The sequence below is a fragment of the Uloborus diversus genome, chromosome 9 (assembly GCF_026930045.1).
Source record: "Uloborus diversus isolate 005 chromosome 9, Udiv.v.3.1, whole genome shotgun sequence".
Classification (NCBI taxonomy): domain Eukaryota; kingdom Metazoa; phylum Arthropoda; class Arachnida; order Araneae; family Uloboridae; genus Uloborus; species Uloborus diversus.
In genome coordinates this window covers 46597107-46741285 of record NC_072739.1, presented here as the reverse complement: position 1 = coordinate 46741285, position 144179 = coordinate 46597107, and the positions used below count along the sequence as shown (strand labels likewise).

General features: G+C 34.1%; 1 protein-coding gene across 1 annotated transcript; it reads left to right on the top strand.

Moving 5' to 3' along the window:
• Nucleotides 1-75883: 75883 nt before the first annotated feature.
• LOC129230094 (serine-rich adhesin for platelets-like) lies at nucleotides 75884-129857 on the top strand. Its single transcript, XM_054864489.1, has 24 exons — nucleotides 75884-76129; nucleotides 77706-77852; nucleotides 80063-80278; nucleotides 82675-82971; nucleotides 87178-87312; nucleotides 89193-89300; nucleotides 91003-91279; nucleotides 94141-94327; nucleotides 95650-95856; nucleotides 96973-97215; nucleotides 99298-99571; nucleotides 102599-102698; nucleotides 103611-103891; nucleotides 106942-107329; nucleotides 108693-108785; nucleotides 114871-115035; nucleotides 116143-116238; nucleotides 117541-117651; nucleotides 120390-120586; nucleotides 122370-122515; nucleotides 124247-124289; nucleotides 126876-127062; nucleotides 128077-128212; nucleotides 129806-129857. The coding sequence occupies exons 1-24, from the start codon at nucleotides 75884-75886 to the stop codon at nucleotides 129855-129857; spliced, it is 4332 nt and encodes a 1443-aa protein (XP_054720464.1).
• Nucleotides 129858-144179: the final 14322 nt, after the last annotated feature.

Sequence of the window (144179 nt, the reverse complement as noted above, 5' to 3'; positions counted from 1 at the left end):
TGAAAAATCGATAGAAATATAATGCGATGAAAGATTAAACACCGTTACCACTTCAAATTAGTCGATAATTCTACAATTATACTATATTCGACTAAATTTCCTTATAATTTCATCGACACAAAAATTAATAAGGGCGAGCAGTTAAATACTTGTTGACCTGGTAAAAGTACAAGACTCGTGTGACTTGCTGAGCGATTTTGTTTCTCATTTCATTTTTAATTGTTATTTTTTTAATGAAGTTTATCTGTCACGTGTGAGACACACTTTTGGACATCAGCTTCAGAGCTCTGATTTTAGCAATATATCCTTCGATTTTGTTGTTGAAAATCTATTACATATATATACTTTGCTTTCCTACAAATTTCTTTCTGGGGATAATTTCAAAAATATACACGCAGTGGGCACACATGAAATCAGATACAGGCGTCCCTCACATAACACGGTTTCGACATTACACGGTACCCAATTTGCGATTATTATATCACGGTTTCAATATTACACGGTACGAAATTTGAGTTTAATCCTTCATTGTTTTGATATAACACGAATGTTATCTTTAAAAAAGATGGAATTTCATTTTTGTTTAATACATCCTGCTATATTTGATAACTCTAGCATGTTTTTACTTTGTTTTTATGAATTTTGTTTTCGATATAAAACGGTACACATCCCTTGATTTAAATTATTTCTAAGCCTCGTATAACACGGTTTCGATACAACACGAAAGACATTGACTTGGTTTTTACTATGTACATGATTAGTTAGCGTGAGCAATAAGTTAAAAAATTATTTTTAAAAAAGTGTCGTATAACACAGTTGTGATACTACAAGGAACGAATTTACCCTCTTGTACGAGGGACACCTTTACTTTGTCCCACAAGTGACAGCTCAATATTTTACACGCCAAAAGTAAGATTTTAAAAATCTAACAAACAAAGAATTTCTACCTAAGAAACCACACATACACGTGAGATTTCTAAGGCAAACACATCGGCTAATTACGCGTTTTGAAACGAAGTATAGATCGGTCACGTGCGAGAGAAAATGCCTGCCTTTTCGTGGAATAGCCCTCGAGAACATGTCAAAAACAAATATGGATTAATAACAATAAACACTGTAAAAACAATTCAGAAATGTTCCTAGAAAATAATGCGCAGCTATGTGACCAAACATTGCCAGTAACATGTCTTGCAAAAAACAGAAACATTTTCCCTCTTGAAGTCAGTAAGCTTTCAGAAATTATCCTTGGATATCTTCTTATATATAATAGTTGATGATCGAGTAAGCCGCGTGTTTCAACAATGAAACTCGCGCTTTAGCATGATAATTTGATAATATGTTTTGGTAATATTTAACAGGCACGGAAAGGCTTTATCGATACAAGGCTGAACTCGATCCGGTAACTTAACTTTTTTACTGGTAAGACTGTGTCATTTCAGGGGAATGAAGAAACAAAAAGCTGGTCAACCATAACAGTTACCTACTGCACTTTAGGGTTAATTCACTGGAGTTAGGGTTACAATTTCAACTATAAAATTATCACCAAACAGCAATGACTTCATTAAAATGTTGTAGCAATTTTCACCTGTCATACCTTGACGGGCAATTTTCTAGTTTCTAAACAATACTAAAATCTCCTCGGTTAAGGATAGTCTAGTTTCTGGAACCTTCAGAGAAAAATTTTGTAGGTTTTTATAAATATCTTGGTGCTTTCCTGATTTACCAAAAAGGTTTCAAAAGTATTATTGCAAACAGGGCCAGAGCTAAGTCAGAATTGCAAGTAAGTGCCAAGCATCCTTGCTTGCAATTCTTGTAAAGTTGCTTAATCCAGATGTTTTTTTGCCCTCATCTTTGCTCTCTTTGCTTGATCTGAAGCCGATACACTTGATAAATACGCTCAGTTAATCTTTAAAATGGTAGCTAAAAATATTTTTCACAACAGTGAGATGTCTGCAGTCGTGCAACTTGGATCGTCGTGATTCTGGAAATCAATTGACAAATGACAAATGTACTTGATTTTCACAGGAAATTAGTAATAACATGTGAATTCTTGAAACTTCAAACGGAAATAAGCAGTGACATTTCGGAATTCTTTTACAGTGAATAACAATTGTCCCCCAAGCATTATATCTGTGCATGCCTTTTATTTAACAACTAAGAAAATTATAATTATTTTGCTTGAACCTGAATTTGTTGAACGTATTTCGACCATTTTGTACCTACGCAATGTTTTTGTATATGAAACTTTATTAACATCTCTCAAAATTCAACTATGTAAAATGTTGATTTTACACTCTCTTTTTTTAGGTAAGTGAGTGAGATTTCTTTATCTCCTGAATTCAACATTGGTGTTTTCTTTTCTTATGGACGAAATGGTAAGGTACATATAGTTTGAATAATTTACTGATTGTTAGTTTAATGCTGTAATAATTACTGCAATGCAACAAAGGTGGAATGAACCTGAGCTGCAGAGTTGGAGGGCAAACGAACAACTATGAATCCTTTCATTTTAAAGCCTTCGACGTCTTCACCCCTAAACCAGTCCTACTCTGCCTCAGAAACGTCACCAATGTTTGACTCGAAAACACTCACTATATTTTAAATCTTTGAAAAACTATCAGTAATGATTCATTAAGATTCAGTTTCGTTTACGAGGGTGGCAAACTATATTCTTTTTACGCTAAATGTAACACCGAGCAAACTTCCTCTATTCATATCACTCGTTTGGAAAAAGAGTGCCACAATACGAAATTTATAATTTTCTTTTTTTTTTCTTAAAAACCTTCAAATAACGATATCTTCTTTGGAAAGTAATAACAGATATTGTGTTCTAATATTAGCTACTGGAGAGCACAGCAGACTTATTTTTCTTAATACAATTTGCCTGAAGAGTTCAACTTCAAACGCTTCTCCTGTAAAATTTCATTTCTTCATATTGTGGCACTCTCATTAAAAATGAGAGATATATTGGCTTGATAAGAAGAAGGATCATTTTTAATGTTCTCTGCTAGTTACTGACGTTCTGAAGATTTCTAGTGTCCGGTCAAGCCAAGAGCTAGACTAGAAAGGATTCAAACTTTTAGCTTGAAAGTATCATTTAAAAATGAATTTTTAAATGTTTCTCGTTTTTGCTGATAAGATTTTCTTTAAGCATTGAAATTGTTTGTTTTCTTTTTTTGTTCTTATGTAGCTATTCGTTACTGTATAATATGCCTTAACAGTCCCAAAGTTTCTCGTTGGCGAAAATTCTTCTTCTTTGCCAACGCCCATCCTTGGCTGTTGAGCCATTAGGTGACGCGCTGACCGGTAAAATTGAACCACGCTGAAAACGTTGTTTAAGAATTTTTTATTATGGTCTACAGCAGAGCAAGCCTTCAAGTGTTCAGCGTTTGTGGTTCCGTAGCCACATAGCTGACACTCTGATGTCAGAATTTGTTGATGGGGAAGATGGTTAGTAAGATAATTATGTCCTGTCCTCACCGCAAAAGCTACCACACTAACCGCACGGCTTAGGTTGTGATCAGGAGCCACATCAAGTAATTAAGATCAACTTACGATTAAGAAACACGTTTAATATTATTTTTTTACTTTTGTACATATTTTGATTTTATTTAGTATCATATTCAATGAGGGGACATAATTTCAGGAGGGGTGAAAAGAGTTACTTGTTATTCCAGTATGTCTTGCTGGGATCAAAATTCACTGACGTCTGATCCGTTTCCACAGTTCACCGGTAGAGGGTGTCTTCATGCTGCGGCGCCATTCATAATTCTATAACTTTCTACAAGAGGAAATAGGCGTATCTCATATCGCATGCTTTATTTTTTTATTTAGTAAGAATTTGAAAAAAAAAAAAAAAACTCTCGTTCACAACAATTTTTCTCCACTTGCTTCTCCAAAAATGCTTTACATCCTAAGCTAACGCTGTCCCTTTTCTGTAGTAAATAAAAGATTATATTTTTAAGATGAAAATTACGGAAACTTCAAATAATAACACACTTTATTATTATTATTATTATTATTGCACGCTATTATTACATCGTTTCTGGTTCGTATTGAAAAGCAAAAAATGCAGACTTTTTTTGTGACCTGTAACAAGTTCATTGGTGACACCTTTTTTTGAAAAAGTAGCCACCTTTTATGTATTTATTTCATTTTATTTTATTATTAATATTATAATTTATTTCATTTTTTATAGCTCAATGTGCTTCGCGATAACACTTTTTTTAATTTGTGGAAATTAATCATCCTAATTACATTACTTAATGTGAGTAATATATTTTCAATCAATTATTTCTTAACGGTTACTTAATCCCCTCCGTAGACATGAGGGACATTAACTTTGCTTTTTAAGGTAACGATTGGGTGGGAAATGACAGGTGATTTTTATTCACCATTTTACGCATTTAGCTCGTTCAGTCGTCTTATAGCCTGTGGCGATCATAAATTTTATCCTTGAATTCGTTTCCTTCTTCTATCAATAATTTTCCATTTAATTTCACAAAAAATCTTTGTGATGTAGAACTGCATTTTATATGAAGGAAAAAATCTATGTTTAGTTTCTGTGTTAATTTTTTCCTTCTTTTGAATTACTTTTATTTCTATTCTATTTATATACTTTATTTTCCATTTTATTTTGTTTTTAATGTTTTTTGGATTTGATTTTGTATTTATTTTATTTTATTTATACATTTTTTTTTATTTCAGTTTATTTTTAGTGGTTTATTGATTAATTGATTTTTATTTATTTATTTTATTTATTTATAGTCACTTTGAATTAATTAAGTGTTAATTTCAAGCGTTAATTTTCAACCGGAGTTTTTAAGAGCAACTTTCCCCGTAAATCCTGTCTTTAGAATGTAAATCTCAACCATTTTAGCTTATTTTTTCAATTAGAGTTAATTAAAAATGGAGATTTTAAAGAATATGTAAACACAAGAAAATAAGATACTGTATACCCATAACATGTTAAAATTGCATATAACAATAGCTCTTTGATAATAGAAATAGTAGAAGTAATGAGTTATATTACTTGGAAATAAAATTACTTATCTCTCCAATCTTCGTTCTTGAGATCTGTAACATACAAAATTCTATTAAAAGGACCAAAAAAAAGTATCTTTTAAGAATTTTCTGCCTTTTCTCTTTCGAAAAAAAAACTGATTAACCATGAGAGAAAAAAAATGTTGCGACGAAACTTTTTTCCCTTCGTAATAGTGTATAAGAGAAAGATAAGAGAGTATAATAAAATGTTTTTTTCTTTTGAGTATATCTCATATACATCACCGATTTTTTTCCTTTCTTTCTTTCTTTTTTTGTCACATGTAAAAAAAGGCTAAAAGAATAATAAGATGAACTGTGTTGCAACTTTTCTAACAATTAAGAAGGTTTGAAACAGAAGCAAAACATTTTTCATTAAATTTATCTCTAATCGTAAATTTCATCGAATTCCCAAGAAAAAAAAGAATAACTTAATTGCAATATTTTTCGAACATCCAGTTAAAGCATTTGTTTTGTTTGTTTGTTTGTTTGTTGTTTACTTAAATAGCCGTATTATTACTTGCTAGCATTACAAAATGCATTGAACTGAAAAAAAGCTGATTAAACGCACAAAAAAAAAAGTTTTACATTTTTGTTCAAACCTAAATGAAGATACGTTTGAACAACTACACATGTTGCATTAAATGCATGTTTGGATATTACAATGAGATGTGTAAAGCATTGCCGACTTATGTTGTAAAAACCTAAGTAGAAAACTGAATTCGCCACCAGAGTACTGTATTTCGACAACTACTTTTTCTTTTGAAGTTAGATAATCTAAACCAGGGCTTCTCAAATTTTATATCCAGTGGACCTATTTTATGGCAGAATATTTATTGCGGATTCCTATTAGAAGAGTGCAACGCCCAGTGGCATAGTGGTAACTCTCGCGCTCCAGTTACACACTATTCCCAAGTCAGGCATGGTAGACTGAGCCGTTCATCCCTTCAGTGGGTCGATAAAATGAGTGCCTAGCGTACTTGGGAACCAAACACTGGGGGGTTCGCATCAGGCTGACCACCTAACCAGAACATCTGCCTTGCACCCCAGAGATCCTGGACACGTTTTTTTGTACAGCTTACAAAACAGTGAACTCCTTAGGGGTCCTCGGACCTTTGTTTGGAAAGCCCCCTTCTAAACAATATGGCGTGAAACAAGATTAATCAACATGACTGAAAGTTGCCCTAAATAACTGGATTTTATAATATATATATATATATATATATATATATATATATATATATATATATATATATATATATATATATAAGTGAATCAAAGGTGCTCAACATAACTGAAAATTATCTAAAATGGATCTAAAAAAAATATGAAGTGTAGCAAGGTTAACCAACATGACTCAAAGTTATCCTAAATGACTGTTCCTTCTAAAAATATGAAGTCGGACAAGGGTAATCATCATGACTCAAAGTTATTCTAAATGACTGTTAATTCGCGAATACATTTAATTTTCATTTTCAGTATTAAATCGAACGTTTTGATCAACTACTGAAAAGTGCTTATTATTGAGAAAATGAAGATATCGGTGGTTTAGCGAGCTGAAAATTTCGCTAATTTTATGCGAAAAAAAAAGGTAAAAATTTATATTTCGCTAGTTTTAAATTTTCTCTATTACAACGGGCACACAAAAATTAAAACCTCGCAAAATAAGTACTTTGCAGTATTTAAATTCAGGTCATCGATGTTCTGTTATACAAACTATGCTCGATCAATGTTGCACAGGTGTGAAATTTTTACTCATATATTCGTCGCCTCAGAGCAACAGTAGGATATCTTAGTGTTATTCCTGGGATTAGATGTCTTACTGTTGCTCCGAGGCGACGAATATGCACTTAATTTCCGGAGTTTTAAACTTTGGTTTTTAATTGTGGTATATTCGAATATACGGAATCATTATGTCTATAATAATATGAAATGGGATAAACACAATGGTTTTATGATTATGGATAAACAATGCTGATAAACATAATAATTTAATGGATATGAACAAACATAATGTGCTGGGTTATAATGCTGCTTGTTCAATGCATTTGTACGGGTGTGACATTTTTAGGTATATATTTGCTGCTTATTAATAAAAATTTTAAACTTTGGCTTAAAATTGTGATATATTCGAATATAAGGAACCATCATGTTTTTAATAATATGAATTATGTTAACCATAATGGTTTTATATTGTTATGAATAAACATAATGGGTTGGGTTTACAGTGCTACTTGCACAATGCATTTGCACGAGTGTCACATTTCCCCCCCTTTTCTTTATTTTTACTGTAAACCCGATTATTTTAAACGTAAGCTTAAAATTGTGATGTCTTCGAACATAAGGAGCTATTTTTAATCATAGTATGAAGTATCAACGTTTCGAAAAATGGTTTTTACGTGTGGCGGGTGTGACCGTGCGGTCACGCCCGCAACATTCACACACCATTGTTTTAAATACATGGAAACTGTTTACAAAATTGTTTTTTCATATTATGATACATGGTTTTCTAAACAGTTTTCTGCGGGGTTTTTTTTCAGCTTTCTTGTATATTGAATGTAGTTCTGCCTTAGCCCTGGATTTGGGGCGTCAACCTACTGCTAAATACCCAAACTTTGCCTTCATTTCACGAGTCGAACCGCACCATGCTGCGGACACTCGCTGGTGAGTTAAATTCAATTTATCTCCCAGTTTGTTGACACTCTCAGCTTCAATGATATGACATCTGCCTCCGGCCCGGTTATTCACTATTCCAACCTGATGAGTTCTAATAAGAACGAAACTGCAGTTTCTAAATGTGATAACCGGGCTGTCTTGTACATTGCATGCAGTTCTGGCTTGCTAAATTCTTTTGTATTCAGTAAGTTACCGCCCTATAGCCAGGGCTAAGGCAGAAATGCATGGAATACACCGGCAGCTCAGTCATTTCCAGCCGAGGACTGCAGTTTCGTGCTTATTGGCATTCATCAGCCCGGTATAGGAGTGTCTGAGCTGGAAGTGGAAAACCTCTTAAGGAAGCCACGAGTGCCAAACAAATTGGTAGCTAATTCAGAATTAGTACTGACCAGACGAGTGACCGAAGCAATAGGAAACCAAGAGTGCCAAGCAAACTGGCAGCTAATTCAGAATTAGCACTGACCAGACGAGTGACCGAAGCTCGGCTGGAAATGACTGAGCTGGCAGTGTATTTCATGTATTTCTGCCTTAGCCCTGGCTATACGGTGGTAACTTATTGAATATACCTGTCTTGCCTTCAATATTTGAGTTGAACCGAACCATTGCTTCGGTCATTCGTCTGGTCAGTACTAATTCTGAAATAGCTACAGTTTGTTTGGCACTCTTGGCTTCCTTAAGAGGTTTTCCACCTGCAGCTCAGACACTCCTATGCCGGGCTGATGTGTGCTAATAAGCACGAAACTGCAGTCCTCGGCTGGAAATGACTGGGTTTCGGTGTATTTCATGTAAATTCTCTTGTGTTTAAAAAAATGATTTGTGAATATTGCGGGTGTGAACGTACGGTCACACTCGCAACACTTAAAATCATTATCTTTTTGAATGTCGATACTTCATATTATGATTAAAAATGGTTCCTTTTTCGAATATATCACAATTGAAAGCGAAAGTTCAAAATTACCGGAATAAAGTGAAACTATATATGCATAAAAATGTCTCGTTTATGAAAATGGATTGAACACTTGATAATATTCAAAATAAAACATTGATATTTACGACGAATGCCGAAGTGCGATATTAGGCGGAAAATGTCTGAAACTTAAATCATGATATTTAGAGCAAACCGCGATTAACAGCGAGAATTATTTGAATAATTCATCACTGATCTATATTTAGTGCTTCCCCCTCATGGCAACCTGTCAAATATTAAAGGAGGATTTTTATCAAAGAAAGAATCCTTCATTCTTCTTTCTGAAAGCAATGGAATTTTACCCTTTCTACGCATAAAAAAGGAGAAGTCGTTTATCATCTCCTGTTTCATATAAGGACAGTTAAAAATTGTCAGATTGAAAATGGGTAGACAAGTTCTTTCAATTTTTTTTCTTTGTTTTGAAGCATGAGAGTTAGCAACTTTATTAATCTTTTACCTGAAAAACAATATACTTTTTAATTTTGTAAATTCCAAACATTTTCAGAGGGCAGAAAACGCTACCAAACTTTCAAATTCAATAAAACTATTTTAAAATATAGCGGATGTGAGGGCAATAATTTTCAGCGACTTTTTGGGCATGGCTTTTTTCCATAGGACATCTTTTTACAGTGAAAAATGGGTTCAATTGAACCCAGAAACACCTGTCTGCATTTGTATTGCTGTATCTTTCTATGTAAAGGGTGTCCCAAAATTAACGCAAGATTTGAATTTGCTACCATTTTTTCCATAAATTGTTGGCAGCCATGAAAAAAGAACAATTTGACAGTTGAGAGTTTAGGGTTAGTAAAAATGGGGTGTTATTGTACCATACAGCTAGAGCGAGTGAAACATTTCTATTACTGCATAAGGCATTTCCTAGTCGCGTACTCTCTCATTTCGGTCATCAGAATTGGCACCTTAGATCGTGTGATTTAACATTTTTAAATTTCTTCTTATGGGGTTATTTGAATTCAAAGGTCTATGTCAACAAGCCCACAACCACCCGTGCATTACCGTGTTGCGATACCGAGCGCCAATAACAGTAACTGCTTGACCAGCCTGAACTTTCATTATTTTTGAAACAATTGTTCAATAATGAAAGCGCGTTATTGTATCGTATAACGCTCCATTTTTGATTACCCTAAACTCTCAGCTGTCAAATTGTTCTTTTTTCAGAGCTGCCAACCATTTATTGCAAAAATGGCGGCAAATTCAAATCTTGCGTTAATATTGGGACACCCTTTATATACACTCATGTTTGTGAAAATTGCAACACCACGAAGGACTTACGCGAGTGAGCTAAAAATTGCAGGAAATGTAAAGTAGGGCATGATATGCAAATGATTAGAATTGCAGACCGGTAGCGCATGCGTAGCTGAGCAGCGTCCTCTGAACGGCGGATCGAACCGAATATAAAAAGACGGCTGTAGCGAGTCGTGTATGATTATCGGTGGTTATATGCTAGAGTAAACGTTAACTGAATCTTTACTATGCCTCTTCGACGAAAGAAAGCAAAATTTGAGCAAATTTCGGAGTTTGAACGGGGCGAAATCGTCGGTCTTCGTGAAGATGGATTGTCTTATTGTGCAGTAGCCGCTCGTTTGCAGCGTAACAGCAGCACAATCATGCGTGTTTGGAAGCAGTGGACGGACGAGGGTCGGACAGCTCGGTATTTCGGGAGTGGACCCCGAAATGTGACGTCAGTTCGCGATGACAGACATCTGGTGCGTATGGCGCTGACGAACCACACAGCTTCTTCTAGACAATTGGCATCACAGTGGTCAAAAGCTACAGGTGTTTCATTGTGTGCTTCATCAATTCGGAGACGTTTGCTGCAGCGTGGGCTGCGCGCAAGGATTCCTTTATACAGGATTCCTCTCACGCAAAACCATTGCCGCCAAGCCTTGGCCAATGGGCCAAGGTGCATAGAAGCTGGCGTGCTGATTGGCAGCAGGTCGTTCTTTTCTGACGAATCCCGCTTCAATTTGTGGCACCATGATAGCCGAATTCGTGTCAGGCGCTATGCCGGTGAATGGCACATTCCGGAGTGCATTATCGAACGTCACAGTGGACGAAAACCTGGAGTTAAGGTCTAGGGTGCCATACCATATCATGGACGATCAGTTTTACAGCCCCAAGCTATTCCTTTCTTACAAGGATTGCCAGGGGCTGTATTCCAGCAGGATAATTCCCGTCCACATGTCGCCAGGGCTGTCAAATTCTACCTTGATTCGCAGCAGGTACAGCTTCTTCGTTGGCCTGAATATTCCCCGGATATGTCACCGATTGAACATATGTGGGATTTCGTTGGGCGGCTTCTCGTTCGTGTGATCCTCGTCCTGTTGCTTCGACAGACGAACTTTGGTAGCGCATGCAAACAATATGGAATACTCTTCCGCAGGCAGATAATCAAACTTTGTTTCACTCCATGCTGAGTCGTGTAGCAGCTCTTATTGCGGCTCGTGGTGACCACACAAAATACTAATTTCTATCTCTTTATTGTTTGATTGTTTTGAAAATGTAATCATTTATTTGTACCATTACCACTCAACTGTGTATTAAATTTCATTCAACTATGATGCTTCCTTCATTTTGTTGCAATTTTCATAAACAGGAGTGTACTTTGTTTGCTTATAAAAAAAATGTTACGTTTCACGAAATGAGTTTTTATCACATAACAGAGAATTTAATACTGAATTCAATACAACAAACAAATTCATCTATTTACGATACAAAAACTGTTAAGCGGCTATAACTGTATATAATATAGAGTAAGTGCGTAAGAAACAGTATTTATTTTACAGAACAGAGCAGTTTGGTGAATTGTTAAAACTGTAAACGTGATGTCCACTATGAGGGCAGTCATTAGCTTTATTGGTTCCTTAAACTAGGATAATGATTTTTGAAAGAAGTTGGACATTACTTAGCTCTTCGTAGCTTTGCTTTGTTAGGTTTAAGGTACATAAAACTGTTTTTGCATTATATATTATTCGAATTTTATTCATTTGTATTGAGTTTAAGATGAAATCTATGTATATGTTTGCTATTTGTGCACTGTATTATTTTCTATAAGCACACTAAGTTGAAAACCCAAAATGTTCCGGAATTATGGTGTACTTTTCTTTTTTATGCCGGTTTGTTTATTGTTAAATTTAAATAAATCAAAGGTTTTGCAAAATAAATGAAAATTAAAATGCAACAGTCTGCGAAAGATTAAAACTCCACCAAATGTTTTCTCGGGTTCAGTCAGCTATTTCACTTAGAAATTTCATCTCTCTCGTCCAAATTATGAAACAAGCATTCAAGTGAATTTCTCATTAGGAATGCAATTACTACTAATTCCTTTCCTGAGGTCATTACGTCCGAAGTATTACGCGTCTAACCTATTTATCCGAGAATTGCATGGGTGACCCTCAATTCCTCTGGAGATTCATTTCCAGCCATTAGTTGGAATTTAATTACAGGTTCGCCCTTTCCCCGAGCTTGGAGAAAGAAAATATATGAAAATGAAAAGGAGGAGTTTATTGTTGTAACCCACTTATATAGGAGTTATGTTGAAACGGTCAACTAAAGTGATATTGTATACATTGTAAAAAGTTCGACTTTAGTAACTTAGAAATCGATGAGTAAGCAGGGGGAGCTCTAAAAATGTTAAAGTTTCCAGGGGATGCACACACGCACACACAAACACATACACAAACACCATCATACACACATACACAAACACACACGCATGCATACAGCCACCTACACATACACACAAATACACACAACTGCCCACACATTCATGCCTGCACACAGACACAAACACATATGCTTACACACACATACACATACCCCGCCCCCACGCACACAAACACTCATACACACAACTACCCACACACTCATGACTGCACACAGACACAGACACACATGCCTACACACATACACATACCCCCCCCCCCCCAACACACACACATACAAACACACACTCGTGATTGCGAAAAACATAATTTGAATTCAAGATGACAAAATTCAAACTTTTTTTTTCTATATTGTCCACATCTCCGCCAAATTTGGCAGGGTAGTTGTGGATTTAATGTATGACGAAATACATCAAAGTAGCCACTGGTGAATTTCAGCGGTAACGGGAGGACATTTTTTTTTACAAACAAAATCGAAACATTTCTGTTTGAGAGCTTATCAAAATACATATTTTTCAAAAACTGATGCTTAGACATTTTTGTGACAAAAATACCCTTCCATTACCGATTTTTGAATTTGATTAAAAAAATGTTACTAACAAAAAATTCTTGGCTTCGGCTTTTTTAGCAACTTTCTATGATGTGTATAAAAGCCTATCCATCGGTTTTTGAAAAAATATGTATTTTTATAAGCTCACAGACAGAAATGCATCGATTTTTTTGCAAAAAATGTCCTTTCGTTACCGTTAGAATTCACCCACTGTCAATTAGTGATTTCTTTTTGGTAAAATATGTATTAAAATCTACTTTTCTCCTAAAAAATGCTTTTTCGTTTTTTGCTTGTTTTGATTCAAGGTTATTTTGAGCCCGTGAAGCTCGGAAAAATTACGAAACATTGTTATTTACAGACAAATATTTAAAAGCAATTAGTTTTTCTTTCGAATGACTGTCTAAAGTGATTATTTATGAGATTTAATTCAACTCAATCGTTTTCTTTTTTCTTGGGGAGTTGTTTCAGTGGGAAATACTTCGAGAAAATAAAGTTTCTGTTATATGATTAGGTTGTATAACACTTTATTTATTTAATGTGTAACAAATGAAGCTTTCTTGTCAGTTTAATTTCATGTCATTAGATTATGTTTGCATAGCAGCATTATGAAAAACACAATGTATAACGAAAAATTGAGCCATCTTAAGCTAAAGAAGGGATTTAAAAAATACTTTAGTTTCAATCAATGGTCTTTTAAACTTTTTTTTCTTGGGGAGTTGTTTCAGTAGGAACTACTTCGAGAAAATAAAGTTTCTGTTATATGATTAGGTTGTATAACACTTTATTTATTTAATGTGTAACAAATGAAGCTTTCTTGTCAGTTTAATTTCATGTCATTAGATTATGTTTGCATAGCAGCATTATGAAAAACACAATGTATAACGAAAAATTGAGCCATCTTAAGCTAAAGAAGGGATTTAAAAAATACTTTAGTTTCAATCAATGGTCTTTTAAACTTTTTTTTCTTGGGGAGTTGTTTCAGTAGGAACTACTTCGAGAAAATAAAGTTTCTGTTATATGATTAGGTTGTATAACACTTTATTTATTTATTGTGTAACAAATGAAGCTTTCTTGTCAGTTTAATTTCATGTCATTAGATTATGTTTGCATAGCAGCATTATGAAAAACACAATGTATAACGAAAAATTGAGCCATCTTAAGCTAAAGAAGGGATTTAAAAAATACTTTAGTTTCAATCAATGGTCTTTTAAACTTTTTTTTCTTGGGGAGTTGTTTCAGTAGGAACTACTTCGAGAAAATAAAGTTTCTGTTATATGATAAGGTTGTATAACACTTTATTTATTTATTGTGTAACAAATGAAGCTTTCTTGTCAGTTTAATTTCATGTCATTAGATTATGTTTGCATAGCAGCATTATGAAAAACACAATGTATAACGAAAAATTGAGCCTTCTTAAGCTAAAGAAGGGATTTTAAAAAAAAAAACTTTAGTTTCAATCAATGGTCTTTTAAACTTATTTTTATCATCCTAAAAGACCCTTTATGCTCTTTTCTGTTTGTAATAAAAGCATAAAAATATAATCCACCAGCTGATAAATACTTCTACAATCCGTTTTTGATAAAATGAACATTTCTGGTCACGACTATCTCGTTCTTGAGAAATAGGAAAATACAAAATAAAAATAAATAAAGAATGGAAGAAACTCAACCAAACCATTCCCGGAAATTGGATAAAGATAGAACGAATGAGAACTGTTGCACTGCGAATTAAAATTTATTCCATTAAATTATGTGTTCAAATCTGAAATTAAATTACCGGTTCGCATGCGTCGTATTTACATTTCCTTCAGATATTTTACGCATCTTAATAAAATATATTTTGCATAATTGAATTAAAGCAAGTTTTTAAATTCGTGAATCTAATTGTAAATATGTTTTATTGTTCTGCAAAATATTTTCAGTTAATACTCCTAGTAGTCATGACAGTGTTTTCAGAATATTGCCTTTGGCACGGCAGCTGTTCTTTAGAAAAACTGCAAAAGGCGAAAATTAAATCGGTTAGATTTTTTAAAAACTGAATTGGTTTTTCTGTATAGTACTGTTAAGTATGAATCTATTTATTAAATAAAAGAACTATGTGTGAAAATATTTATTACGTGTCACAAAAATCCAGTCACAAACGTAAATTTAATTAGTTGTTCATGGAACTCCATTTGTTGTTTCTATTAGAAAGGGGATGTACATTTAGGGATTGCATTGAGGGTGAGGCAAACTTAATTAAAAGATTAAGGTTTAATGAAACATTTCATACAGCGACAAGAGTTTCTATGTGCTTGGGGTTAAACTACAGTTATTCGAATCATATGTGTCAGAAATCCATTTCTAACAAGATATATCACATGCATATTACTTTAAGGAAATCAAATTTCTTGTTCAGTCTTCGTAAATTCTTAAATATGAAACAGTGAATTAAAAAGGGTCAAAAAGTAAAAAAGTTACGTTCTCATTATGGTTAAAAAACAGCAAGTTGTTGTCACAGGAGAAATTTCATCTTAGACATTACTATTCATAAGCGATCATAATAAAAAAGCCCCCACTATGAAAAAACACTGCCTCGCGTTGATATCTTTTGTGCTTTTTTTCTAAGAAAAACGTTAACAGGTTGGATTAAAAAGGACAGATGAGGAGGTACTATGCAAAAGCCAACATATCCACAAAAATATAAAGTTGAGATAATGACTGATTTTTATTTATCAACCTCATTCCCATACGGTAATGTAGTTGGTTTCTCCCCCAAAAAATTATATCCTACTATTTTAGAGCTTTGAAAATTGACCTTCTGTGCATAAAAGAACATATCCATACATGTGTCTTAAGTGAACAAGAACAAATCCACTTCAGTCAATGTAAAACTGTAATTTCATCACGTGACTCCCAAAATTCAACAGGGGGTAATCACTTTAAATTACCAGCTAAGGACATTTACAGCTATTACAGTAGATAAGATCTGAAATTGAAACTACCACATTGTATATTATTTTGTTAAATTATTTTTGGAATTTACTAAAAGAAATTGAGAAATTAAATTGTCCAGGCAAAAAAGAACGTTTCCCAACCTAGTTCAAGCAAAAAAAAAAAAAAAACTCTAATTTGAATTCCGAAACTTTGAATTCAAATTATGTTTTTCGCAATCACGAGTTGCGACAAGACTCTACTGGTTAGAGTTATTGTTTCTAGAAATGGCTCCCCCGCCCAAGCATGTCCCTCCTCCTGGGTGCTTACGTGTATATAGTTGTGTGCGTGTGTGTGTAGGCTTACGTGTGTGCACGTAGGCGTGTGTATGTGTGTAAAGGCGTGCGCGCCTAGGCGACTGTGTATGAGCTTACGTGTGTAGGACATGGACGCCACCGCCCAGCAAAAGTGGATTCCGGGGGACAGTGCTCAGGACCAGCCGCGCCGCCGCCGGTGGACGGTGGTGCTGCAGCCCTGGTCCAAGCTGAAAAAGGAACCGGAACATCAAGGACTGTCAAGTGAGAACAATAAGCAATCGTGATTGCTCAAAAAAAAGCATGTCCCCATTGTTCAAGAAAAAAGAACACTCCAAGTATTCAAAGTTAAATATAATAATTAGCATATTTCTGTTAAAACATGGTGTAAAATATTGACATTGGGTACAAACTGAACAATATTAACAACTTTTTGTTGGTGTAAAGTCCAACTTTAAATAATTAATATTTTTTCGGGAATTCCAAAGGTTTTCCAAGTGGACCTGTTGGCACCTTCTCGGATATAGATTCGCGAGCGCAAGAGGGGCACTAAACACGATTGGTGAAATTTTTATCAGAAACGATGCTAGTTTTAATTTCTTAACGAATCGAAATATTCTAACCACAATACATTCCTAAAACAAGCAAGAAAAAAAATCTTAATATATTTTTTCAAGAGACACTTAAGAAACAATTTTAACGTTACTCCTTTTCCAGCCACGTAAAAAAAAAACTTCTAAGTGAGTTATTCTTACCTTCAAGAAAGTCGTAAACTCACAGAATTATAATTTGGGAAAACTTAAAAAAAGGAAGTTAGCACTAAAGACGTTCCATATTCAACAGTCAGATTTCTTCTGCCTGAATAATGACGTCATTGAAGTCTGGTTTCCCTGACAACGCTCATTGGTTGCAAATAATTTGCATTAAACTCTAAATCCTTTAGAAACTCAAAGTGTGCAAAGAAAAGCAGTTTATCACATTTGTTTTCCAAGTTTAAAGTTTAAAAAAAAAACTGCCAATTGAACTGGGAAATGAGAAAAGCAATTTAAAACGACTCTCAAAAGGATTTGAATATGAATGAGCTTCAGAAAAGTCATTTCTGTTTGCTAACTTGCAGTTTTGCCATTTTAAAATTAATCTAGTTAGAAGCCTTACAAAGATAAAGAAGTTTTTTACCATGAGAACCCTCAAATTTTCGCAATTCCTATTTATGTTGCCTCACAAATAAGAAATAAGTTCCAAATAAGCTATTTTCTAATGTTCTAATTTTATTGAGCACAAAAAAATATGATTATAGGTTTTTTAGGCAGTTCAGTTCTATGTGAAATTATAATATGTACGAATTAATATGTAATTATTAAATATAAAATAATTTTACGACTTTATGAAATCTTAATATTTAAAATTTGAGCTGAAAAACTCATTTTTTTAAACAAGACCGTTCCCTCTGTCATACAGCGAATTCAGTGCGTGCATTTCACCTTATTCATAAATGATTTTGTTGGCTATTTTTTAAGTTTTCATCTAAAAAAAAGGGGTTGGAAAAGTAGTTTTTCCTCAACTTCAACTCTTAATGTGCACTGTGCAGCCCTATGGGCAAAAAATAGCGATTAAAGTTTTGGATTGGAATGAGAATCTTACTGAATATTGAAAAAAAAAGAAGGCATATAATTTTCACGAGTTTCCTGATATACTAAATGGCCGTGGTGGCTTGATCGGTAAAACATCGGACTCGTAACTGAAGAATCCCGTGTTCGCTTCAAGCAGGATCGATGACCATAGTTGTTATTGGTGACTGGGGCTCGTTAAATATATCGTAGTCCCAAAGTCCACCAATTGAAGCAATACCTCTGGGGTTCCTGGACCAAGGATTACCCTTCTTCTAGTCTGGATAAAAAACAATCTGAGCTGTCTTCAGGTTCCCATGCTACCGGTTGAACCACAAATAACGATAGGTACGGGCTACGGGCGAGCTTGAGAGTGATGTGTGATGCTATACTGAGATAAAACGCAGGAAAGCTTTTATAGGCCCTGGTTCCGTGAAAATAATCAGGAATGCAATCAAAATTTGATCTTCCATGAAAGATCATTGAAACCCTGCAGTTCGTGGAGGATCTACTAAATACTGAGGTTTCTTCGTGGATGTATATTGAACTTCTAAGCATAGTTGATGCAATGAAGGTTATGTAAAATTGACATTGACTACATAAGTTGGGTATTTATTGCTTTGTTTTACATTTTCTTGAACATTGCATCCTTCAGCTTTTTCATTTTTTAAAAATAATTCGGAGAAAATAATTTTGATTCACAAAATGTGATTGAAATTAATCCAAAAATTGCATTTTATTGAAATACAGTTATCTCTGTGTTTAACGAAGCTCTATTTAACGACTTTCTCTATTTAAAGACGACTTTTCACGGTCCCAGATGCTCCACTATAGTTTTAGAAGCATTCTGTTTAAGGACGAATTCTACTTCAGGACGATTTTCTGTAGTCCCTTGAAAGTCGTTGAATAGAGAGCCAACTGAAATACCATCATAGAATAAAATACACACATTATTTTCACTTTTCCCTTTTTCACTTTTGTCCGTCACTGTATGTATACAAATACAGTAGCCAACCATCTAGACCGACTGTCTAGCTGCCTTCGATATCTCTGTACCATCTATTTATGTATTTATCAATATCTCTATATTTATTCCTATATATCTTCTATTAGTTTTTCGAAAACATGATTTTGTTCCATCAGAATATATTTATCTCTGTATCTAACTAGCCATCTCTATAACAGTGAAAATCTTAACCTGTTTAAACATTAATAAATTGCAATGCATTACTTGATACAAAGTATAAATCAGAATAATGTTTATTTATTTCTAAAATGAACTAATTGTTCACGGGAAAATTTCACTATTACCGACCCTTAAGAATTAGAAGTCAGTTAAATTGAATTTTTGTTATTTGCAAACAAATATTAACACAACAATTAATTACGGCTTAACTGAATGAAAGTGCTAAAAAAATAACATAGCATTTTTCATGATTTTTTTCTATTTAATTTATCAAAATCTCGCTCCGAGGTAAACATTGTCGGAAGAAACTATATCTGTATAACCAAATATTTCTCCCCAGAAAAAAATTTTGACTCCCAGATTGTTAAAGACTAATTGTTGCAACACTCCTCCAATTTAAATATTTTTTTGTGCTATTAAGAGCTATGTTGTGCTATTTGAATAGGAAGAGAAAATATACTCCAAACATGGAAAATTCAATAAAGTAATGTTACTCGAAATGAGAATGCAATTATCCAGAAAGCAATTAAAGTTCGCCGCTCACTATTCTTTATTTATTTACTGTAGTGCGTTGCTAAACAATGTAGAAATTAGGATAGCTTAAGTAAATTAAGGAGTGCTGAACATTATAAAATCATGCAAGCTTAGTTGTTTGGCATCCAGTTGTTAGCGAGCAGTGCTATTCAAAAGTTGAAAGATTATTTCTAACATAAATGTTTAATACGTGACTGTTCTGATGCCTTTATTCATTATTTACAAGCCTTTATTTATTATTTCGAAATTGGAAACAATCACGTTTTTAAAAAACCAAAGTAAAGAATTCTTCTGCTGAGCAAAAATATCTATATATTTTGTTAATACATGGTATTATCTAAAAGTAATGAGCCTCACGTTATACTGACGCATGCGCACCTTGCAGCTCGTTCTGCTTGACAGAAACGGTGGTGGGGGTGTTGACTGTGCAGCGCAACGCAGATCAGTTGCCTCACCGCTAACGGAGCTGCACTATCGGCCTTAACAGTAACCCCTATACGGTGATGCGTGACACGTGCGATATGGAAAGTTCGTCAGAGCAACCCAAAGCGATCAAATTTTCCCTCTGGTTTCCTTCCCAAACGTTCGCAATGCTTCAGCAGGCGTTTGGGACTGAGTGTCTGTCCTATTCACAATTAGAAAAGTGGCAAGAGGCCTTTCGTAAGGCCAGGAAGTGGTGACTGACGATTTTCAGTCTGGGCGCCCGTCGTCAGCCCGTACTGCCCTGAATGTGCAATAGGGTGGGCCGAAATAAGCCGAAAATTTTTTTTTTTCGAAATCAATTTTTGGATAGCGCGCAAAAGTTGCGTAGTGAGCTAGTTAGCATTCACAAGAAATTTCTTGGATATTAAAAAATATCTAACCGGCGCTATTTGACACTGAAAAACCGAAAAAAAAAAGAGAAGAATGAATTTTTGTCGAAATTTTTTTAAAAAAACTAAATTCCAAATATTTTGCTGGAAATCATCGAAAATGTTATATAATGAGCCAGTTTGAACCCATAAAATGTTTCATTGATTTTAATGAGCATTTAACCGCTCCTTTCCGACATCAAAAATTGGAGAAAAATGAAAAAATATTGAATTTCTTTAAAAACCAATGTGAAAATTATTTTTCAAAATTAAATCATAGACTAATTAATTAAATAGCGCCATTAATCATTGTAATTATTATCACGCAATAGTATCATACATTTTCGAGAACTACATATATACGTAATAAAATCTTAAAAAAAGAAATCTTCAAATTTGATTTATAATACCTCATGCATAATGAATATTATATTTTGGAATAATATTGTCCCTTGTTATCAAATGATGGAAGCTCCTTCCTAGCTTGAAGTTTAGCACGAATGTATCCATCTCGTGCACTTTCACCACGAACTCTTTTTGCAGCTTCGGTTATTAGTTTCACACAACGTTTCACAGCTTGCGTGTGACAGGGAAATTTCTCGAAAGTAAACTCTGTCGAATGTTCTTTGCACATTTCTTTCCATTGTTGGTCTTTTAGATGCATTGTAAGAGGTGGCTCTGTTACAACACAGTTTGCCCAATCAACTAAATCAACGGCTTCAAAATTGAGTTTAGGACGCTCAAAAAATCTTACACCATCCGAGCTCTTCTTCTTATTTCTAGAGTTCAGAATGCGCCTAACGGCTAATTCCCGAATGTATTTTCTTGAGTCAAACAACATTGTCAACAGTAGCTGTTCAGGATGAGCGAAATATGCATTACTTGAGAGAACTTTGAAAATTATCTCCTTAACATTGTCTGGAAACTGCCTTGCAAGAGAAATCATTTTCCAAAAATGTTGGGCGCGGTACTGGTAGTTCGGTTTCATTTTTATTTCAAACCACATTGGAGCATAAACTAAAATTACATACTTTACAAGCATTGTAAGGTTTTCTGATGGAGTTGGAGTGTCTATATACAAGCGTAACAAACGGTTTGTAGTTGTCAGCCATCGCGCATGACTGACTGAGTTTGCCTGGGCTACTGTCAGCCACGCTTGAAGGACAACTACCATCTTTTACGGCAAGACAGATTCTATACAAATATTGTTGTTCAGTACTTAAATTTTTTATATCTTCCATGTCCAAAACCAGAAGATTGCAGTCAATTTTATCAAATTTGACCACCGGATTTTTTTACAATCTCTAAGAAGTTGTTCGATAGCTCCAGAATATGAATGTGGTCACTTTGTGCAACCGTCCAATTCCAGTATAAGATGCCTCAGTGGCAACTCATTGTGGACATTGGACACAAGAGAGGACCCCTTTAATTGCTAAATTCCCAGCTGTGGAGGTGTAGAATTACAGCATTTCTTGTCGGGGGGTTTCTTCTCTTAAGTGGATCGTAAAGTCGAGAAGAAGAAATGGCTTGAGAAAAAGAAGAATACTTGCGTTCAATTCCTTAATCAGTTAAAAGGACTTCAGAGGATTCACATTTTTTAATACTCAAGGGCTCTATTTGTCAAATATACATAAAATAGTTATAAAATAATCTTAGGAATAATAGAAGTAGTTGAGCGCCGTTTATTATCCAGGAGAAACAATTGGAACCGAAGATTAAAAAATTAGCATCTTATGTAACTATTTTTTATTTGAGTGTGTGCATTTTTTAAAATTGGCGTACAAATGTCGCATAATATTGATTGAATTTTCACAGTTTTTTCTAAGTAACGTATTGCGTAACATTTCAGTACTTACTAATTTCGAAACTACTTTTAATTTTTTTTTTTTTTTTTTTCATTTTTCCAATGTTTCAGTCATAAAGGAGCGTAGCTAAATATTCTACGAAATGTATTAAAGTCTTTGAGGATTTCAAGTAATTCACAGACAGATACTTCTAATGTTTGCTGAAACTAGCTTCAAACTTTTATTTTCGACCCCCCCCCTTTTTTTTTTTTTGAAAAAAGTGCATTTTTGCCCTTTTTTTCAGTTTTTCAAGGTCAAATAGCGCCGGCTAAATATTAAACAAATTTAGCGAAATTTTTTATGGGTAATAACGGGCCCATATAGCAATTTTTCCGCACTATCCAAAAACAGATTTCCAAAAAAAGTTTTTTCGGCCCACCCTAATGTGCAACGAGTGTGAATTTTTGAACAAGGACTGGCGTTTGAGCCTCTACCAAGTAGCAAAAACCCTGGACTTATCAGAGCCAACGGTGCATCGCATTGTTAGGAGTAGTTGCACATGCGGAAAGTCTGCATAATTCTTGTGCCGGGAGTTCTTACTGCAGAAAGTCCGATTCGACGTTCCCGAGGTGCACCAGCCTTCCTGCAGTCCCGGTTTGTTGCCTCCTGACTTCTTCTTGTTTCCACTATTAAAATCAACGCTGAAATAAAAACGTTTCGACTCCACGGAGGACATCCAAGCACGTGTCAAGGCAGTAATTGCAGATATCCCGGAGCAGGACTTAAGGGAGGCCTGAGTCCTGGCAAAGCCGACTTCAGAAGCGCCTTGTTGTAGGAGGTGGCTATTTTTAAAACTATTAGCCAGTTGTACCGATCAGCTCAAAAAAATCTGTCTTTTTAAACGAAGGTTCATTACTTTTGGATCCTACCATATACGTGACTTTCCGCGTGAATGCAAAACATGCTTCTATTTATTTCTTCAAAATTGACAACTATCAGTTTGTTTTTAAACGAAAGCAGGGAAATCTGTCGGACAAAACTATTTATAAACTTTATTGTTACGCATGGAAGTTATGGAGGTGTCACTAATAGGGTGTCCCAAAAGTGATCGATCATTTTTAAAAATCCATAAAAACTCAACGGATGGAGATAGAAAGACGCTGTTTGCTGCAATATGCTTAGGACAACAATAAATTTTCCTACATTTAAACATAAAAAAATCGTTACAATGCTCGACAATAGATGGCGCTGCAGGTATTTAGAGGAGGCTTCAGGTGTGTCGGTCTGGAAATTTACTGTTTTTTCAAGCATATTGCAAATAAACGGTGTACTTCTGTCGCTGCCCGTTTAGTCTTTATTGATTTTTCAAATATACCAATCATTACGGCGATCTTACAGATTGCGTTTTCTTTTATACCTTTTAAACTACCTGTATCGCCATCTGTTGAGGAACATTGTAACAATTTTTTTATGTTTGTATGTATGAACCTAAGCCTATGCAACAAACCGCGTCTTTCTATCTCTACCCGTTTAGTTTTTATTGATTTTTAAAAGTGACCGGTTACTTTTGAGACATCCTGTACGGCTAATTGAAAAAGTTTACAAGTAGTTGCCAAATTCTCTTTAAACCCTCGCTTCTACATATCAACGGAAACCCAACGGGGCCCAAGACATTTTCAGGAACAAATTTGTAGAAACATTTTTGCAGAAAAAGTTGTTCGATTTACATATTTGAAGGGAGTTCATCGTTAAAGACGATTGCTAATTAATGATCATTATTTCCATTATTGGAAATCTTATTGATTGTAAACATTTTCGTAATAATTTAATGATACTCTGATGACTTCTATTTGCTTTAATAGTTTTGTAAACTTGTTTTTAATTTTTCAACAAAAAGAGAATATGTTTCTGAAATATGCGTTTTTAAAAGTCATCCGGAGGCGGAAAAGATTATATAAATCTAATAAACGTTACATTTAAACATAGCACATCATTTAGCACCTTTGCCATGCTATACCCAGGAAAAATCAATAACCTTTTTTATCCATAGAACGGTGACGCACCCTATTTAAAACAGCATCCCCTGGAAATTCTTTTTGTAAGCTTTCAACGTTTATAACATGTGAGACAACGTTTATGACTTGTGAGTTCTAAAGTAGTATTAAAATTAACATTTAAAAAAACTTCGACGTTTTCTTAAAGGCAGAGTGTGCTTTGTTTGTGTATGTGTGTGTAAATTTTCTGCGTGAGGAACCTTTGAAAAAAGTCACATTCAGATGTAAAAGAACCAGAAGTGTGGGTTATCTAACATGAATAGCGTCGCCGCCCATTCAGCGAGAAAGCTGTGAATATGGTAAATGTTTGCAATAACCAGCTACCCTTTATGTTTAATTCCGCCATTACTTCCCCTGAAACAAAATATAGTAAAGCATAAAAAGTGCCTTTCTTCAGAAAGTAAATGAGAGAGAATGCATGTTTTTTTTTGGGGGGGAGGGGGTTAGGGGTTACTAAGAAAACCTTTTTTAATGCCAAAATGTAATGAGCTTCAGGACACAAGTAGCAATTACAGTGATTGTGATTTTCTTTTTCTTTTAACTAAATTTTTAAGCATCTTTGTTTATTAAGAGAATCAATCAAAAGATTGAAATCTATTCCTTTCAAAACCTTTTTTTGTGATTCGAAAGAAAACAGTATTTTCTATTCGTACTTTCAAATTCAATAGCCTTAAGTAATGAAAACCCTCTTATTTGATTTGATTGCTTTCATATATTATTACCTTTTTTTTTAAAGAATTGGCATTTTTAATGTAAGCTTATTTTTGTCTGAATTCTAAAAGGTTATATCTTTTTTAACCGACTTCAAAAAAGGTGGTTATGATTTCGTCTTTCGGCTTTTTATGTATGTTTTCGTATTTCTCCAAGAATACTGGATCGGTTTGAATTTTTTTTTTTTTTTTTTTGTTTGGAAGAGTGCACTTTTCAGATGGTCCCATGTTAATTTTGTCTGGATCTGATGAGGGATTCCGGAGAAATCTAAGAAACTTTTAAACTTCATACGTTGTGGCTACGTTTATCAGCTTTCGTCAGCTGTACCGGACACGTCACAGGTCACATGGTTTTGGTGTGAACGGCGCATTTTTTCGACGCAGTAATCTTGTCTTGAACAATATTTAATTCTCACGCATCGGGATGTTTGATTTTCACGGCGTCGTCTGTTAATTTTAATTATTGTCTTACAAATGTATTCATTACTTATGTAGCAAATCAGTAAATTAAATGTATTTTGCTACGAAAATAGTTGAATTAATTAATGTAATTTTTTTTTTTTGCTAATAACTTCATTTAGTTACCAAAGTTCTTTTTTTTTTAATGTTTCAGTTTTGAAATATATTTAGTGTTCAATTCAAGGGGAGTTGAAGGCAAAAATCCCCTCCCTCACGCCGACGATTAAATTTATATTCCTTAATAAATATATTGTAACTGGTGTCCGATTTAAGTTTGACAAGTATTCTAGATTTAATATTTTATAACGCCGTCAGTTTAATTTACAGTTATGGCAATACTAATTAACAGACTTCGTAGAAATTTTTTTATGTACTATATGCCCCCCGATTATTATAAGTCGCGTAAATCTATTAGGAAAATCCTTTTTCTGTTTGAAACGGAACACTTCTCCCGGTCGTCTAATGGTCTTCAAGTCCGGTCATGAGGGATCCTGGAATAATCGAGGGAACTCGTCAAATTTAATCCTCGCACTTCGTTGTTTGAAAACTCATAGCGTCTAACTTAGGGGAACAATTTTTATGTTTTTTTTTTTTTTAATGGCTAGGAGTGATCTAACTTAGATCCCAAACCTTTGCTTCACCACCTTTGTTCTTTAGAAAAAAATTATGGGCAAAAAATAATAAACTTCATTTAATTTAAATATAAACGACTAAAAGTAAAATTCATTGTTCAACAGAGTGCCATAAAACGAAAGTATTTTCTTTACTTAGTGTTAAAGAAAGTACCACAAAACATTAATATTAATGAAAGGTGCCCCCTTAAGACGGGGGGCGGTGTTTTGAGGAATATTTTTAATTTTTAGGGAGGCTCTTGCTTTGGGGGAGTACCCAGCTCCTAATTATTTCCCCTGTATTAATCATTAGTCGTCAAATCGCAAGTTTTGAATAAAGACTCCTTTGAAGCAAACAGGAAATTTATTACGTATCATTGCTTTAGTAGTATTTTGATCTTCATATACATAACATCACAGTAGATACTCTGTTTCTAGTGTGGTGTTGATCTATAACGGGGCCAAGTAAAGAGAAATGTGAGTTTTTTCACGAGTACGTGACACGCATTATTGTGAAATATAATATAGTTAGGAAAACCATTGACTTCAAATGGTTCTAATTAAATTAGAGCACAAATAAATCCTGAGAGAAACAAAGATCAGTTTTTAGCGCCAATCGTATAAAATGTTATGCGCATGAAGATTTTTTCGTTTTTTAACCGACTTTAAAAAAGACGTTGTCAATTTTTCGGAATCTTTTTACGTATATCCCCCGTAAACTCAAATACGCATAGAACAATTTGGAAAATAATTCTTTTTCTCGTTTGAAAAGGTATATACTTCCCAGGTGATCCCATGGTAATCAGGTCAGTATCTGAAGATGGGATTCTTGAAAAATCAAGAAAGCTTTTCAAATTCTATGGGCAAAGTTAAAACCAATATCTGTTGTTTTTTTAGTGACTCGTGAATTCATTTCGGAAAACATACTTTGATAAAGTCAATTTGATGATGAAGACAATTTTTTTGTAAATAATTGTGCATTTTAAAAAACCTATCTTTACAGTGTTCGGAAGTCTCCGAAACGATGTGCTCTATTTCTTTCTCTATTTTGCTCATCTTAGCTGTACCACATACTTTACCTTACGTACTTATTACTACCTAACGAAACTGATAGCCCACCAAATCCTGAGTTAATCACTAATTTAACAAAACGCGAAAGTCTGAAACTAAACCTACTCGGTTACGTTTCGTAGCAGTTTATAGAAGGCCTCAACTTCAAATGGTTAGTAAAAATTAAGAGATCGTTTATAATTAGTTAGGTATTGAAATAATTCATCGTATAGTAATTAAAATCAGTGATTATTTTTTGGGTGTTTAGTTCAGTTGATTTTTGTACTAGCTGTGTAAAATAAATTTGATTTTTCGTTTAGGTAGAAAATCGTAAGTAAGTATGACAAATTATTTTTTACTTTTTAGTTCCTCTTTGTTTTTTGAAGTCGATTCTTTTTTTATTTGAAAATAATTTATACAATAATTAACTTAGAGACTGTAAAAACGGTTCAGAAACGTTCCTGAAAAATAATGGGCAGATGGTGCGCCATTTTTTGCCAGTAACATATCTTGAAAAAACCAGGAATGTTTTTCCGCTAAAATTCAGTAACCTTTCTTAAATTATCCTGGATGCCTCCTAACAAATTAGAAAACTTCCCGTTTAAAGCCAGTCGTGTCTCCAGAACTTTAGAGTAAACTTACGAAGGTACAATATTATAACTGGACTCATTCATGATTTATCAAAAAAAGTTCCAAAATCAGTATTGAAACATGGTCAAAGCTAGGACAGAATTGCAAGTAAGTATCAAGAATTTTGCTCTCCTGCAATTCTTGCAAAGCTACACAGTCCATGGATTTATTCCCTCTCTTTGGGAGTTTAATCAGTCTGGACGGGCCGTAATCAAAAGGAAGCCGATACACTTTATAGATACGCTCTGTTAACCTATAAACTGGGAGCGAAAAATGTTTTTCACAGCGATGAGAAGTCTGCATTCGTGCCATTTGTAGCAATTCAGGAAACTTTTTGACAAAGATACTTGATTTTTCCAGGAAGTGGATAAAAATTGAAATCCCGAAACGTAACACGAAAATAATCAGTAACGTTTCGGACTTTTTTGCAGTGAACAAATAAAAACATACATATCGTTTAACACTGTCAGTAAACAAAATTACTATTAAATGAAATTGTTATTTCTGGCGACTAGCTACTAAAGAATTTCTTCAGTATTGCTCTCTAGTGCAGGTAAATATTAATAATTTTGGAAACGCCGAAGAAACTTTACGTTTTTTGCAAGTGTTTTGTGGTACGACAACACAAGAGAAATATCCAAAGTAGTCATTTTAAGGTTATGGCTTCGTTTAATTTCAATAAGGATAAACCAAAACTTAACACCAAACGAAAGGCAGTTTGCTTTTTGTAAAAGTTTGCAGTTTTCAAAAATAAACCGAATATACTTTTAACTGCTTTGCTTCCGACATGACAGCCAAACTAAATAAATGTGCAAAAGCCTAAGATACTTGGAAATGAATTTAGTGTTGATTACGGCAATCACTTTAGGAATACTATTTTTCTCTTTCCCATTACAAGAAAACTTACCATAAATGTTTCCTACCTCTTTTGCGGTTCTACTTACGAAAATGGGAATTCCAGACAAATGAATGGTGTTAAGAGCAAAAAGAGAGAGAAATAGAGAAAGATACTTCATACTTTCTGCGAACTGCGTAAGATTTAGACCATAATCTGTAAACTGTGAGACACAAATACCCCATTAAGAAAGTTTGCTTTACTTCTTAGCTTGAAGGGGGAAAAAAGGTTTTCTTTTTTTGTTTGTGCTAAATAAAATAAGTGGTTGGGCTTCAACTGAATTTTTTCCTCGTGCAATCATTTCCCGCGCTTAACGTTTAACCACTTTTCACTACCTCCGAAACATTTTCTTTTTTAAATATGTTGATGAAAAGAAGAAAAGAATAAAAGTTGAACGTTCGTTCTTCCTGAAAAACTTTCCATACTTAACAATCAGGAAGAAACAAAGCTGATACTTGTGTAAAACACTAAAAAATCCAGATGAAGGACAAGATGTTCCACCAGATCTAGTCGAGCATACTATCTGACATTTACTTCTCTTATAACTTCGAAATCACTCTCACATTTGGTTTAAGCTGAGATTGTTTTCAATCGTATCTCTTTCGATTTTAATTGAACTAAATGTATCTAATTGTATAATGACTGCGAATGTAAAAATACTGTCCATCTCATTTTGAAACCTTTTTCGTTGCATACATATCATTTAATTCCTTTTTTTTTTTTTTTTTTTTCAAGTTTAACTTTAACTTTTAGATCTTTTAATCGTTTAATCGAAAGATGACCAAGGCCAAAATGATAAAACATGCAAGCTTCCGTATTATTGATACGGCTAATAATAGTACGGATAATAATAGTGAACAAATAAAAAAAATACATATTGTTTAACACTTTCAGTAAAGAAAATTACTATTAAATGAAATTGCTATTACCGGCGACTAGATAAATGTCATGAAAATTATTAAATGTATTATTGAATACATTGAATAATCTTCTGGTACCCCCCCCCCCCCTCAACCTCCAGCAGAAAAGTATTTTTCTTAAAAAGTAAATTGTGAAGTGCGACAAATTGCTGTTGGAAATCGTCGCTCTTTATTATCAAAGTGTGATTGTACTATATAACAATTTTTTTCACCTGTTTCTTTAATTTCACTTTATTAAAAGCAACCTTAAGTCCAAGCAAATTAGTTCTTCTGAAAAAATAAAAGCCCACATAAATTCCCTATTTTCAAGTGTTTATTACTGTGTTCTTCATTACTACGTGCAAAATGTACAGAAATTAACTTTTTTTAAGACACTTTTAGAAGAATACAGAATTTATTAGCTGTCAAGTTTTGACGAAAGAGATAAATGCTCACCGTAAACATACAAATACTTCGATTTGGCATTAAAAATCACCAAAGCCTGAGAACATATCCAACACTCATAGCTATTATTATTAGTGTTAATTTTTTTGAATTTACTAAATCATCTAGCTATATATAATTTTGTTATCATTTTCAAACTTAAGTTACAAGTAAGGATAAACATCAAACAACTATTGTGATGGAATAAAAGGTTTCAAAGACTTATCTTTGGAATTCTACAGCTTAAAATTTAAAGATAAACATTGCAATTTAATGGAGACATTCTCCAATCTTTTGAAAAGCATAAATTACTACCAACATTTCATTATTCAGTATCAGGGTTTAAGTTTTAACTCGACAAAGCAAACATGCTTCCGTAAACTTATTTGTTTGTACACTCCGCCAGTTTCAAAAGACGCCGAAAATTTATGAGCATTATTTGCTACTGATGAGTAAGTCGATCTGTTGCCATGGCAACGAGGTCTCAATGACGTCATCATTTAACTAGACGGTGAAGGATTTTGTTGAAATTGCTATTATTTTTTAAGCTTAATTTTTATGCTACCAAATAAAAAAAAAGTTTGCATAAGTACAAGTAAACAAATTTGCTGATTGTGTCTACTTGTACATGGATTTCCTGTAAGAAAAATAAGTTTAATTTAGATGTTTTGCAATGTGACTGTCTAATATGGCGGAAAACAATAAATTTGAGAAAATGTAAAATGTTACCCTTCATTAATTACCTATTGCACCCCGGCAACTGTATTGACAGGGTGTCAATGGGGTCGTTTCCAATATTTTAAAAGTTTTTTTTTTTTTTTTTTTTGGAAAGAACATGCTTAAAAAATAGGATCTAACCATTTTTTAAATAATTTGTTTAAGTTTAATATTTTTGAAAAAAATACTTAAATCGATGATCTTTTATTGTTTACATTTCTTGCCGATGACATCACAAATGTTGAAATGCCATTCAGTGTTGCCATTCTCAGAACAAAATATTTAATTCGCATCTTTACTCACGTGTATTGGCAACGGTATGGTTGATAGCAAGCGTAGAGCGCAATTTTAACTCGCTTCTTGATTATCATAACGTGGAAACGCCGTACAAAGATGCGCTAAAAAGCATCATTTGTGACGTCATCTACACCACGCCTTGATTGCAAAATCGGGCATTTTAAAAAATTAATTTAAAAATAACTGTTGGGAAAATGAAAGAATTTTCTGGGTCCATGTTTTTTTTTACTTATTCTATCAATTTCAGTGACTAAAAGTACTACTTTTGACTGAAGGAAACAACCCCATCGTCAAAAAAAAAAAAAAAAGCATTGGAGAAAACCAAGACTTAACGCAGTAGGGAAATATGAAGCAAAGTAAAGTTGTGAAAATATCTACTATGTTTAAGTCCTACCTATCTGGTAACATTTTAACTATATAACACATCTGGTAACATTTTAACTATAGAACACATCTGGTAATATTTTAACTATATAACACATCTGGTAGTATTTTAACTATGTAACACATCTGGTAATATTTTAACTATGTAACACATCTGGTAATATTTTAACTATGTAACACATATGCAATATTTAAACTATGTAACACGTTAAGTCTATTCCCGTCGGAGAAAAAGTTACCTCTCAAGAACAGATCATAAGATAATACTTGCAATTTTTAAAAACTGATGATCATATTACACTATTTTGTTGTTATTATAAAATGATAAAGATTTTGTTTTTAACATTAATTGAGAACTACCAGATTTCAATGCAGTATTTCTTTTTTAATATTAAGCTTATTTTTATTTAACATGTTTTAAACTATTAATCAAGTGCTCGCCGAGCAAAGTGAACGAGACTAAGTGAAGTATAGTTCATTTCAATCACTTATTCAATCATTATTAAATCCTTTCTGTATTCATTTATTAATGAACTCATTTACATTCCCTCATTAAATAATTGATTTATTTATTCATTTTATTTCATACTTTTTCTAGTTTCTTATTCATTCACTGTTTTGTTCGCTCATTTATTTTTTTCGTGTCCTTCTTTGTTCATTTATTTTCTTTTTCATTTATTGTTTATTATTTATTCATTTACTCTTTGATTAACTCGTTCATTTGAACAAAGATATTTTCAATGACAAAAAAAAAAAAAATATTGTGTCCTTTTTGTCCCGGGAAATAAAAAGTACAATTTTCCACTTTTTTTTTTGAAGGTACCAATTTATTGCCCAAAATGTTTCCATGCAAATTTTAAAATCACATTGTTCTTTCCTTTTGTACTGTATTTTTTATGAGAAGTTTCCAATTTGTTTATTCTGAAAAAGTGTTTTCGCTATTTTACTTCGCCCCATACTCCCCTTGTAATAAAAAAATCTTTTCAAATGCTAAAATACGCACAAAAGACTGATGATATTACGTTTACTGGTTGGTTTTGTAGTCTAAAATGATAGCGATTACTTAAGGCTCAAAAATTTTTATTTTGAATTAAGAAACTTTAATGTTGTGTCATTAAGAATTATATTGGTTATACGTTGCCCCATACTAATAATGCAAACTAACTTGGTGCGAGTTTTGTGGCAAGAAAAAGCATTAAATTGTAATCTTGAATCCATAAAGTAGGTTTTTAAGCACTTTTATTATACTTTACATGTTTGTCACAAAAATTCTGATACCAGCTTTTGCTAATATATTAGCAATTAAACCATTTAGAGACTTCAGGATATCCCTGAATGATTTGTTTAATCTTAAGATTCATCTTAAAGCTAAAAATTTAAATTCTAAAATAAAATCATTATTTCGGTTAGGATGGAAGACAGTAAAATTTCGTGTAATTTCCCCATTAAGAGATTAAATTTAAAACCCATTTTTGCAGTAAGTTACCACCCTAAGCCAGGGCTAAGGCAGAAATACTTAAAATACACCGCCAGCTCAGGTATTCCATCCGAGGACTGCAGTTTGGTGCTTCTCAGCACTCATCAGCCCGGAATAGGAATTACCTGAGCTGGAGGCGAAAAACCTCTTAAGGGAGCCAAGAGAGCCAAACAAACTGGTAGCTAATGTAGAATTAGTACACCAGAACTAATAACTGAGCTGACGGTGTATTTCAAGTATTTCTGCATTGGCCCTGGCTTATGGCTGTAACTTACTACAAAATACCATGCTTTGCTATCAATCTTTGAGTTGAACCACACCATTGCTGCGGTCACTCATCTGATGTGCTAATTCTACATTTCCTACCAGTTTGTTGGCTCTATTGGCTCCCTTAAGAGGCTTTTCGCCTCCAGCTCAGGTAATTCCTATTCCTGGCTGATGAGTGCTGAAAAGCACGAAACTGTAGTCCTCGGATGGAATAACTGAGCTAGCGGTGTATTTTAAGTATTTCTGCCATAGCCCTGGCTTAGGGCGGTAACTTACTACAAAATACCATGCTTTGCCATCAATCTTTGAGTTGAACCGCACCATTGCTGTGTTTACTCATCTGGTGTGCTAATTTTGCATCAGCTACCAGTTTGTTGTTCTCTCTTGACTCCCTTAAGAGGTTTTTCGTCTTCAGCTGAGGTAATTCCTATACCCGGGCTGATGAGTGCTAAAAAGCACGAAGCTGCAGTCCTCGGATGGAATAACTGAGCTGGCAGTGTATTTTAAGCATAAAACCCATTGTTAAAAAATTCATTGACTTACAACAACAATATTAATAGTAATCATAATGAAAATTTTGAATGAAGGCTTCTCTGGAGGAAGCGTGAAGTTTTTATTCACTATCATTGCTCACGTAGAGTATTTATCCTCATCTCTGCCAATAATAGCTAACAAGGATAAGCAAAGACACATATTAGGATCTTTATCACGAGTAACTTGTATGTTGAAAAGCAAATTAGTTTGGGAAACTTTAAATATTTAAATGGTTTTAATTAAATTAATCCTAGAGAGGAACAGGAATTAATTTTCAGTGCCAATTGCTTAAAGTTTTAGGCCCGTATCTAGTTTTTTCTTTTCGTGAGGGTAACACATACTATTTCTGAAATACATTTATACTATAAAAAAGAATAAAATAACAGAATTTTTAAAAATATATTAAGCGTTTCTTATAATGCACTTAACAGGATGAAATAACTTTTCAAGGGCAGAATGAACAATTTAAATATTCTTGCAGTTTTCAATTATTCCAAGAAAAGGACACCACAAACGAAGAAAAATGGGACTCAAATCAGGTACAGAATTTCTTATCAGTATTTAGCTTTCAATCATTTTCTGGGGAAGTTTGGTTTGAAATGTCTTGAACCGCACTTTTTTTTTGTTTGTGATGTCATTTTCTTGGAATAATTGAAAACTACAGGAATACTTAAATTGTCCATTCTGCCCTAGAAAAGTTATTTTGTCCTTTTCAGTGCATTATGAAAAGTGCTTAGTATTTTTTTTTTAATTTGTTATTTTCAAATCATTTTTATATATGTCACTTATTATGCCGGGATGCGATATTTGATGGATGATAATGATGTCTTATTCAACAGTTATGAGAAGATATTTCACTGTTATCGTTACCAATCTTGATGTCCTTAATCCTTCCAAAAGTCATCATGGTTAGATAATGGGTGTTTGAAATTTTCGAAGAAAAAAATATTAATTTCGCATCCAGAACGGAATTGAAGAAGAGTTTGCAAAATTGAATACTTTTTATTGCGTCAAATATGACCTATGTCAGTTGTAATGCTTTAGTTTGAATTTTCTGTCAACCATGACTTATGTCAATTGCAAAGTTTTATGTCAATTGTGATGCATAATTATGATCTCTGTTGGGTGCATTTTCCTTTTAACTTTTTGGTAAGTTTTGCTTCTTTACTTTTGTTAAAGGGTCATTCCACGAAAAAGTCAACTCTTTGTTCCGCACGTAACGTTTCATATATTTCATTAAAAGTAATAATTTTGAACGGCAATGGCGAAATTTTTCGCTTAAGAAATTACACATAAGTTTGTAATTTGTTGAGCAGAAAAAAAAATGTTCATTAATATTTTAAAGTATTATTTTTATTGAAATATACAGGGCGTCACATGTGGGACAAAATGACCGCTTTCCGTGGAAGGTCCCTAAAGTGTTTTAAATAACAAATTAATTTTTTAAGAGTGAAGTATTAGATTTTTCTCTTTTCTGTAAAAATACTTCATGCGCAAACAAAAGCTGCCTAAAAAAATAGAAAAGACTAAAATTAATTTGAGTTTTGACATCCTGAATTCAAACTATGTTTTTCGCAATCAGGAGTGTGTATATGTAGGCGTGTGTGTTTGTGTGTGGGGGGTATGTGTGTAGGGGTGTGTGTATGTGTGTGTAGGTGTATGTGTATGTGTGTGTAGGCATGTGTGTTTGTGTCTGTGTACTGGCATAAGTGTGTGGGTACTTGTGTGTATGAATGTGTGTGTGCGGGGGGGGGTATGTGTATATGTGTGTAGGCATATGTGTTTGTGTCTGTGTGCAGGCATGTATGTTTGTGTGTATGTTTTTGTGTGTGTGTGTATGGGTAGGTGTCTGTATGTATGCGTGTGTGTATGTGTTTGTATGTGTTTGTGTATGTGTGTAGGTGTATGTGTGTGTATGTGTGCGTGTAGTTGTGTATGTATGCGCGTGTGTGTAGGACATGGATGCAACCTGGAGACGGCTTTCGTTATAAGAGCAGCATCGTGAGGAGCCGGTCGACGGTGATGGTGCGGAGGTTGCAGATGAGAAAATAAAATGATAGCACGCCAAGAACAGTCAAATGAAAGCAATAAGCAATCGTGATTGCTCAAAAAAAAACATAAGAGACATTCACAAACACTCAAAGCATTCCACGAAAAAGCAAACATTTTGTAATATAATGTGACAGCTCTATTTCAAAATGAATAAGAAACCTACTTTTTTCGAAAGAAATCACATATGCATGGGTTCCGCAAAGAAGTTTTGTTTATTACATTTCTTCATTATTACTTTTGTAGTATACTATACAGCTGTCACAAGTGGGATTATTTACTTTGGAATGGTTTGGGGTTCGTTTCTTTTTGAGGCTAACAATTAAATAATTACTAAGGAAGCAAGAATGTACATAAAAAAGTTAAGATTTTGGGCAACCTCATTTCCCAAAAAAAAGATACATTGTATGTGGTATGTTTTTCAAATGAGCTCCTTTCGTAGTTAGACAAGCTCTATACTCTAACATCAGCAAGCGGTTTGGAACGAATCTCTCTCAAGCTGGTTTGAAATCCGGTACCAAACAACCTGTTTACTTCAAATACAGTTTATTTCATGCTCGCACCATACCGCCTTTATAAATACGGGTAACATCAACAACATTGTTGAAATAAATTGCCTAATCTCGTATTTTTGACTGTGCTGGCCACAGTACATACTGTACATTGTGACTGTACACTGTAAAAACGACTCAGAAACGTTCCTGGAAAATAATGGGCAGCTGATGTGCTCAATTTCTGTCAGTAACATATCTTGCCAAAACCAGGAACATTTTCCGCTAAAATTCAGTAACCTTTCTGAAATTATCCTGGAAGTCTCCTGAAAAATCCAGAAATATTCCCGTTTAAAGCCATCTCTAAAAACTTAGAGTAAACTTATGGAGGTACAATATAATAGTTAGGCACCTTCCTGAATTATCACGGAAGTTCCAATAGCAATACTGCTAACACAACCGAAGCTAAGACAGAATGGCAAGTAACAAGAATTTGAATCGTCTGCAATTCTTGTGCAGCTACGTAGTCCATAGACTTAACCGCTCCCTTTGGGAGTTTAATCAGCCTGGACAGGCCGTACTCGAATTGAAGCCGATACACTTTATAAATACGCTTAGTCAATCTTTAAACTGGGAGCTAAAAATATTTTTCACAACAGTGAAAAGTCTCCATTCGTGCAACTTTTAGCAATTCAGAAAACGTTTTGACAATGACACTTGATTTTTACCGGAAGTGGATGAAAACCATTGCAATCCCGAAACATATCACGGAAATACTCAGTAACGTTTCGGATTTTTTTTACAGTGTACATGCAACAAAATTTAGACACCGAATGAAGTTAACAGGAAAATTCAATGGCCTTTTTTTTTGATCATTTAAAAAGGAAAACATAGATGTACCGAACGTTATTCAAACGGAAAAACGCTTTCGGAACATAAAGTGGCCGGACCGTGACATGTTTCCTGCATCTTTTAGAAAACTTTTTAAACATGGATTGAGAGGGATTTTTATACTGAACGACTTATATACCGATTAGCTCAAAAGTGACCCCTTTTTTTCAACATCATGTCAGTTATGGTTCAATTTTTTTTATATATACAGTTACCTGAAAGTCTTAAGAGTCTTAAACATCGGTTGAAAACTATCCATGTCGTAACACAGCTAAATTCGACTTGTTCAAGCAGATGTTATGTGGCAAAACATCTCTGAATCCTGAAACTCCGCAGAACAAACACTACACCATAACTGACATAATGCTGAAAATAAAAAGGGGGTTTGCTCACTTTCGGAAAACTCAGTAGGAAATGAGATTATTTAAAATATATGTCAAATGAAATGAAGAATCTCCGAATCCCAAAACTCCACAAAACATCTGCTAGAACAAGGTGCAGAATTCACCTGTGTTGCGACATGGATGGTGTTTCTACTGATGTTTATAACTTTTTAGTCTTCAAGGTAATAGTAAAGAACAAAACCCCTACCATAACTGACAAATGCTGAAAGCGAAAAAAAGGGGTTCGCTCAAATTCGGAAAACTCTATAAGAAATGAGATTTTAATAAAATATATGTTAAGAGTGGAAAGAAAAGATAGAAACACTGGTGAAAAGCTGTTTTTCTCCCTTAGCCATCGCAATATCTAAAACTAAGGTTGTCTCTGACATAAGGAGTTGAGGGAGTAATTGTAATATAAACCTAAGCCGTGACACACGCACGTATATTAAAAAATTAAGTTAAATAAGACAGAGTTTTAAAATTAAATATCAAACTGTGGAAAATGCAATTAACTGCTTAATTTCTTAGTTGATAGAACCAATGCTCAAAATTCGTCAAAAATAAGATTTAAAGAAAACAGTTTTATGTGGAAAGTTTGGGTCCTTTAATTAACGAAGTTCTTACCTTAATTCCGGAGTTGAGTTTGTCTTATCCATTTACTACTGACGTCAGAAGTTGAGCTCTACCTTAGCAACGATTAACTGAATTACTTGGAGAAAAAACCGCCAAATGGGCGGGAGGTATGTTTTGCACATTTAATATCGAGTTTGTCAAGTTTTCTTTGTACTGTACGAACTGTATTGTATATCGTGTTTCAGAGCAACACTTTTTTCTGCACATACATATTTTTGATCCACTTTATTTAATTAAATAAAAGGCTATTTTTCTAAACGTTATTTTTTGCTTATTTTTGAAAAATACTTATTTTTTACGTTCTAGTGTATATTAAAACTGTATTATGGTTTTTTCGCGACTTTGTTTTGAAGCATCGAGTACTATGGAGTACTAGCCTATTGAGGTGTTTTTTGATAGATACAAGTGCAAAGGCAGGTAACTGTAAAACAAATAAACTTCATTGATGCAACTTTTGAGTTTTCCTTTTCATAAATTTTTTATAAATGTACGAAAAATCGTAATTTTTGATCTTCTTTTCTTTGCAGAACATAAAATTCTATAACTACTAGTAAATTATTATAAAAGTCAATAACATTTTATCAAGCAGTTTTCTTATTGTGGCCATTTAAAAGTGAAGTTTTCATTCTCAATGCCTTGTATGTGTTTGCATTTCGTCAAATACTAGGAGAACTGGAAAGCGAACTTTTTTATTCTATTCAAGCAAAAGCATTTTCAATTCAAATAAATAAGTACGCATTTATAGCAAATGGTGTGAAAACTATTGCAATAAAAACCATTTTGCCACCTTGTGCATAAGTTGTGTCGAATGGATCGATAAGATATAGTTTAGTTGGTTTTGTAGAAAGTATCATTAGATAGTTTTTTGGATACCAACAAAATTTTCCTTTTCTTATACCCTTTTTTTTCACATAAATATTTGTAGAAATTGAAACTAGATAATAAATATCGGAAATTTTGTTTTGGGGGAATTTTTCTGCAATTCAAATTTACCGTTGTATAATTATTGTCCACTTACATATTGAAAAATGAATCTAGAAATTAAAGTATTAAATGTTCAAATAATAATAACAGTTGTGTAAAGTACGACAGCTTGTACACCTGTACAATTATCAATTAAAAACAGTTGAATCTCAGTAAACAGCTGATTCTAGGCTATCAAAAACAAGCCTCTTCATCAGTGCATAAGAGAAAGAACGTTCAAACTAAGAGTCAAGCGAACCTCTTTTCGAACAACGTTAACCAATAAACCTTCTTTTATGCAGGTTCACTTGACCGTAGGTTTGGACTTTGTGAACTATTCTTCCTTTTATGCTCTGATGAAGAGGCTTGTTTTTGACAGCATTGAAAAAAAGCTGTTTGATTAGTTTTTAACTCTTTTTAATTGCTATTTGTACTGTTGTACACAATGTTGTATTTTACTCAACGCTTAGTACAAATTTCACAGCTGTTTTTTTACACAATAATAATAGTTGTAATATAATGGTAAGAACCACAACAGTATAAATAAATAATTGCTCTCTTATCAACTTCCTTGCTCTATTTTTACATTAGTCAGGTCTTTTGTAAAAGGAATTGTAACTCTTATAGAGGATTATTTGGGTAAAAGTATATTGATCCTAAGATAATCGAAGAGGAAAGGATCAGCAGTTAGAAAAACCGATGTTGACATACGAGAAAAGATGCTCGTTCATTTCTGGACGAACTTCTTGTTTTTTTCTTTTCTGAAGCATCAAATACTCCGCAATGTTGCAACAATTTTATACATTAGATGAATACAAACATTTAATGCATCACTAATAAGTTACTTAATACTTTGAGTTAGTGTTAAAAATATAAGCCCTTAGTCAAATTTGTATACTTTAAATGCTAAAGGCATTAATGTTACAAATATTAAAGCTTCCAAAGGCATAAATCATCCTAAATTATAGCAGAATAAATACAAACTGTCAAAAGAAAAAATTGCCGCAACTCAGAAGGACTTAATTAAATTCAAGTGGTACACTTTGTAATCAGGATAAAAAAAAAATAATAATAACAAGAAATGCATAAATCACAATGACAAACTTTAATGCAGTTCTGCATTTAGAAATTTTGACTGCATTATTACGTAAGCCAAAATGTTTAAGAAGTAACTTTTCTTTTGGGAATGGAACGGCAAATTACTATAATCGTGCTGATTAATCGTTTAGAAAGCTTATTATATGAAATGTGAACAATTTATCTGCTTTTAAGAAAACTTTTGGGCTATTCTTGTGAAACTTTCTTTGGCAACAATTCAACTTTCAGTGTTCAGGTTTTGTGGTAATGATTATTAATGTATTTTTAAACTTTTTTGCATAAAAAAAATGCATAATGATGTAACTTTTGAGCCTTTATGCTTCATGAAAATTTTAGTTCAGTTTTTAAAATAATTAAAAATCAGAAAATGATTAAAAACTCGAAATAAAATTAATATTTTTTTAAGGGGAAGATGGAAAGACTATTTTTACGCGTATCAAATTGGCAGGCCGTCAATTCATCGAGGCTTCAGTTCCTTGCGGTACAAATTCTCCTTTTTACGAAATTAGAGATAATTTTTGAGACTTTTTATTCTGTTTAAATAAATTTTTTACTTGATCTAAGCATTTATATCTTCTTCCTTCTTATTTTTCAACTGGATAAGGGTGTTCAATCGCTAAGTTTATGCACGTTTTTTTCATTGCAGTCCCCCAGAAAAACATCGACTCAGAATCGTAAAAATGCTATTATTTTTTTTATATAATTGCATGTATATCAATTAAATGTTTTCACTACCAAGCGCCACACACTGTAAATGAAATGTGTAAGGTTACCAGTATTAATGGGTGTAATGTTACACGAATTCTGAAGTGTGTAACATCATTGTTTTAAAAACTCAAATTGTTGGAGGAAGCTTGAACTATGGTTTCGATAGAATTCATAGCGCATGCGTAAAGATCAGAATCGGCGAAGAGCAGGTAAACTCTTATTAGCGGAACGAAAAGCGACCTCGGTAGCCGAGCGGTAAAGGCTCTTGCTGTGCCGAGTGTGAGATTCGCGTTCTGGGTTCGGACACCACTCAGGTCATTTCCTCTCTTAGTGCAATAAAAATGTCTTGTTTGTATATTAAAATAATGGGTGTGTATTGGTTTTCAAAAAGCATGAACTTAATAAACCGTTCAAGAAAGTCAGATGAGAGCTTAACTCTTTGCTAATGTGTAACCTTTCAAGCAATTTCTCTGTAAGCATGCTGAAAATTCTGGTGCAACCTTACGCAGAAATGAATGAGACGTTACGCTATAATTACATTACCATGATGTAACCTTCCACAAGCGATGGTTAACTTTACACCAGTCATATCAAATAAGTTACTCCAGAGCAGTGGAGGTAGTTATGATGCCACCGATTTTATGGAGTAAGATTTTAAAAAATGTTTTACAGTGTAGAAGTCGTTAAGCTAGTTAAGAAGAAAGTGAAGTTAATATGGGTGGTAGTTGATAGGGATGTTATAGATATAGATTGCAGACAAAAAGATCGCTAGAAAAGAGATAAAGGGAATTTTTAGAAATAGTTTTGTAGCATCATTGTTTTAAAAACTCAAATTGTTGAAGGAACCTTGTGATATGGTTTAGGTAGAATTCAACGCGTCTGCGTAAAAAAACAGAATCGGCGCAAAGCAGCTAGACTCTTATTGGCGAAACGAACCCCGTCCTTGGTGGCAAATCAATAAAAGCTCTTGCGACCTGTCTAAGACTCGCATTAAGGGTTCGGGCCCCGCTCAGGTCATTTCCTCTCTTAGCGCAATAAAAATGTCTTGTTTGTACATTGAAATAAATAAATAATTGGTTTATATTGGTCGTTAAAAAACATGGACTTCATAACTCGTTCAAGAATGTCAGATGAAAGCTTAATTTTTGCTGATGTGTACAAGCAATTTTTCTGTAAGCATAGAGAAAATTCTGGTGTAAACTTACGCAGAAATGAGAGACGTAACGCTGTAGTTACATTACCATGGTGTAACCTTCCACAAGTGATGTGTAACTTTACTCCAGTTATATCAGTTAAATTACTCCAGAGCAGTGAGATAACTAAGCTGTCACCGATTTTATGGAGTATGGTTCCCAAAAAAATTTTTTAACAGTGCATGCTGCAGTTTTTAACGATGTTATGATTTTTGAAGTGATAACTTCTTATGGGAGGGTAAACCGATTTGTGACATAACGCGTAACGGCGCAATTCTCGTCTGGCATTCCTTTCGTTTGCGCATACGACAGAAGTGCGCATGCTCGGGGAAATTCTGTTTCTTTACTACTTGGGTCAGCTTTAAGCGTTAAGGGATAGTAAAAAAAGTAATTAAAGTAACAGAAGAGGAAAGATCGTCGCAACATAACGCAATCTCCTAACGAAAGGTGAATTTAACAATACAATATAATACCAATAACATTGCAAACAATTTCTATTCAAAACAGCATTAAATCTTTAAACTTATTTGTTATGATTTTTGAAGTGATAACTTCTTATGGGAGGGTAAACCGATTTGTGACATAACGCGTAACGGCGCAATTCTCGTCTGGCATTCCTTTCGTTCGCGCATACGACAGAAGTGCGCATGCTCGGGGAAATTCTGTTTCTTTACTACTTGGGTCAGCTTTAAGCGTTAAGGGATAGTAAAAAAAGTAATTAAAGTAACAGAAGAGGAAAGATCGTCGCAACATAACGCAATCTCCTAACGAAAGGTGAATTCAACAATACAATATAATACCAATAACATTGCAAACAATTTCTATTCAAAACAGCATTAAATCTTTAAATTTATTTTCAAAACAAAAACATTTTTGCGATTCATTCAAAAATATTTCGCTTCATTTATGGTTTTGAACTGTGATAAGGTGTACACATTTTAAACGAATTTCATCCCCGCAGACTCCGCAACGCGGGGGTTGGGGACGGCCGAGAAAATAAAAAATAAATAAACATTTAATTTGTGCATCACATAATAAAATCTAAACTGACTTTAACTTTAAAACAATCACTCGTTAAAAAGTTAGTTATTTGGGGTTGGGGGATCCAATAAAGTGTGCGGTTAGGGTCCCTGGTGATTTTTGCGGGGGGGGGGGGGGGCAAAATATAGATCCTAGCCTGGTCGTAATAATACGCCAATTTTATCGTTTCAGATTTAAGCTTAACCTTGTGGTTTGTTTACGGTGGTAACATTTATTTACAATTAACATTTTAAAACAGCATTTAATCTTTAAATTTATTTTCAAAACAAAAACATTTTTGCGATTAGTTATACTAAAAATATCTTGGTTCATTTAGGGTTTTGAACTGTGATAAGGTGTACATATTTTAAACGAACTTTATCCCCGCAGACTCCGCAACGTGGTGGTTGGGGACGGCCGAGAAAACAAAAATAATAAATAAACATTTAATTTGTTCATCACAGAGTAAAATCTAAAATGTTTCGTAAATTTGAGTGTTTTTTCTGATAAACGAAATATTATTATGTGAAACATGGCTTGAAAATGATGATTATAAAATTATTTAATCTTTTAATCGTATTGTGCAATTAAAGCGTCAAAATATAAAAGCAGGAGGCGTAACAGTTTATCAGAATGATCTTGATTGCATAAATATTGTCACCCCAAATATAGGATTCCATGTCAATAATGCTGCAAGCTTTAATACGGCTAAACAAAACGATAATTGTGAAATGTGTATAGTGGAATGTTTCAATGAAGCAAAACAACAAATTATTATTGCCAACATAGGGTCTGGTGGGGGAAAGTGGTCAATGGGGTAAAGTGGTCATACATTTAATAAATGGCTATAACTTGGAAATAAATGTTCGAATGAATGTGAAAATTTTATTTTAGAGTAGGGCAGTTAGAAACTACATTTTGAATACAAAATTTTACAACTGGCAAAATTTTACTAGGTAAAAAAAAATATTTTGCGTGAATCTGAAAAATTTTAAAATCTAAACACCTTTTTTAACTTCCTTGGCAAATTTTGTTTGTTAGAATTAGGAACAGATTGACTGCACAGAAAGCTTCCTACATGTCTCAAGAACTCTTACTCATTAGCAGTTAGCTGAATCTATTTTAGATAATTTTTTAGAACAATTTAAGTAAGATGGGGTAAAGTGGTCATAATATTAGGCTTAACGAATATTGTTCTTCTAATGTCACTTAATCTTTAAGTATAAGACAGACAAAAATTAAATATTAATTTTAGTTAATATGTATTGTTTTTACAGTAAACGGGGTTAAATATACGAGTATATGCGTATATATACGCCTATATACTCGTGTTCACATGAATGCGCCAAAAAATATTTATATGGGTACAAGTATTTTTTATCCATAAAGCTATACATTCTACTATACACGTATATGCTCTTTTATACTCGTATATATAAGAACACTTATATACTCAGGTAGACACGTATATACGCGTACTTACTCGAGTAAACACTTACATACAAGCATAAGAAATACAAGCATACATGGTGAGTTTAAACTCTTGAGCAAATTATTAAAAGTTGTTAGAGGGGAGGATAAGAAGCAAGAATCATAAGGAACATATGGTCACAAACACAATACTGACGCGCTACATGCACGCAAAGCCAGAAATTGATGCAAAAAAAGTCACAAATTTACTCCCCAAAGAATTTTACACAACATTTTAGGTTTTAGAAAAGTTTTAAAGCGATTAATGAAATGTGCGGCCCGCAGCTGTAATACATGCGTCGTATTCACAGATCACTCTTTGTTGCAGTAACGAGACTTTTGAAAGACTTTCATCAGCCGCTGCGCCTTTGTTGTGATGCGTGAGCTACTACAGGCCGTAACTTCTAACAACTGCTCTAAATATTTCTTAAAAAACTAAAATGTAAGGTAAAATCATCTTTGTGCAACAAATTTGTGCCCTGCTTTGCATCCATCAGTTTCTGGCTTTGTGTGCATGTAGCGCGTCAGTGATTATAACTTCCTTATGATTCTTTGCTTTTTATCCTCCCCTCTCACACCCCTTTGATTTTTGCTCAAGAGCTTAGAATCACTCAGTAGGCCGAAATCTATATAAGCGTATATTCTCGTGTATACATACATGTACTGGTGTATACACGTAAATGTACGTATATATGTCTATACAGGTATATAATCGTGTTTACATGTATACATGCGTATATACTCGTGCTTCTATATTATATATACGTGAGTAGACACGTACCAAAGACTCACTGGATGTATCCACGAATTAACTCGTGTATACCCGTATATGTATCTATGTACACTTATATATGCGTACATACGTCTACTATACATTCAAAAATGCACGTATTTTCCCGAGATACAAGTGTATACGCGCATATGATATTCGTTTATACGCGTATATACTCGTATATACACGTGACACGTATATACCTATGACACGTGTGTACTCATGTAGACACGTATATACTCCTGTAGGTAATCACGAATAGATGCTTATATACTTTTATATATGCTTATGTACTCGTATATACTTGAGTAGGCAAGTGCATGCATGTATCTGATGTATACATGTATCTACTCATATAGGAACGTGTTTATTCGTGTACAACACACGACACGTATAAATTCGTGTATACACGCATGTACTCGTGAATATACTTTTAACTATAAATGTAGCCGAAATATACAAGTATTAGGGTTATTTTTAATGGTTTTGCATCTATTTTTAACTATGACCACTTTACCCCATGCTATGACCACTTTCCCCCACCCTATGGGGTAAAGTGATCATAAAAACATAGGGAAAAGAAAGTGCTATAAAACTACTAAAATCAATATTTTTCTTCCTAAAATTCAATGTACCGTGTTCTTTAATAACGCAATGTAAAATAACAACAGAAAAAGTTGAAATGTTTAAAGAATTTGTTGTATTTACTATCCACCTAAGTTGAAAACCTACAATTTTATGACCACTTTACCCCACCAGACCCTATATATCGAAGCAAAAGTACTTCAAGTATTATTCAATTTATTCATAAACAGCTTTTAAATTACACACAAGAAGGTTCTGCTTTAGTTAATGAAGATTCTTATACAATTCCTTTAATTTTAACCGGAGATTTTAATGCTAATTTTGCTTCGGATCTAGCTAAAAATTTAGTATATTTTCTACAATCTAAATTATAATTAAAAATGATTAATAATCCAGAAGAAGTCACTACAAGTCCTGGAACTGTACTTGATGCAGTCTTTGTAAGATTTTTAGATAACATACAATGCAAAAATTTCGTTGCTCATTATAACTCTCATAAGTCAATTGTTATTTTCATAGGATTAAATAATGACAATAATTTAATCCTATGAAAGTTATCACTTTTTCCAAGCTTCCCGTGAAGCACATTTTTTTTTTTCAAGAAATTGAGCTAGATTGATAATTTACTACTTGGTCTACCCTACTTTGCTTGCTAAAACGCTAGCATCAAAATTTGCTTATTTGTAATCAAAAAATATCTTAAAAATTTCTAAAGCACTCGAAATCGTTGTTTCTTCTAGTTCTCTAATGCCGCAAATAACTATTAAATAAGAAATAACTCATTTGAAAATGACAAAACTGCATAAAAGTTATTATTCGGAATATTGAAATTTTAAAGTATCATTAACTGATCAAAATTAAGATTTTTAAGTGTAATCAATTGATTAACATTAAATCGGAAGCATACAAATCTTTCTGTATGCTTTCTGTATGTTTACATACTGACACGCTACAGTAAAACAACAAACAGTGAAGAGTTATAAAAGTCTAAATATGCAGTACAGGCATGTCAACATAGAATCTTTCCTAAGGCGTAAATTTTCGGTTAGTATTCTGTAGCGTAAGTTATATTTGCATGAGAATATATTTTTGTGATGCAGGGGTTTTCAAAGTTGCACACATTGCATTTTCTCTAACGTGAAATTGGTTTGGTCCGAATTTTATATTTTTCATGTTTGAAATGCATTACATGCATGAGTCTATCAGGGCAATGGTTTTCAAAATCTGCTTTTCTAAGGGTTCGAGGAAATTTTTGGGTTTGCAGTTTGTAGAAATTTAAGGAAAACTGCTTTCCTATAATGTACTAGCTGCGTTGCTCGGCTTTGCCCGGTCCACCTTGAAAATAAAAATTGTGTCAAGTGACGTATATTCGACAATCAGGCGTAAAGAATAAATAAAAAAAACATCATGATTTCCCTTCCAAACAATGACGACATATATACTTTTAAGAAATTAAATCCAGAAAGATGGATTTAAAATGCGTAACCATGGAAACACAAAATAAATAAGTTTAAGGAATTAAAATGCGAAAGAAAATGGTTCACAATTTGAATGGGATCGAGATTTCTTAAACTTGATTTTAAAAGGTTTGTAACTTTTTTTACTTTCGAGATAAAAGCTTATTTTTTCGACCATAGTTCGAGTTAGATCTGGAGTAAAAAAGGTCGCTTTTTCCAACGGCATCAAAAAGAAAGCTGTGGAACAATTCCTTCACTTTTTATGATTTATTTAATGAAGAAAGCAATGCCTAAATTTCAGTTAAGCCTAAAAAAATTCGAGCTAAAAACGCAAATAACTCCATCCGTAATAAAGTTAGAGCATTGAAACAAATTGCGCAGAACGCGGAAAATTCTACCCTTTCTAACGATATGTAATATTAATATGTGCAAGTAATCTTTCACCCCCTTATTTGAGAATTTATGTGAAAATTGGACGTAAATTGGAATAAAAAAAGAACTATTCATTGAATTTTATTCGAACTGGTCTGCAAACCTTTTCAGGACTTAAAGGAACAAACTGTGAAAATTTCAGAGCAATCGGCCGGGCAGTTCTCGAGTTTTGCGAGTTCAAACACACAGACGCTTTTTGGGGACTTCATTTTATACTATGTAGAGATTGATGAAGGTTAAATCGTGAAAGATATATTGTATTTGTACCAGATTGTTCAGTTTCTAATGTTTTAATAGAATTCGGTTTCTATTCATCTCCATTTTAATTGAGTTTTAAATACAGTCAAACCTCCATATATCGAACTTCCACATATCGATATTTTCTATATATCGAAGTGTCAGCAAATTTCCATGTCCATTACATAGAAAAATTGTTTCTATATATCGAAAAAATCTCAAAATCGAAATTTTTTTCGAGACATTCGTAGGTTTTATTTCCACTTTAGATTCTCTCATGAAAAATGAAGGTTAGGGGAGAAAATTATGTTCACTAAAGGTTGCTATGAAACTCACAAGGAATCTGAGGTTGAGGGGTGTGTATATAAGTCGCTGTTCTGTTCTTAAATTCCGTCAAGTTTATTTCAAATCTTAGTTATAACCAGTAATACAGTAAAATCAGTTTCAAATTATCCCTATTGCCATGTTGATTATCATTCCTAGTCTTTTTAGCTTCAGTGAAAAACCATTCAAGTTAAGTAGATTGGTTTTTTACTTTTCTCTCGATTACATTGTCGAAACGAAAATCCCCTAATGTTGCAGATCAAGTTGAATTGCCGAAGAATGAAGGTGTATGAAGGCGCAAAGATTTCATTTCTGTTAAATTTAGTATTTCCACTAGCACAGTTCCTGCTATTGTGAGAAATCGAAAAACCGTAATCAAGGTACTGAAACTTACAGAAAACTCACTCAAAAATATGAAACTGTTTTACAATTGGCGAAATTTAGCTTTAATTTTAGTGTTTTAGGAGTTTTTTTATGATAAACTAAGATTGTTTTCTATATATCGAATTTTTTTCCGACAATTTGCTACTTCGATATATGGAGGTCCGACTGTACTTCATAACTTTGTTAAAAAAGATTTTAGACTTTGAAATGCTTGTTTTTAGATAGAAAATCTTCACATAGCGTATAGATTCCTACATTGAAATTGAAAGTATTTTTAAATTCCTGGAGTTCGGAGTTGCAGGGCAAGGGATCATATGTCCCGAAGAGAGGTTGAAAAAATCAAATGCGAAACTTCTAGCAAAATGCTAATTCACCCCATTTTTTCTTCCTCCCTGGGAACATTTAAATAAAACATAAACTTCGCTTTGAGTTTTTTAAACAACACTGAAATTTACAATTTTTGACCACTGATAGATCTACAAAGAGTTAAAACGCTGAGCATTTCATAAACCTTTGAGTTCTATTCTGAAGCAAGAATAACAGTATGTAGCAACTAAAAAATATATAAAGCATTTATGTAAAAACTTGAAATCATTCCGAACGTAAAATCAGAGAGTAAAACCGTTACCCATTCACAACTCAAAAAAGTGGGAAGGGATAGATGTATAGAAAATATCAAAGATAATTAATACTGATAATGATTTCTAACGACGATATCTGATGACAATTTTAGTTAATTGCCTTATTTTCCAGCAATAAAATGCATTTATGAAGAGAAAACCAAAAATTTGTAATTTCATACAAATTATTTTTCTTTTTACTATATTTTTATTATTTTCTTATTCGTTTTAATAAAGAATGCAACTAACGATCATTAATTGTAACATTGACTCATCTTATGGCTTTAAATGCATTAATTTTAACAAAATTTTACTGTAATTCAGAAATATTTGCCTTTGATTAAACACTTTTGTCTACGTTTCACACAATGATAAAATATTAGAGTTACCCATTTTTTAAACTACATTAATTGTTCTACTAAATTTATGAGTTACACTGAATTTAGAACTATCTTGTCAGTCATACATCTTTATTTTCACAAAATAACATTAAACTCGGTTAAGTATTGCTTTAAAAAGTTAAAAAAGTTTGTGTTTATAATTTTGTCCAGAAATGCATTTTAATGCTTGACATAATTTTTGAGGAATGAAACAATTAAAGACCGCTTGTTACCAGTGGCGTATACAAGGGCGGACCCCTCCCACAGGTATTGCTTTTTTCCTGATTGATTACGTTTTTTGTACGTAGATTAATTGCAAGCAAAGATAACAATAATTTCTGTCTAAGAGATGAAATAGTTGAAAGATTTTTAAGAATATTGCGCTCTTTTCCTATAATGAATTGCCTGTAAAGAGCATAATGGTGATTATAAACGAATACACTGCAGTAACCATGTTTTTAGTTTTGTAATTACAAATTCAAAAGAGATTCTATGAAGTTTAATCCATTTTTCAATTAGGAGAAAAGTAAGAGCGTAAATTATTTTGCTTTCTCGTTATTTAAGTATATTTTATCACATTATGCTAATTATTTCCTTAATAGTCTACTTTTTACTATTTTTCGTTCTCGGGATTCGATAAAATCATGTCAATATGTTTGACGGCGTATTGGGGTACCATATGAGATTGAGGCTTTTCGAACTTGAACCCTCCACTTAAAAAAATTCCTGCATGCGCCATTGCTTGGCGCATGTTTAAGCTTTGAATTATTTTACTCGAATAAAATTTTATCGTAATCCAGAGTTTTTACCTTTGAGTGTATGCGTAAGCTCAGGTTTTAGGTTATAAAATATTTTAAATTGCTCATTTTGTAATTACGTTAATCTTTTAATTTAATTGAATTTTTGAATTTAAAACTATTTTTTCTCAAAAACTCATGTTTTTTTTTAGTTACAAATGGTTAGAGCAAATTTAGGTACGACTCGCGGTACCCGTACGGCTTTGCCCATAGTAGAAATTAAAAAGTCATTTGGTTCGCCTGTATATTTACAAATAATGGATCATGAATTTCTCGCCAATTTGCTATGTTCATTTGTGCGCACATGTTATGGTAGTTTGTTCGTCCACATTATGATAATTTGCTCGATAAAATGTTCCTAAAATTGGAATAGAAAAAGAACAAAATCGAATTTTCAAAAAATCGCTTCGAGGTGCACTCCTATGCTACGAACTAAATCTGGGCCAAATTTCATCAAAATCAGTCGAACGGTCTAGGCGCTATGCGTGTAACAAACATTTAGACATAAAGATTTTAAGCTTAATTATTAGCAAAGATAAAGATTAAAAGAATATCAAAGATGTTGAATTGATGAATTTGTCCCCTAGTGTATGAACAAAATGCGCGCGTTTGTTGCACGATAATGTATAAATGATATAGGGGAGGGCGGGGCTAATTGAGCAATTTTTCACTTGAGCGGATATATCTCCTCAACGGTAAGTCTCAATCGATTGTTATGCAACCTGATGGATTAGTAATGTATCCCTGTTCAAAAGTGTTCATAGTAACTCACTGCTAATAGCACACGTTTAAGAGCTACAGCTGTCGGAATGCAAAAAATCAAACTTGCTCAACGTACCCTTTAGATGGGGTACATTGAGCAAGGGTATGGGGCAAGTGAGCACTTATAACGTATAGGCAAATTATAGGATAAATGCTAACTAGAGATGAAATAAAATTTCTGTCTGACAATCAACTCTTTATTTATAGTCTTTTATTGACAAATTAACAAAACTTAAAGTATTTTAATTTCGAATTAACTGAAATGGTTCTGGTTTTCGGATGGATAGTTCCGGATTTCGTTTTAAAACTTTGTAAGCCGTTTTTTTCCGGCTATTTTATTTGGAATGCAATCGAATGGAATTTTAATGCTAAATTTAACAGCACACTCTTAGGCAAGGCGACGAACGTCTTTTGAGGAATATCCATAATAGATTGATGCCATTTGCAGCAAATAGTTTTTTATACAGTTCTCTTGTTGAGAAGAAAAAACTTGCCTCGGTTTTACATAACCCTTGGATGAATCACCACCTTTCAATTTCTTCAAAAATCTTATCAAAGTTATCCGTTTGATACCGAATTATTTTGCGGAAGCATTCACTTTTTCCCTCATCATTGAAAGCCTTTGCAGCATTTTTCAAATCGTCAATAGTGTAAGAAGATCGTCTAGTTTTCTTTTTATAAGTCCGCATACTAACAAAAGTCAAAAAAATATATTGCTACTTTTGTTTTACGTCGCGGAGGTCAGTTAAGCAATACTTGCTCAACTTACACCAAACCAAAGTCTTAAAATAAAAGTGAGATTACGAAAAATTGGTACAAATTATACCCAGAATCTCTACACATATAAAAAGTACAGTAAATTTACGAAAGAATAAAACTTGCCGGACAGATAACAGATAACATAGGATTAATACAGACGAAAACTTGCGGCAAATGAGTTTTTTACTCTTTTGTCACGAAATAAATATTGTGCACGCATACTTCACTCATTTGTTGAGCTGCAATTGAAGATCGCGCAATGAGTTCTCCTCCCATAACCCTTTCTTTCCGCCATTTGATGCCTACCCGTGTGGTGAATAGTTTTCGAGATGAATCGATTGCTCGACGTACTGCTATGCTCAACTAGCCCCGTCCTACCCTACTATACAACACAGCAGTTTTGTATTGTGTTAAATATGTTCACTAGTATTGATGTTATGCGTACCAATGTAGAAGTACAGGTAGTTATCAAAATTATTGAAACACTCTGTGACAAGTGTGTTGGAAATCGCTACTCTGACATAAATGTTCTGTTGATAAAAGTGCCTTCTGACTCTAATCACTCACACTGGTGAATCCAGATGGTGATTGAGTTCTCAGGTCACTTTTGCTGATATTGTTCGCTTCTTAGACATAACAATCCTCTTCAATACCCGTCGGTTTCATTCACTGAGCTTCTCTTTCCTTCCACTATTTTGTTTTGCCGAGCTTGTCTTACCCCGCTTTGTGTATGCTGTCATGACTTTAAATACAGTACCTCTAGAAACACTAAAAAATTGGGATGTTTCAGTTACACTTGCTTCAGATTGACGCGCTCCAACAATTTGGCCTCTTTTAAAATTTGAGTTGTCCGATATTTCACGCGCTTAAAAAAAGTCCAAGACTTCCAGAACTTCAATTAAGCCACCATATACTACCAGACTATGGACTTTGCTATTTATAAAAAAAAATTTAAAAAAAAAACAGATATCTTGTTTTATTTTTTATTACGTACGAAGCACATTCAAAAATGTCACTTTTATTCACAGGTGTTTCCATTATTTTGATAACTACCTGTAAGTTACAGTAGGACCCTGGTTTAACAAACCTCTATTTAACGAATTTCGTGTTTTAGTGAAATTTTCTTTTGCCGCAACTAAAATGAAGGAAAAAACCCGTATTTACCGAATAATAAACCCCGAATAAAGGAATTACTTTTTCTTTCTGTTAATTTGAGTTAGAAAATATTGGATTGTTTTCCAAATGATACATCCATCTTGTCCGAAGCAAAAGAAGACTTTTTTTTTTTGAATCAGCCATTTTTAACGTGTAAGTGCAACCAATGAATAGCTATTCTGATGCAGAATCGCGATAGTGAAACTCCCATTAAAACTTTCTTTTTCAAGTGCTTTGCATGAAATGGAAACTGTAAAAACATAACTTATGCAGCAGGCTGCAAATGACACAGTATTTTCTTCTCTCCATAAAGTCGAAAGAGAACAATTTCGAGTCAAGTATCAAGGAAATTCTCAAGCATCTACTACTGAGTACTTTAAAATTTCAAATTTACTAGTGTGTACTAAGTCGTGGAATGCTGAATAAAAAGATTACTCTTTCTAATCATGGAAAATTTTTGGCAGTTACTTCTTAGGGCTTATAGATGAGGTAATTGTATTTTTTCTCACCCCGATATTACGAATATCCCCGATTAACGTATAAAAGTTTCTGACCCAATGAATTCGTTAAACCAAGGTCTAACTGTACTTCATTTTTTCAATTTGGAAAGGAAGATTTTGTTGAAATTATAGAACATGATCACGTTCTTTTCTCTGCTGAACTGCAAAATTTCAGTTAATGTGAAGTATCTTTTGAAGCGTTCAAACAAGATTTACCTGAAAGCTTCTAATTGCGTTTAATTATCTCATTTGAGCATAAATAGAAGAAAAATGCACTGAAATTAAGAAACCTTCCTGAAATATTTACATCCGAAAAGATACGAATGCAACTTTTCAAACCCAGAAAGAAAGTACGGAAAATTGCTTGCATCGGAGATTTCTCGCTGTTGAAAACATTTTTACACTTCATGGATAGGTCCACTTCAGTTTATGAGTTGATAATTGCAGAGTTATTAATTAACGTTTCAGTTTCGAAACTTGTTTAAACTACTCCTTTTTCTGAGTTTTTGTTTCAAACTGTCTTATTTTGTAGCATTTTTCTCTTCATTTATTCTTAAAACCTTACAAAAGGTAGTTCTTCGCATGATTTTCAATAATTCTTGAATTTTAACAAAGACATAAAATGTTATTATCGTTATTAAATCATTCATGACAATTCGTAGTAAATACAGTGAAAACTGTGTGAGTTGACCACTTGCGGTGCACTACTTTAGTGGTCAACTTAAGCAGGTGGTCAACTTACAAAAGTTGATTTATATGATAAGGGCTAATCTTGTGCCTGAAAATAGCGGCCAACTTAGACAAGTGGTCAACTTACAAGGGTGGTCAACTTCACAGGTTTTACTGTAGTATGTAAGGTAAGCATCAATCGCCAAAAATTCAAAAATTGAAAACTGATATTTACAATTAAATAAAAGTTGTGTGCGGTTTGTATGAATAAAAATAATTTACAAACAACGGAAGTGAAAGTAGCGTTCTATTTGTTGTTCGAAGCACTGAAAATTCGAATCATTTTATCTGGAATGGTTTACCCTACTTTTCACCGACATTTAAAACTTCTCCCCTATTGAATATATTAAAAGAAACTGACAAACAAAAGGGAAGGAAATTTCGTGTCGGAGCTGGGGACAAGAATTAATGAATCACAATATTTTAAAGGTTGTTAAAGCAAAGAAAACGTAATCGTGGAGAGTTTTTAAAAAGTTTATTTATTTTGTGTGAGTGTGTATGTGTAGGCGTGTGTGTAGGTGTGTATGTGTTGCCTTGCATGTGTGTATTGTAGGGGTGTGTGTGAAGCATGTGTGTTTAGGCGTGCATGGTGTGTATGTGTAGGCGAGCGTGCAGGTTTGTGTGTAGGTGTGTGTGTAAGCGTCGGTGCAAGTGTGTGTGTGTAGGCGTGTATGGTGTGTATGTGTAGGCGAGTGTGTAGGCGTGTGTGTAGGTGTGTGTGCAAGCGTGTATGCAGGTGTGTGTGTAGGCGTGCATGTATGTATGTGTAGGCGTGCATGTATGTATGTGTAGGCGTGCATGTATGCATGTGTAGGCGTGCATGTGTGTATGTGTAGGCGTGCATGTATGTATGTGTAGGCGTGCATGTGTGCATGTGTAGGCGTGCATGTGTGCATGTGTAGGCGTGCATGTGTGCATGTGTAGGCGTGCATGTGTGCATGTGTAGGCGTGCATGTGTGCATGTGTAGGCGTGCATGTGTGTATGTGTAGGCGTGCATGTATGTATTTGTAGGCGTGCATGTGCGCATGTGTAGGCGTGCATGTGTGCATGTGTAGACGTGCATGTGTGCATGTGTAGGCGTGCATGTGTGTATGTGTAGGTGTATTTGTGTAAGCACGCTTGTGTGGCTTGTGTGTGCAGATACATGGACGCCACTGCCCAGAAGGAGCGGATTCTGGTGGACAGTGGTGCTGGCGGAGACACAGGACCAGAGGGACGGTCCAGCACCTGCAGGGGCCGGTAGGTGAAAGCGCTCTTAGGAGACCCGGGTCCAAAAATCAAAGGAACATCTACTGTGGTCAAGCGACAGTATTAAGCAAATCGTTCATTGCTTAGTAAAGAACGTGCTTGCAAGCATATTTCATCAAATAAGAAGATACATTAGGCTTTTTTTTTTTTTAAGTTTTAAAATGATTGCAGATTCTGAAACTGTCGTAATGTCTTTAAAATTTTCCGAATCATCAGTCAAATTTTTGCAGAAAGAGAAAATTTTAGAGGTCACTATGATTTCCCGTGACCTTCAATCGGAGCACTACTGAATAGAAGGGGGCAGGCAAAGAACATATGTGTACTCTTTTGATTTTTAACATTCTAAATGTTTGACGCATTGTATTTAAAAAAAACAAACGAACAAACATTTAGATGTAACGATTTAAAGATTCCAAATGCTTCTTCTCACCCTCAATTTTCGGGATGCAATATTTTCATTCAAATTACAAAGCACAAAAATATGTTTGATTAAATTTTTGAGGAGTATTTCCTAATTTCAATGAGTTAAATACGCCTGTAGGGGCATTAAAAATATCTTTGGATTCAAGCATTTACAGTAGTTTATGATATCTGTACGTCAAAAACTTTCCGAAACCATTTAATCTTTACAAAGAACCTTTAATGGATAAAACAAACAGCCTGTATTTATGGATCCAGGTGCTCGCTTGACAATGATAACAAAAAATTTATTTCTTACTCAGCGTGTCAGAAAAAATTGCATTCAATTTCCTCTGCATTTACAAAGGAATAAAATTCTACACGGCGCAGCGTGTCTTTATTTCTTCCATAAGTGTTTGACTGAAAAGAAACATATTTGACCTTGTCGACAGCATTGTAGATTTATTCTAAATTTATGGAACATATCTCTCAAAGGGTTTATTTTTGCCTTCCAATTCTATACGATTCGTCCCAGACGTAAAATCCGTCCTTTTACAGATATCGTTTGCTTTTGGAAACTGCTCCCTAAACAGCGGAAAATTTTTTCTCAGATTTGTTCCGAATAAAGCATGTCTTGTTTTACTTTTTATGATTTCATGGCTGGTGTGTTATTGTGTTTGCTTCCCATAAAAACAGAATTTTTTCTAGAAACTTAGAAATGAATTTTAGACAAACATGTATCTGCATTTTCAAGTTGAGACTATTTTTTAATAAAGAAATAAACACTTGCTGTATTTTTTTAACGAACGGTTTATTAATCATAGTATCTGGCATTTTTAATTAATTATTTTCCCACTTTGCTTTTATCTGTTTTATTGTGTTTTGCATTGCTTTCTTTCTTTTTTTTTTTTTTTCTTTTTTTTTGAGCAATCACGATTGCTTATTGTTCTTATTTTACTGTCGTTGACGTTACACTGATTTTTATTTCCCGCCCACCTAACCGTCCTCTGCAGGCGCGGCTCTTCTGGTCCTAAACACTGTCCCCCGGAATCTGCTTCTTCTGGTCGGTGGCGTCTATGTCCTGCACGCCCGCACGCTCATACACATACACACATGCCTAAGTGCATACAAACAGGTTTCTACACACACACAACTATACACGCGTAACCGCCCAGGAGAAGGAGCAGGCTTGGGGGGACAGAAGCCGTTTCTAGAAACAATAACTCCAATGAGTAGGGTCCTGTCGCAACTCGTGATTGAGAAACACATAATTTGAATTCAAAATTTCAGAATTCAAATTATTTTTTTTAATTTTTTTTTTTAGTTTTTTTTTATCTAACTGCTCCGCATCCTTGATAAATAGAGTTATGTGAGTATAATTAGTATTTTTAATTTCATATCGAGCTAATTTTGGGAATGCTATTGGAAATAAAAGTAAAAGACAACTTAAACCAAGCATAAGGGTGCTAATGTAATATATTTCGATTCTAAGTCTCGTTCTGTTTTCTTAATTAAATTTTAACTGTCTTTTGCCCGGCATATTTAACGTGCTCTAATCACCATTAATGAGTACGGTGGATCTTCGTCCGACTGGCATTCAAACCAGGACCCTCAGCATAGTACCGCATAAAAAAATCACATTAAAAAGGTCGTTCGTTTTATAAATAACTTTATCCATTTTTTAATAACTTCATCCGTTTTATAATCAATTCGTCAATTGAGTCTCTGATTGAAATTTTCATATACCGCACAAAAGAAAACCGCACAAAAACAGGTTTGAGTGTATTAACCAAACCACCAAGCAAAATATAAGAAACGCAAAAAAAAAAAAAAACGAAGGAAAACCATGTAAAGAGCAAGGTTCGAGTTGGCAAGCAAATAATAACTAACTTTCTCACAGTACGTTAAAAGCGGTAGGTTAAAAAAAAAAATCAACTAGACTCTCTTCATTGAGAAGATAGACCGACAGTAAACAAATGGGTTGCCATTGATGGAAGCTTGCTCCTTTTGAGGATTTTCGTGCAATTAAAAATAAACCAAGCCGTCTGTTTGGCACTATATTCTGCTATTGTCTACAGCAAAAACGTGATAGACCGGGCACGGGGTCTTTACTTACTTCTAGTTTTTAAGTGAACGCAGTAAAGAAGCGATAGAGAGAGAGAAAGAACAAAATAATTTTATTGCTGGAAAGACAAAGCTGATTAAGCCCAAAAGACAGAGAAATAGTTTTGATTACTGAACCTATGACAAAAGAATAAAACATGGAATAAGAAATCAATTTGGAAAAATCTTAGAAAAATAATCAAAAATATTTTCAGTACATGAATAATGAAATGGAAAAAGACGTAGAAAAAATAGCACAATATTAATTTGAAGTGCAGTAGATTTATTTTTCATTTCATGTCGATAAAGATAAGCAGGAAAATCTATAGGTTTACTTGCTTTATTACAAGGCAGAATCTCCTTATTATTTTAGAATGACTACTTATGCAAATTAGTTTTGAAATGCTTTTTATTCCTCTAACTAAATGTAAAGTTTATACCGTTTGAGTTGCATCATAAATATCGGCTATTTTTTGTTTAATCTAACAATATTTTACAGTAGTAATATTCCATAGAAAATCTTTCAATATTTAAAAAATAGTTTATTAAAAAAACGTACGAAAATCTAAAAAAAAAAAAAAAAAGCCTTCTTCAATGAGAATTAAAGCTATTAAACGCTGTAATGGCAAAAACTTCGGGCAATAAGTAGCAACCTATATTACATTTCTTAGTTTTCGAGCTGGCAAGCAAATAATAACTATGTAGTTGCTACTAATGAAGGAAGATGATGGTTAATTCATGCAAATCCCGAATTTGTTATCAGCCAGTCCCCAAAACTGTAATTATGTGTAAGTTTCAAAGAATTTAGTTATGTACGTGCTTCTCTCAGCCCTTGAAAATTTCCTAAAAACCGTTACTCGTATTAAGCACTACCGAGGTATAAAAAAAAAACTTTTTGCTCACGCAAAATATTCGGCGAAAAAAGAGCAAAAGGATCATAGATGTATTAAGAAAAATGTGGAGCGAAGTGAAATAGGTAAGATAACGTACCTTTTTTAGAATAAAATAATTGAAAATTTGTTTTGTTACAGTACATTAACAGAAAACAATTTAGTTATATTAAAACTTGCATTGAAAGATTATTTTACATTTTTGAGAGAAAATGTTTACCTTACCTTTTTTCTGGGGTAAAATAAAACGTGTTTCTTTTTTCTTTTTTTTTCTGATTATAAAAAATATTTTTGATCAAAATCAATGAAATAATAAAAGATCAAATTAGTTAATTAATCAATAATTATACAAAAAATAAGTGAATAAAATTGTGAATGATTGAATAAATGAGTGAATTATTTATTCACGGAATGTAAATCAATAAATAAATACGTAAATGATTGAATTAATAAAGGGAAGGAAAATGATCTCTTTCACTTTTCCTGCAAACAGTTGACCAGTTTTACAAAACGTTTAAAATAAAAATAAGCTTGAAAGTCTCTCTGTCCGGATCTGTCTGTCAGGATCTCTGTGACGCGCAAAGCGCCTAGACCGTTGTGCCGATTTTCATGAAATGTGGCACAAAGTTAGTTTGTAACATGGGGGTGTACACCTCGAAGTGATTTTTCGAAAATTCGATGTGGTTCTTTTTATATTCCAATTTTAAGAACAAAATTATCATAAGATGTACGAGTAAATTACGAAATTATCATAACGTGGAACCATAACATGGGCACAAACCAATTGGCGAGATACGAAAATATCATACCGTGGAACCGTAACATGGGTCTCGCCAATTGGCGAGAAAATTCACCATACGTTATTTGTAAATATACAGGCGAACCAAAAGACCTTTTGATATTTCTATTACGGGAAAAGCCGTGCGGGTACCACTAGTATTAAATAAATGAATACTGCATTGTATATTAGTAGATTTCTATTAATATTTAAAATCTTACTTATAAGAACTTTAGTAGAGGAGCGAATAGTTTTAACGTCCGTGCAATTTTGTGACACTAGTATGGGAAATACTTATTCTGAAAGGAGCGAGTAAACCGGATTTGGGTGTTTGCAACATCGCAATTAGTGTAGGGGGCGCGGTGGTGGGGGATTATAATATTCTACAAGTCGCTTCAAAAAAGTTATATCTTCATCCTTTCGAAATTTGCAACGAACTCGCGAAGCCTAAAATAATTGCATCCATTAATAACAACATTAAAATGCACAAACATCTGAATAAAACTGCAAACACGTGTTTCAGAGTAGTTAAGAGATCCCCTTTCAATGTAAAAATGTGAGCTTATGAATGGAAAGGCATTCGGCTAAAAATGTTTCCATTGAAAACGGGTTCTTTGTAAAATGTGCTAAGCTGTTTCTATATACACAGATAAGTTTTTATTGAAGTTCCTGAGTTAGTTCAGAAACATGACTGGCTTTGATCGGGAAAGAGTCTGAGTTTTTCAGAAAGACTTTAACCAAATTTCAGCAAGGATACTAACTTTTAATTCGATATTTTCCTAGGTTTTTTTTTTTGCAAAATATGTAATTGGTATAAAAATTGGATGCACTAGCTGCTCGTTATTTTAAATGAACGTTTCTGAATCGTTTTTACAGTGTATTAAAAATAATTACTACATAAAATCGAGCGCTAAAACATAGTAAACACTTCACCATTTCACATTGCCCCACTATTTCGCTTTGCTCGACATTTCTCTGCTTACGTATAGATATTTTGTACACAAATTTACATCCTCCTTAGAATCTTTACCAAATTATGCACTAAACAGTTGTAATAACGAGCGTTGGAAATTCTTCACATGTGGCAAACCGTTTTAAGTTCTGATTTCAAATCAATGAAATCAATAATATTTACATGAATGATGTTATATCATTTTGGTCTTCGCAAAGTTTTAAAGCGCATAAAAAGCTACATAAGAGGAAATTTGTTTCATGTTTGCTTGTAAAATACCTCATTAAAGTTGCTCTCCCTTGCATTCGTAACCAAGGAAAATCTTTTTAGAGGGAATAAATTCCTGGGCTGCGGAATCAGAGGGAAAATGATCTACTCCGGCTCTCGGAGTTTTAGAACCCTTGACTCCTTTACCCCAAAATTAGTCCTGATTCCGCTTCCGCAAGCACTGGTAGAGTTGCTGAGTTGAGAGAAAATGACTTACTATGATTTTTGGAATTTTAAATCTTCGACTCCTGACTCCGACTCCTCTTCCCCAAAATCTACCCGATTCCAACTCTGAAACCCTGGAAAATTTTCCCTTTAACTTCCTAACACGACGATTTCATTCGCATTAAAATATAAAATCTTCTTCTTATAAAATACACTCTATGACATTTAATCATTGTTTTATAACAAATGTGAATGAGTAACAATTTTAAATTTTCCCAGCTTTTGCTCAGAACAGATGAAAGTGATTAAAGTAATTCCAAGCTTTTACCCGAAAATCAACCCGACTCCGACTTCGAAACCCTGGAAATTCGTCCCTTTAACTTTCTAACATAACGATTTCATTCACATTAAAAAATAAATTCTTCTTCATATAAAATACACTCTATGTCATTTAATGCATTGTTTTATAACAAATGTAGATAAGTAACAATATTAAATGCTTCCAGCATTTGTTCAGAATAGATGAAAGTGATTAAAGTAATTCCACGCATTTACCCAAAAATCAACCCGACTCCAACTCCGAAACCATGGAAATTCTTCCTTTTAACTTTCTAACATAACGATTTATTTCATATTAAAAAATAAATTCTTCTTCTTATAAATTACGCTCTATGTCATTTAATGCATTGTTTTATAACAAATGCGGATGAGTAACAATATTAAATGTTTGCTCTCAGCATTTGCTCAGAACAGATGAAAGTGGTTAAAGTAATTCCATGCTTTTTCTAGTTCATTAGACTGCCAAAAGCGGCGTTGCGGGACGAATTTCATTAAATCGCTTCCCATTCCTTCATTCAAGTATTAAAACAGATTTCATGCAAACTGCATATTACTCACACGCACGTAATGGTAAATTTATCAATGATTATTAAAGTCTCAGTTCACTTAGGAAGGTAATTGATGACACATTCTAAATTGATATTTCCAAGAGTCAACCATGCGAAAGATAACTAATGCTACTATTTTAGTCCAGTACAATCAGTGCGTGCGTTATGAGATTTTCACTTGTCTTGATTTTATTTTTAAAATATGTTTTAACTTTATTGGTAGTTAAGCGCAGTATTTTGATCCAGATGTCCTTGGAAATGTAATAAGAATTTTTATGACAGTCTTAACCATTTTATACATGCGAAGTTTTCTTATTGGCATGAGAATTTTTAAGGACAGATGTGCAAATTTTAATGGAAATTTTTAATATTGGTCGTCATTATTCTGACGGGAAATTTTGAAATATGTTTCTTTCATTTATTTAAGCTAGATTGCAAAACATACGTCACTTGACACAACTTTTATTTTCGTGTAGACCGTGTAAAACCGGGCGAGGAATCTAGTGAATAATAATTTAAACATTAATTTTAATCATTCAGATAAAGAAAACGCCTGTTTCTTAGCAATTTGTCATAAAATCAAGTTGTAGCCAATGATACTGTTGATATTATGATATTGCTTACTAATAACAATAGCTTTTATATCGGCCAGTACGTATCGTAAGTCGAGCTCCAAGTTTATTATCTTTTTTTCTTATTTTTACTTCCTTTTACAAAAAAGGAAGTATTGTATTCGCGAAAAAATTTTCACTCAAAAATCGCCCTTAATTTCCATTTTGCTCACCCCCAAATGAATGTTGAGTTTTTTTTTCGATTCGACCACATGCGGAAAAGTGCCTAAGAATGTATAGACACGCGAAATATCCATTTTGACCATCACCGAGGTAATTACAACGACTTTTCTCGTGACGTCTGTATGTATGTGCGTATGTGCGTATGTGCGTATGTATCTCGCATAACTCAAAAATGGTATGTCCTAGAAAGTTGAAATTTGGTACATAGACTCGTAGTGGGGTCTAGTTGTGCACCTCCTCTTTTGGTTGCTTTCGGATGTTCCTAAGGGGGTCTTTTGCACCTTTTTGGGGGGAAATCATTGTTAATTTCGATGTAAACTCAAGTGGCGTTATAATTTGTCGGACACTTGGCGATATATCGCCAGTCTTTTGGTCGCCAAGTTTTGTCGCCAACTTGGCGACAAATTTGGCGGAGTTTTTTTTTTTTTTTTTTGGTTTCAATTTGGCCATTGTTGGTGATATTTAGAGAATAAATATTGAATCACATTAAAATAGCGAATAATGGGGAAATGACATTAAATTGGAGTAAAAGGAAGTCATGTGATGCACACATCAGCTCGTTTTATCAGTCACGAATGATTGTCAATAATGACGTCATCAATCACTAATGGTATAAGGTCTGCCCAAATGAAAAGTGGACAAGTGCAATAACATCAGAATGAATGATTCAATTAGAGCGTCACTGCACTAGTGTTTAAAAGGTGGTATGAGGTACGCATCTCAAATCTCAAATGCCGTTCAGCGGTTAAACCTGTTTGCAGTAAAGGAAATAGTACAAAAGAAAAGTCGTGCCATCCATGGATGCGTCCAAATCGGAAAGCGCGGTAGTACGGTTAAGGGCGGCAAACGACATCAGATCTGCCGAGGCCGAGAACGGGCTAAGCAAACATCCTGATCACAAATTATTCCATTGTTTTCGTTAATAAAATGATCCGAGCTAATCGAAAGATGAAGAGGCCCGTGAAATCAGTGACGAACTCAACCTGAGTAAAGGAACGGGGTTCACACCATCATCCACAAAGATTATTCCATTAAACACAGACGACCCTAAACAAATTTTTCGTTGGGAGCACCCCCCATATAGTCCGAACTTGTTAGCCTGTGACTTCCACATCTTTGGACCACTTAAGAGAGCATTATAGTGGGGAAACATTTCCATACTGACGATGAAGTGAAGGAAGCCGTGCAGGACTTCATCAGGAGTCAGCCCCGATATTTCTACAGCAAAGGCATCGACCTGCTTCGGCAACGCTGGGACATGTGCCTCAACGCCCATGGCGACTTCTCTTTTGATTTACATTAAAATTAATATTTTTATTCAACTTGTCCACTTTTTATTTGGGCAACCCTTATAAATTTGGTTCACATGACTTTTAAGAATTTGCTTTTTGACTGAAAAATGACCAGATCCTGGTACTAATTTTACCCCTCGGAGAGGGATAAAAATATCCAAGGATTATTACTTCCAATTTACCCCTTTGGGTGTAGTTACCCAGGAGGGCAGCCGCTGAAGATGAAATGGACGCGTTGTACCAGTCACTTTCAAAATATCAGTAGGGCAATTACCAGTTTAGTCTTGACATATTAGGTAGTAACTTGAGAAAAAGACTCCAGGTCACGTCGAATTTCTCTCCTTACTCGATAATTCGATTTCAAGCCTGCTAATGCTGCAAATTTAGAATCATAATGGATAAGGCGAAAAAACTACACTTCAAAAAACAGCGTTGATGTCAAAAGTACATGTGACCTAAAAATTGAGTAAATTATACAGTAAGTTTAACTTTTTACCTCATTTTTTGAAATGCATTCAAATCTTCCTTCACATTTTTCTATTAGCTCCTGGTTGAGAACCTCTGGCCTAAAGTAGGTGCTCCGTTCATGGCGAAACGTCTCTTCATCGACAGACAGGGTTAACAAGTTAACGTAATGAACGTAACAAATTGTTTGTGACGAACATAACCGGTTGTAACAAACACGGCATCTTTTGAAATTTTAGTTCAATAAGAAATAAATAAAATGTGTAATTTGAAATAAGTTAGTTTACTTAATATCCCCGTATAAAATTTTGAACACTGATTTGCCTTAGTAAAAGTGTATTTGGCCCCTTCTGGAACATTTGAATGCAACCACAGGGGAAGGTGCACAACTAGACACCACTCAGTCTACATACCAAATTTCGACTTCCAACGGCTTACGGTTTTTGAGTTATGCGAGATACATACGTGCATACATACGCACATACAGACCTCACGAGAAAACTCGTGATAAGTAACTGGGAGAACGTTAAAATGAATATTCCGGGCATCCACCTTCATGGGTACATATGCACATGTGGGCGGGTCGAAAATACAGCCGACATTTATTCGGGGGCGAGGACAATGGAAATTTAGGTTGAAATTGAGGGGGAAATTTTTTGCGATCACAATACTTCTTTTCCTTCGTAAAAGGAAGTAAAAACAGAGCAGAAAAGAAAAGTAAATTAAAGCAATAAAAAAGCATTTATTTTATCTATGTTTTAAATTAGCAAAAAAAAGGTTAATTATAAGACAAAGCATCAGTGCTTACTTATTAATTAATATTTATACCCGTGTCTGTGCAACGAACTAAACAAGCCTATTTCTAAAATGTTCCATCTGCAGAAACACGTACGTCACACGTCATATTTCGAACAAATATTCGTTTTTGCTAAATTGTAAACAAAAAGAAGTATCATTCTGCTTTAAAAATATGAAGAAGTAACATTTCCGGGCTTATTGACCATCACGGCCAATGAGCCCAGAAATTTTATTTCTTCATATTGACACCGGCCGTGAAAGCCTTAAGCAGTTTTCATTCTTCTTTTAATTGAAAAAGTAATGAAAATAACGCAATACATTGTTTTTGCAATAATATTTAAGTAAACTTTAGAGAAATTAAGAGTTGAATTTCATGTAAATATTATAGGTTGCAAATATGTGAAGTGCGTCACAGTAGTAATTTTGTTTCAAAAACCAGTTGATGGGATTTTCTGTGTATTTTCTGTTATGAAATATTACACAGAGATTTTTTTTCCTCAAAATTTAGCAAAAAATTACAAACAAATGATTAAAGCTGAAACCTCATATTATGCAACGAAAAAGAGTCGTCTGAATAGAATGGCCTATATATATATATATATATATATATATATATATATATATATATATATATATATATATATATATATATATATATATATATATATATTGTTGTTGTTCGGTAGGACGCTCAAAAGGTATTCAAGAAAAAATAATTGTCAATTCCAATGCAGTAAGAAAGATTTCCTATTTTTAATCATTAAAATACAATTCATTTGTTCACGGTAACACTTCAGATCTTTTAGAAGAAAATCCAGTTCAAGAAAGCCGCTTCTCAAGTGGCGAATAATAAAACAAGCGTGCACTTTGTTTGCATTAATTTTATTCTAGAAAAATTCTTGGGCAGTCACTTTTGGTGCATCGTTTATTTACGTATATTTGATATTATATATTTTTCAGGAAGGTTTTTTTCGAATATAAATTCCAGTATAAAGACTGCTAAGCAAACGTTAGAGGTAGCCATTTGTTGCCCTCTCTCCTTCAGGAAACCCTTGTGTTCAGCCACATTGTCAATCCTATTATGGTAGTTTTCATACATGTAAGGTCTCGTATGAATTCCGCACTCCCTCTTGATACAGGGATTGCTTACTTTTATCAGAAGAATGACGCTTTCTGGAGAGGAAAAGTTTTTAATTTTGTTCCTGTTAGTAAAATTGTTCCATTTATCAAAGAAAAATAACCATTGATTACATAATTACGTACATCATCTTTTCTAATGAACTAATTAAATGTCTTTGCCTAGAAAAAAATGCAATTCTCTTTGGTATAAACGTAAAAATGCTTCACTCAAAATATTCATTGAGAATTGCAACCAATAAAATAAACTCAAAAAAATAAATAGATAAAAGTATTGTTTCAAAACCTGGCTGCAATTCTTAGTTGCGAAAACTTTGTACTGTCAACAACTCATTTTTCAAAAAATAATTATGTTCCTTGTTGAGAAATTGTTTCATTTCTCAAAGAAAAATATTTATCGACTACAGATGTACACCATCTTTTCTAACAAATTATGAAAATGCTATGTCTAGAAAACAACTTTAGTACACATCTGCGGATTTTGACCATGTATGTAAAAAATTCCTCACTCAAAATCTTATAGCGTTCATTGAGATTGAAAAACAATAAAAAAAAAATAATTGAGTTCCAAAAATGAAAAAAAAAATGTTTCAAAACTTTGCAGCAATTCTTAATTGCGAAGACTTAAATTTGTCAGAAAAACTCGACCATTTTTGAAAAAAAAATTTCCTATTTGAAAAATTGTCCTATTTTTGAAAGAAATAATTATCGACTATATATGTACACTATCTTTTCTAACAAACTATGGAAATGTATTTGTCTAGAAAACAAATGCATTACTCCTCGGCGAAAATGCCCATTTGTGTAAAAAATTACTCACTCAAACTCTTATAGCGTTCATTAAAATTTGGAAACAATAAAAGAAATAATTAAATTCTCAAAAAATGAAAACAATGTTTCAAAACCTGACAGCAATTCTTAATTGCGAAAGTTTTAATTTGTCAGAAATATATTGAACATTTTTGAAAATATATTTTTTTCCTATTTGAAAAATTGTCTCATCTCTCAAAGAAAAATAATTATCGACTACAGATGTACACCATCTTTTCTCACAAACTATGAAAATGTATCTGTCTAGAAAACAAATGCATTACTCCTCGGCGAAAACGCCCATTTGTGTAAAAAATTCCTCACTCAAAATCTTAATGGCGTTCATTGAGAGTTGCGCCCAATGGTTAACTAAAAGCACCCTTATTGCAAATTACATGCGATGCTTTATTCCAAAAGTGGTGAGGAAAAATGTTAAAAGCTCTCAACTTACCTGAACAAATGAGTAGTGATTAAAGTAATTACATCCTTTTACGGCGTTAGCTTAAATTAAATCGTGAACGCTGTGAGTGACAAGATTTATTAAACTTCTTTTTCCCTCAAATTGTGATGCGTTGGAGGTTTGTGCAGGCGGAATATTAATTTCTGATGTGAACATAAAAAGGAAGTTAATGAAACTGTTATGCATTGTTGTGTGGTTTTAAAGAGAATATGCTTTTATCCGGACTGGAACACTGTGTGTGTGTGTTGGGGGGGGGGGGGGGGGTAGACGCAGATGTTCTCGGGTGGGGGGGATTTGGCGTCGCACTGTTACTTAAATTGTAATAATGGTTGTAATAGTTAAATGATCATTGACTACATAATTGCATGGTTAGTTTTTAAAGCATTTAATCTTCGAGCGGGCGTGCAATTTAAGAGATACACTGAGAACTAATTTCGTTATTAATTGCTTTACGTCATATAACACAACGAACGTCTGACGTAAGCTATTCTCACCTCATCCCCAGACCTGCTTTTAGTCGTCATTGGAACTCGATTAGCTTCAGCTGCAGTTTACACATCAGCTGCTTGTATCTGAGAGATACGCATGACTGTTTACTCTGCATTTGATTTTCTACTTAATTAATTATTCTAAGTCTTAATATCAGGTGACGTTTTGACCCAAACCCTTATAACACGTATACAGTAATAATGGGTGGTCCACAGGCGCAGACATCTGCAAGGTAGAAACCACTTTTCACTCCAGGGTCCCGTGTAGCTGCCATTATTTGTGGTTTAACCAGTTGGATCGGACCCTGAAGACAGCTCTGATTTTTTGAACCAGACCAGAAACCAAGCAATCCCTGGTCCAGCACCCCTAGAGGAGTCGTTTGACTTGGAGGACTTGGTGACGACGAGTATATTTATTATCCCCCAGTCACCATTAATGAAGACGGTGAATATCCGACCGGCTAGGATTGAACCCAGGACCCTCCGTAACGAGTCCGATGCCTTACCGATCAGGTCACCACAAACTCTGGATTGGAGACCACTGTTATGGGGCCTCCTATTACCTCATGGGGCATCCACTTATCTCAACCAACTTGCCCAGCAAAAGTCCGGTTATGGGATCATGTGAGATTGTTACTTTGCTGAAAGATGCGTCTTTTATCTTGCAGTGGACGGTTTGCTGGTCAATTCCCGGCTGACCTTAAGCTCCTGCGGGGGGGGGGGAGGGGACTCCGGTCTCTCTCAAGTCCGGTTGATATTGTTACTTTGTTAAAGGATGCGTCTCTTATCTTGCAGTGGGCGGTTCGCTGGTCAATTCTCGGCTGACCTTGAGCTCCCGCGGGGGGACTCCGGTCTCTCTCAAGTCCGGCTGCGGCCCGCTGGTCGATGAGAGCGTGCAGGTGGACCTCTCGGCGGACACCATCACCTACGATTCAGATGATGAGATGGTGAAGCGGCGTACCAGTCTTGTCCTTAGGAACAAGAAGGGACACCCCATCTACTCCAGAGAGGACATCAGGGAACAGTACTGCATCAACAAGAAAGAGGTAAAAACTGCTTAAGGCTTTCACGGCCGGCGTCAATATTAAGATAGAACATTTCCGGGCTTATTGGCCGTGGTCTAAAGGAAAAAGAGGAAAAACCAAACGTTTCGTCGAGCTCTGCGGCTGACATCATCGGTGGATGGGTTCGAAATGACTTAAAGTCACTTCGAACCCATCCACCGATGATGTCAGCGGCAGAGCTCGATGAAATGTTTGGTTTTTCTTCTTTTTCCTTTGGACCATGGCAATAAGCCCGGAAATGTTCTCTATTCATAAGAAAGAGGTACTTTTGCCCTTCTTTTCTGCATGCTGTTTCGATGGAATCGTTATTTATTAATAGCAGTTTTTCGCCTAAAACTAATAAGAAGTTTCATTAATTCTTAAGGCTTTAAAATTTGCCAGTAATTTGGTAAAGTTATTAGATGTATTTGGGGGGAGGATTGCAGTCGTATATAATGTAAATACGAAAACAAAGCGTTAATAACTTGCTAGAATACTGATATCTTTAATTCTAATTGGTTCAATCAGACGACATAGTATTTTGTAAATGTAGTATTTTGTGGCATTTTTTATAGGAAGTTTAGTATTTTTTCTGTTTAAAAATCTGGGACCCCTGCCACCGATTTCTTATCAGCGCCCCTGCGATAATAAAAAAAAACCTAATAAAAATGCATATAATTAATTATTTCGTAATATTTACTTTTCTGTCTGAAAATACATTTTATCTGTTAAAAGAAAGGGAAACATCAATTAAAAGACACATGACTTAAAATAAGAAAAAATGTTTGGCCGTTTTGCCGACGCGAAATTTCATTTCTTCATTTTTATCTAGTTTCCGTTGTTTCAACGACAACGAACCCCTAAGTATCCTAAGCACCTCAGTCCCTCAGCTCCTAAGTACCTCAAAAGGTAAGATTGAAAGGGAAAAACAAGGGGAAAGGAAATTTCGCCTCTACGAAAAGTAGAGGACACCGTCTCTGAGAACTTACATTCCATCCGTGTTTTGTATTCTTTTTGTTTATTTGTTAAAATGCTAGTGCCCTTTTCAGTTTCCTTGTTTTTTTCAAGATGCTTTTAAAATCTGCATTTTAAATTTAAAAGGTAATCAGATGTGGTTTCTGTTTTACTTTATTTTGAGTGACTGAGGAGGGAAGGGGGGGGGGATTTTTTTGTACTCCCGCGTAAGTGTCTTGGAATTGTAGTTTTAAAAATTCCGTTTTAGTATAGTTTTGAAAACGTTTGGGGAACGGAGAGGAGTTTGAGGGTTGCCTCCCGTAAATTTCTAGAAAATAAAGTAATTAAAAAATAAAACGAAGAAGTTTTGACTGTTTACGGTAATGCAAGGGTACGGAAGGCTCTTCCCGGGGAAAATATCTTTAACTATCGTCTTAAAAGCGCAAAGTAAAGCCACCTTCGGCAAACTGAGATCAAGGGTTTGGTGGTCTCTTCCAGAAATTTTACAAAGAATAAAAAGTTCTTCAAACGTCTTTTAAAACGTCATTTCAGATTTCTCTTTTATTGGTATTTAAGGAGGAACGAATGGGTTCGAAGGTTCTCCCAGTATTTTTTTTTTCTTTTTTTTGAACTAAAGAAGTCCTCAGAACTCAGTCTTGAACTTCATTTGGGGCTTCAGAGACATACCTCCTGATTTCTTTTTCCGAATTGGAGTCTTAAAAACGCAGTTTTACGCTATCTTTACTGTTCTAAGGGTGAGGAGAATTCTCCTCCTGATTTTTTTTTCCTGAAACTGGAGGAAGTGCGTTTGGAGTTTTCCCCGGAAAATTTTCCAAATAGAGGTTTTAAAAGAGAAGTTTTAAGCAATATTAGCTGACGTTAGGGTTTGGGTGATCTCACAGGTAATGTTTTTAAAATAAAAATCTTAGCGTTTATACAATCTTTGATAATGAAAAAAGTGCGGGGGCTATCGCCCCTCCTTCCTTGCTCCCCCCTCCCCCGAGTCGCCACCACTGATAGGTAATAGAGAAGTTTCTTAAGAATTTAGTTTTTGTATTACACATACGTAATTATAACAAACGAAGTTTAATTAAAACAAAACTTTAAGGCCTGTAATCTTTGTTCACCAACTTCATTCGATCAGTCTCCTTTTTGGAGAAATCGTAGTCTCAAATGGAACTTAAAATTTTTATTCTATATTTGTTCTAGGTCGAAGTCCTTGAAAATGCCCGCTCTCTAAAATTCCTCGGTTGTTTTCCCAACCCACAAGAAAGCTCACCGTGTGCCAAAAACTCCATTCTTTTCTCCTGCATCCACAAAAAGAAGCACAAACATCGCCATCAACACCGAGAGCACAGACGTTCCAGCAGCGACGAGAATGTCTACGCCCCGCCCACCGAAATCGCAAGCCCCTCCCCTTACGACACGGATCGGACGTGTGAGACGGACGAGACGAGGTCGAAAGACGACATCTGCAGCACGGATGATGAAGATTACTCGAGCGCTGGGTTTAGAAAGCGACCGAAAACGTTCTACACTGATCCAAATCGGTCTGAGGGATCTCAGGGGTCAGTCAGAGGGAGGAGAAAGTTGGAAAGTTCAGCCAGTCTGGGAAGTCAGCAAAGTTGTGACGAAAGTGAGGCGGAGTTTCTTGCTCGGAATGCGAGGAGGCCATCCCAGCTCAATATCAGCTCAACATGTAGGAATGAGGTAGAGTCATTTTTTCATAACAAAACGGGAAAATGTTTCCCTACATATTTACAAGTATTTTATATGCTTCATTGATGTGCTTACGTATCATATGATTTTTTTACTTGCACATTGGGTTCTGATTAGTTTCTTAAGTTATCTTCGACAGATGAAGCGCATGGTTTATCCCTAACTAAACTCAATTGGCGAAACATTTAGAAAAATATACAAAGGTTGATCATAATCAGTCTACCTGAAAATTCTTTCACAAAAAATTAATTGAAAGAAAATTCTATCATTTTTTTCCCTGCAGAGTAAAAATATGAATTCTTTTGCAGTTGTAAACTTTTAACTTTGCAAGTTTTTGTTTTTCATTAGCTGTAAAAGTCATCAATCGACATACGTCACGGATTGATTTATAACTGTAACAAACATTGAAATATACTTAATTATCTATCTCCTGACTTCAGATGGCAATGTAACTTAGGACTCTGAGTTAAAACACCTACTAATACAACTAAGTTACGTATTTCGAATAACTTTACAGTTGAATCATATTGTAAAAATATTCTTGAGCAAATTGACCACTTGTGGTGCAGTACTTTAATGATCAACTTAGAGAAGTGGAGACAAAGAAAAAAAAAGAAAGAAAAAAAAAGAAATACCCTTTTTTACCCGATAAAAAAGTATTACTTAGACAGGTGGTCATCTTCACAGTTTTTACTATAAGTGGTAAATGATGAGTAGACTCGTTTCCTTTTGTCTACCTGGTAGTGGCTATCCTATCACAATATAGTCTCTAAAACATAATTAGTATAAAATATTTGCTTTGTATTAAAAACACGTTAATCACTTTGCAGAGGTTTCAAAACAGCCGAAGCGTTGACGAGTTGAACGACACTTACGCCACACGGCGGAGAGAAGTCTCTGACACTGGACGCATTGCCAAAACTCCAGACATCTCATTGGACGATCGCCGTCAGAAACATGTCAGCTTCGACAACGGGTCTTTAGTACGAAGCAACACAGTAGCTGGGGGACTCGAGGAGGTTGGGGGTGATTTTCGGGGTGGTCCTGCTGCCACCTCAACTCCGCTCAACTCCCAGAGGAGGGCCTTTTCCCCGCCCCCTAGGAGGAACAGATCACAAGAGAGGCTACTGGATGGTTTTGTAACGGCGAGACCTCCCCTCGAGTTTAGTGACCGACCATCGTCCGTGGCGTCAACAAGTCGAGATTCATCAGGTATAAATATCTGTAAATTAATACCACTTTTTGGAAAAAAATGCTTTCTTAAATATATAGTTGCACGTTGGCTCAGTTTATCTAACAATATTTCATATAGTAGTAACACTTAACTGTGATAGTGTCATCTAAGGTTGATGTAAATTCGAGAAAAACCCCGGAGAGATTTTGCTGCGTTGAGAATTATAGCAAACCTTTGTTCCTAGCTTGCCCAACAAAGCTAGTTCTAGTCAACCTCCAATGAAGACCAAGATCCTCCTTAAAACTATTGATTGTGCTGCTGATTCTCGTAAATTATTGTAAATACATGTAAAGCAATTAAAATAGTAATTTTCCTGAAAATCAAGATTGGCTTGTGATTTTAAACTGTTAAATTTGTTTTTAACCCACATAAAAATGTTGTATATTTCACCTTCGAAAAATCATCACGTGTTAAGAAGTACACTATCTCATTTTACTGGATATTCAATGTCGGCATTTAAGTGAATAAGTACAGGTTGTAGTTTATGCACTCTCTCATTTTATTCTATTCTCGATTACGACTTCCAACGGGATAAACACTGGATTTTAAGAATGCATTACCTCATTTCAATCGATAGTCCTTGACAACTTTCAAGCGAACAGTCGCAGGATTGTAGGTAATGCAGCAGGGTCATTTTGATTGCTAATCAATGATTACGTCCCATTTAATGATGGATACATGTTTAAGGGTTATGCACTATTTCATTTTTTTCAAATCTCAGAACTACGTTCAACTGAATAGGCACAGGTTTTCAAGTAGTGCATTGTTTCATTTAACTCGATAGTCTATGGCTACGCTCAATTGAAATGAAACAAGCTCGTTCAACCAGTTGGTGAATAAGAAATTTGCGTACACTTTTTGCGCAAATGCAAGCTTCTGACTTATCTAACGAGTAAAGAAAAATATCATTAACGCAACATCTTTTTAAATAACAAATGTGTTTTACTTTCCATCATGTAGTGCATTATCTACAAACTGGTACCTGTTCACTAGAATGCAGTATTGACTAACAAGTAAAAAGAAACATAACTTTCAGTCTTGAAAGTATGGCCATATTCAGCTAGAACCAATTCTCGCATTGTTGCAACATACGTACATTAAACTTATATTTACTTAAATCAGTGACAGTTACCAATTCCTACACAATATTTGAAGGCAGCAACGTCCACAAATTTAAGACAGAGTAATTTGAAATGGAATCACATAGCCTTCAATGTTGAAATGAGCCATTATTGCATCATAGTTTTTCCTTTCCACTTTTTTTACTACTTTTGTTCTTTATAAATAAGTGGATCGCTCTATCTTCCTGATTGACAGTGATAAACTACCACGTCAACATTAAAAATGCCTTTCGTAATTATTATCCTTTATCTTTAGTTGGTACTATTCTTGCTGCATGTGCATGTCTACAATCATTCTCATCCTTCATTTATCACTGTTTTATGTGAATTTTGTCTTCCTTCAATACATTAATAGCTTAGTAAAAGTGTAAAAACTGCAACTTACTCAAGTTTTAATTTCAGTCTTTTTTCTGCCTAAATAATCATAGCAACTTAAGTACTATTTCTTAGCTTCTAAATACCCTTTTTCCCATACAAAATACAAACCGCCGATGATAGAAGAATGAATTTTACTTCAGAAAACATCAATGTGATTTTTTTTAAACCAAAGATAAATCAACCTAGAACTTTTCATCATCAATTTTACCACTTTTAATCAGTGGTGTGTCATCAACTGCATTTTCATAATGTGCGACAATGTACTTGCACTGTCAAAATATTTGCACATCCAAGGTATAGGGGAAGATTGCCGTCAATGGACCTCATAACAGTTTTGACTTTTTTTATGAAGTAATTCAAACTCAAATTTTATATGTACTATAGGAAAACTTACTCATTATATTCCTCTTTCAATAAGAATGGTCGATTTTATTATAACTGTATTCAATTAAAATAAAAATTGAAAAGAAATATTTTATAATGTGATTTATTCATGGGAACCAGTTGCTATGGATGGACCATTGAGTTTCCATCGATGCACCACATTCTCATACAAGAAAATTAATGTGTGAATTACAAATAATTTTTACAAGAGAATAATAAACACTACAAAAAATAGTAAGTTATTCAGAAAAGAGAATGTTTTTTTTTTTCTTTTTTTTTTTTTTTTTTTTGAGGAATCACGATTGCTAATTGTTCTCACTTGACAGTTTTCAATTCCTATGATTGTATTTTCCCCCGCCTCCCTCTGCAGTACCACTATCGGCCGGCCGCCTCTCGATGCTGCTCCTCTAGCGAAAACCGTCTCCAGGTTACGTTACTTACTTGCCTACACTTACACCTACACACAAACACACACACGCATACATAGACACCTACACATACACCTACGCACAACTACCCACACACAAACAATCATACCCCCCCCCCCCCCACACACACACACATACACAAACTCGTGATTGCGAAAAACATAATTTGCATTCAAGATGTCAAAGTTCAAATTATTTTTTTTTCTTTTTTGAATTTGTTTTTAGCATAAGAGGAACATTAAAAACATTTTATCACCAGTTTCTCGCCAACTTTAGGAGAAATCATGACTATGTTTTAAACTTCTCATTTTTTTCTATAGGTTTTCGATATGGTTCCATGCAACACAGATCGCATCGAGCTCTAATGAAAACTCAAGCGACGCAAACAGAGCTCACTTTCAAAGCGCGCTTCTTGCTGCCTGCTTATCTCACCCTGTCTCCTAGAGCCACTGTGCCACAACTCCTACCAGTCAACCAGTATCCTCCGTGCCACAGATCACACCGATCCAAGTCCTCCTCGAGGCACAGAGCGGCTGCCACGTCAGCACGAGCAATGAGCAAGAGCCAATCAGCGCACAACACGTTGGGAAGCGATGAAAGTGATGATGAGGTAATACATAGATCTTGTCTACATAATTACAAATTACCCAATAAATTTGAACTTTTTTTTTCTTTTGAACAAAAAGAGTACGGATATCTGTTTGAACAGAACGAGATTGACTCGCATATTAAAACTAAAACATCACATGCTGTTTTTGTTTTACCGCACTTCATGTACAAGAAAGGCGTGCAAATTTGAATCAGCCAGGTTTCCTTTTCTGTTTCTGACGCGACGTTCTGTAAAAGTTCTTTTTTGAAATTTTTCTGAAGTCATGATTCTATGTTAAAAATGCAGATTATAAATCCTCATATAAATAATAACCGATGATCGAGTGACCCGCGTATTTCAACAATGAAATTTGCGTCACGGCATGATAATTTGATAATGTGTTTCGGTAATGTTTCTTACATGCAGGGAAAGGCTTTATTGTGAAAAGGCTGAACTCGATCCGGTAACTTAACAATTTTACTGGTAAGACTGTGTAATTTCAGGGGAATGAAGAAACGATAAAATGGTCAACAATAACCGTTACCTACCGCAGTTTAGGGTTAATCCACTGGAGTTAGGGTTAAAATTTCAACTTTAAAATTATCACCAAACAGCAATTATTCTACAATATTTACAGCAATATTTCTAGTAACTTAATAACAGCGTTAAGATTGTATTAGTGGCAGTAAGCGATGGAAGTGTTTTGAGGTACAATATTTTGCTTGTATGGTTGTTGGACAGGTCGCAAATCTGAGGTTTTAACACTAGCCCCGGTTCTCAACATCTTAGTACTCAGACCCAATTTCCAGTTCGAACTTTCATCGCGCATATTCAATTACTTTCAATCATCAGTCTCCCTTAATGAGAACAAAACATAAACAAAACGATATTTTATTTTTATGCTAAGCTATACTGAAACTTTAACTTAAAAATCTGTATTTAAACTATGAAAATTTGGTTGCTTAATATCCTAAATACAGTCGGACCTCCATATATCGAAGTAGCAAATTGACGGAAAAAAATTCGATACATAGAAACGATCTTATTTTATCATAAAAATTCGGCTAAAACATTAAAATTAAGGCTAATTTTCGTGCATGAAACCCAATTTCTAATTTAAACGAGCATCGGGTGGAATGAAAGTTAATGATTAAAAAATTAACAGAAGTTACATTTTTGCGCTTTCATAATTTTCTCCGCTAACCTTCATTTTTTACGAAACAAAGTCTAAAGTGGGGGCAAAACCTACGAAAATGTCTCGAAAAGAGATTTCTTCGATATATAGAAACAATTTTTCTATGTAATGAACCCAGAAAATTGCTGGGATTTCGATATGTGGAAAATGTTGATATGCGGAAGTTCGATACATGGAGGCGACAGATTCCCACTGCTTTTTTTGAATGATATTTAAGTTCAATATTTTTAACTTAATTTTTTAGTAAAAAAAAAACTAGTGTCGGACATTGTGCAGTATAAGGACTTTGCTTCAGCTTCACTATTTCAAAAACATCTTGAATTTTTACACTCATTGCTCCGCAGGAAGTACAACTTCAAAAATGCAGCCAAATTCAGAACCACTTTATGTTTTATATCATAGGTGATGGAGGTGGACCTTACCACAAAACAACAGCGGTTGATCCGATCGACAGCAAGTAGAGCTTCCATTCGACGTCAGAAGGCTGTTGAAGAAGAAATTATGGTCTCCTTCAAACCTGCCCCATCTCCACCCAGAGGAAATGTTGAAGTAAGTTGTAACGAAACTCAGGTGCTTAATATATAATATATATTTCAAATATCTCTGAGTATAAGAGCCACGTCATATTTTACAGTCTTACTGTATTCTCCAAGAGCCAGCTTTCGCTCTTTTATATAGCACCACTATCGGTGGATACAGCGTTGCAGGTAGAAGAAGAGGAGGGGGGTAGCCCTCAAAAATCCTATATTTTCTTTCTCAAAGTTGTTGTTTTTTTTTTGTGAGAGCGCCATAACTTCGTCAATGTTTCATTAAACTTCATATGTAAGGCATTATTTTATTCTGTTTTTGTTAAACATTTCTTTAATGTATAACGCACCACGAGTGAAGCCACGTAGCTCAGTTAGTGAGACCACTTTGCTAGAAACGTAAACAACGTGGGTTCGATAATTCCATGTTTTCAAAAAAATTGCGTTGAAAGCGGATTTGTCTGGATCAAAAGGAAACAGCCACAGATGATCCTATAACTGATTTTAACGTAGTCTTCAAAGAAGTGTTGTTAATATGTAGGTACGTTTATTTAATGTTTTAAAGCTCATTGAATTTTTTTGTATGCGTTTGTAAAATTTCAAAAATTAAACAACCTACGATTTAAACAAACATCCATTCTATGCTCCTTACCATTTATATCGGTGTTGCACTTACTCCAAGTATGCTTTGAGTGTGTACGCTCATGTAAGCTAGTACTTTTGACAAGCATTAGGAAAATTCTAAAAAATCATTTTATAATTACTCTAGTTAAAATTTTAAGAACTCGAGGAATTTAATCACCCGCCATTCAGTTTAATTATTGTATGAGAGCATGCCAAAAACCAAGACCAATCTTTCACGATGTGAAAGGCGTAAGCGTTTTGAAGGCTTAATTTAAGAGAATTTTTACTTTCATCTCTGTCGTAACAAGACACCAACAAACTAGCATGTCAAATATTTTTTTTTTCAACTATTCCGACACTTAAGAGATGAAAATTGAAAACTGAAATGCCGCATACATATTTTTCTAAATTTAGCTCTTTATCAGACAAGGGTTTTTGAAAGGAGGAGGCAGATACAGGATGCAGTTATTTTTATGCTGGTAGTAAAAAAAAGTCTAGTTCTTTATGACAAACCTGCTTTTATTTTAAAACTCAGTGCGTGCTTGTTAAAAATATTTTATCTTCATATTTTCAAGCATTCAAAATAATGTGTGGGGAATAGTTATAGGGTTAGTTCATTCAGGGAGACTTAGAGTAACAATTTTTTCTATTTTAAAACACTAGAATTACGGCAGTCTTTGTATACCTAAAAATACGGAGGGGATCTTTTTGACCCTCGGAAAAGAGACCTGCATAGTTCCCTACATAATGATATATGTTTGTAAGAATTAGTTTAAAATAATACTTACAGTTCGTTCTAAACAAGGATTCAGAGACTTCAAAGATACATAATGAAGTTTTTTAAAAAGACTTAAAATTCCTTTAGAAGAACTAGCGCTGTTTGAGTTGCATTTCTGAAACAAGAGGCAAGAATCCCCTTTTATGGACGAAAACCTTATGAATGCTTAAAATTCTTTCAATGATATGTTCCTAGAGGCATTTTTGAGTTTCTGCTTTATTTCATCATTAATAAATGTATTTGAATTTCTTTTTTCGCGAAGGAGTCAAAATGACACTTGCCCACACTTCTAAGTATAAACTCTTAGTTTCGGTTGAAAAAACATACATCTTGAAAACTTAGTATCATAACACAGCAGGATTATTTAAGAAAAATCAAGGAAGGAGAAATTTCGAGCATTTAGCAAAAAAAAAAGGTCGCTTGGGGTCAAAATGACCCCTTCCGTAATTCTAGTGCTAAACTACCACACATATTTTAGTTATTTGTTGGGAAAAAACGGAAACGCAACCATTGTATTTTACAATAGTCATTTAAATTATTAAGATGATGGTTATGATTATCATTATGATAACCATAATAAAATGTTATAATCGTTGTGGTATCGAAGAACTTGCTGAAAGATAGTGTAAGACATGATGACTTGAACTACAAGTGCAAGGTTTCTAAAATTAACAATGTTAATACAATAATGTTAACATATAACAATGTTAAACAATACTAAACAAGAAATTTATTACAGAATTTGTGAAACAACCTAGTAATTCTCGAACCATCCAAACGCCAAACTTTACAGTCTTGTTGCAATACCTATTGCCAAATTTTCATTTTAGGTTCTCATAGGAGAAAGACCTGTTTCAAGGATAGCGGATAGGGAACACAGAAAGATATCTTCCATATGCCGCGAAGGTGGCCCAACACAAGCTCAAGAAACTCAGGAAGAATTTTTAGAGAGGTCAAATGCTGTAGAAATAACAGTTCGTACTTGCAAACTACCTTCTCAGGGAAGTAAAACTCCAGAAAGTGAAACAGGGTCCACAAAAAAAGAAGTAGGTTTCATTTTCTCTCATTTCTCATCATAATTATGAGCTCGTTTACATTTACCGAAACGTGGTTGTGCGCAACTGAGTTAACACTTGTGAAAGCCGCTGAAAATGTTCATGTTTAACTGTTCGAATCAAGAGGAGTCTTTTATGGTTACTCTAATTATGTTTACATCTTTAGTTCAACTATTTTTTAGTGTAGACACATCAACTTTGGTGCAGAAACATCCTAATGCACCCATTGTAGTTCGCTATGCATAAAAGATATTTCTTGTTTTGGAACATTCTGATGCAGATATTGACAGCAGTGATGCAACCATTGCAAGACATGGTTCATCCAGGATGTTTCTTTTCCTGAAACATTCTGATGCATCCATTGAAAACCATGGTCTATCTGAGATGATTTTAGCACAAAAACATTCCAGTCTGTTCATTGTAGACAATGGTCCATCCAGGTTTTTTTCTGGTTCTGAAAAATTCTGATGTAGAGCATGGTCCTCTCAGAATGTCTCTGGCTCAGAAAAATTCTGGTGTATTCATTGTAGGTCGTGGTCTAGCCATAAGATGTTTCTGGGGCAGAAACACTGCTCTATCAAGGATGTTTCTCGCTCTAAAACATTCTGATGCATCCTTTGAAAACCGGATGTGTTTGCTTCAGAAATAATTTATCATGTATTCCCTGTAGGAACATCCTGGATGAGCCACAGCCTACGAACTCGGGAAAATGTTTCCTTGCTTTAGAAAAATAATTTACTTTTTCTTCAACAAACATAACTGAGCGCCCTGAACAGTAATAAAATATTACACAAAGTCACTTTCTTAACTTTTGCAGTACAATGATATTTACGATAGCTCCACTATTTTTTTAATCAAGTAATTTTTGGTTAATAAAGAAGTGCTACAAAGAATTTAATTAACCTAAAAATAGTTTCATAGAAACAAAATGCTCAAAAAAAGAAGAAAAATAAAGAAAAACGAAGCTTTTTTTCTTCCTACTTATAAACGCCGAAGCTGAATCATGTAATTTTTAATTAACGAGAGAGAGAATCTCCCTAGAGTGACATCATTATTCCTCCATTTTTATGCACTCCATAATTTAGTTTTACTTCTTAGCCTTCGAAAAAAGTTGCTAGATAAAGCGCTTATATGAATTTGGAAAAAAAATAAACACACATTTTTTTTCAACGAGCGATTGTTAGAGTATTACAGCTCAAGTTTAAAGTAACGGAAGTGTCGTAATTAAAGTAAATTACGATGCTTCAAAACAGCATGAGAGCAAAACATTTTTTTTTCTGTTATAATGTCTCACACAAAATCAATAATTAATTGATTAATTATATTACAATTTAAAAGTTCTAAAAAAATCGAGTATGGTTTTGAGATTTAAGTGATTAGCTGTTTACTAAAAAATACAGCGCAAGAAATGAATAAAACTTTTGTGAAACAAAGCATGACCTTACTAAATTTCCTTTACGTTTATAGGCAGTGAAAATCGCTGTAACTTATGGCGACAAAGAGGGCGCTACAGGGAATCCCTGCCTTCCATTACGTTGCCTTTGATTTTTGGATACAAGGGTTCCGTTCAGCACCTCTTGAGGTCAAAATTGGCGACTTCCATTCAAAAACAAATCAACTTTGAAACTTGTCATTGATTGGTGGATGCACAGAGCAGATAGGTTTTACAAAGAAAAATCATAAATTGTCAAAGCACGAAAGCGTCAGCGTCATCTAGTGGGGCCATTAACAAAGTAAGCTTGAAACAACAACATAATCAAAGCGAAATTATTATTATAAGTTGCAGACACGTGTCTCATGGTTTTAAATGTTGTTTGTTCATCCAAGAAAAGATTTTCTATATGGTGATTTTATATCCAAAAGCTCACTTTTTTTTTTTTTTTTTGTATTTAAAGCTTGGTTTTTTTTTTCAAACATCGAAACACGTGTCTGTGATTTCTTGCAATATTTGTGCTTTGATTAGTGGTTTTATGGTTAAATATAGTGCACTCAATAACTAAATTTATTTGGGCTTAACTCCGTCCGCCTTGTCAAGTGGTCAGGGTATTGTGATTGCGACAGGGAGTCCCGGGTTCAAAATCCCGGTTCGGGCATGGACGTACTTTCTCTCTCCTGTCCTCTCTTTGTGTGAATGTGCTGTTATGCTGTGAATGGTGGCTTACCCTATTAACGGGTCCTTATGGAACGCGTGTACTATGGAAGTCGGACTTCACACCAAATTACGATATAGTTGATAAAGTGAAGCAGCGCAACCCAGATTGCTAGCCTAGCTGGCACACGGCAACAACAGCTACATATGGGTTTAATGATTTTGCTCAAAGTTACTGTTAATGACTGTACGTTAATCATCTTATCATACTACCATTAAACATTTTAATCTTTTATAGCCAACTCCTACAAAAGACGCACCGAAACCCAAGACGCCTTCAAACGAAAACACGACATTACAAAAATCAATAACATCAAAGGAGTCCCAAGAACTCCAGAAAATGTCGAGCGAAGAAAAACCTTCACCCGAGGAAACTTCGGAAGTGTCCGGAATGAGGAGTCCAACGGAACCAGTTGGTGGTTTTCGTAATAAACGCAACGAAACCATGGAAAGCTCGTCTGTAAAATCCAGCAGTGAGTCATCTAAGGTTGCAAGCAAACTAGGACACCCTGAGTGGATTTCGTCAAGTGCAGAGGTATGTATGTAAAACGTATAGAACGATAATGGTAACTCTAGCAATACAGTAGACTCTAATTAGAACCCCTATAACTGGAGAGGCCGACGCATCCGCCATTTTGGAGCAAGCATACAACACGGAAAGCTACCTTTATTGTCAATCATTCGCCAAACAGGGCACCAGAGAGTCGGAGAGCGAAGGTGAATAGTGGCGAAATTTTGGAAACAGTTGGCGTCGTTTCCAGGCTGCCAGTGACTTCGCGGGCAATTAATTATCCAATTATTTTTCTTTCTGCATTTAATGGAAATCTGAAGAGCTGAATCCTTTCTTGGAGCTGTTTGCATAATTTACAGCCGAACAACCACCCATTTGACTCAATTTAACACATGCTAAAGAAATGTAAACATCAGCAGCAATGCTGTCGCTACGAAGCACTGGCTCAAGTTTGCTCCAAAATGGCGGATGCGTCGGCTCCTCCACTATAGGGGCCTTAAGTCTAATGAATATGGAATAATACGTCATCCAAGTTGTTTCAATTCATGAAAATACGTTTTAAACAAAATAACTTGTAAAACTAGAGCATTCTGAATGGACTTCGTCAAGTGCAGAGGTGTGTAAAACGTATAGAATGATGATGATAACTCTAGCACTACAGTAAAACCTAATTAATCTGGAATAATAGGGGATCTAAGTTGTTTGAATTGATGAAAATACGAATTAAACAAAATAACTTATAAAACTAGAACATTATGAGTGGATTTCGTCAAGTGCAGAGGAATAAATATCTAGAATAATGATGATAACTCTAGCAATATAGTAGAGCTTAATTAATCTTTAATAATAAAAGATGCAGGTCATCCAAATTATTAAAAATACGAACTAAAGAAAATAACCCATAAGTTGTGGCAAGGTTCATAAACAAACTACTGTATACTTTAAAAATTGTATTTTAAATTCAGGAGAAGGAAAATTAACCTGTATAAGATAAAGTTACAAAAATACAAAATACGGCCCACAAACATTTACACCTTTGCGCTAACTTGCCTTTTATTTGTACAGTATGTACATCTAAATGGCTGTTCGGATTAAACTAAGTCCGGTTTAATAGGGTTCAAATTAATGACGGTTTATTGCGCTAATTCATACCATCCAACTGCTACGGAATTTCCGCATTTATGAAGGAAGTTAGTCAAATTCAAAATCTAAATGAAGAAATGTTTACAATACAGTGGTGGTCAAATGATAAAGACAAAAGAAAAACCCCAGATCTTGACTGCATTTGGTCTAAAAGTTATGCAAGTTTTATGACTAGAAATTAATGGTAAAACGCACGTTTTTTAGTACTTTTGTTGGAAATACATAAAAATTTCGTATTCATGCAATGAAGTTTGAATTTATACATCCCTGTTATTTGGACAAAATTATAAGGGCTATTAGATTTGTGTGTTTAAAAAGCAAAGTTTGCTTGTTTTTTTGTTCTGCACAATGCACTACATAACAATATAAATGCTCAGTGAACGATTGGGAACGTCACATTCTATTTTTACAGTCCTGCTGTTAGGTACTAAATTTAAAGAATTTCAAGAAAACGAAAGTGGTTGTTTGATAAACATCACGACTTATTGTACGTCAAATAACAACAAATCTGAATAGATAAAGATCGGTTATTTAGAGCTTTCTCAAAAATCAAGGCTAATAAGGACCACAAAGACGAACAGGTTGAAATCTTCAGTTTCTGTACGTGTGAAACACATGATGAGACGAGCTTGCTTCAAAAAACAAACATCAAGACATATTAGATGGGAATTCTAGTTACAATGCAGTTTTCGAACTGTTCAACATTTTTTACCAAAAAAGAAAAAGTTTCATGATGTGACACTAATGTCACAACCGACTCTAAAAAAATTCAAAAGAGATCAAGGCTTGAGCGTTGCCAAAAATGCGTTGTTAATGGGAAAAATTGGAACAGTGTAATCTTTTCTAATGCGAAAAAGTTAAGTTAGTATGGACTATATATAGATGATTTTTGCTACTCCTAGTACGATCGCTGTGAAGGAAAAAATAATCTCAACTCGTACATTTCGAGGTGACTCACTAATGGTCTGTGGAAGTTTCGCTACGGACGGAAACTATACCAATGTTTTTTGTGCATTGCAGAATGAATTCTGAGAGTGATGTTGATGCACTGAACAGTATTTTTTTAAACCAAAAACAACGTTAATTATTATTTTAAACAATTTGTTCCAGCAGGATAATGCCTAAATGCATGTCTCTTAAACCTCAAAATCATTGTTTAATGCTTATTATATGAAATTGCTGTACTGGCCCGACAAAAGGCTCTAAGTTTCATGGTAACTTTGTGAGGCATTCGGTATCCGAAGTATATGTAAAAATGGCATTCAGTGTCTGTGGGAAAAACTTATTTTCTCTATCGAAAAAGCCAGGATAAAATTTTTCAAGAACGCTCTTCAACTTCCATGACAGACTGTTAAAAGTGATTGGAAAAAAAGGGGAAATTACTAACTACTTCTGTTTTTCAAGGAAAAATGTTCGTTGTCCTTATAGTTTTGTTCAGTTTTAACAGTCACATTTTTTTTATTAATCACTGCAAAACATTTATGTTTTACATTTTCAAATATTTTGCTTCTCACAACGATTTCTAACATAAAAAGGCACTTTGTGCATAAATTTCACTGAATTATTTCAGAAATAACTTTTTTCTTAGCAATTTTCTGCTGTCCTTATAATTCTGACCACCACTGTAACTTGGATACACTAAATTCATGTGAAATTTTCTGACATTCACATTTTATGTTTTTTTATTTTTGAGATGTTGATCATATGGAATATCGCTTGTAGTCCTTAAGCACTGCTGATGACTAGAGGGCCAATGTGAAAGGCTATGACTAGAGTTGATAAAGTTACTTTGCTCGGATAAATTTTATTCAGCAGCGATGCAACGTTGTTTTCCCTCACCTAATTGGTATTGATAATTGAAAGAACAATAAATGTGGTTTTTTAAAAATATTTTTATTGTTTAAATTGTTACCAGTATCTTTTTTATTGATTGTATGTTCTTTATTATCGTCTTCATCATTATCAAAAATTTTATAATCATCATTATTTACTCATGCTATAACCCTAATAATAAATAACGATGAATATGGCCATGATATTGACAATAATTACTGCTAAATGGCAATAAAAATAACATTTGCTGTAGCAAATATTTTCTCTTTTTTCATAATATCCACCATTTTTGTTTGTGTGTGCATTTTTCTTCCTGAATTTTTACTGCGCCATCAAATTCTGGGGTGGGCCTTTTCTGTCTTAACCTTAAAAATTAACACTCGCACTTAAAAATAACATCCGCAAACGTTTCTACAATTTCCAAACAGAATTGCAATATGTAGCTTTTTATAGGATTTAAAATGTTATAAAACCTAAACGAAATGCATGATGGGTTGTAGTGTTATTGTTAACGCTTTTCAAATTTTTGGTTCTCTCGCTGGATGGACGAGTCTGCTCAAAATGAACGAAGAACTTGGATAGAGCATTTGATAGTTTTAATAAAGGTTCTAGATATCAGAAGTCAAAAAAAAAAAAAGCAGAAGATTTAATAAGATACGGAAGTTTCGAAGTTCATATTGGTAAATGAAAAATAATGTATTTCATCAATTCGGCAACTTGGAGAACAATAATGTTGTCTCAGAAAACCTAAAATTATGTTTTAATAAAATGATTTCATGTAATGTAAGAAAAGTAAGTGCAACTAGTCACAAGTTTTTATTTATTTATTTATATATTTATCTTTAACACGAAGTAGAATGATTAGCTTTAAGCGAAAACAACCAACCTCCAAAATTAGCCAGCCAACACATATGTAACGAAACCGACATAACATAAACCCAAACTAACATCTTTAAAAAAGAAACCTTTTACAATGATGCTCGTCATAAAATTTCAAATCGTTTAAGTGCAAGTCAAAATTATTCATACCATTTATATTTTGACTAATTTCTGTACCAACTTCGGAGATTCCATGTCAGTAGGAAGGCTTATGAATGACAAGATCAGTTTTGCTCTCCATTTTATCATTTATCAAATTTTAAGTTGCCTTAAAGACGTGTAAATGTTACAAATGCGTTTTACCTTTGCAGTATTGGAAGCAACATGCTAAAACCTGTGTGATGACACAAACTAAATTTAATGCTTACTTTTTAGGGGTCATGCTCATGGCCGGACTATATCTCCAATGACGAGTCCTATACGGTGACAACTGACGAACCAAGCTCGCCAGCGGATCTTCAGCACGCTCTCGATAACATTTTACGTAAAAGACGGGAATATATCGATAAAGTAAGTTTAGTTACTAGTTCTTTGCTTCCCGCTCTCTTGGCGGAATATAATTTTAGAAAGCACTCATTCTAAAAATATATTACCACTTTTTGGTTATTTGGCGGTATAACTGAGATTATTAAAAGTAACGAATCATTCAATACAGCTGTTCGCAACTTGGGGGGGGGGGGCACTGGAAAATGAAGAGTAAAACTGAAGACTGTTTACTTAAATTTACAGTCCATTGCAAATATTCTTTACATTATTGAACTTTTTGTACGTTTTGGCAAACTGACTATTGGAAAAGAAACAAACTATAATTTGTATTTAATTATTTGATTAATTTGTTATTTGATTTCATATGTTCTTTCAATAGCATGTTCCAACTGAAATTATTTATCCAATTTTGGTTACAAATTCCCATTGGCTTATTTGTAGTGATCGTATGGTGACACTGAGGGGAAAGTGTGGTCTCATATATTTGACCAAATGATGGGAATAGTGTCTAAAAAGCTGAGAACATTTGATATAACATACCAGTAAATGGCAACTGAATCATGTATTTAGTTCACACTCACATTAAAAATACTCTTTGAATAAAAAACTACAAACAAAAATTAACTTATCAATTACGTTTTTTATCATACAAAAATAATTAAAAATAGTTTTTTTTTATATTGGTGAATTAATTAAGAATAGAAAGAGTTGAAGCTAAAACTGCAGCAAATTCAAACGAAAAGAAAACATTCTTATTTTATTCATTGGCTAAAAAGAGAAGACAAAGAGGGCTCTAAGCGGCCAAGCAGCATCTTGGACGAAGAGAATTTTTGGACGTGGAATTTGGTGACAAAAATTATTCGCCAAAAATGATGCCAGTTTTGTGATATTTTCTTAATTTCTTGCCAAGTTCACAGAACCAGATGTTAAAGCTGGCAAACCAGGAAAAGCAACATACAGGTAATGCTTCAAAAAAGTAAAGTAGTTGAAAATGAAAATTATTGTAATATAAACAGCGAGATTACCACAGCTTAAACAAATAAAATCATAAAGCTAAGACCTATTTGACAAAATTTGTTTGGCCCACATACTCTTAAACAAGCTAAACCTGTTCATCAAAATTCATTTCGAGGAAAATAAGGCTTAAGAACAGCATTTGCTGTAATTTTTACGTTAGTGCATTTCTTGCTTAAATGAGTTTAGAAGTTTTAGTTTTGAGGTATGCTTAGATGTAACACGGATAGTAAACACTCAATTTTAAAGGAAATTTAAAAATTTCTATTGTTTTGATGAAACTAAATTTCAAGTCGAATCATACTTTTAGTAGTTTCACTTAAAACGAGTGAGAATTTTTTTACTTACGATTTGTTTTTCAGTGAATGTTTTCCTTCAGCTTGTATATTTTAAGTAATTTTCTAAAGTTAGTTTCTTTTTCTCTAAAATCGAATTTGAAACTTTGAAAGTATCTTGTAAAATTTAGACGGTTTTGCTTAAAATTTATAATTATGTTACTCTGTTTATTTGCAGTTATTAAACTGCATTGAATCAATTTGTTAACGATTTTTTTTTCTTCTTTTAAATGTCAAAATATCTTAACAGGTGCCGGTAAACTTCCTACTTGACAAGATTTCTCAAAGAATTTTGATTTTGAAAATTGCTACAAATTTCGTGTTTTCTTATGTTTAAATACATAAAAATCCTTTTTTCAAAAACTAGTGAGTGCCAAATTTGCCAAAAGCAGTGAATAAACCTTTATTTTACTGACATTGACTACCAAATAAGTTAAACGTTGAACTTGGTACAAGATCTATGTGTGATTCTGCAAAACTTACTTTGAATATTTTCCTCGCATCCTAACTATTTTTATTTAATTGAAAAGTTTTTTTCATGAAATATTTTTCTAGTATTGTGAAGTGAAAGCGAAGAGTGATTCGAAAGTTGACGACCCTACGTCACCAGACAGTGAATCTTCTAGCAGTATATTCACCGAAAGGGAAACTTCTAGAAGTGAGGTAAGTGTTTTTTTTTTTTTTTTTTTTTTTTTTTTTTTCAGTACGAACTCGGAAAAGAAATTACATTTAACATGGAATCAATCCTTTTTTCCCAATTTTAGAACTTATCTTCCATACACTTCTCAAAAACTATGTTGATGTCTTGTAAGGGAGTTGTTTCCTTCAGCCAAAATTACTACTTAGTCACTGAAGTTGATAGAATGAGCAAAAAAAGAAATAAATAAATAAATAACATGGACCCAGAAAATACTTTCATTTCCCCAACAATTATTTTTTAATTAATTTTTTAAACTGTCAGATTTTTCAAACAAGGCGTGGTCTTTATGACGTCCCAAATGATGAACTTAGGTGCGCATTCCACTGGCGTGCTGAATGCTTACGCTTGCTGTCTACCGCGTTTCCACGTTATGATAATTCAGAAGCACATTGAATATCGCGTTCTACGCTTGCTATCAACTGTATAGTTCCCAGTACACGAGAATGAAGAAGTGAATTAGATATTGCGCTAATGACAGTTCATCATTTGTGATGTCATGCGCAGAAACATAAAAAAATTAAATTAAGTCTGCGCAGCGATTTAAATATTTTTTTAATAGTAAACTTTGCAAATTATTTTAAAAAAATGGTTAAATCCTACGTTTTAAGCATGCTTTTTCAAAAAAAAAAACTAAAACTTTTAAAATTTCGGAAACGACCCCATTACTCACATGAAAAAAATCTCAATATTGTAAATACACAATTTTATTAGAACGATGCACAGCATTAAACTTATAACAATAAATCATCAGTGCACCTCAGAAAGGAAGGAAAGCCTTCAAAAACTGAAAACTGTTTCGCTTTATAAAGGCCCGAAGAGAGGTCAGCGTAGTCGGAAATTAGTGGCACGGCTCGAAACCGAATTATAGTTAAAAAAAAATGAGTTTTATGGGACAGAGGGCCCGGCGACCAAATGAACAAGGGACCCATCTTGGCTCTTGACTGCGTTGATTCTATTTTTCATATTCTAAAAATACTAACATCTTTTACTACTGCCAAAGAATCTTTACAAAATATCAAAAGATTAAATGTAAGCAGACGCTAAATTAAAAAATGTCGCCATTGAGAAATTGTATTCATTTTTTTTATTTCAATGTTCTAATTTTCCGGATTTACCTTGATTTACCAATATTACTTTTTAACAACAGGCAATATTGTTCACTCCTCCACCCCCGTTTCCCCACACACACAAAAAAAAAAAAAAAAAAAAAAAAAAACATCACTGCACGCACTAAACACTTAAACACCAGCAATTTGAAGTTAAAGGGTTCAAAATTAAACTGAAAAGACTTTAGCACTATGAAATGTCTTCCCTAATTCGTTGTCAGAGAGCTCTTCATTTTATGAGAACGTAACAGGATCTTCCTTACATCGTGAACGCATTTACGCCCAACAACCTCAAACTTGTTTTCTATCGGCTTGCGATTTCGAAACCTATTTCCCAAAATTTTATTTCAATGCTCTGCGACCAGTGTATTGTTCCCTTTTGATTTGAGACGTCCAAATACATATAAATGTAATATAAAATTTAAAGTGGTGTCTTTTTTTTTTCGGATCATTGATTTTCATCTCATTTTCAAACAATTAAGTGTTATAGCTTAAACAAAAGATATACAGTAGAATAGAACTGAATCAAAGTATTTATAAAATGATTGTTTGACCACAGGTGTCCACCAGTAGTTCCAACCGAGTGGCAAAGAGTGAAACAGAAGAAGATGAAAGTTCCGATTACGTCACTGCCACAGATCACTCTCCCTACTCACCCCACCAAATCGTCTGCAGGAAAAAGCCCGGTGCCCAGCAAGAAGAAGACGATGTGCCTACTTCTTTTGAAAGTTTTAGTTCACCATCAAAAAGCAGCAATCATCTTCAAGTGAAATCACCCAATTCTTCACCATCACAACTCCCATTGGATACATCATCTGGGCGTGAACACAAGGATGGTAAGAATACTTGAATAATTTCATTCCTTTTTCCCGTAAGTCTTATTAGTCTAGAAACGCGCCATGTGTTAACATTCAGCAATAACAATATATTTCAGTGGTTCTATTACAGTTTATTTTCTATTAATTTTAAAATGCGAAATATACAGTGACTCCCAAAAGTGTTCGCACACCTTGAAATTTTGTAGTAAAACCAAAATAACGCAAAACTGAATTCGAATATGAAGTACAATTTTTTTTTTTCACACCATTCCTATGCCATTCTGAATAAAACCCAGTAGTTTTTTCTTTCAAAATATTGCCAGATTTTATTTTTGAAATTTGTCAAAAAAACGAAGAGACACAGAAAAGATACTAAACAAAAGTCATCGTACACTGAAATATTTTCGAATAAATTCATAATTAAAATCATTATATGTGGTTTTTTTATTATTTTTGCATTGCAATGATACAATAAAGTCATTTGCCTTTAATTTTTTGTTTATTTATCCCCTAGTATTCTGCTTATTATTTTTAAATGGCAGGTATGCGTAGAAAACAACAAACACGATTCGAAATTTGATATTTTCCCCCCTCATAGTAGCCGTAAATTGGTTTGAAATGTCTCTAAATTGGTTAATTTATACCATTCTATAGTGAAGGGCTTGATAAAAAGCTTTTAAGACAAGAATCGGATCGAAAACAAGGTAAGAAAAGGTCAACTGGCAAAGTTAACAAAGCGTAATCGCAGGTTTACAGTTAAAACAACATGAAAAATACACATTTCAGAACTGAAAAAGTTTCTGCAGAATTGAATGAAACATCTTACGCTTAATTTTTACCTAAAATTGTTCGCCAAGGTTTCTGATTAGCTGGATTAAAAGGTACCTCTTCCCGCAGAAATTTTCTTGTTCGTGCAAAAAACAGTAAGTTTACGCTTCCCGTCGTAAAATCAATGATAAATAAGCTCAAAACGTTCTGGAACAACATCTTACTTATAGATGAAAATAAGTTTACCATTTTGGGTTAAATTGTTGTATAATTGTAAATGGAAGAAAAAAATGAGGAATTTAATCTTAAGAACTTAGTTGGATCAGTTAATTAGGACGGTGAAGGTGTTCTTGTGTGAGGGTGCATCTCACCATCAGGACTTGAAAATATGAATTTTTTTGGCGAAGTAATGAATTATGCTGTTCATTTAAATATTTTTAAAAAACAATATTTAACTATTAGCTCAAAATTTGATAATCGGAAATAACTTTGTTTTTTATCAAGATAACGATAAGAAGCACACGTTCGCGTTTAGTGCCTCAAAATTTGTCCTTAAGCTTAGAAATATCTCCTCAATCGCAAGATTTAAACTTAATGGAACATATTTGGAGATATCTGGTGGCTAGATTACGAAAATACACAATTGAAACGAAAAGCGAACTAGAAACAGTAAGACTCGTAGTGCGGCTGAACACTTAATCAGAAATTGCACAAAAAAAAGAAAGAAAAAACAATGAAATCTATTCCCAGACGTTTAAAAGCTGTTGTTGTTACTGCATGATATTCTACTAAATAATAACTTAGTAAAAAGTTAGATTATTTACTAAAGTTTTGACATTTTTTCAAAGTGTACGAAGACTTTTGTGAGATAAAATTGCCGGCACTTTTTGGCTCTTGATTTTTAAAAAATTAAGTTTTAATGCTATTTAAAATTTTTATGTAGATTTGTTAAAAATAGATCATAGATCTTATAATAAAATACCTACTCCGAAATATTAATTCTAACCAATGGATAAGGGCTTATTTCATTGAAAGTCGTAGGTGTACGAACACTTTTGGGAGCCACTGTAGACGTCTCTTACTCGAGCTAAAAACGCATAAGTGCAAGCATCTTTCAATACGTTGCACTGTAAAATCAATTCAGAAACGTTCCTGGAAAATACTGGGCAGCTAATGTGTCCAGTTTATTCCAGAAACATATCTTGCAAAAAACAGGAACGTTTTCTGCTAAAACTCAGTAACCTTCCTTAAAATATCCTGGAATCTTTCCTGAAGAATTCGGAAATCTCCTCGATTAAAGTCAGTCACATCTCTGTAACCTCCAGAGAAAACTTAAGTAGGTTTAAAATAATAGCCTGGGATCGTCCTGATTTACAAAGAAAGCTCTAAAAGCATTATTAAAACCATGTCCTAAGCTAAGACAGATTGCCTGCAATTCTTGCAAAGCTGCGGAATCCAGAGACTTATTTGATATCATCGGGAGCTTATTCAATCTGGAAGGGCCGTAACTGAACTGAAGTCGACATTAAATAAATATGCTCAATTAATTTTTAAACTGGTAGCTAGAACTATTTTTCATTACAGTGAAAAGTCTGCATTTGTGAAACTTGAAGCAATTCATTAAACTTTTTGACAAAGATACTTGATTTGTACAGGAAATGAATAAAAATCCCGCAAGGCTCAACGGAAATAATCACTGACATTTCAGGATGTTTTTGCAGTATGTGTGACCGACTTTACCGGGTTCACGTTCAGAAATATTAAGTTTAGAAAAAAAGTGAACGCTAGACAAACATAAAATCTAACGAGAGAAATAGCAACTACAGTCAAGCCTGCTTATTAGAATATCGGTTAAAAGAATATCCCGCTTAATGCAATACATTTTCAAAGCACCAAGCCGTTGTAATTTGGTATTTTGATCAAGGTTAATGGAATATCTCGCTTGTTAACTAATTTTTCGTGGCAAATTTCCTATTCTATTAAGCGGGTTCGATTGTACTGAAATGAGTATGTTTTTATGCCTATTGCAGTACATGGTGTAGATCTGTAAATATATTAACTTTTATAAAATAAATTTAAAAAAGTTCTAACTAAACCCTTTTTTCCCCCAGAAAATGCTGAAACGGACCAAAGACTTTCTCCTTCTGCTAGAGGTTCGGGAGAAGCAGACGATAGCATTTACTTTTCTGTTGCTCTTCCTCCAGACGATCTGGAATCCTCAGATGAATCTACTAAAAAAGAAACTCCGCCCACTACACCTTCTACAGAATCAGAAGAAGGAATTACACCCTTCCAGAGGTAAAAATTTTTGGATATAGTTTAGTCTTTTTTTTGAGTTTGAGTTTGACAATTTTCGGATCTGCTTAACAATGATTTTTTTCTGATTTTTAAACATGTTTCTCATTACTTTTTCTGGCTATGAAAATTTTCGGATTTGTTTGACGATATTTTTTCTGAGTGAAACAATTTTCGGATATTGTTCACAATATTTTTTCCTGATTATGACAAGTTTCGAAAATGGTTAACAACGCCTATTTTCCGATGGTGACAGTTTTCAAGAAAAATTAACAATACTTTTTTCTGATTATGAGAATTTTTGTACATCGTTAACAATTTTCTCTCTTATTATGACATAACCATGTGCTTACCATAGAAGTAATTTTGCAAAATTCAAGATTTTTACGGAGTATAACGCGTGCATATATTTATTTTACTAATGTATGAGAAACTCGTATGAAACATAACCTCTAAATATTCCTCTTCAAACCATTAGAAGGATTTATTTGTGTGAGACCAATTTTTCAACACCTTAAAGTGCATGTAGTTTGGAAAATGAGTCTAACTTGAAAGGTAAAAGGGCACTTGAAATAAACTTAAATATATATCAATGATTTTCAATCATCTACTTGAAGTAGCTCTTTATTGCGCCTCGAGATTACTTAAATGTGCTGCTATTATGTTTTCGTATTATTTTTATTTGCTGTTTTCTTGAAAACTTTGATAACTTGTTCTATCAAATGAAGTTTTATATTTTAAAAAAAGTATGAGGATGCTTACGTAGATACAATTTTAATTAAATTGTAATTTTTTTAAGTATTGTTTATAGTTAATTTGTTGTTTTATTTGTTGGTTAAATTATTTGTTTGTTTATTTCTTTATTCATTTATTTATTTATTTATTTATTGTTTATGCATATACTTGTTTATTTATCTGTTCATTTAAGTATGTATTTATTGGTTTATTTTTTCATTAATCACTTATTTTTTTTCATTTTTGCATCACATTATGTTTAGGTATTCAACCTTAGTTCGATGCCGTGTAACAGAATTCTCACGAAGAAACCAATAGCTAGAAGTTAGAATATAAATCACGATATTAAGTTCTAAACTCAGAAATTCATTCCCAACACGAAACCATGTGCCGATCACCAAAATAAATGTTAAAAATCAGCACACATGTCAGTTGAGCAAATGATTACAAATTTCTACCAAACTATGCTTTCAAATTCATTCACTTCACGCATACCAGACTCCTGAGAAGTAAGTACAGTTTGAGTTTATCTCTAAATTTGCTGCGAAATAAAGACGATACGTTCTGAAAAATAGTTCTCTTTGCAGTAGGTCCCACTACGGTACAAGTGGTACTCCGGATTCCGATCGAACGAGTGACATCACCCCCGTCTTCGACCCCTCTCCGGAACCCTTGTCCAGCCTTCAAGAGCCACAGACAGTCATCGAAATAAAGAGCGAAGCCACTTCGGAGGAAATCCTCTCCACTGGAAATGATTACGATTACGATGAAATGGATCGGATAGATGACGAAGATAGGTATATTTAATGCTTTTAGAGAATAACTTTTTATCCGTTTCTTTTGGTGGTTGGATACATTTGAAAAGAACACTAAAAATGTTTCTTTAAATTTTACAGCAAAAGTACTTTGTGCCGTAAATTCTATTTTACTGTAAAATTTTAAAGGTTAAAAAACAAGAATGCTGTGAGTAGTTGCGCCAATTTAAAAGAAAAAATACAATTAACGGGACTGGAACCAGCTTTCTCGTTGTTCGTTTAACAACACACTAACCCTGTACGGAATAGGTATTTTACATTAAGTGCATTGCACTTAGTGTCAAACACCCATCATTGAGAAGAAGTAGGAAACACATGCATACACGTGTTTCAGAGTTAGAAGAACTACTTTTTCTTTTTTTTAATATGAAAACGTATTTTCAGGAAGCTTAATCATAATCTCATAACACTTCTGATAGAAAATGTGACTCTTAATAGCCCCGAAAAACACACACACACGCGCGCGCGTGCAACGTACTTCTTAGCGATTTTTGTGGCATAACTTTTAGTCTTTAAAATTTTGTCCCCTGTATTTTCTTATGTGGTTGATTTTAGTATTTTGCCATTAATTTATACGCAAAACCCATCATGGGAAAAATCAGGAAACTGAATGCTTTCTTCACATTTGTTTGGACTTATGATTTTCAAGAACTGACAAGCTTTATTATTTATTATATTTATATTATTTATTTACTTATTTTTAACTAGCCATCTTCATGTTATTTTGGCTTTTCAGCGATACGTCCTATCTAGTGTTTAGACAAATTATTTTAATTTCAACAGTTTTCCGAAAGTTAGAAAACAAAATTATAGTGATAAAATGCTTTTTTGAATCTTCCGTCAGTTTAAGCGTGCTATTCCGGCTTCAGAAGATATAGGATCGTTTCCGTTGTTGGACGTCTTGAAAATTTTTGATTTTGAATAACGGACATGCTTTCTTTTTTATCAACCAGGTTCTTTTACATTTGATTTCGCTCACATTAAGACATCCCATGTGGTGTTTAGGCAAACTATTTTACGTAACTTATATGTCAATAACATAGAAGAAAAACAATGATTTTATTTTAACTAACTTCCATATTTCTACATTTTCTACAGTTTTCCGAAAGCTGGAGAAGAAAATCGCAGTGATAAAGCTTTTTCTGAATCTTCCGAGAGCTCAAGCGTACTGTCCGGGCTTCAGGACATGGAGTCCGTGACGTCCCTGGGCATGGACACCATCTCTCGATTGCAAATCGGATCGTTTCCGTTATTGGATATCAGGAAAACAGCAGATGAACTTTCAACGGTGTCAGAGGTATCTGAAGAAAGCAGTAAAAGCAGGGTGGTTCGAGTTAGAAGGTTAGTCAATTGCTGCTTTCACAAAAAAATTAATATAACCTTAAAGTATTTTAATTCTTAGAGCTTATTCAATTGCAACATATTGACAATCACAGAGGAGAAAATAGATTTACAGCTTTTAAAAAGATTTAAACATTAATTCAAGTTGTGATTATACACTGTTTATGAGACAGTGAGAAGTAAAGAGATGTAAATGAACGTTCTAAAATTTCGAGCGAAACACGTTTTAATTTCAGTTCTTAGGTAGGTTTTCATTGAAATGTGTTTCTAAATCATGTGGTACAACAGCATCTACCAATCATCTACCAGGGTTACTAGTATCATCTTTTACCAGAAAACTCTTTATAGTAGGAGACTTTCACCTACCATATACGCTGTGAGAAAAGCAAGCGGTTTTTTTTTTAATCACGAAGTAAAACGATTACAAGCAGAAACAATCATCTTCCAAAATTGGTCAGCACGTCATCAGTAACACATATCGTACGAAGACCGACATAACAAAAACCAAAACCAACATCTTTAAAAAAAAAAAAAACTTTCACAGTAATGGACGTCATAAAATTTGAAATCGCTTTAATGCAGTGGACTAATTTCCGTAGCAAGAAAATACCGCAACAGTTGGAGGAATGGGGAATGACATGATCAGTTGAGCCAGTGAGGGATAAAGGGGTGTGAGTTGATTTTTTTCAAGTTTCGACTCCAATGCATTTTAAGTGCAGATCCTAGGTAGGCTTTCATTGAAATTTTTTGATAAATCATGCTGTATAGCAGCGCCCACCAGAGATATCTTCTCTTGACCTAAAACAGAGGAGAGGTTCTCCTACCAGTGTTGTTGTTGCATGCCCCCATGGTCAGCAGTGCTAGACCAGGTCTATGAGTTTGTTTATCCTCAAGCAATCCAACACCGTCACTGGTATATCAGTCAAATCCCTCCTGGAGAGTCCCAGGTACGACAGTATATGGTCAGCCAAAGCCTGCTCAACAGAACACTTGGAACAAGTTGTTCTGGTTGGAGAACTCTGGTGGCCAAATTTTTAATTTTAGCACTTACATCAGTTTGCTTCTCAATGCATCATATGACTTCAGGAGAGAGGCAAAGGTAGTTAATTGTATTAAATATTTTTCTGAAATAACGATAAAAATTAACTATAAAAAAGCGCAACAGACTAACAGAAACTACCATTGTTTTTACATGCCTTTATATTTATACCTATTATGTATAAGACAGCTGGTAAATCTCTATGAAGACAGTATATTTTATGCAAAAGACGCTTTGAAATTCTTAAAGTGCAGTATAGTAGGGGAGTGTGGGGAAACGTGAAATAGTTAAGATAACTTACCTTAAATTACCTTTTCAGAATGGACAAATTGGAAATCTGTTTTGAAAGTTGCAGTACATAAAGAAAGAAGAATATATTTTATAATAAAATTTGCATTGAAACATTATTTTTCATTTTCTGCTGTAAATTTGTTCCAATCACACTGTGCATGCAGTACAAAAAGAAAAAAAAAACATGCTGTGTTTTTGATAAGCATGGTCGTTCTTACTGAAAGTTTAACTTTTCGCCATGACAAAAAAGTGAATTTAAATTTGTCACGAGTGATTAATAATATTTTGTGTTAGAGACAATTTATTTCAATTTAAATACTTTATGTCAGCCAGTAAAGTAGAAGCAAAACTTCCTATGACACGCGCTGCCCCGCGAAAGGGCATAAGCTGTTGAGAAAAAAATGGACGCGGTAAAAAAAAAATCTAACTATATATTTGAAATCAACATGCTTGTTTTGCTCTAGAACAGCTCAAAAATAGAACTCAACAGCAATTGTGTTGTAAATTGTGTAACACAGGTGTAACTATCCCATTACAGTTAAATTCCATAACAGCGAACCTCAAGGGACCACAAATTTTGTTCGTAGTAACAGGGATTTCGTTGCAACTCAAATACTGACTGAACTCAACATTTATTTCGTTATAATGGATATTTCGTTGTATAGGTATTCATTGTTGTGAAGTTTTACTATATTACCGCATACTGCTTGATGCTGAATGGCTTGTTCTCTCTCCATCTCTCTCTGCCGTAGAAAGAAGTCGGAACGTAAGGTTTCAGAAGGTTCTTCGTTCTCCGAAGAGCCTCCTTTCGAATCATCAAGAGGGGCGTTCCTATCCAAGGGTCGATCTTCATCTTCGGAATACATTCCCTCTGAGACACCAACACCTGACAGTACAACATCTGGGAGCTTCGTTCTTGATAACGGATCCTTTACGGAAAATGGATCCTACAACAGCTTATCGAATCACGATGAAAAGGGAAATGAATCATCTTATGCCGGTGCTGAAGATGTGCGTGGGAAAGAAGTAAGTGAAGTTCAGAGCTGTGATTCATTTTATTTTCCTTCATTTGTTGGGGAAAGGGTTGGGAAAAGGTTTATTTTGTTATGAGTTCATTGGAATCGAGAATGCGCAAAGCGTAAAAAAACATTTAAAGAAATATACAACAAATACGATTTATGTAACAAAAATGAGTCTTTCAATTCTACAGGCGACATTACTCTTGCTTGCATTGGGAATATTTCACAACACATTACGTTTGTTCCCTCAAATTTCAAGTTTTTGGTATACTTCTGCGTAGTGGAAATATTTCATTTAGAACTGTTTGATGATGCGAAAGACCGTATCCATAAGCAGGAAAAGCGCCTGAGAATACTTGATACGTGATGACCGTATCCATGAGTAGGGAAATTGTCTAATGATACATGATGACCGTATCCATGAGTAGGGAAATTGTCTAATGATACATGATGACCGTATCCATGAGTAGGGACAGGGCCCGATCAAGCCAAACCGCTGCCCAGGTCCTGAGAAGATGTTGGTGCCCCCCCCCCATGAGAAAATCCGCACAATTTTAAAGTCAATGTTTCATACTAGAAACCTAATTACTAGAAACTACACTTTAAAGGAACATTACTACATTTTAAAGGAAATCTGGTATTTGAATACCAAACACTTGATAGTCAAAACTAATCACAGTTAAAATTGCCTCTTAAGGCGAAAAAGAGTTAAAAAACAATTTAAAACTGCAAAAAAAAAAAAAAAAGAAAATCTTACTAATTCTGACATCAAGCTTTAAAAAAGCTTCTTTCTGGCTTTAATAGAGGCAAATGTGTCGATCAAATAATTGAAATCTATGTTTGATGTCACAGAATTTTCAATGGTCAATAAGGAATACACCTGTAAATTATCTTGAGAAACGCAGCTTCTCAAGTGATTTTTTATTATTTTCAAAAATGAAAAGGAACGTTCACTGGAACAGCTGCTGATAGGCAAGGTAAGAAGAAGCTGCAGGGGTGAATCCTCATTCGGAAATGTATGCATAATGTTTAGTGATCTTATCCTTTTAAAACATTCTCCAGGAGAAGGGTTACCTTTTGCAAAAATTTGAAAGTGTGTTAATTCTTCTGGAAAATGTTCATCTATGTCATCCCAGGAATTATTTTGAAATTCCATAGCTAAGGGACAACGACTTCTTTACGCGAAATGGTTTTAACTTTATGAGGTTTTTGAGCTGATTTTTAAAAAAAATTTGAGCCTCCTCTCCCTTAAAGTTGAGAAAAAGTAAAATGAGCTTTAAAAAAAAGGAAGTAAGTGAATTTAGGCTAGGCTATTTTGGTGCCCCTAAATTTGTGGTGCCCAGGTCCGCGGACCTGCCGGACCGTGCGTTAATCAGGCCCTGAGTAGGGAAATTGTCTAATGATACATGATGACCATATCCATGAGTAGGGAAATTGTCTAATGATACATGATAACCGTATCCATGAGTAGAGAAAGCATCTGATGATCCACAATATGTGATGACGGTATTCACAAGTAGAGAAAATGTAAAACTACGTCTCCAGTTTGCGTTTGTCATGTAAGCATTAAAAATGATGGTATGATGTAATAAGATATGTTTTGTAACTGATATAAATGGTGCAGGCATAAAGTTTCTGGATTACTTTTTAACTCTAAAGATAATTGTAGTTCAAGTAATTTTCTACCTTTTTTATAATTCTGAAAAATACAGCAAACCCAAAATTAGTTAGTTTAAGTAAGAGTTGAGTCTTACTTAAACTCATTCCGGAACCTAAATATACTAAACCAATCAATTCGCATGGGAATGCTGAAAAGAAGTAATACTAACAAATGTTGTTATTAAACGAATTAAAAAAAGAGAGTTGAAAATATTTTTCGATAAAGCATCTGGAAACGGATAAAGTTAATTTTACATTTTTTTAGTAATCACAAATTGCTTATTGCTCTCACTTGACCGTAGTTGATTTCCTTTGATTTTATTCTTGCTATGCTTATAATACAAACTCCTCTGTTCCACAAGCTTCCACTATCATATCTCTCCTCTTTGTTGGTCTTGTCTTTGTCCCCTGGGACGACTTTATTTATACCCGACCCTCTTGACTGTACACAAAAACAGCATCCAGCGCCTAACATCTAGCATCCAGCCCCTGCCATTTATTTAAATTTTGACATCTTGAATTCAAATGATGTTTTTCGCAATTATGATCACGATAGAAGCCATTTGTAGAAACAAGAACCCCAACGACTATGGTCCTATCGCACTTCATGATTGCGAAAAAACACGTAATTTGAATTAAAGGCGTCAAAACTCAAATTAATGCCAGGATCTGGATGCTACACTCATCGAAAGATATTTCCAACCAATGAATTAGAAACCCAAGATCAATACCTTATTGGACCACCTTTTGCATGGATAACTGCTCTGAATCTCTTGGGCATCGAGTCTACAATCTCCTGGAGTGCATTTATATCCAGAAAACACCATGCATTGGCTATGCAGCGTTTTAGATCTTGTAAATTAGATGGAAGAGGAGAGTGCTGTTGGTAACGTCTTTCCACCGTGTCTCACACATTTTCTATGAGGTTAAGATTCGGGCTATGTAGTGGTCAGGGAAGGTGTTGGAAGTTAGACTGATGCTTAGCGAACCAATTTTCAACACTACTGGCACGATGTATAGTTGCATTATCGTCCATGAAGTATACCGTTGCTATCAGGATAAGACTACCACATTGCAGGGGGAAGTTGATCTGCCAGTATATCTAGGTATCGCATGGCTGTTTATTTACTCTCGAGGAATACCAGGACACTACTTCCATGCCAGTAGAACATGCTCCATATCATGATATTCCCTACAGACCCTTGCAGAGTGTGAGTAAGGCAAGAAGTTTATCTCAAAGGTTTCTAATTCATTGGCCGGTGAGTGTATATGTTGTGTACTTGATTCTGCATGTTGTGTGCTGGTTATTCTTTCTTTATGTTCAGTAAAACTGACAGAAGTATAATTGGCTTTCAATTTTACCTGTATTTTTTAGAGTGATCAGAAGACTAAGACTGAGAGTGAGTCAGCGAGTGAAAGTTACAAAGAAAGCAAATCGTACAGAACGCCCACCGACGATGACACGATAGAGAAACGTATGTAAAGATGATTTTTATACAATATTTTCTACAAATATTTTTCATAAAATAACCTAGATTTAAACTATTAAAAAGAACCGATTCAAGCATGCTTTATTGAAAATTTTAAGATTCAAATGTAACAAGAGAGTTTGAATTCTTCAAATTGTGTAATTAAAATAAGTAGTTAACTCTGTATTTTTTATGAGGGCGTCATTTTATTTAGGAAAATCATAAGCTTGAAAAAATAACTCGACCACAAGAAATGTGACATTAGTACGACCAATATTCAGTAAGATATGAAACACATTAAGTGAACTAACCATTTCACACTCGTATTCATTTCCATCTTTTGGGGGGAAATATAGCGGCTAACAAGAGTTTAAAAATATTTTTTTTAAATAATGTTTGTTTTTTCCAATTGCACAAGCCTTTTTGGTGTGATTTCACGTATCATAGCAAAACATTTGTATTTATTTTTCAATAGCAATGGAATCTTGAAATATATACATATTTTTTTTAATTCGACAACATGTCATTCTTCTGAAAAGGCGACAGGTTTCTATTCCATCTTCTACACGGTCCCTAATTATTTCGAACTGGGATATCTCCTTGAATATTGGTCGCAAATGTTTCTAATATTTTAAATTGTTATTATTTTTAGAAGACTATTACCCTAAATGCAATGTAGGAGACTTGGATACTATATAAAAAATAGGTTTCAGATTTTTTACCAGTTTATCTTTTTTTGTTTCAAACTTTTATATCTTGCCTCTTATTGTTGAATATTTTTGCAATTGAAAATATGTGTCAAGCACTAACGGGTACGGAAATGGAGGTCTTGCGGATTAAACAGGTACACGCTGTGTAGAAAACTATGCGTAAATACGGTGCTTTGACAATAATTCATTAAAAACATATTCATTTCAGCTTGCCGAAGTGACATCGATCGACAAATCACGTCATCCCCAATCAACAGCGACCAGTCTGACAAAATGGTTGCCTCATCTACACTATCCTCATCGTCATCCATGAGTCATAAGGTGCTCAAAACTTCCGATGCTTCTTGGGAAAGGAGGAGGAGTCCCAACCTATCTGCCTGGTGCAGTGAAGGAGCCATTCCTAAACAAAGGCACCCGGAAGAGGGCAGGAGGAGGAAAGATCGGGCTAGAAACCGATCCGAGCCCCGGGAGCATATTGCTGCTTTACAGGTAATTACCACAATTGTCCTTCAACTCTGCAATCAATTTAGTGTCAAAAAACCATGTACGTCTATGTCCGGTAACAAGACAAAAACTGTACAACTTCCCTTACGACATTTGTTTCTTCTGATTCTTGTTTTTTTTACCAACAACACTAAGGAGGAGTGAAAACGCATAGGAAGCTGTAAGCTACCGTCTAGACAGAACGATATGCAATAAACCGATAACCCGGTTATAATGTACACAGACTGCAGTTTCTTACCTATTAGCAGTATGGAATAGACGATAACCGAGCTGGGGGCAGATGTCATTGAAGCTGAGAGTGCCAACTAACTGGTAGATAAAATAAATTTAGCCCATCAGCGAGAGTCTGTAGGAAAGGTGCGGTTCTGTAGTTCTGCTTTAGCTCTGGATTATGGGCAATAACGCTGTTGAATACCCAAGATTTGCCTTCCATTGACGAGTTGAATCGCACCATTGCTGGGGAATCTCGCTGATGTTCTCTATTTATTTTATAGCAACCTGTTTGTAGGCACTTTCAGCTTCAATGGAATGGCATCTGCCTCCAGCTTGGTTATTGGTTCTATCAGACTGATTAGTGCTTGACAAGGGCGAAATTTCAGCCTCTGGACGTCATAGCCTGGTTAATTATAGTGAAGGCAGAGGAAGTATATTCTAGCAGATGAGGGAGAAAATCATTTCTAAGACTTCTTGAAAAACTCGGCAAAGTCCTGATACTTTGTCCTTTGACGGGCCTCTGGAATCCCCTAGAAGTGAGAATCCATTGGCGATCATTGGCAGTTACTGGTTTACTTTTGCCAATAGGAAAACTATTTAAAACATTTATTAACGAAAAAATATAGCAATAAATAACTATTTAACTACATTGAAATTCTGCGGTGCGACGGATCTTTACGCGAACAAAATTTCATGTTGGCAGCTGAAATTGTGACCCTGAACTCCTTTACTAGATTTCTGCTTTACCTAGAAGTGCAGTCATTGTTTCTGATCGATGAAAATTGCAAGAGAAAACGTATAGTCCACCAATAGCTGGCTTGAATTACGTCACCACATACGAAAGATACCTTTCATGTTTTGACCGTCTGAGTAAGAAGATATTAACTCTAACGATACATTTTTGTATCAGGATTGTATATGCCTTTCTCATTGTCTCAACATCTTGAACTGTCTAAATAAGAAAGGCACATTTTTATGAACACTATGTTATAATTTTCCCTGCTTACAACTAGGAAAAAGTTCCAATGCAAGTATAAAATACACACTTCCACAGATATAACCCAACATTTACTCTGCAACATTTCATTCTGCTCGCAATAACTGAATCTTCAATTCACCTACATACTTTCACGTCAATTATAATACGTTCAGTTTAACCTTTGAATTTATACTATGATCGGGAATTGCTGACGTAGATTTTTGATTTCAAAACCCCAAAGGAAGTAGTCACGGAGATTAAGATCACACGACCAAGTTAGTGGATTGTCTTCTGCATTAATTCCTTTCTTTTTAGCATTAAGCGTTATGATTACCAATAAACAGGAGAGGTGTGGTTGATTCTTTCCAAGTCGCGGTCCAGCGTGGGCATGCTGTATAAGTTGGTCAGTTCTGGTCATTATTTTGAGAGAGTAACCAAATAGGAACAGAGTTCTGTAAGTCAATCAATCGTGTAAGACATGTTCCGTTATTGAAAAGTATTATTTTCGGCTCGGAATATTTACCCATTATTAATGTAACCATTAGTTAAGTACCCACTGTCCCATTGTAGTTCTCAAATGTTCATTTCTTGAATGTCATGTAAATAATAACTTCAACAGTAGTAATGAATACAGGACAATTTCCAGTTCAGAAGTTCTATCAAAAGCTAAAACAATGTTTTCTAAACATTTAGGAATGAATCTTAATGCATTCAAAGATATTTTGTGATAATAATTGCATTCAAGGATAAATAATTAAAACTCTACTAACGGAATAAATTCTGGATTGTCTTCAATAGAATGGCTCGACATCAAATTACATTATTAAGTTACTCTTATTCAGCATACGGCCGAACACGACTTTATCTCTGCTCTTTTACAAGACCCCATTTTCACACACACTTCCATCATCGTGAATATACCTCTTCATTTTTATTTTCTTTCTTGCAGATTTCTGATTTACAAGCTGTGATTTTACCTTTATTGCTACTGCAAGGCGCTGGACTTGGGGGTTTTGTTCCCCCAAATACCCGCCGGTACATGTGGAGTACTTACTTGTTAAATCCATTGCTCTGAAAGTCCTGAGGTCGCTGCATAAGAGTTACCTCTAGTACAGGGTACTGGAGACTGGTTCCTTCCTTTCAGTTCCATGCGGATATTGTGGAAGATTCATTGACCCACTTTCCACAGCTCTCTATATCCTTTAAACCAGATAATTATTTATTTTGGTAGGGGGGCTGGATTGCCAAGATGTTTTACACTGCTCTTACACGCTGTATGGAAAAGCAAAGAAGATGCAACAGCCATTGCATCAACTTTAAATGAGGCAGTGAAAAGTAAAAGGATATAGGTGGACTTTTTAAAGTTTCGAATAAAACACATTTGAAATTCTGATCTGAGGTAGGCTTTCATTGAAAAAAAGTTAGGTACCTGGTAGTTACGGCGCTACAGCAGTATCTACCAGGGGTACCAGTACCAAAGAATATGACCATCTCTTGTCCAAATACAGAGGAGAGATTAAGGTGAAAAAACAACGTAAATAAAGCACAAATATTCGAGAAAATTTGTGCTCGAATATTTGTGCTTTATTTACGTTGTTTTTTCACCTTAATCATATTGTAGCACAAAGCTTGTATGATAATTTTTCATTTACAGAGGAGAGGTTCTCCTTACTATTTAAACCGATATATTTACATCCCTTTGCTTTTCACTACCTCAAATGTTCTTTTTCGTATCATTATTAATATTGTATTGAAGTTGCATCATAAGTTCGAATGCATGATAATGTCGTATGCTGAAATATTTCTGTTCTTTTTTTAAAACTCAGGTGATTTTTCTTTCCAGTTCGCAAGAGCAGAACGTTCTTCGCGTTCCAAAAGTCGGAGCCCAGAAGACAAGCTCAGCGAAGACGAAACAGGTCCACGATATCGGGGAGGCCCGCCCCCCCTTTGCTCGCACTGTGGAGAAAAAATCATGGACCCACCCTTCTCTGCCCCCGCTGTGTGGGGGGAGCGTGGCTACTCCCGATCCTTCTGGGAGGGGCCACCTTCTTCGTCACACCATCAGCCGCTTATGTGGAGGCACAGGGGATATGGGGAAGGATATGGGAGATATGGTGGTGGAACCCCCTATGGAGGACATTGCCATATTCCACGGTCGTGGTCAACCGATAGCGGAGGACCTGGAGCTGAGCCGGAGGTGGATCTATATCCAGAGGAAGACGAGGATGCTGGTAATTTCACTTACGAATTTAAGAGTTTTAGTGTGCTTACACTGTTAAAGCAGATTTCATAAAACTGAGATGAAATCGCTTATTTTGGAGGACATCACTTACTCAAAATGACTCCCAGACAATTTGGCTTAGAATTGAAAAGTACGAGTTCTTTCTTTTGAAATATACCCTCTTCTCAAAAACGATTCACCATGTTCTCATTTTTGAAATACCGCTCTACTCAGACGGTATCATTTCTGAGAATAGGGCTATTTCAAAAATGAGAACATGTCGAATTGGTTTGAAAATACGAATGTCTCAAAATTAACCCTCTGTTGGACCATAAGTGAGTATGGCACTCTGCTCGCCCGTAATTCTTTCAAAGCTAAGTAGCCCACGGATTATTCGCTCAATTTGGGAGCTTAAACAGTCTGGATGGACCGTATTGAAACTGAAGCCGATACACTTCATAAATACTTTGAGTTATTCTTTAAATTGGGAGTTAAACATATTTTTCACAACAGTGAGAAGTCTCCAGTGAGAAACAGTGAGAAATTCAACTTCCGCCTTCCTCTCTGTGCATGCGTCACTTTTTGAGATGGTCTACTTACTTGAATTTAAATTTGACATTTACTTATTTCTAAGTTAAAACTGCTTGGGAAAACTGAGAAGATAAATGTTTTCAATTGTAAGCAGATGATTTTTAACAGTGTATTGTGAATTACTTAATTTTTTCACCGTTAGTTATTTGAAAAGTTTTATTTTTTATTTTTGGTGAAATTATATTACGGAGATATCTTAGCAGTAACGTGGATTTTGGGTGAAAGGATATCCGATAAACGCTTTTATCGGAAGTCTTTACATCCATAAGTTCACTTTTTGCATAGGGGAAGGGGTTCTTTGAAACATTGAAACGCTGGTCTGGCGTTATCTGTCCACTCTGTAAGACTTTCTAAAAGGAAACTGACAAATTTTTGACCCAATGATGAACAAGACATTTTAAAGTAGCATGGTCCTCAATCATTGGCATGAACTCCGATGAGATACGATTCTAAAAATTACAATTATAAGAACCCTGTTTCTTCCTGAAAAAAAAAATGATTTAAACCCAGTGTGAGTTTTTTTCTTCGTCCGAATACTGGGGATTTTTTTCCCCCTGAATGCGAATGTTTTTTTCTCATCAGGAGATTGCTCGGGTTATTTACCAAAAACCTTGTATTTTGTTTCTGGTATGTACCGAAATGGACTGAAATAAATGAATTAATCAACTACATGGGTTAGTTGTTGATATTAAGGGAAATAGGTGCAGTTCGTGAGTTCTCAGATTAAACTTTTTGACGCGAGTTCTGTTGGGTTAATATTTTCATTATTTTTGTCTTATCAGGTGTGCACTCCGAAAGTTACAGAACTTCATCCTGGATTTATGTATCGGATAGCGATGAGCTAGCAGTCTGGAAACGCCCAACAGAACCACATGGTAAGATAAATTACTTCATTTTTTTTTTTTTTTTACAAATGCGTTCCACCAAATTAATTTAACATGCTGTGGAGATTTCCCGATATACTGTCCTAAACAAATTTACTAAAGTGGCTTGTACTGGAGTAGGGAGGAAATCTTTAATTTGGGACAGAAATTGACTAGGAGTAAATATGGAGAAAAGAGTTTGAACAAATTTAAATTTCAGAACTGTTGGATAAAGTATAGGAAAAGAAAAACCTGATACTGAAACAATGCTTAAAAAAAATAAAGAAAAAAAATTAATTTGAATTCTGAAATTTTGAATTCAAATTATGTTTTTCGCAATCACGAACTGAGACAGGACCCTACTCATTGGAGTTATTATTTCTAGAAACGGCTCCCCCCCCCCCCCAAGTCTGCCTCTCCTCCTGGGCGGTTACTTGTGCATAGTTGTGTGTGTGCGTAGACCTGTGTGTATGCTCGTAGGCGTGTGTGAGTGTATGTGTGTGAAGTCGTGTGTGTGTATGTGTGTGAACGTGCGTGTGTGTAGGACATGGACGCCTCCGACCAGGAGAAGCGGATAGCTCAAAACCGGAGCAGCCGCGCCGCGCCGCCAGCAGAGGACGGTGGGCGGTGGTGCAAAGGCTTCTGGCCCAAGTTGAAAAAGGCACGGACACCAAAAACGGCCAAATGAGAACAATAAGCAATCGTGATTGCTCAATAATACATATCAGAATTAAGAGACGCGTTCATTTAGGTGTTCCCTAAATTTCACCTTTCGTTCAATATAGTTAAATGTCTACCTTTTAAAGTTCTATCTTCCAAAAGGTTTTCTTTGAATTTAGTTTGTTACATCATTTTTTACATAAATAGGAGTAAATAAATAGGAGTAAAGAATGTCCACAAACTCTCGCACTTACAAAGGATTTTTTTTTTTTTTTAACTTATCCAAGAATTATACATAGCTCTTTTTTTTAAACTGAGCAATCACGAATTGCTTATTGTTTTCGCTTGGCCGTTGAATGACGTCCGCATCACGTCATTTTTGGAAACAGCAGTATACTTAAGTGCCATTGGTTTTAATTTTTTTTTAAAATTATTCCACAATTTGTTTTTATGGTAATACTAACAGTATCTTCCCATATTTCTGAATTTTATTCCTCCTTGTGAAAGTTGTGATGTTGTAAATTTGTCATTTGGCTGTACTGACTGTAAAATGCTTTCCTCTTCTGTTTTGAATTGATATACTTTTCAAATAATAGGCTTTTTTTTTTTTTTTTTGAAATTCAGGCTCAAGCATTACTAAATTATGTAAGACTGAATAATGAATAAAATCAATAAAATACAATACTGTTTGTGAAAATTGCAACACTATGAAGGAAGCATCATAGTTGAATGAAATTTAATACACAGTTGCGTGGTAATGGTACAAATAAATGATTACATTTTCAAACCAAATAAACAATAAAAAGAGATAGAAATTAGTATTTTGTGTGGCCACCACGCGCAGCAATAAGAGCTGCTACACGACTCAGCATGGAGTGAAACAAAGTTTGAATATCTGCCTGCGGAAGAGTATTCCATATTGTTTGTATGCGCAACCAAAGTTTGCCGGTCGAAGCAACAGGACGAGGATCACGAGCGAGACGCCGCCCAACGAAATCCCATACATGTTCAATCGATGACATATCCGGGGAATATGCAGGCCAAGGAAGAAGCTGTACCTGCTGCGAATCAAGGTAGTATTTGACAGTCCTGGCGACATATGGAAGGCATTATCCTGCTGGAATACAGCCCCTGGCGATCCTTGAAGGAATGGAATAGTTTGGGGATGTAAAACTTCGTTTATGCATCGGGTACTATTCAAATTGCCCACAATTCGTAGCAATTGTGATCGTCCATGATATGCTATGGCACCCCAGATCATAACTTTGGGTGTTCGTCCATTGTGGCGTTCGATAAAGCACTCCGGAATGTGCCGTTCACCGGCATAGCGCCTGACATGAATTCGGCCATCGTGGCGCCACAAATTGAAGCGGGATTCGTCAGAAAAGACGACCTGCTACCAATCAGCACGCCAGGTCCTTTGCACATTGGCCCATTGTAGCCGCAGGCGACGATGGTTTTGTGTGAGAGGAATCCTGTATAAAGGAATCCTTGCGCGCAGACCACGCTGCTGCAGACGTCTCCGAATTGATGAAGCACACAATGAAACACCTGTAGCTGTTGACCACTGTGCTGCCAATTGTCTAGAAGAAGCTGTGCGGTCCGTCAGCGCCATACGCACCAGGTGTCTGGCATCGCCAGCTGACGTCAAATTTCGGGGTCCACTCCCGGATTTCCGAGCTGTCCGACCCTCATCTGTCCACTGCTTCCAAACACGCATGATTGTGCTGCTGTTACGCTGCACACGAGCGGCTACTGCACGATAAGACAATCCAGCTTCACAAAGGTCGACGATTCTGCCCCGTTCAAACTCCGAAATTTGCTCAAATTTCGCTTTCTTTCGTCGAAGAGGCATAGTAAAGAATCAGTTAACGTTTACTCTAGCATATAACCACCGATAATCATACACGCCTCGTTACAGCCGTCTATTTATATTCGGTTCGATCCGCCGTTCAGAGGGCGCTGCTCAGCATACGCATGCGCTACCGGTCTACAGTTCTAATCATTTGCACATCATGCTGTACTTTACATTTCCTGCAATTTTCAGCTCACTCGCATAAGTCCTTCGTGGTGTTGCAATTTTCACAAACAGGAGTGTATGTTGTCATTTTTAAAAATAAGGAGAGTTTGCTTGTTTGATATCACTTAAGGGGCTAAAAATAAAATAATTCTGTTTTCAGGAGTATTAAATTAAAGACATTGCAGCCATTTTAAAGTTTAACAAAATGTCAGTCAGTTACCGTATCAAGTGTGTCAGTCAGTTACCAAGGAATTTTCGGTGTTCCGGATGTACACTTCCAATTCTACTTATTCAGCATTTAAATACTTCTGATGTACGAAGAGAATATGAATTTTGGAAAATTTAAACCAATAATTTTCATGCTTAAGGTAAAAAGTTGATTTTTTATGGTAACTGATTGACATTTTTATAAACTGATTTTAAGATTGTTTTTGAACGAAACACTATAAAGATAGTTATTGATATAAGCTTCTAGTATAAAACTGTATTATGAGTACAACAAAATACACTAACCTTCCTTCCTTTTAGTTAGAATTTGTTTTAGAAAAAAATTTCATTACTACGTGTCAAATTTTCCCCAAACAATTTAGGAAATATATAGGCATCTGTTGCGGCTTATTTTCAATACGAAAAATTATAAATTAAAATTTAGTTTGGTACACTTTAAAAATATATATTTCAAGCTTTTAAATGATATGTAATACTTATAGTTTTGATAATGTTGAAATTTTGATGCTCAGGTTCACATTTTCGTGGAATTGCCCAGCAGTGTTTCTTAATTTGTTTTACAAGAGGTATCCTTATGAAAGTCGACTTTTTTCAAAGAGCCCCTGTATTTTCGTCAATAGAATAAGTTTGTTTGCAAATCTAGGAATTTTTGAGCAATCACGATTGCTTATTGCTTTCATTTGACTGTTTTTGGCGTGCTATCATTTTTCCCACCGGCGCGGCGCCACCCTCTGCCAGCACCACCCGTCGCGTCGGCAGGCCTCACGATGCTGCTCCTCTAGCGAAAACCGTCTCCAGGTTGTGTCCATATCCTACACACACAAACGCATACATACACGCACCAACGCACACACAAACACATACACACACCACAAATACACACAACTGCCCACACATTCATGCCTGCACACAGACACAAACACATATGCTTACACACACATACACATACCCCGCCCCCACGCTCACAAACACTCATACACACAACTACCCACACACTCATGACTGCACACAGACACAAACACACATGCCTACACGCATACACATACCCTTCCCACACACACATATACAAACACACACTCGTGATTGCGAAAAACATAATTTGATTTCAAGATGACAAAATTCAAATTAATTTTTTTTTTTTCAATAAAAACGCTTTTTTTTTTTGCTTTGAAAAAATATTTTTTGATTTGAAAAAAGGTTTTTCAAAATTAACACAAGTTTCTCCCAACTTACACCACTAGTTTTCAACAAAAGTTTAAACTTATTTTTTTATGATATGAGTGGCATCTGTTTTGCTATGAAAAATACGTCCTTAATATCAGGCTTTAATGATGAAAGTTGCATTCTCCGATCAGGTTCAGTACTATGTCTGTGGTGATACTTAGTTTTCGTCGACAGATAAGTTGAGAGCATAAATTTAATTACAAATAATAACAGTGTTGATAAGGAATTTCGTGACAATTGAGAACATTCATTTTTTATTTCTGGTGCAATGAGGATCAGATGCCATTTCAATAAAAGAGTCATATTCTAGAGCTGACATAATTGAAGGACAAATCTTTTAAATCCGTTATGGATATTTTCTCAGCCGTTCATTCGGAAAATACTCATTAAACATTTCACTCAAACCTTATTTTTTAAGGGACTAATTTAAACGTTTTGAAAAAAGAAAAAGTGCAAGCTTCGTGGAATCCTTGACTGATCTCCATAAAACCCTGGAGTTCCACGGAAAACAATTTAAGAAACGCTGATTCATAACAAGGAAAACGTTCCAAAGAAGGAACGTAAATTAATAATTTCCATAAGAGATAAAAAAAAAAATTATTCTTTTGCTTTTGTAATAAATCAATTCTGATTAAAATATTTGCAAGAAAACTAAAGAAAGTATCTGACATTTTCTCCTTAACTTTAATCTCTTGACTGTTAGCAAGATTAAGATGCTTAATAATTGACGGCATATTTCTATGAATTCAAGGCAAACACATTATCAACCGCTCTTTGAAAAAAAGTTTCATTCATTTTTATAGTCCTTTTATTCTCGCTGTTAATAATAATTAATACCATCATTAATAATTTATCTGCATGTAGTTTTTCATAGCTTTTTGAAAGTTTATCATTTTATTACTTATCCATTTTTTTTTTCTTTTCTTTCTTTCGTAATTTTTAGATGTACGACTTAATACCTTTTTACTTTTTATCCTGTTCAGAAATTGTGCCAGCATTTAGTTAATTTTGAATGAACCATTTAGCATTGCATGAACAGATCAAAAGCTTGTAAAGTCTTAATAAAGAATTAGCGTTACGTTCTTCCTAGTAACTTTGTTTCTGACTAGTACTTTGTTTCTCTATTTAAATGAATCTAGTTCGTGTGACAGTATTTCTTATTTTCCTGTTCAATTTTTCTTATGTATTTGAATTTTTCACGATTCATGCAAAATTTCGTTAATTCTTTCAAAAATATATGCTGAATATCTGTATTATCTTCGTTATTGTCAAACCGTTTGTAGATAAATATTTTTTTCGGCGTTTTCTCAATGCTAAGAACTTTTTTCTTGACTTATTCTTTACCGTCGTTGTCTCCACGTACAAATAGAACAACATTGATCCTTTCCGTAACAGTATATTGAATTTTTTTCATGCGTTAACAATATTTGCGAACTCTCGCTGGTGTGATAGATTGATTTTATTGTCCAGTTTAAAAGTAATCTCTGCTTTGATTAAAGGACATCTACCTCTAACTCGGTTACTGATTATTCCTGGCAGTTGAGTCCATAACAAGAACTAAACGAAAGTCTCTGGATATCCAGACCCGTCTGTTGGTACATTGCTTGTAGTTTTGCTTTAGCCTTGGCTTAACCACAGAACTACAAACTGGGGTAGATATCTAATCCAGGTAAACTGAGTTTTCAGAACCTTTTACTTATTTTTAAGCACTTATAGCTATTCAAATCGTATTTCCACCAGCTAAACCACGGTAAAATTGAATTTTCTCTTCACCATTCTCTTTGACATGAAAAAAAAACTTTGTAACCTATTACTCAGATTGCAGCTTTCAGAACGATTCTTGTAAGTATTTACCGATGAAAAAAATGGGATTATAGTTCTCTCTAGAGTCAAAAGGCGGTAACTTACTGCATATGTTTTAAGTTGTCCTCTCATTAGCCCTGAGAATGTTATCTTTCTCCCTAGAGGAAGCTGATGTGTCCTCTCATCTGCAAATCACGAGGTCGGATTCTATGGGCTCTACATCATCAGAACATGAGTTTCTGAAACAGTACCAGGCTGTAACCCATCGCATGGTTCATCGAAAATCCAGTGTTGAAATGTACAAGCGGATAGCAAACCGAACTTTCGGTAAGTAGCATTTAATTCTTATGGCACGGGAATGAGGGGCGAAGTGAAATAGTGAAATATTTACCCTATTTTTAGCACAACGTATTTGGTAATGTTTTAACTATCTAGTAACACATGTAGGCTACTCCAGTCAGAAAACTTTACATCTGAAGATCAAAGCATATGATAACACAAGCAGTTTTCAAAAATTGGTACTCGTGTTGTAATATTTTGTTGTGAGTCAAAAAGTATTTTTGTTATCATAAAATGATAAAGTTTATTATTTTAAACATTATTTGATACCTACTAATATTCAGTGCAGTATTTATTTAGTTGATAGTGAGTTCAATTTTATTTTAAACTAGTGATACCCGCACGGCTTTGTCAGTAGTAGAAAGTTAAAAGGTCATTTGGTTCGCCTGTATATTTACAAATAATAGATGATTTCTCGCCAATTTTCTATGATGGCCCATGTTACGGTTCCACGTTATGATAATTTGGTAATTTACTCGCTCACGTTGTGATAATTTGCTCCGTGAAAAGTTCTTAAAATTGGAATAGAAAAAGAACAAAATCGAATTTTTAAAAAATCGCTTCGAGATGCACACCCCCATGCTATAAACTAATTCGGTGCCAAATTTCATGAAAATCGGTAGAACGGTCTAGGCGCTACGCGCGTCACAGAGATCTTGACAGAGAGAGATTCAGACAGACAGACTTTCAGCTTTATTATTAGTAAAGATGCTTTGTCGACTTAGTTGTCCATGACGGGAGGTTATGATTGAAATCAGGTATTTTCGGCACACATTTGGCAGTGAGGATCTCAGAATGTTGACTTTCTTAACGGCTTCTGAAATGGAGCATCTCACGCATCTTTCACTAACTATCATTATCTGTTCACCCGTCGTTCCACCATTATCAGGTTAGAAATTTCTTCACATGAAATACTTGATTACAAATGAAAGCTCTACCATTGAACAGCCCATTTATACATTTTATACGCGACACTATTAACAACTGCATATTTTTCCATTGCTATCCCATGACTTCTGTCAACTCAGTGTATATTATGTGCTTGTAAGATTTTATCAATGTTCATAAATATGCTTAAATATTCTTACATTTTAGAAGTGGACAAGCGTGTCGTAGTTCAAAGGAATAATGGAGAATTTGGCTTCAGAATACATGGAAGTAAACCTGTGGTCGTATCGGCGATTGAAAGAGGTAACAATAACTAATCTGTATTACGTTTCCATGAGATGAATTAAAAATTTAAAAAAGAGGTACTTCTCATCATCAAAAAAAAAGAGAGAATATTTTGTTACTTGTATGCAACTGAATTGAATCAAATGAAATCTTTAAATTGAGCAACCGAAGGAAATAATAAACGGGACAAAGCTAATGATTACCTATAAATATTTTCAATGTAGCTAAATTTTAAATTACGGATTTTTGTGCAGTATCAAGAAATATAAGTAGTAATTTCTTTAACGGTAAATACCTTACTCTTCGTAACGTAAATTACTAGACTTACCTGTAAGCTAAAGTTGCATATAAGTAAGAAACGCTAAAAAGTGTACACATTTTAGTTAAGGAATAACTTACATTACACTCATTGAGGGTAACTGAGCGCCATGCCGGTTTATTTTGCACAACTTCATTTTTTTTATGTAGTATACAAGGTTATTCGGACTGGCTCACAGATACTCTGAATGGCTATAGTTATTGTTTAAAATTGCACCGTAATTTTATATTTAAATCATTTTAAATGTTTTCGACAAATCTTCACATCTGCACTTATACTTTTGTTCAAGGCTACTTTTCATTGAATATTAACTGTAGGTAAGGTCATTAATTATACAAACATTTCAGAATTAAATAATAAATTAATTGAATTTTGGAAAATAGTTGTATTCTTGCCTCTCTCATGGACCATAGACGCATATGAGGCAGTGAGAAGCAAATGGATGTTAATTGAGTTTATAAAGTTTTGAGGAAAACAGGTTTAAAGTTCAGATCCTAGGTAAGCTTTCGTTGATTTTTTTTCTAATCATGATGCTTAACAGCACCTACTAGGACTACTAGTACCATATCTTGCCCCAGAACAGAATAGAGCTTCTCCTGACCTTTCGAAAGGGATATCTCGATATTTTCAATTTTGGCATTCACATCCCTTTGCTTCTCACAAGTTCATATATCATAGTCCCATTCATTTACACGAAATCTACTGAACCAATATTCATAAACGTAATATGCATGTTACGTACGTGGCCATTTAATATTTTTATGTGTAAAAACTTCCCATACTATTCAGCAAAGCTTATGGTCATGAAAGGGGTGACGATTTATGCGTTGAAATTGAAATTACTAGTCTTTTTTAACATTCTTCCGTAGAAAATTTGCAATTCTGTTATGTTTTAAATACACTTCCTTGCAGAAATTTTCTTATTTATTACTATCATTAGTATTTGGATAAAACGTGCCAATGAATATAATATCAGTTCAATCATTGTTCTTAATTCATAGGAACTCCTGCAGAAACAAGTGGCTTAGAGGTTGGAGACATAGTAGTATCTATTAATGGGCTCAATGTCCTCGACGCCACTCATTCTGAAGTAGTTCGATTAGCACACACAGGTAAGGCATCTATGTACTTCAACACACACTCTTCCGCTTCTCTCTCTCTCTCACACACACACACATATGAATTATTTCCGCATTTAAGTTCCAGTGCTGTAACTTTCATGAAATTATTTAATGTGAGCTTAATTTATTACCCATTTAAACCAGTTTAAGTTCTTATTTAGTTTCTTAACTCGTTCACACCTATTTTGTCAATAATCATTTAGTCTCAAGATTTTTATTTATATTTTACGTCATGCCTAATAAATAATTCAAAACTTATTTAAAAACAAATACGCACAATGTTTTTATTTTCTCCGCGTTAATAAGAGACCCAGTAAAATAATTTTCAAACAAAAAATTTCAAAAGTTTAATCACTTATTCAGAATGCACAACCATCTCTGAGATTGCAATCCAAAAATGTACCTAAAATTAATGACGTCGCAAAGAATGAGCAGTTATGAAAAAATCACGAACAATCAAACATGTAGTGTTATTCTTTTGTTCAATTTTCTACTAAATTGTGTCATTATGTTAATCAATAAATGATTAATGGTCTGCTAAATAAATAACTAGTCTCTGAGGGTTTTGTGATCCATTTAAGATTTAGCTATTAGTGTAGTTACCGTTTTTCCTGAGACATGCTTACCATTGGCATTTAAGATGGAAAGACAACTCGAAGTCATCAAAATTGGTAGGGGGAAAATTGGCTCATGTGAACACGGGGCACACGTGAACATGATACATTTTGCTAAGATCGCTTCAAGAAAATATCTGGAAAAATTCTCAATTAAAGACAGTACCAGTTGTACTTCTTGCCAAACATTGGGGTGCAGAAACAAGTGGAGCAATGAGCCACTTTATATTTCTGTGGTGGCAGCTTCGTTGTTTTCGCAGGTGTGGAAAAAATTCTATCACTCTCTTCTTCATGTGATAAAATTTTAAAAACTAACTGCTAATCTAAATCTAACTATTACGAACCATTATATGAACATTCAAGTAAATTTAAGGCAATGTTTAGATTTTTGAACAAAATTAAAAATTCTTTATTTTTGCGAATTGACTCTAAAGTAGACGATGGGGTACTTGTGAACACAACATCTAGGAGCACAAGTGAACAGTTCCCATAGTCGCTCTCCTTAATATTATAATTAGTGTAAGATATTGCAAGTGTTAAAAATGTGTAAATATTTATGATTATTGTTTTCCTATAATCAGTTTGTAAATTTATTGTAAATTTATTGTGTTGTAAATATTGTAAATTTATTGTAAATTTAATTGTATTGTAATAAACATAAATAAATAAATATTTACTATTTTTATTTTTTAAATTTTTTTTTTCTAAATATTTGATCCATAATTTAGTGTTAGATAATACTTTCAGGGAATAAAAAGACACAAAATATTTTCATTTAATTAAAAACTGAAGTTCAAAATCATTTTAAAATACATTATCAAACAATGTAGGAAACCCTTACATAAAAAAAACTTATTTGTATTATGTATGCATATAAGTTTTTGTCTAGTCAATTCAGTGATCAAAACAGGCTACGATACTTCAGAATTGGACAGTGCGCAGTTATATATTCGGAAAAAATATTTTTTTAGGGAAAAAATTGAAATTCTAACGCAGTATAGGTTACAAAGCCTTCAACGTATTTGTTATTTAGGTATATGTTTCATACTGAAGAATTTTTCAAATATGATGCTTCTCCTGCATTTTTTACCCGTGTTCATATGTGCTCCAGGCCTGTTCACATGTGCCCCCCTCTAGTGGAACATGTGAACAACTGTAGACGTTTTATTAAAGATACCATAAAGTAAAAAACTAATTCTTTTTTTAAAAAATCGAAAACAATCCAGCCTCCGAGACGGTAACTGATCTCAACGCTCCCTTATTATTATGGGGACGTTACTTACTATGTCAAGATGCTTTAAAGTTAACTTTAAGTTATCGTTACTGTAAATGATTTTATTTGAAAAGTAATAAAATAAGTCTTTCAAGTACGGAATTGTTGAAATTGTAATAATCGGGACTGCTAATAAGTTTATCAGGTGGTTAAAACACACTCTTTCTGTCTTTCTGGTATGGAAGTGTTGAAATTGTAATAATCGTACCTGTAAATGTCTTTATTAGTTTGTTAAAATACACTCTCAGGTACAGAATTGTTGAAATTGTAATAATCGTGACTTTAAATAACTTTATCAGGTGATTAAAATACACTCTTTCAGGAATGAAAATGTTGAAATCGTAATAATCCTACTTGTAAATGACTTTATTAGTTAGTTAATATACACTCTTTCAGATACGGAATTGTTGAAATTGTAATAATCATGACTGTAAATAACTTTATCATTTGGTTAATATACACTCTTTCAGATACGAAATTGTTGAAATTGTAATAATTGTACCAGTAAATGACTTTATTAGTTAGTTAATATACACTCTTTCAGATACGGAATTGTTGAAATTGTAATAATCATGACTGTAAATAACTTTATCATTTGGTTAATATACACTCTTTCAGATACGGAATTGTTGAAATTGTAATAATTGTACCAGTAAATGACTTTATTAGTTAGTTAATATACACTCTTTCAGGTATGGAAGTGTTTAAGTTATAATAATCGTACCTGTAAATGACTTTATTAGTTGGTTTATATACACTCTTTCGGGTGTGGAAGTGTCGAAACTGTAAAGTTGTAGTAACTGCAAGTGACTTTATTCGAGGGTTAATATTCACTCTTTCAGGCACGGAAGTGTTGAAAATGGAAGTGAGTCGCACTTGTCATATCCTTGCGCCTGTGCTGACCGATTCTCCGCCGCCACCTGTTTATTCTGGTTATCTGCAGCGGCTCAGCGCACGGAGTGTGACCGGGAGAAGGTGGTGCCGGCGCTGGTTCGCCGTTAAATTAGACGGAGTCCTGTACTGGTACAGGACGAGCAAGGTAAGGCATTCTTGTAGCATGGGGTGGCCCAACTGGTCAATGAACACTTACGCAATTTCCTTTTCAAACAATAATAGTACCCTTAGAAACTAACATCTAGTACAGGACCGCAATAACATAATTATTGACCGCAATAACATAATTATTGCTAAGTTTTTTTTTTTTCGAATGCGCAAACTTTTTGCGTTCTGCCACTGTAAAAAAAGATTAGAAACGTTCCTCGAAAATAATGAGCAGCTAATTTGCCCACTCTCTTCCAGTAACATTTTTGCAAAAAACATGAACGTATCCCGCTAAAAGGAACCTTCCTAAAACTATCCTGGAATATTCGTGAAGAATTGAGACATCTTTTCAGTAAAAGCCCGTCATGTCTCTGAACAAACCAGTAACCTTCAGAGAATACTTGTGTTGGTATAAAATAACAGCATGGCACTTTCCTGATCTTTCAGGAAAACGCTAAAACAATATTGCAATCATGGCCAAAGTTAAAACAGAATCGCAAGTACTAAGCATCTTTTGCCTGCAATTCTTGCCAAGCCACCTAATCCAGAGATTTATTCGCTCTCATTGGAATCTTGGACAACCAGGACGGAATGTAATCGAACTGAAGGTTATAGTGATACTCTAAATAAATACGCTCAGTTTAACTTTAACCAGGAAGCTAAACTAAAAATATTTTTTACAAGAGTGAAAGATTTGCATTCGTGTTACTTGTAGCAATTCAGGAAACCTTTTTGAAAAAATACTTTCTTTTCATAGGAAATTGCTAAAAATTTGGGAAATCCCGTAACGTTGAGCGAAACTAATCTGTGAATTTTCGGAATTTTCTTACAGTGATCGTCAGTATATTTGAGGGGTTGAAATTTTAAAAAAAATGCACCAACCTAGTGAAAGAACACTAAAGACTAAGATCAGGAATTTTTTTCTGGTCGGTATCTTCCAAATTTCTGCCCTACTATCATGTTTTATTGCACTTCAAATAAATTTAGTTTAAGGATTTTTGTCGAAATATATACCGCGGCAAACCACTGGGATTCAGCAGTAGTAATCGGTGGGTGTTCCCTTAGGGTATACTTCATATATCGCCGTGTACTCTCAAGCATCTTTTAGACATATAGCGTATACCCTCAAGCTTCAAACATTTTCATATTGTGACATATTATGTATATATTCGCATACAAATATTGTGCATAACTGATTACTGGGATTATACCCTCAGAAAAATTAATGGGAACATCACTGGTAGTAATTAATGTGTAAAAATTAATTAATTTTAAGGTTTTGAAAACGACAATGTAACCAGGCCTAGTAGATAGTGATGCAAGTGAGGGCAAGTGGAGAATTCTGAATAAATCAGTAAAAATTAATCAATTTTAAGGTTTTGAAAATGACAATGTAACCAGACCTTAGTAGATAGTGATGCAGGTGAGGGCAAGTGGAGAATTCTAAATTAATCTGTAAAAATTAATCAATTTTAAGGTTTTGAAAATGACAATGTAACCTGGCCTAGTAGATAGTGATGCAAGTGAGAGCAAGTGCAGAATTCTGAATCTATCTGTAAAAACTAATTAATTTCAACGTTTTGAAAATGACAATGTAACCAGGTCTAGTAGATAGTGATGCAAGTTATTGCAAGTGGAGAATTCTAAAGGCATTTTTGTTTTCACACCGGAGCGCAGAGCTAAAATTAATGTTGCACTCACTGTCTGAGTGAGACTGCCAACCTTTTTTTGAATTAACATTATCAAGCAATATCGAAACAACTTTTTCTTTCAAATTTCAGGACCATGAGCCTTTAGGTGCCCTGGGGCTTCAAAATCAAACTATCAGCAGGGTCCCAGAAGCCGGGGCGCCCCATGCCTTTAAGGTGTCCAAGCTCGGGGAATCTCCATACTACTTCTCTGCCGACGATGAGGACACCGCCACTAGGTAAAAAAGGTTTTTATAATTTCCACTTTTTCTTTGAAAATCAAGAAAGATTTCAGCATAATTACACTCATGTCCAAAATTAAGGTCACAAACATAAAATCTGTGAAAACTAAAAAATCTATTCATTGTGTTACCACGAAATTTGGCACAGAGATATATTACAATGGGACAAAGAACAAAGAAACACAACAACATGGAAAATATTTTAATTTGGAACTAAGAAACACGGTACAGTAAAACCTGTAAAGTTGACCACCTGTCTAAGTTGACCGCTATTTTCAGGTATAGAATTATATCTATATCATATAATTCAACCTCTGTAAGTTAACCTCCTGTTTAAGTTGACCACTAAAGTAGTGCACCGCAAGTGGTCAACTTACACAGGTTTCACTGTATATCAAAAAGTGTTAAATTATGAACTTGCCATTTATCTCAGGAAAAGCCTGTCTAATATGGAGTGTAACCACCACGCACTACTATTCAAACTTCACTACGGGTTTTCGCAGTTTATGACAGTGTTAATAAATGTTTGGGGCAACAAAGCCCATTCTTTTGAAAGCGCGGCTTTAAACTCTTGGGGTTTACGCCTGCAGTGGCTCTTCCTAAACCATCCCAAAAATGTTCCAATAGGATTGTAATCAAGAAACCTCAAAGGCCAGTCCATACGTAGAGCATTCTCTTCCTCAACGGGTTTGTGACCTTAGTTTTGGACATGAGCGTACTTGATTATTTTCTTCATAATTCAAGAAAAATGCATTTTACTTCAAAAACTAAAAGGACTTCAGTACAACGGCTTTATTAGCTGAAGCTTCACGATTCAAAGAAAATGCAGTTTTCTTTGAAAATTAAACTGACGTCAGCGTAACTACTTTTTTAACTGAAGCTTCATGGTTCAAGGAAAATGCATTTTTCTTTGAAAATTTGAAGCATATCATAAGCAAATTAAAAGCATATCATCACCTTATAAGATGACACTTTATTAGTTTAAGATAAATACACTTTTCTTTGAAAATTAAAAACATTTCAAAGAAACTACTTTTTTAACTAAAACTTGATGATTAAAAAAATGAATTTTTTCTTGAAACTTAAAAGAATTTCAGCGTAACTACTTTATTAGCTAAAAAATTTTTGTTCAAGAAAAAATGTATTTTTTTTTTAACTTCGGAAAATAAAAGAAATATTTTAGCATAACTACGTTTTCTGCAGTGGAAAAGAAATTTTGTCTTTCTTGAGATGCTACAATTACACACAAAGTTGCATTTATTATTGAACAAATATAGTTTTATATCCCATTATTTATTAAAAATGCTTTGGAATACTTTCTTATCATATTTTTTCTTGTAAGTGTGGAATTGAAAATCATTTAAAAGCCTTTGTTGTTGGAATTAACGTAATGTTTCTAAATGAAAAATGTCTTGCATTAACAGGAAATTTTTACTTGCTTTAGTTACATTGTTAAAGTGATTTTGTCAGGGGTTATGGTTCCACGAGGTAAAAGGTCTTAGACTGCTTCCAATACAGTTACGGTATTGTAAAAATTCTGTTCTATAACTGTTTACCATAAACATAATAGCTATTCTTTAATTTATTTATACCATAAATCATAAAAAGTTATAAAATTATAGCTATACTCGTATAATTACTGTGCCATAGTACATGAACGTTGGATTTTCCCCCCTTGTACCTTTTCTTTTTAAATTTATTAACTAGACCGCTCTTTTTTCCAAACAGATGGATTAGTGCCTTGAATCAAGTTGCTGCAACAGCTTCACGGGTAAGTAAAGTAACTGAAAAAAAAAAAAAAACTATTAGTAAGTGAAATAACGTAGAAACAACGTAGTGGAGACCGGGGCACATTTACGCATGGTACGTTTAAGCAGTGCTTTTTTCCAAAACGAGTAATAACTGGAGAGCCAACAGTCATATCAGATTGATGCTGCTGCCTAGCAAATATTCTCACAAGTTTTTGAGCATCAGTAGAGCTTCGGTTTAGCATGCAGATAGGAAAATCTGTTTTTTTCCAAGCCGAGTAAATTTTGTGTTGAACGTTTTGAAGCTTATTGTGAATAAATAATACTTAGTTAAGAACAAAAAAATATGTAAAAATTATCAGAATTTTACCCTTTTTGGAGAATTGTATTTCTTTGAACAGAAAAGTTATTAAATTTTGTTGCACGTTAAAAATAAATGCAAACTTGCCGACTGGGCACGTTCACGTATTTTAATTGGGGCGCATTTACGCACGTTCTTACTGTGTCTTACTACTCTGCCTTACTTCTAAACGGGCCAGGGACGCTTCTTTCCCTCTGTACTGTCTCAAACTTTTAGTATTAACAGGTTATTTAGTTTTGAAATTCATTCATTTTTAATTAAGTAACAGATTCGTATCTTATATCTTACAATCATATAATGTTGTCTTAATGCCTGTTCAGTTTTAGCTTTATACATTTTCTTTATTTTAAAGATGGAAAGACATAACGTTCAAAACACTAACACGTTAGATGTCAAAATAATGAATCGGCTTATCGATAATCCAAGTATTTTTCCCGGTAGGCCTTCCACATCGTCATATATGGACTACCGCAACTGAGACTCAGACCATTTGAAAAAGTAGGACAAAAGCTTAGGAACCAAGAAACCAAGAAAGGAAAAAAAAAGGATGCTCGCAATCCTAACTAATACTCCGATTAAACAAGCCCTCAGACAAGATCAGTTAGAAGCTACAAAGAAAAAAACATAATGGGCAGAACAAAACAAAAAGGAGAAATTATTTTAAAATTTACAAGTTTCGAATGAAGCAGAAATAAAAGAAAAAAGTATGAAACCAAAACCTGCAACAGGGGAAAAAGTTAGTCCACTCTGTATAAAGGAAATGAAAAAAACTATTCTGTATACGAAGTGGAAAATTGTACTTGCATCAAATATTTGAGAGCACACAAACAATCGAAAAAGACACAAGACAGTGTTCAATTTCTTAGATGTCAAAACGCAGTCCCATGACAAGTATGGGAAAAGAAGTACAGTGGCCGCAGCTAATATGAATCAGGTTTATTCTAAATAGTTTTGATTCCAAAAGGCGGCTGATTCAATAAAGCTGCGTTTTGTTCTGTTTTTGACGATTTGATTCATTAAAACTGTTGATTCAATTAACCCCTGATTCAATTAACCGGCGTCCACTGTACTTTATTTTTGTTAGTAAAATCTAAAAGTGATGAAGAAGATGACTAATGAGTTTAGATTTTTAAATGGCAGTAAGCCCTATGATTTTAGTTTAGCCTATAAAATATTCTTTAGATAAATATTTGTGATTTTCTTATTTTTAAAGTGTTTTAAGAAAATAAAACATTTAAATTTAGTTAAATATCTATTTCACTTTAGTCCTTGCTATCATTTTTAATATGCGTTAACGTGCCCCGCTCGATGCGTGAAACAATTTTTTTAAGGTTAAAAACACAAGCTGAGCAACAACCGAATATACAAATTTTGACTTTATTAACTGCTTCATAAAACCACAATGTCTAAAATTTCCTTTGTTAGAACATAAAAATTGGAAAATTCATTGAAAAAATTCCGCGTAAACGTGCCCCGGTCTACCCTATCATTTTCACAAAAAGTAAAAAGAAAAGAAACCATGTTCAGTTGTAGAGCTTCAGCTACTCAAAAGGGTAGATATTTATTTAAGAGTTTTATGCAACTTGAACTGATAAAACGATGGGATAAAAGTTGCAACGTTGCCCGAGTTTATGTGGAAAAATAAAATCTGTTTCCAAGTGGTTATCATGCTGAATTATTTTTTACTATGTTTTGTAAATTAATATATTGTTACGTATTCGCTGCAACTTCAAATTTCTTTAAATGACGACACAGTTCTTGAGAAAAACACGGGAGGTTTATTTACAGCTATGTACAAGAAGTGTAGTTAACAGCTGTTAAATTAACCATAGAAATTAGGCAAATATCAATTAACACCGTAAACTCAACGGTAGCACACGTATTTACATCAAAATAAGCAAAAACACAGCGCAAAGGCTTCACAAAACAAAGCGAATACACATTCTCCAGCCAGCGGCTGAGACCCAGACTATTGAAAGGCAAACTAACTATCTCCCTCATTCACAAGATGCCCGGCGTTTTATACCCAGCAAAGAAATATCCAGAAAATCCTATTACGTTCTACCAATTTCTTATCTTTTTTTTTATTCCATTCACAAATGTTATCAGGGAACCATATACGTCATTCAAATGTAAGGGGGTTGTATATTTCATACAAGAAACTATTTACAGGTCCCAATTGCAACAAAAATGTCATAAAAACAATTACTAATTTACGAAATTTGTAACAATATATTCATTGTCTCAGGTGGACCCTTACGTGGACGAGAGTTTGCGCAACGCTCAGTTACCCCCAAGCTCAATCCCGCACGTCGACTGCCAGGGTCCTCTCAGCAAGTTGAGTCAGCGCTGGAAGGCGTGGCGTAGGCGGTACTTCCTTCTGAAGGACGCCTCTCTATACTTCTACGCCGACCGCAACGCCAAAGTAGCCTTAGGTAAGAATTTTAACTTCCTTTTACAAATAAAATAATAGTTTTTAAAAAAACTAAAGAACACGCTTTAGTAGTAAAATGAACTGAAAAGTTAAAAAAAAATCTTTGGAAGACAAATATATAAAGTAATTGACCAAACATTTAATTTTACTGTCATGAAAAAAAAGCGTGGGGGCTGCCTATTTACATTTTTGCAAGAATAAAAGTGGAAGAAATTTAAGGCAACTGATGAGAAGCCCCCCACGATGTTTTACTTCCTTTTACAAAAAAAGGAAGCATTGTATTCGCAAAAAAATTTTCACTCAAAATTCGGCCTTAATTTCCATTTTGCTTTCCCCGAATTAATGTTGAGTTTTTTTTTTTTTTTTTCCCCAACCCGACCACACGCGGATAAGTACCTAAGAGAGTGCCTACGTATAGACACGCGAAATATCCATTTTGACGATTCCCGAGTTAGTTACAACGAGTTTTCTCGTGACGTCCGTATGTACGTATGTATGTATGTGCGTATGTATCTCGCATTACTCAAAAACGGTATGTCGTAGAAAGTTGAAATTTGGTACGTAGACTCCTAGTGGGGTCTAGTTGTGCACCTCCTTTTTGGTTGCATTCGGATGTTCCAAAGGGGGTTTTTTACACCTTTTTGGAGGGAAATCAATGTAAATTTCAATGCACTCAAGTGGTGTTATAACTTATGCAGACACTTGGCAATATATCGCCAAGCTTTTGGTGGCCAAGTTTTGTCGCCAAATTGGCGAAATATTTGGCAATTTATTTTTTAATTTTTAAATCTGGTTTTAATTCGGCTAATGTTCGTGATATTTAAAGAGTTAACCACTGAATCACATTAAAATTGCCAATAATGGGGAAATAGCTTTAAATTGGTGTAAAAGGAAATCATGTGATGCACACATCAGCTCGTCTCCATTTACATTACTAATGCTTTCGAGTAGTATGTCAGACATACGATTTTCTGAAGAATGTCAATAAAGTTTGACATGTATCCTTGTTCCGTAGGTCTTTTTCAATTGCACGGTTACAAGGTCCAAAGTTGTAATCTTCAAGGAAAGAAGAATACGTTTGAAGCCATACCACCGGAACCCAGACTCAGGCATCTGTACTTCCTAGCAGATACGGAAAATGAAAAGAAACGGTAACTTTTTTTTTTCTTTTTGTAGAGGGTTACTTTGCCAATTATTCGTTTTTAACTATCAAATATCCATTACATTTTCGCACGCTATTATTTTTAATGCTGACACCACACTGGTAAAACTAAAACCCAATATTTCACCAAAAAATAAGTTAAATATATCAAAATTTAACTGCAAGCATCTTATTGGGGATAAGTTCCACCAATGTAATAATGCTTTTGGCCGCCACCAGTTAATTATTAAATGAATAAATACATTTCTAAAATAACATTTTTTTTTTTTTTATTTCCACTGTGTAAAAGTTTTACTACATTGATCGAACAGTGACAAAAAATAATGTAAATAAATTACGATTTTTGAACTATTGCGTTCAGTGAAAATATCACAGCAAACTCCCGATTATCCACGAAGTAGGGTTTACGGTAACCGCGGATAAGCGAAAACTGCGGGTAATCCCAAAAATAGGTAATAAACCATACTTAACTTAGACAATAGCTGAAAAATATTAATAACACTCCCACATACATTTAAGTTATAACTAAAAACATTGCTACATTGCATCTACTAACAATATATGTAAAATCTAATAGCAAGCAACAACACAAGAGTAAGTCTTTTTTTTTTTTTTTTTAATGTGAAAACCCGCTGACAATTCGAACTACGGAAATTCTGACCGCCGATAATCGGGAGTTATTTTTTAAAAATATTAAATAAACATCAATATACATGAAATACACCGCCAACTCAGTCAATTCCAGCCGAGGACTGCAGTTTCGTGCTTATTAGCACTCATCAGTCGGGCATAGGATTAACTCATCAGCCCGGCATTGGAAAACTGGAGGTTTTCCACCTCCAGCTCAGTTAATCCTATGCCGGGCTGATGAGTGCTAATAAGCACGAAACTGCAGTCCATGGCTGGAATTGACTGAGTTGGCGGTGTATTTCATGTATTTCTGCATTAGCCCTGGCTATAGGGCGGTAACTTACTGAAAACATTAATATATTTCAATTCTCAAAATATTCAGTCTGGATTAAGTAGGTATGTAACTGTTTTAAACACTGACAAATATTTCAAAAGCTTCTTTGTTAATAAATATCTGTTAAATCCAAAATAAGTCTGTTAAAGAAGCGGAGAGTAAGCATGTTAGTTATTTTTTTAACTCACTAGCGACCAAATTACTCTGGAATCAGCAGTTAAATTCTTTTACTGACAATTTTACTCCAGAAAAAAGTTGGCATGATAGCTTTGAAGCAGGGTAACGATTGATTTACAATAAGTTTAATAATTATTATTTGTTAGTTTTGTATAACTGCGTATTATAGTTGGGGAAAACCTAACCTGGTGGTGTAGTAACGCTGTGTTTACGATCTGTGTAACAATGATGCCAGATTAGGTTTGCGCCCAACAATAATTTAGGAGTTTTCTTCTGTTTTATGCCAAGAAATACATTATTCAAATCTAAGTAAGGAAGTTTAAAATACAGAAACTGTGGCTAAAGTTATCCTGAATGACTATATTCCAAAGTTAGTTTTAGATTATTTAAGGATTTCTTTTACTTCTTTTTACTCAAAATTATATTTTCTCTTTGCTGTAGGTGGTTGGCTGCATTAGAATATTCAATAGACCGATGGATAAAAATAGGCTAACGCTAAAGACTCTAGCCGTGCATTTTACCATCTGCAATACATGAACCTGTGGTCCAATTTCTGCTCACCGAGCAAAATGTGAAGAGACTATAAATCATTGTAAATTTCATATAATAATGTTCACTAAGGTTTTTGTAATAAGTTTCAACTCTCCCCTAAGAGATAATCAAGTTGGAAATCGTTTTAACTATTTATAGACGACAGTGAGGCAACTGCACGTGTCAGGTTGAGGTTGGTGAATTTGCCGAAGTTTTATTGTTTTATCTGCCTGAACGAATAAAACTGCAGCACGAAAGCTAAACGAGGAAATGCGTTCATAAAACAAAGGAAAATTCGTCGATAAGCTAACAGAGTAAGAGCTCATGAGTGCCAGACCTACGTCATAGTATAAAAGCCAAAGTTTTGCTGTGTAAAGAGATCACAGAAAAGAATGCTATTATTTAAGCTGAGTCTTGCGCTGGCTTTGGCAGGAAACAGGTAGCGAAGTTGCGTCTAAAACTGAGCCATCCCATGTCATATGACCTTGTTGTCTCAATCCGATCATCTCCGACTTGAACGAAATTTTAAAGAGGTACACAGACATACCTTTGAAACTCACTTGTACAAATTTTCAGCTTCCAAAACTCAAATCCTGAGGATCTAGTATCGAAAAAAAAGGGTGCTCCAAAATGGCGGTTCAGCTTTGTGAATCAAATTGTCGTGTTTGGCCCGTTTCCCCATTGGAGGCCCTTTCGGAACCCACTTTTTCTATTCTTTTTGAAGTATCCTAGATCCTCATGATTTGTGTCTTGGAAGCTGAAAATTTGTATAGGTTAGTTGCAAAGGCATGTCTGCAACTTTGTATAACGTCTTTCAAATCCGAGATGGTTGGATAGGGACCACCAGGGCACGTGACATGGAATGAATCTATGATGCTTAGCTTTTTACATCAATTATAGGCACCTTTGCTACCTGTTTCCTGCCAAAGCCAGCGCGACTTAGCTTAATTAATAGTGAATGCTGTAATGTTCTTACGCAAAACAATTTTGGGCCTTTATACTATGACGTACTTAAGTATTAAGGTCTGGCACTCATGGGCTCTTGGACTATAAAGAGAAACTCATCAATAAGTGTAATACCTATTCTTAAGTAATTATGATCCACAAGATAAAAGGACAATATGAAGTACTAGGCAACAAGTATATCTAGTCTTTGAAAAAAAAATCTTAATAAATATCATGTACTTAAAGTAATAATTTGAATTTCATAGAATTTACGAAAAATTAACTAAAACATGGAATAGCAAAAGGAAAGTTTTATCCTCTTATAACTTCCTTTCATTTCGGAAAAGGAGCTAAAAAAACGTTTCTAAGGGGCCAACTTTAAATACACAGTATTCAACATTTCTTATCGTTCTTACTAAATTCAATTGGCCTTAGTACATAAAACTCCTTTATTACTAAATTACCAAAATTTGTGTCTTGCTCCCGAATAAATGTATGAGGAGAAACTGTCAGTAGTAGACACTGCAGTAGTTGTTGGAACTCTACTAGTAAGTAACACTAATACAGAAAAAATAAACCAACAAAAGAAATACAGGTGACAAAAGATGAGCTAAGGACGAGCTGAAAGATAAGCATTTGCTTATTTTACAACTACAGCTTATAAATTTTGCATGTTAATTTAATTTTTCTTTTTAAATTTCAACCAATAGTGCAGTGTGAACTACTGGTTGTTTTACCTTGTATTCTGTACAATTTGCACTGGATTTAGCGCTTTGATACAATTGACTTCTTTAACCTTGTCAACAATAAGTGTTTTTGATTATATTAACATTGGCTTAAGAATGGTTCTGTACCAAATATTTTTTTCTAAACTCCAATGATTTGATTAGCATTATCTGTCACAGCAAATAAATTCTTCACACAACTAAATATATAATTTTCTGTAATAAGACAAAGTTATATATTTTGAAGTTGTTTAAATATTATATTGATCTTGGTACATTTTAGACACAGTTAAGGTATCTTTAAGTGGGTGCTTATATGTCTAATTTGACTAAATTTGCTCTATTTCCTTATTATTACATACAATGAAATAATTGGTACAAAATTAGCGACCGAAAAAGATTTCACATCATGTTGACCAACATTTACATTCATGATATTAAAGCTTAAGTTCCAACCCATATCTATTTACAGGGAAGTTTCTGGAACGAATCGCAATCCTTATTTTTTAGCTTTTGTATTATTGGACGAAGTTTTGGATATGAATGATTTTCCCACCATTTGGAGCCTTGCTGAATGTGGCAATAAACATTTAAATCTGGTATGTTATCCAACCTTGCATAAGCACCATTAAAACTGAACACCAAACATTCGACAATAAATTAATTTGGCGAAATTCCGAACGTCGCCAAAAATGTTCAAAGTTTCATTAGTATCAAAAAGAGAAGTGGTGATGAAATTAAGTAATTCAAATCAAACTCAGAAAAGGGTTTCATAGTAGCTGACTACGTGCAGTTGTCTCAAAAATAAACTGACCGGTTACTAGCTCTAAGTCTTTCTATTTTATTTGTATCAAAACTCTTTTGGTAAAAACAATTAGATGGAATTATTTACTAATATTTACCAAAAATATTCTTGTTCATAACTGATTTTAAAAATTAAGATAATACGTAATTAAGATAATACAAAGACAATAGTCTTTAAATTATTCAAACTCATATGTGAAAAGTCGAGACAGACATCAAATAATTTTAAGAAACATTTTAGCATAAAATACATTTTGGATTCCTTTATCATAAATAAATTTCAAAAGCATGCAACTATAAGGTTTAACTGCTTATGTAAACTCTAATTTTGGTAGTACTTTTTTATCCATGAAATGCAAAATCCAAGAAAAAATATTTTATTATATTAAATTTAATTTTGATCATCAAATGTTACAAATCGTTGTCTGTTTCGAATTAGTTTATCATTCTAGAATACATTTCTTTTTACGTCATTTTTTATCTAAAATACCAACTTTCTAGAAGAAATTCGGAGGGCAGAGAAAGCCTGTCTTGACTTTTTGACTATAAGTTTGTTTTAGATAGCTTAGTATCAATAGCTGATTTTATTAGCGATAACCCTTCAATGTTTCGTGGAGTTATAGAATATCTATTAAGAGCTTCTTTCATCGATTGCAGTATGCAAACAGTCTTGAAGTTATAGTTCTTTTTTCAATAAATTGAAAACGATAATAGACTTGTACATTTATAGCAACAAGAAAACAGATTTATTTCTATTATACCTGATAAAATTCCTCGTTGAGAAAGTTGGTATAAAGTAAAAAGTTTATAGCAACTTTCAAGTCGATATCGACATTCTAGGAATCGTTTAAAAGTGATGTCACGTCTTCAGAGTTTGTCCCCTCTTAACTTTTTCGGTCAATTATTAGCAATGATAGCATTTTAAACAAGCATTTGTTGACCACTTCTTAATACCAACATAAATAGTTAATTATTGAGTGATTTTTCTTTTATTTCATTTGCTCAAAGCAAACATGGGTGATCTGTATATCACAGTAAATAAACCTGTAAAAATAAATTTAACCTCAAACAGTGCAATTAAACATTTCATCTCATTACATTTTTCACTAGTACTAAAGTAACTTTCTTGAAACTTTCTAGATGGCTTCGTAAGTGTTCCGTCCTAACCTCCAATCAAAACTTTAGCTGCCTCTATAAATTATCAAAGAGCATTTCATGGGATGGTACAAATTTGTTCTAGCAGTCATATAAATAATATGTACTTATTTATTTATTTTACAATTTTGTGATCCAGTGGTCAACTACAGGTTTGTAGTCCTTTACTGGCAGATCACCCTATGGTCCAAAAATAATTTTAACCTTATAATATGAGTAAATAATTTTATCCAGCGACAGTAATTACATAAATAAATAAATTAAAAAATATTTTTAAAGGGGGTTCGAATAACTTTATAAATGCTAGCAATAACTACTACATCCACAAGATTTTGACTTAAGCAGTCATTTCTTATGTGAGTAAATACTATTCGTAGCGTTTAAGTATTACATTCAATTTAGTCCAGTGAAAAGTTTCATTGCTCCAGTATAAAACTATTCGAGTGATTCATAAGCTTTGCCGTATTTGACACATTTCAATGTTTGTATTTTTATAACTTACTGATAACGAAATCGCGAAGAGGGGAAGATAACCGAAAAAAAAGCTGGCATTTGGGCTTGCTTATCGTACAATACTGTAGAGTTCTGATCAGGGTCCGATTCAGAAATTTTGATGAAAAAAATTAATACCTCTCCCCCCCCCCCCCTCCAAAAAAAAATCATGGGTGCAATCCGAATCATTATTTTTTTTTTAGGTTGACCCATTGACATTTGCATGGCTGGCTGCAGTAAACTGAGGGTGTATGTATGTATATATACATAGTCACTGCAATGTATTTATAATATGAAACTTACATAAATAAACAATCATAAAAGGTTCAAACCTCTTGACACATTGTAAATCAACTGAAACAAAATAAATGCCTTATTTAAGCAGCAATAGTGAGCTCCATACTAACATGGAGTGACATCTGAGTGGTTTCATTCTACGCTGGATGTCCTCCAGATAGTTTGAGAGAGTTTTTCTCTGAACTCTTAAACCTTGCTAAAACAGAGCCAGCAATAACAATTAAGTTTTTAAACTTGCACTGGAATGAAAAATATTTAGAAACATTTTTTGTGCAAAACAAATGAAAATATTCATTTTGAAAAAACAAATTTTTAATTTTTGGGGGCCCCTCTGAAGCTAGTGGGCCCCAAAGCCCGTGCTTCTCGGGCTTACACTTAAATCAGACCCTAGTTCTGATATGAGGTATGAGACCTGTATGCAATAAAAGTGAGCAAACATTTAAGTTAATTTTCGAGTTTTGGCCTTATGAGTTACAGTTGGGCCTTAACGCAGCCGAATCAACGCGAAACATAGCGTACCTCCCCCCCCCCCACCCCCAGGAATGACACAACTGGAAATTTGAGAAAACGTACTAAGTATTGATTTAAAATCGAAATTTAATGACCTTTCTTTCCACAAAACTCGCACAAATTTAGCTTACATACCTGATGCGTGGTGGCGCCAAAACGATATCATCAATAGTGACACATCATTAAAATTTAATGATTTAGAGGAAAATTTACCAAATTTTAAGTTTGAATTAGTAATTTAGACATTAAACACTAACCATTAAACATCACATAGTAATCTTTTACGCGTATTTTAACGTCTGAAACAAAAAAAAGAAAACTGGAGAAAATCAAGGTTTTAAGCAATAGTAGTTTTAAGAGGTTTATTTTTATTTTATTTATTTTATTTATTTTTTTTGAGTCGTGCCACTTTCCTTACCAAGGTGCGATATGCTGTGCTACAGGCGAAAGGCCAATGAACCATTCTACTGTAACAAGAAGTTTATTATAATATCGCACCCTGGCAACGAAAGTACAACTCAAAACTTTTGAAGCACGTACTTCTAACTACTGTTTGACCACGGATTATATGTAATTTGGCAATATGCCAAGTAAAGACGATTCCATCTGATTGAATCTAGCTGGGGAGAAGGGAAAATAACGATGGTATTTTGATGCACGCGTTTCATAATGTCACTAGTGCCTTAATTAATTATTTATTGCATTCGCAGAAATAAAACAAGGGGAAACAAAAATAGTTACAATGAAAACACCTAAAAGAAAATAAAATATTTGCATTTCGTTCAGGAACATTAAAGCAAAATGATAATCTTAATACTTTCTTGTGAATAAATAAATCAATTAAGTTGTGCCGTAAGAATATAGATCGAATGTACTTTAGATTTAAAAAATGTTGCTGTGAAAAAATTTCATTTTAACAAAACTAAAACCAAATTATTGAGACGCAAAAGTGCACATCTGAAACAAACCAACTAGCATCCCTATAAACTAATAGATACGTCTATTTCCGTCTATTAACCGGATATTAGACTTTCCATATAATCGATGGTCGAACAGAACTTAAAAACTAAATTTAATGCTTTCTCTTTTGCCATAAAACTCGCGAAGTTCGCTTTCATAACTAGTGCGTGGTGGTGCAAAAAAAAAAAAAAAAAAAGATTAATCAGTAGAGACAAATCATAAAAATTTAATAATTTAGAGTAACAGTTTGTAGCATTGCGTAAATCCTTGATTTTATCCAATATTGTTGTCTTTAGTTGTGTCGCTTCTGTTGCATAGATGAGAGATTAATAATTATTATTGTTGTTCTTACGATTTTCATTACGTTAATCATTATAAAATGTTATTATCTTCGCAGTACCAAACAATAGACTGACAGATGACATAAGACGGTAGAACATGACTTGTACTTTGAATGCTAGGTTTTTGAGTTAACAATGCATTACTACAGAAATAAAGTAACTTCTTGAAAAACTTATGACTCACGCCAGTGTAATATTTATGGAAAGTAGTTCAAATATTTTTTTTAATGTTCTTGAAATGAAGAGAAAAATGGTCGAATAAACTTTCTTCTAAATTATGAGCGATGTAAAACACCAACGTAAATAAGCACAAACTATCCAGAAAATACAGCATATTGCTAATTCAAAGCTATAATGGAGCATCTTCATCAGGGCAAAAATGCTCAGCACACAATCAGAAAATCGCGAGAGAACACTCGAGTGTGATGCTCTCTCTCGGTTTTCTTGTTGTGTGTTGAGCATTTTTGCACTGATGAAGAGACTTCGTTACAGCCTTAAAATAGCTATATGCTGTATTTTCTTGATAATTTGCTATTCATTTTCATCTATTTTTGCAATAATCTTAGGGGTACAGTTAAAGAAACAGCTTCCGTTAAATGTCAGTGTAAGAAAACACTTAGATTTCCCTTTCTTTAGGATCATATTTATCTGGCATAAAGGGTTATCGCTAATTTTAACAATAATTTCGAAAACGAAGCACAATGATTATACAAGCACGAAAAAACTGTCTGCTCTGTAACGTTCCTTATACGTTTTATGTAAAAAAAAAAAAAAGTCGTTTCCAGAAGTTGATATGATCTGTATATTGAGTGTTATATAGAAGAAATATATGAGTGTAGTGGTGTGCGATGTAAATTGTTTCAAATTATAAACATTGTTGCTTTGTTGAGGCCTGTCATGTTAAGAATTGTGGGCAAAGAAATATTTACGCTAAAAGATACTGAAACTTTTGAGAGCTTTAAAAATGCATTTAGTGTGAGTTTGTATGAAACAGTATTATATTATGATGCCATTCTAATGTACAGATGATTTGAACACACATGTAAGTATTATTTATTGAACTGAATGATGAAATTAAGTGAAGCTTAACTGTCAAGTAATCATAAACGTTTTACCACTCTTTTAAACTTACACTTCAGGGCACAGTGTTAGCACAAAAAGAAAATGGATGCATAGAGCTTACTAAAAATTTCCTGAAGTATTCCAAAATATTAATTTTTATTAAGACCATTTTAATTTTGTAATTTAATTGTTGGTACAACTGCTTATGTTTCTGCTCTGGTTGCATTTTCCAGCAAAATAACTCGACAGAATCCTTTATTTCAAGAACCAGTTGAGAGCCGAGATTTTAATTTCAAGGCCTTGATGCAAAGATGGGGACAACCCCACCTTTTGTCGATGTTGTATTTTTCATTAAAATATATGAATATATAGAGGCCAATTCTGATTAATATTAAATATTAAGGCACCACATTTGCTTTCTTACCATGAAGGTTACAATATTTTTTAGTGTAAATTTAGTGAAAAAATATTTAAATATATTTCTTCCAGTAAAAATTATTGTAATCTCATACTGAACAATTTAAAATGATAACAGTATTTTTTTTTTCATGAAATTTGAAAACATTACGTTTGACTGGTTTCTGGAATAAACGATTTCTTTTGATCATGTTGCATCTTCCAGAATCATAATTGTTGATGATTCTGACCGTGTTACATGTTCGAGCATCATAACTGTTGACTCTCGTGATCGTGCTGCATCTTCCAGAATCAAAATTGTTGATGATTCTGACCGTGTTAAATCTTTGAGCATCATAACGTAATGCTTATGATCGTGCTACATCTTCCAGAATCATAATTGTTGCTGCTTCTGATCGTGCTGCATCCTCCAGACTTAGTCTTGATGCTTCCGATCGTAATGAATTTTTCAGAATCTTAAATACTAATGCTCCTAGCCGTGCTACATCCTTAGAAGCATGGATATTGACGCTCTAGATCTAACTACATGATTTTTTTTTCCATCAACGAAAAAAGCAGCAATATTTATGACTGTTCGTATATTACAGAATACCCTGCAAGTCTTAAATTACTGAATAAACTGCTGCTGTCAATTTAATGCCCATATACTCGCATCATAAGAAGATTCAAAATACGTTCCTATTTTCAGACGTAACTGGAATTTTTTTTTTCTTTTTAGTAAAAAAATTCACCCGAGACTTTTACAACTTTCCGGGGGTGAATTTTTTTTATCAATTTGTTTCTAAAACAAATCAGAAATTACATCCTGCTGTTGCAGTTCCCGCAGGATAAAAAAGTGAGAACTTTTCTGATTACCTGATATTTGAGCTAGACGGTTTAGCCATTATTTGTTACTTATTTTTCTCTAAAGCTAGATAATTAAAAAAAGAAATACTAGCTTATGTTTACATGTATCAATTAAATGATCAATTATTTTATGTAAACCTTCAAAAATCTCTGGTAAAACCTGACGCATTAACTGTTATGCTGAAAGTTTTTATTAAATGATTTCCACTTTAAGAAAACCTTTTGAAAAATTGAATTAGCTGAAAAAAATATATATCTTAGTATTCATATTTTTAGAAAAAGCTAAATTGTTAATATTTCAAAATTTCTACTAAAATTAGTATTTAAATTTGTTACGTTAAAGTATATCTAGCTATCAATAGTTTATATGATATTATATACAATTTTAAACTGAAGTCATTGAAAGTTTGGGAGCAGAAAACCAATGAAAATAAATTTTTTTATTCCACTTCAGTTGGTTAACAAAAATTTTGTGCAAAATATATTTTTACAAGTTGGACATATGTTATGATTGGTCGTCATTTCTTTTAAATGTTTCTAGCAGTAAATGCTGGTGTCATAGACATTGCATGAGAATTTTTTGTTTTAGCTAAATTTTTGTGTTTAGCAGTGGAAGTGTGAGTTCAAATATGGTACGAAATTAGTTAGTAAGAATGATGTGTGATTTAATTATGTTATTTTTAATACAAAAACCTTTTTTGAGTTTTTAAGATTATTTTGCATCTGTTAAGCGCTGAAGCTGAGCAAAATGTTTATGCTGTTAAAAATCTGAAAATATATTGAATTATATCTGCAAGTAGATTAACAAGTTTCATATAACGTTCAGAAAATTAGTTTCTTCTTCTTATTTTTTTTTTTTCGCTTATAAGTTTACAATAAAGAAAACGTTCACTGAAAATTGTTTCCAATATCAAATTTAAAGCATTCGGCGTAGCAAATAAACATATTAGAGCTTCTTCAGAACTGAAAGATCGAAATTTATTCACGCCCGCATAAAAGAAGTCAATGGTTGGTTAAATTTTGCAAAGATACCGTGTTGCCAGTTTTTATACCATTTGACGTGGGAAAATCATTTGACGATTAGAAACTCAATAAGTATATGATGGGAAAAAAAAGCTTTTAAAAATGCTTTTAAACTGATGACTTGAGCCAATTAAAATCTTTAGAAAACTGTATTGCTTCAAGAATTTCAAAAGCCCAACTCCAAAAATCTATGCTCCCTTAATTTCAGCCTATAAATGAATTTGATAATTTTATAAATATTTTTTATTAGTAGTATTTATCACATTTTCTGTTTGGCAATGATTAAAAAACTTTTCCCTCCTCCCGCGACAAAGCGAGTATAAAAAAAAGCTAATAGAAATACTGAAACAAATCGTAGCACAATGAATCAGTAAAGTCAATTTGTAACAAAAACAGTTCGTGCATACGGCTATAGAAATAGCGGGAAATAAATAGTTTTCGAACATATATTTGGAACTTTAAAAAGCAGGAAAATACGCTCTATTTCAGTTTTAGGAAGAGAAAGAACAACAATAACAACAAACAATATCCTTTGTTTTTTGTTCCTCTGCATTTGTAAAGTTTTCGAATCCGCACACATGGTGGTTCTCAAACCGGTCACATTTCTTTCGATGTCGTTTTCAACCAGTCTCGTGGACGAAATCACATTAAATGCACCAATCAGAAATGAAATTCGTCATGTGACCGAGTCAGAAACGATAGCAAAGTTGAATCCGAGTCGTACGAAAATCAGACTGACTGTATCCAACCTTCAAAGCTTTTTTACCGTTAAATGAAAAATTATCATATAAGCTAAGAGCCACAATATGATATGTCAGTGCAAAAAGCTCACCAACACAACAAAAGGACACGAGAGAACTGATTGGTTGACTCTCCCCCTTGCTCTGATCCCGGGGTTGACCTGTCGTTTGTTGATTCGTTGTTTGATGTCTTTTGTCCTGAATTCCTATTGGTTAGCCCTCTTTGGTATTAATACCAATTTCCACATGGCTGTTCTTAGTTCTTTCGGGACCTTTTGTTTTGTTGGTGAGCTTTGATGCACTGATGAAGAGGCTCCATTGTATCCTTGAAGTAGCCATATGCTGTATTTTCTTCATAATTTTTGCTTTATTTACGTTGATTTCACTTTTATCATCTTTTTTACCGTGATTTTTTTGCTGATCCCCTTGGTCTAGACCTCTGGACCAAGTCCAAAAATCATGTTGCACTAACAGGTCAAAAACAGTCCCACTCTCATCTAACAATGATTATCTTGCGCACAATTCATTCCAACATATGAAGATATCGTCTCCATCTCCGTTTTATACTCCTACCAGCTTTGGTTCAACTTTCTACCAACGTCGTAAAAATTCCCAAAACATACTTCCTGTTCGTGAACACTTTCCTTCCGGAAAAATTTGATTCATAATTTGTTCCAAGGAGCAACAATTCGCCCAATCGGTAAACAATTTTACTCTGAAAAAAAAATCAAAATTTATTTCGCTTATTTCATTTGTAAAATATGATCCTTAATTTGTCTCAAGGAGCAATGACTCAAAAAATCGATCAACAGTTTATTAACAAAAATGTGAACTTATATTTCACTTTCAAATGGGCTTAATATTTACTCAGTTTCCCAAATCTATTATTTACTACTTTGGCACTAACCCACACCTGAAAGCTCTTAATTATTTCATTAATTCAGATTAATTTAGTTTCAGAGTTTTAACAGCATTATCAAGCTATAATAATTGGTAAATAAGAAACAATGGAAGCATTAGTTGTTTGATTTTCATACATCTTTCTTGCATTACAGAACGTATTATAATCTGATTTTTATCTAAACTTCTAATAAATTTGTAGAAACAAATTTATCAGCCCACGCGTCAAGGTCAGTCGAAGAAGAAAAGAATAATACACAGAAACGAAACCTAAATGGAAGATTTTAGACGATGGCAAATAATTAAGAAATCCTAGTGATTTAATATTAAATTGTGATGGTAATTTGACTCACAATTTTGCAACAAGTGTTCGAAAAAGAACCAATAAAACTTTCATTTTTCTTGGAAAACCAGAAATTAAATCATTTGTCAATTCTAGAAATTTTCTACCTCAGATCAAATTATAAGGAAATTTGACTTGGCTGTCATGCCTTGCTTGCAAAACAATTTCATTAAAGGTAATAGTGTCTGATCAAAATCTCAAAGCACCCTGAAATTAAAAAAACAAATCCACAATTTCCTTTTTTTCTGTTTTTTTTTAATTATTATTATTATTTTATGTTGCCGAGTAGTTAAATATCGGAAAACGTTATAGAACAAGTGTTCAGGATAATAAATACTGAAAAATCTTCAAATGATCTTATTTTGTCACGATAATGTAATAATGTGCCTCCACTTTCCTCAAACCTTATAGCATCCTGGATTAAATGTTGGACACTTGATTCTACACAGTACGCGTTTTTAAGACATTATAATGAGAAAAGATAATTGCAACTTGCTTATTTATATAAATTGGATCATGTAGACAAACGCAATGTTAAAATTAAGTTCAATTAAACCTAATTTTGAAAAAAAAATGATAATAATTGCCAATCACAACTATTGATTCCTTTGCTTGAGTTACGGCCATTACACTGTAAAAGGAACATTTTTTTCCTGCCCGGGACAGCTCGCATATTTATTTTTTTTTAAATCATTTTAAAAAGTAATTCATACAGTTATGTTGCTTAAAAAACTGGTTTCTTAAGCAAAAATGTTTCTTCATTTCCATTTTGAACTACTACTTTTTAATGAAATATATGGGCTGCCGCGTGCAGAACAAAGTGGCGGCTTTTTCGTGGAGTGGCCCTTTAGCTTTATTATTTCATGAAATGTCCATTAACACAAGGATGCATCATGTCCTTCGCACAAGGTAACCGATTGAATTAATCAGTATTAATATCATGCCAAACAAGTACAGGTACTTAAGACAAAGGACATCTTATTGTGTTGAAGAAGATTCAAACCGGACTTTTGATCTAGTCAAAATAATTTTTAAAGTATTGCCCTTTTTACTGTGGGCAAGCATGTGAAATCTATTGGATTTCATTTTGCGTTTTGCCTCCCAATCTTCCTACTTACTGTTGTATGAATAAAGAATTAAAGTCATTTTCCAATTTTGTTTAACATGTCTCTAGCCTCATTTTTGTGAGTTATTGTTTCATTCGTTCATCAAATTGTGGAATTAATATCAGAATGAAATCAGTTGTACAAAACATATTTTGGTCATATTTTAGTAAGTTTTTTATTTGCTTATTGGTGGCAAACAATTTGTCTTACTTAAAAAAAAAAAACGCTATAATGCAATTTAAGGAATAAATCAGTTAGGAGACCTATCAAACAAGAATTTCATCATGCAGGGTTGTCCAGTCCCTCAAAAGTGATGCAACCCTTGTAAAAATGAAACCTCCTACGCCCTCCTACCAAGAGAAAAAAAAACCTTTACAACACAAATTAAAACATGTGTCTATGCCGTGATCTCCCCACCCCCTCAAATGGACCTCCTGCATCACGCACAGATAGGGATGACCGAGGTTAGTTGTTACAAATTTGTTCAATATGTTTCTACGCTAAACTATTTCGATTATTTACACGCGTGAAACTTTCAAATGCATCTAGATTGTTTAACATTCATAACATATTTTTTTTTAAAAATGATTAGAAGCCACTACTCCAAAATATTTAAAGTTTTTTGAATAGATGTAGATTGTAACAACTTACCCCATCAAGGGGCATGTTGTTACAGTATATGGGGTTAGTTACATCAGATATATTTTAGTACTGAAATGAATTTTACACACACTGTTAAAAAATTTTCCGGAAAATTTACGGTAATTGTTACTGGCATCCATGTTGCCAGTAATTATTACCGTAAAAATCAAATGTTACTGTAAAATTTTACGTTTCCCTCGGTAGGCCACAGCAACCAATTGGCGCTGGGATCGCTTATTTCTCCGGTATAAATTACCGGAAAAATCAGCGATGCGTTAGTCCGCCATTTTACAGTAACAATTACCAGAAAATCTTCCTGAATTTTTAACAGTGCATTTTCTTGTATACTCTGTTAAATTTTAAAAATTCTTAACCACGTTAAAAATCAAAAACTTCTTGGCTTTACAGATTTACTTCATTAATGACTTATTCAAATAAACTATCATCATCATTATCATTGTCTGCGAATTACAATTTTTACAAGCATATAATTTATCAAACTTAGCACATCGGTCATGTGTCCATTTGTCACAATTACGACATTGAAGCCGTTTAGTTGGTTTTTTGGATTCTGAGTACGGTTTAGAGCACTCTAAGCAGAACCAGTCTTCATCATCTTCATCCGAAGGACGCATTTTTTGGACGCATCTTCTTGCTTTTTTTTTTTTTTTGCCTTATTCTTCTCTGTTAGACAAAATTTCCTTTTCACAGATTTTTGCTACCCAGCTTCGGCTTGCAAAACATTTTTTAATGATGTATGTGTTGAAGTGGCGCTGACCTATATGGTTTCCGCTTGCGAACCGTCTTCACTTCTGCACTGCCTGCAGCGTTGGAGAAAGACCTTTATTTGAATAATACATTATTATTATTATCATTGTTGTAATTATTATTATTTATTTAATAACAATAATTTAAATCATAGAATGAAAAGAGATCAGAATTATTATCACTACAACTATCGTCATTCAACTACAGT

What these genes read in the sequence shown, in the direction of transcription:
- LOC129230094 (XM_054864489.1), top strand. Translation starts at nt 75,884, where the DNA reads ATGAAAACTCAAGCGACGCAAACAGAGCTCACTTTCAAAGCGCGCTTC. An exon ending in GATAGCAAACCGAACTTTCG is followed by an intron (nt 115,036 to 116,142) that starts GTAAGTAGCATT and finishes CTTACATTTTAG; the next exon opens with AAGTGGACAAGCGTGTCGTA. An exon ending in CAACGCCAAAGTAGCCTTAG is followed by an intron (nt 127,063 to 128,076) that starts GTAAGAATTTTA and finishes CTTGTTCCGTAG; the next exon opens with GTCTTTTTCAATTGCACGGT.